Below are 144,179 nucleotides of genomic sequence, written 5' to 3'. Positions count from 1 at the left end.
ATTTGGAGATCTGGTAAAAGAGCTCTTGATAATGAAAAAATAACAAATGTTATTTTTATTGTTTATTGTTGCAAGAACAAGTTTAGAATGTTCAAAAGACATAGTAAGTAAAAGGTGGAATGAGACAGTAGTATGACACGAAGTCAGAGTAGTAGGCACTTCAAGCTGTTTTTAAGAACAGCGTAGTTGTAGTGTAATTGACATACAATAATTTGCAGGTATTATTTTCCTAGGGCTTCCATAATAAATGAGATTTTTTTTAAAATTTCTCTTTCTGATAGTTTAGGGTTGGTGTATAGATTTTTGTATATTAATTTTGTATTTTGCAACTTTACTGAATTCATTTATTCTAATAGTTTTCTGGTTGAGTCTTCAGGGTTTTCTATACAGGGCTAGGCAAAAGTAGGTTTGTAATTGTGAGTATGTGAAACACAGTTTATTCTTGTATTATAATTTATTAATTATTGTATTGTTTTCCATATGAACAACTGTAAACTCACTTTAGCCAACCCATGAATATACTATCATGTAATCTGCAAACCAATGATTTTACTTCTTCCTTTCTGATTGGAATGCTTTTTTATTCTTATTTCTGCTTGATGTCTCTGGCTAGGTCTTCTAATACTAGTTTGAATAAAAGTGACAAGAGTTTATTTTAAGCTAATAGCACATAACTTCATTTGCCTGAAAAAGTTCTACACATTTACTTGCCTTTCCCATTTTATGTTATTGGTGCCTCAATTTTCATATTTTTATATTATATTACATTAATAAAATATTATAGCTATCATTATTTTCAACAGTTCTGCCTTTTCCTTACATGCTAGAGTTCGGTATGGTTTACATATTTATTAGCTCCAGAATTTCTGTTTTATCCTTTTTTATGATTGCTATATCTTTATTAAACTTCTGGTTTTATTTGTGCATTGTTTCCTGAGTTCATTGAGTTGTCTATGTTCCTTTGAATCTTAATGAGTTTCCTGAAAATAATTAATGAGAATGTTTTTAGATTACTCACATTTTTACTTCTACTAGGAAATTATTGTGTTTCTTTTGTGGTGTCATGTTTTGATGTGCTTTGTCTTCTAATTCTATTATCTATACCATTTCTGGGTCAGTTCCAATGGATTAATTTTCTCTTCATTATTAATTATATTTTCCTGCTTCTTTGCATGCTTAGTAATTTTTTATTGAATGCCACATATTGTGGATTATACACTGTTGGGGGTAAGATATTATATTCCTATAAATATTCTTTAGCTCTGTTCTGAATCAGTTCTGTTTACTTGCAAATAGGTGATCCTTTTGAAATATTTGGTAGGCAATATTTTGCTTAAAATATTTAGTAGTCTTGCTTGTAATATTTGGTAGGCAGGGTCAGAGCAGCATTTAGTCTAGGACTAATTTTTCCCCACAATTGAGACAAAACCCTTCTAAGTATACTACCTGATTACCCACGAATTAGGAAAGTTGCCACCATTGCTGGTTGGAACAAGCACTGTACCTATCTCTAGGTGAGTCTCAGGACTGTTCTCTTCAATCCTTTCAGGTAGTTTCTTCACATGCATGAGTTTATCAGTTTTCAGCTGAATATTCAGAGATTATTGGCAGATCTCCAGAATTCTCACTCTGCACAGTTCTCTCCTCTTCAATATGTTTCCCTGTGAACTCCAAGTGCCTTGGACTCCATGGACTCCCACATCCATCTCAACATGGGAACACTTCTTGCTTCTGCCTTGATACCCCTCCCTGCACCATAGGCCAGAAACTTCCAGCAGGAAGCTGTAGTTCCTTTGCTTGTTTTCTGCCTCTTTGGGATCACTTTCTTTGTTGCCTAACGTTCCATTTGTGTAGAACTGCTGTTTCATATATTTTGTCCTGTTTATAGTTATTTGAGATGGGAGAGTAAATACAGTCTGGAAATGAAAGGTCAGTCTGCCCAGGTTCTTTTAACAATATGAGACCATATATATATTAGAGCTCCTTTGAAAAGAAAATCATTACCCAAATGTATATTTTTTATAGTTCTTCTAGTAGTAGGTCAAGAGTATATCAGTTACCTATTATGTGTATATATTTCCCAGGGATATGTATATAAATCTGCTAGAAACTGAGTACTTTACACAACAGAGGCACTACTTCCATTAGAAACCAACATCTAACATTCCACAGCTACTGTCCTCTTATCATCTTGTGTGAGTCAAATGAAGCAGGTTAAATTTGGCATTCTTGTTTTTACTTTACTTGATTTCAGATTTTTTCTCTCACTACAAGTAACTCACATTCCCAAGATTTAAGGGCCCCTGGAATGGCTATTCCTGGTATATATCCCAGATTCTGCCTTAACCTCTCCATTCCCCCTTCAGGGAAACTTACCTATACCAGGCCTCATTTTCTGCATTAACATTTGTTAACAATAAAGATGGGGACAAGCAAAGACTAATGGGGTTGTCAATAGTCTGTACCAATATTTATAATTTATTGGGCATCTATCATGTGCCAGATGTTCTATATATTTTCTCTAATTCTATTAAAACAACTAACCAGGAGGGAAGCCTTAAGGGATTCAGAGAAGGCTTTGCAGAGGGGTGCTTTCTCAGTGAGGTCATGAACGATGAGGAAGAGTTAAGTGAGATGAGGTATGGAGCAGGGGATCGGGCAGATGTTGCAGATGGAGGGAATAACATATGCAAAGACTTAGAGGGAAGAGAGTGTTTCACTGATTTGAGGAACTCAGTTCACTTAGTCTGAAGAACATACTAAGTGGAGAAAGGGTGGAGAAGATAGGGGGAAGAGTGGAAGATGGGGGAAGATGAAATTACAGATATACACTAGATTGTGAAAGACTTTGTAAATGATACTAGGAAGTTTAGACACTTTTACTGAGTGCAATGGGAAATTCTCATTGAATTTTTGGTATATTTTATTATGTGAGGCAAATGGATTGAAACGGGAAAACTCGAGTTATAACAATGGAGATGGAGAAAAGTGGTTTTAAAATTTTCATAATTATTTGTTCATGCATTCCCTTACTCATTTATACATTCAACAGATATATGGACTGCCTACTATGAACTAGGCACTGTAATTAAATATTTGTTAAATAAATAACTTGAATTATTACAAATTAGCTTTTGGTTATTGAACACTTATTATAGGCCAGACACAGTGTTAAATACTCTACAAAAACAATGATGTTACCTTCATTTTTTTTCTATTTTTTTAGTTAATTTTAATGGGGTGTCATTGATAAATCAGGGTACATATGTTCAGAGAAAACATCTCCAGGCTATCTTGACACCCGATTATGCTGCATTCCCATCACCCAAAGTCCGATTGTCTTCCGTTACCTTCTAACTGATTTTCTTTGTGCCCCTCCCCTCCCCTAACCTCCTCCCTCTCCTCCCCCCCCACCTTGTAACCCCCACACTCTTGTCCATGTCTCTGAGTCTCATTTTTAAATGATGTTACCTTTAAATGAAGAAACTGAAGTAAAGAGAGCTCAACGCAGAGCAAGGATTTGACCTCGAGCAGTTTGACATCCTGTCAGACTTGGCTATTTACTTAAATGACTATTCTTTCACACATAAATTTTATAAAAATTTCTCTGTTTGGGCTGTTTTTTTTTTTTTTTTTTTTTTTTTTTTGTATTTTTCTGAAACTGGAAATGGGGAGGCAGTCAGACAGACTCCCGCATGCACCCGACCGGGATCCACATGGCACGCCCACCAGGGAGTGATGCTCTGCCCATCCGAGGCATGGCTCTGTCATGACCAGAGCCACTCTAGCGCCTGGGGCAGAGGCCAAGGAGCCATCCCCAGCACCCCGGCCATCTTTTGTTCCAATGGAGCCTCGGCTGTGGGAGGGGAAGAGAGAGACAGAGAGGAAGGAAAGGGGGTGGAGTGGAGAAGCAGATGAGTGCCTCTCCTGTGTGCCCTGGCCGGGAATCGAACCTGGGACTTCCGCACGCCAGGCCGACGCTCTACCACTGAGCCAACCGGCCAGGGCTTTGGGCTGCTTTTGTTGAGTCCCATAAACTTGGGGTGGTTGTGTTCTCATTTCCATTTGTTTCAAGGTATCTTTTGATTTCTTCCTTGATCTCACTGAATGCATTGTTCAGTAACATTATTTAACTTCATGTTTGAGTGTTTTTCATTTGTCTTCTTGTGATTGATTTCTAGTTTCATACAATTATGATCACAGAAGGTGCTTGATATGATTTTAGTCTTCTTAAATTTATTGAGATTGTTTTGTGTCCTAACATGGGGTCTATCTTGGAAAATGTTCTATGTGCACTTGGAACGATGGTATATTCTGCTGTTTTGGGGTGAAATGCTCTGAAAACGTCAATTAAATGCATTTGGTCTAATGTGTCATTTAAGGCTGCTGTTTTCTTATTGACTTTCTGTCTGGAAGATCTATCCATCGATATCAGTGGGGTATCCAAGTCCCCTACTATCACTATATTACTGTTGATCTCTCCCTTTATGTCTATCAAGATAACCTGGACTTGTTATCTTTGAATATATGTATCCTGATTTATTGATGTCACCCATTAAAAAAATAAAATTATTATTAAAAAAAAAAAAGATTTGCTTTATATATTTAGGTGGTTCTATGTTAGGTGCATAAATATTTACAAGGGTTAGATCCTCTTGCTGGATAGCTCCCTTTATCATTATATAATGTCCTTCTTTGTCTCTTATGATAGCTTTTGTTTTAAAGTTCATTTTGTCTGATATAAGTATCACTACCCTTGCTTTTTTCATTAACATTTGCATGAAATACCTTTTTCCATCTCTTTTTTTTTCTAAATCTTTAATCCTTTTTTTTTATAAATAATTTTATTTTTTTAATGGGGCGACATCAATAAATCAGGATACATATATTCAAAGATAACAAGTCCAGGTTATCTTGTTGTTCAATTATGTTGCATACCCATCACCCAAAGTCAGATTGTCCTCTGTCACCTTCTATCTAGTTTTCTTTGTGCCCCTCCCCCTCCCCCTTTCCCTCTCCCTTTCCCCCCTACGCCCCATAACCACCACACTCTTATTAATGTCTCTTAGTTTCACTTTTATGTCCCACCTACGTATGGAATAATGCAGTTCCTGTTTTTTTCTGATTTACTTATTTCGCTTCGTATCATGTTATCAAGATCCCACCATTTTGCTGTAAATGATACGATGTCATCCTTTCTAATGGCTGAGTAGTATTCCATAGTGTATATATGCCACATCTACTTTATCCAGTCATCTATTGACGGGCTTTTTGGTTGTTTCCATGTCCTGGCCACTGTGAACAATGCTGCAATAAACATGGGGCTACATGTGTCTTTATGTATCAATGTTTCTGAGTTTTTGGGGTATATACCCAGTAGAGGGATTGCTGGGTCATAACGTAGTTCTATTTTCAGTTTTTTGAGGAATCACCATACTGGTTGTACTACTTTACATTCCCACCAACAGTGGATGAGGGTTCCTTTTTCTCCACAGCCTCTCCAACATTTGCTATTACCTGTCTTGCTAATAATAGCTAATCTAACAGGTGTGAGGTGGTATCTCATTGCAGTTTTGATTTGCATTTCTCTAATAGCTAAAGAAGACGAGCATCTTTTCCTATATCTGTTGGCCATTTGTATTTCTTCCTGGGAGAAGTGTCTGTTCATATCCTCTTCCCATTTTTTTATTGGATTGTTTGTTTGTTTGTTTGTTGTTGAGTTTTATGAGTTCTTTGTATATTTTGGATATTAGGCCCTTATCTGAGCTGTTGTTTGAAAATATCATTTCCCATTTAGTTGGCTTTCTGTTTATTTTGTTATCAGTTTCTCTTGCTGAGCAAAAACTTCTTAGTCTGATGTAGTCCCATTCATTCATTTTTGCCTTCACTTCTCTTGCCTGTGGAGTCAAATTCATAAAATGCTCTTTAAAACCCAGGTCCATGAGTTGAGTACCTATGTCTTCTTCTATGTACTTAATTGTTTCAGGTCTTATGTTTAGATCTTTGATCCATTTTGAGTTAATTTTAGTACAGGGGGACAAACTGTAGTCCAGTTTCATTCTTTTGCATGTGGCTTTCCAGTTTTCCCAGCACCATTTATTGAAGAGGCTTTCTTTTCTCCATTGTGTGTTGTTGGCCCCTTTATCGAAAATTATTTGACTATATATATGTGGTTTTATTTCTGGACTTTCTATTCTGTTCCATTGGTCTGAGTGTCTATTTCTCTGCCAATACCATGCTGTTTTGATTGTCGTGGCCCTATAAAAGAGTTTGAAGTCAGGTATTGTAATGCCCCCAGCTTCATTCTTTTTCTTTAGGATTGCTTTGGCAATTCGGGGTTTTTTATAGTTCCATATAAATCTGATGATTTTTTGCTCTATTTCTTTAAAAAATGTCATTGGAAGTTTGATGGGAATTGCATTAAATTTGTATATTGCTTTGGGTAGTATAGCCATCTTGATTATATTTATTTTTCCTAACCAAGAACAAAGTACATTCTTCCATCTCATTATATCTTTTTCGATTTCCCTTAACAATGGTTTATAGTTTTCATTATATAAATCCTTTACATTCTTTGTTATGTTTATTTCTGAGTATTTTATTTTTTTTGTTGCAATCGTGAAGGGGATTATTCTTTTGAGTTCGTTCTCAATTGTTTCATTGTTGGCATATAGAAAGGCTATGGACTTCTGTATGTTAATTTTGTATCCTGCGACCTTACTGTATTGGCTTATTGTTTCTAGTAGTCTTTTTGTGGATTCTTTGGGGTTTTCGATGTATAAAATCATATCATCTGCAAAAAGTGATACCTTTACTTCTTCTTTTCCTATATGGATGCCCTTTATTTCTTTTTCTTTTCTGATTGCTCTGGCTAGAACCTCTAGTACCACATTAAATAAGAGTGGAGAGAGTGGACAACCCTGTCTTGTTCCTGATTTAAGGGGGAAAGCCTTCAGTTTAATGCCATTTAATATGATGTTAGCTGATGGTTTATCATATATGGCCTTTATCATGTTGAGATATTTTCCTTCTATACCCATTTTGTTGAGAGTCTTAAACATAAAATTGTGTTGTATTTTATCAAAAGCCTTTTCTGTGTCTATTGATAAGATCATGTGGTTTTTGTTCTTTGTTTTGTTGATATGGTGTATTACGTTAACCGTTTTACGTATGTTGAACCATCCTTGAGATTCTGGGATGAATCCTACTTGATCATGATGTATTATTTTTTTAATATGTTGTTGTATTCGATTTGCTAGTATTTTGTTTAGTATTTTAGCATCTGTATTCATTAGAGATAATGGCCTGTAGTTTTCTATTTTTGTGCCATCTTTGCCTGGTTTTGGTATGAGGGTTATGTTAGCCTCATAAAATGTGTTTGGAAGTATTGCTTCTTCTTCAATTTTTTGGAAGACTTTCAGTAGAATAGGAACCAAGACTTCTTTGAATGTTTGATAAAATTCGCTGGTATAGCCGTCAGGGCCTGGACTTTTATTTTTGGGGAGGTTTTTAATGGTTTTTCTCTATTTTCTCTCTACTAATAGGTCTGTTTAGGCTTTCTGCTTCTTCATGACTCAGTCTAGGAAGGTTGTATTGTTCTAGGAATTTATCCATTTCTTCTAGGTTGTTGAATTTAGTGGCATAAAGTTATTCATAGTATTCTACAATAATTCTTTGTATATCTACGATGTCCGTGGTGATTTCTTTTCTTTCATTTTGAATTTTGTTTATATGAGTTCTTTCTCTTTTTTCCTTGGTAAGTCTTGCCAAGAGTTTGTCAATTTTGTTGATCTTTTCAAAGAACCAGCTCCTTGTTCTATTAATTTTTTCTATAGTTTTTCTGTTCTCTATTTCATTTATTTCTGCTCTGATTTTTATTATCTCCTTTCTTCGGCTGGTTTTGGGTTGTCTTTGTTCTTCTTTTTCTACTTCCTTAAGGTGTGAAGTTAAGTGGTTCACTTGAGCTCTCTCTTGTTTGTTCATATATGCGTGAAGTAATATGAACTTCCCTCTTATCACTGCTTTTGCTACATTCCATAGATTCTGATATGTCGTATTGTCATTTTCATTAGTCTGTATATATCTTTTGATCTCTGCACTTATTTCTTCTTTGACCCATTCATTTTTTAGAAGTATGTTGTTTAGTTTCCACATTTTTGTGGGATTTTTTTTCTCTTTTTTGCAGTTGAATTCTAGTTTCAAGGCTTTATGACCAGCACATATGCTTGGTACAACTTCGATTTTTCTGAATTTGTTGATGTTGTTTTTGTGGCCCAACATATGGTCAATTCTTGAGAATGATCCATGTACACTGGAGAAAAATGTATACTCAGTCACTTTGGGATGAAATGTCCTGTAGATGTCTATCATATCCAGGTGTTGTAGTATTTCGTTTAAGGCCACTATATCTTTATTGATTCTCTGTTTGGATGACCGATCTAGAGCCGTCAGCGGTGTATTGAGGTCTCCAAGTATGATTGTATTTTTGTCAGTTTTTGTTTTAAGGTCAATAAGTAGCTGTTTTATATATTTTGGTGCTCCTTGGTTTGGTGCATATATATTAAGAATTGTTATATCTTCTTAATTCAGTGTCCCCTTAGCCATTATGAAATGGCCATTTTTGTCTCTGAGTACTTTTACTGTCTTGTAGTCAGCATTATCAGATATGAGTATTGCTATGCCTGCTTTTTTTTGGATGTTATTTGCTTGGAGTATTATTTTCCAGCCTTTCACTTTGAATTTGTTTTTATCCTTGTTACTTAGATGAGTTTCCTATAGGCAGCATACAGTTGGATTTTCTTTTTTAATCCATTCTGCTACTCTGTGCCTTTTTATTGGTGAGTTTAATCCGTTTACATTTAGTGTAATTATTGACACTTGTGAGTTCCCTATTGCCATTTTATATCTTGCTTTCTGTTAGTTTTGTGTCTTGTTTGATCCTTCTCTTTCGTTTTTCTATCTTTTGTTTTTATTTGGTTGTATTCCATACATCTTTCCTCTGTTGCTATCTTTTTTATCTCATGTGCTTCTGTGGTGGTTTTTTCAATGGTGGTTACCTTTAAGTAATGAAAAGGGTTCCTACCCTGTTCATTGTAGCGCATTATTTTGTGAGTACTTTTGCACTCCATCGTCCTTTGCTACTGTTAATCTCCATCTTCTCCCCCCCCCCCTTTCTTTTTGTTGTTGTCACAGTTTAAATTTGGTTTTATTGTGTTCTTCTTGGAGCTTTTACTTGTGGCTCTGTTTTTTTTTTGTTCTTTGTATCTGATTGGAGAACCCCCTTTAGTAATTCCTGGAGTGGGGGTTTTCTGATGATAAATTCCCTCATCTTTTCTGTATCTGTGAATGTTTTTATTTCTCCTTCATATTTGAAGGATAGCTTTGATGGGTATAGTATTCGTGGCTGAAAGTTTCTCTCTTTCAGGACTTTAAATATTGGGGTCCCCTCTCTTCTAGCTTGTAGAGTTTCTGCTGAGAAATCTGATGATAATCTCATGGGTCTTCCTTTATATGTTGTATTCTTCTTTTCCCAGGCTGCCTTGAGAATTTTTTCTTTGCTATTGGTTTGTGCCAATTTCATTATGATATGCCTTGGAGTAGGTTTGTTGGGGTTAAGAAAACTTGGAGTTCTGTTTGCTTCTTGAACTTGAGGTTTTAGTTCTTTCCACAGGCTTGGGAAGTTCTCATCTATTATTTGTTTGAGTATGTTCTCCATTCCATTTTCTCTCTTTTCTCCCTCTGATATACCTATTATTCTTATGTTATTCTTTCTGATGGAGTCAGATAATTCTTGTAGGGCTATCTCATTTTTTTTAATTTTTGAGTCTCTTTCTTCTTCTCTCTGTTGTGCCTCAAGTTGCTTGTCTTCTATTTCACTAATCCTCTCTTCTATCTTACCTGTTCTATTAGCTAAGCTTGTTACTTTGTTTTTCAGCTTGTGAATTGAGTTTTTCATCTCTGTTTCATTTGTTTTTATAGTTTCAATTTCCTTGGACATATATTCTTTGTGTTCATTGAGTTGTTTTCTGAGCTCCCTAAATTGCCTTTCTGTGTTTTCTTGTATATCTCGGAGGATTTTTAGGATTTCTATCTTGAATTCTCTGTCATTTAGCTCCAAGGTTTTCAATATATTAAATTTTTTCTCCATAGATTTTTCCTCATCTAGCTGTGTTACCTCTCTTTCTTTTGTATCCATGATATTTGAGTTTCTCTTCCTTAATGGCATCTGAAGGTCGTTTTGTTGATAGTATTAATGAGATTTAATAAAGAATAAAAAGTTAAAAAAATTAAAAATCGAAAAGAGTTGTTTTTTTAAAAAAAATTAATAATAAAATAAAGAAAAATAAAATAAAATAAAAATTTTAAAAAAGGAAATTATTCCCCCCCTCCTTTTTTCCTCTCCTCTCCTCTCCCCTCTTTCTTGAGAAAATCTTGTGGTGAACTGTGAATTATAACAAACAATGCCTGTAATGGAGGACCTGAATTGAGAAACTGTAATAAAGGGGCAAAAAAAAAAAAAAAAAGAAAAGAAAGAAAGAAAAAAAAGAAGGGTGTATGGACCCACAAAAAGCAAATAAAAAAAATTTGGGTCAAGAATAAAATGATTTGCTTTTAGGTGTTGGTTGACTAAGAGTTATGATGAGAGGAATAAGAGGGAAACAGAAAAATGGGGGGACATATTAAAAAATTACTATTGTATTTAGTGGAACAAGAACTAGATAAAATAGAGAGCAAGGGATGGGAGCACTGCTAGTGAGTTAAAAAGGTGAAGTAAAAACCCCCCAAAATGCCACAAACATAAGTTTGAGTCCCAGATAAGATATTTTGTTTGTTATTGAGGTTTGAATGAGAGGAGACATAAAGGAGAAAGGAAGAAACTAATATAGAGGGAGAAAAGAAAAAGAGAGAGAGAAAAAAAGAGGGAACCACTAAAAGAAGAAAAAAGAAAAAAAAGGAGAGAGAGTGTTAAGGGTTTTGGAGTGCAACCCTCATAGAGAGAGAGGAAGAGGAAAGAAAAGATAATGGGGGATGTAACACTTATGGGTAGTGTAGTTCAAGGAGAGGAGAGAGTAAGACTGGCAGAGAGTTAATCGGCCAAATTGGAGGAGGAAAAAAGATATCAAGAATGAAGATAAGAGAAACAAACGAACAAATATAATAAAATGGGATATACGCAGGTTATAAAGTCTGCGTATTATTCTTGATTTTGAGAGGTTATCTTCTTGCTTTTTCTTTTCTCTCCCTCTTCCTGGTCGGTGACTCTGTACCCCGGGTTCTGCCCCTTTGGCATGCTCAGGTAGAGGTTTGCAGTTGATAAGTCTCTATGGCAATGTCATGTATTGTGCTTTAGTCTCGTTGGCAGTCGAGGCTCATTAGCATTTATAGGTTCTGACAGTGAGAGAGTCCGTGTTCCTGGAGCCTTTCTCCTAGTCTCTCCTTCCTCAATTAGTAGCCTGATAATCCAGCTATGGGGTTGCTGCTGCCTCTGCCTGGATAGTAAGAGGCTCAAAAAGCTGACAACTCCCCACTCTATTTCCACTCAGCACAGGGCTCTGGGTAAGGCTCAGTCAATCAGAGCTGCTAGCATAATCAGGCGGGGTTTCCGCCCTCTCAAAGACCTCTGGCTCTGCCACTCTGTCCGGTTACACAGGCGGGCGCCCACTCCCGGGGCACTTGGAGGAAACTCTCGCTCACTATCTGCGCGCGCAGACCAGGATATCGGCAGTCTCATGCTCTGAGTGAAACCCCCAACTGCATGGAAAAGTTCCAGTGTTGGAATTGGCTTTTGCTCCGTCCCCGTACATGGCTTTTGCAAGGCACTGGGGCAGCCTGAGATTCTGCTTTGGCCCACACAAAGGCCCCTGACTCTGCCCCTCTGTGCGATAACACAGGCGCGCACTGCTGAGGCACTCGGATGAATCTCTTGCTATCTGCGCACACAGACCAGGATATCAGGCTGGCCGCGTTTCCCTCTGAGTGAAACCCCCACCGGCATGGAAATTTCCACCGTTGGAATTAGTTCTCGCTCCCTCCCATGCGCGACTTTCCCAGGGCACTGGGACTGTTCAGAGATTCTGCTTTCGCCCACACAAAGGCCTCTGACTCTGCCTCTCTGTGGGGTAACATGGGCACCCACTCCCCGAGCTTTGGAAGAAATCTCTCGCCCACTATCTGCATGCACCAATCAGGAGATCGGGTAAAATGGCTGCCCCGCTTGTCTTTCTTTGTCTGAGTTTGGCGCGAGTGTTAGCTTGTATTGCCCGGGTTGCCACAGGAACAGTTTTTCCTCAGCTTGGATTTCCGTGCCACAGCCTGGTTCAGCTGTTTGTGCCACGGCCTGGATCTATTCACCCTCTTTGCCCGCCTCAGTTTCTATATTCACAGTTCCCAGAGAAAGCCGTCCTGTTTAGGTTAGTGAGGAAGGTGGAGCATTTCTTACTCCCTATTTCCTTCGGGGTTTGGTTATATATTTAGCCAATTTTTCGCTCCACCATACCTTCGGATGTATTGCGGAACATCTGGAGGCTCCAAGGATAAGTTTTTCTGTTTCTGGTTGAAGATCTTGTTGAGTTTTGGGGGAGATTTATCGGTATTGCTTCCTACCCCGCCATTACTCTGACGTCATCTCTTTCTCCATCTCTTTACTTTTCATCTGTGTCACAAGAAAATTTTATTATTATTTTAAATCCAAAAATCCCCAATAAAACTAATTTTTAAATTTTAATTAGAAACATATATGCCAATTTTTCTAGATTTCCATAAAGAAGTTGCCTTTGCTCTGTACATAGGCCAATAATTTTATTTATCTCTAAAAGAGCACTTGAGTAAAATTTGGGGCACTCAAGACCCAAATTTGTTTTCATTCCTATATCTTACATGATGTTAAGGTTTATTTCTCCTTCTGTGCATATCTTTTGTTATATTAATAAATATTAATAAAGGATATATTTAAAGGGGTAATTTTATTTTGAAATGGGAGAAAGAAAAATTTATGCTCCAATAATGTCAGAGTTTCCAGAGGAAGGTGTTGTGAAATTGTTTATCTAAACACATTTTATTTGGGGTTCAGTATGAATTTTCAATAGATACTTTTCAGATAAGGAAGCAGTAATTCGAATGCAATTATATAAACAAGAAGATCAGAGAGGAATTATCCCAAGGATATAAAACAAAACCAGAGGCTTCAGTTGAAATCATTACAGCATCAGCTCCTCAATGCAAAGTAAGGTAGGTATCTATACTGAGAAGACCTTGCTAAATGAAATGTTCTGTTTCTTTTTTTACTTTCACATTTTAGCATATATTCAAAAATGACAAATGCTGAGTGATAATTCGCTTAGATCGGCTCTAAGAATTTCAATATTTCTCCAAAATAGTTCAATATTTGGTGAAGTTGCATGAACTATGTACATAAGGGTAAGAAAAAATTATACTGATTTGAAGAACAACTGGTCAATTTCCTGACATGCCATTCTCATTCTATTTATGTTTCTATTTAAATATTTTTGTCAACTGAATAATCTGTTTATTAAATTCTGTCAATTATTAATGGTTATCTTTGATGATAATATACTTCTGGGAAAACTTGGAATATTTTCAAATTTGAGTGCCTGCAGTGGTAATTTACTCTGTCCTATTTTAGTTGTTAATAGTTAAACCACCTTGGGTAGTTTCCAATACATACATCTGCCGTATAGTACATTTAACTCTCTAGAAAAATGCATTACTTTAATAGTTTCTGAATTGTTTACAGAGTGAAAAGTTGATTCTTTTTATAGAGTAGTAAGGGAATTCGAGAGTAAAGGTTGTTGAAGGAAATTAGCAGAACAGAGAGAAATGTGTTTATTAAGAATGAAAGTAATGAGAGCAAAGAGAGGGAGAGAGAGAAGGCGGAGTAAAGGGCAAAAGAAAGAAAATATCTTAGAAAAGGAAAAACATTGGCAGTGTAGATATATATGGTTATGCCACTGGAAAAAAAATTTCTTGTTATTTAGGGCCTAAAGTCATGCCTTCTATGTTTAGCTGTTCAATAAGTAATTTATGATGATTTTAAAAGAAGCAGTTAGGTTGCAGAGATGAGAATTCAGGTGATAAAAGAGAAAGTGTAGCAGATTATATAGGAAGGTATTAACTAACACTGATATATATAGTGACATGTAAATATTTATCTGTATATTTATAGACTTTCTTCTGTAGCATTCCAAGTTCATCACATGTATTGTTATTTGTTTTATGCATTTGGGAAGAAGAATAGGGAAAAATGAGGGTACAAAGATATTAAATTGCTCAGTTACACACAATTCAGTGAAATTTAGAAGCAGAATTGTAGGTCACTAACTTAGACCAGGAGTCTGACACTAATTAATCACATGGAATCCTGAACTATTTATGCTGAAAGAACGTCCTAATCATCTGGTTCTAAGCTTTCCTTTTCTAAATAAAGAAACTGAGGCTTAGAAAGATTTTGTGGATCAAATTTTACTATTTGCAATACTATTTGCAATAAAAGAGAAAGAATAGTTTTTATTTTCTTTACATCTATAAAGTTATACAGCTATTTTGCTACTGCTACTAATTCAATACTTTTAAGTATTCCTTTTGGTAGTTTAGAGCTTCACATTTATAAGAAGAACTTTGAAAAAAGTATAGTGTCCATAATGAATATGGCAGTGGGTAAATTTTCCAAAATAGCTTTTTTAAAGTCCTGCAATTTAAAAAAGGGTCGTGTATACTTGTCTCTTTCTGTTTTGCATCTGGGGAAAAGAGGGCCCAGACAGATGAAATATTTTAGCCAATTTCTCATAGGTCCTTGGGAGATCTTAAAATACAATTGTGTTCCCAAACTCCGGGATCAATATTCTCACCACTAGGTCACCACACATCTCTTTTATATAGAATCATAGAACTAAAAGTTAGAATGTGAAGTTAATTATTAATTAGTAGCTGGCTGACTAGACAGATGAGAACCATATGATCATGGCAGTATTTTCTTTTCCTAAGTTGACATTTTTAAGATTCTGCAGAGGATCTCTTAAGTCTGTGGCCCTAAAATAAGAAAACCAACTCTGCCATAGACAGAGCTCACATTCGTGAAGCACTTGAAAAAACCAGATTCCATGAGCTAGGAGTTCTTCTATTTTCCATCTCTCATTGAAATGCCAAAAAAAAAAAAATCCCCCCAAAACTCCAAGGACTGCTTGAATAGTCAGCATTTTATTTAAGAGTTCACTTAAATAAACCCTTCTTAGTGGGTTAGTTTACTTCCTTGTCAATACAGAAGAAATTTTTGATAATTGTGTGTTTTAGAGTCATAACTTGGACTCTTTCCAAGCACTTTTTATTATTAATGTTCATATATCCTCCATTAGAGTGGCAGCCATTGAGGTCAAGGACCACAGTTCATGCGTTTTATATCTCAATGTCAGGTTCAAATGTTCAATATATGTTTCTCTAGTTTATCTGCAATTCTCATTTTAGGAAGAAGAGACTGGTTAGAATGAGCCCTAGTCTCTGGAAGTTGACATTTAAAATATATTTCTGGTACCTTGTTAAATGAGGTTTTTGGTTTTCCTTAAAAGTTGATTGAAGATTTGAGAAAATATTGACACATTTTTTATGATTGAATAAAAATGTTTTGTGCTTTATACCTCATTTAATAGAAAAAGCAAACAAGTTTGTGTTCAAAGACAACATTACTTCATTAAGGTGTATATTTTCTTTTCTGACAATGATATTTGAGAAGAAAAACTAGCCAAATATACAAAAATCTTAATCTTTGAAGTGATCAATTTATATTCAAAAGTCTTTATTACCTTCTCTCAGTAGAAGAACTAAAATAATTATGTCAACATTATCCAGTTCATTATGATGCCCTATTGATATTAAATAAACTCTTCCATCAGACCAACTCTCTTGAGATTCGTGTCCTCTTCCTGCCTGAGGCACAAGGACACTCTGGTGTCTTCCATGCAGTCAAACATATTTTACCTTCCTGGCTAACCCACAGTGGATCTGCCCCCCTTGATGTAATTCTCTCATTGTGTCAACCTATATTTTTTGTATCTATAACCTTTTTATAATAATAAATTTCCTACAACACCTGTGTAACATATTTTTTTTTGTCTAACTCTACTTCTTTCAACCTAAGAGGAATATCCTGAGGATGGAGATGGAGAGTATCCAGATTTTGGGGTCAGCTCTTTAACACCGGTGGTGATTTTAGTTCTTCTTCTCTGGACTTTCTGTAGCTTCATCTTGTATTCCTTGACAGGCCATGGGTAAAATTATATGCAGGATTATTTGCATTTAAGATGGTACTAATGGTTGATTATGCATTTTCTTAGTTCCTTTGCCCTTTCTGATTATGAACCATTTGTTGGCCTTTTAACCAAAGCTTTTCCAAAAACTACAGTTCTGGAAAAGCCCTAACTGAAACCTAACTGCTACTTCATTTCTGTAATCATAGAGGCAGGTATGTGGATTGTTCCTTTGGATGTTTTGCACTTAGTTGGCATACATGTTTTTTACTTCTGTGCTGTGGTGTTTCAGGCTTGCCATTTCACTGCCCAAGGAAGCTAAAGCACTTGCAAACAGGACTTTCACTGTATAACCTCATACATCATGGGCATGTGGACCATAGCCACACTAAGAGCATCAACGATGTAAAAACACCTAATGTAGGGCCTCGGACATAGCTCTTTCCCAATGTGCCTTCTGAATGTCCTAAAGGGTACATCTAATAGATTCTTTAATTTTATCTTCAATTTAGCATGACTGCTATCTTCCTGATGTCCGTGCTTTTTGGCCTTGCATGTGGGCAAGCAATGTCTTTTTGTATTCCAACTGAATATATGATGCACGTCGAAAAGGGAGAGTGTGATTATTGCCTAACCATCAATACCACCATCTGTGCTGGATATTGTATGACACGGGTATGTAGCTCATCTCACTTCTTTTAGCTGTAAATTAGATAAAATTAGGCCTAATCCATTTCTTAGAAAGGAAATGAGATAAGTCACAACCTCATTTCTCAAATATAACGGTTATTCGCCCCTTGGATATAGAGTGCACAGGTTACAATGTTATATGTATCTATTTAGCACAATGGGTTCAGGTAATTTTATAACAGTTTACTTCCAAACTGTATTTAAACCTTATCTTGGTCCCATGATCAAGGATAAAAGGGTGTGTGTGGCACTTTTGTCTCTATAGGATTCAGTGGGGATGTATTGGATTGGTATTGGGGAATGGGACTAAGGACTGCTTGCTCCCGCAGTCCCATTTGTGACAAAGGAATAAAAGTAAATTACTTTTCATTATCTACATCCTAAAGTCCTATTACACTATGCCCCTCTTTCTGTTTTCTCCTCAGGATATCAATGGCAAACTGTTTCTTCCCAAATATGCCCTGTCCCAGGATGTTTGTACATATGGAGACTTCACATACAAGACTGTAGAAATACCAGGGTGCCCACGCCACATTAGTCCTTATTTCTCCTATCCCATAGCTGTCAGCTGTAAGTGTGGCAAGTGTAATACTGACTACAGTGACTGTGTCCATGAGGCCATCAAGACAAACTACTGTACCAAACCTCAGCAGTCCTATCTGGTGGGGTTTTCTATCTAATTTCAACAGCAATGTAATTTGCAACTCAGTTAAGTGTGTTTGCCTTCAATAAAACTAAGACTATATCAATATATTTCACAATACATGGTGTATATTTTGATCACAATCTCATCCATACCCACATGCATGCATGCATGAGGGCCCTTGGGTACATTAGAGGAAAAGGAACTGAAAGGGCCTCTTAAGCTCATACAGAGGGTGGTTTCCGCATGAAGGGACAGTGTGCAGGTGAAGTGGGGCACGGGGACATGACTAATGAAAGCCAACTTTGGCAAACTCTTTTAACGGAGGGCTGCACATTTTGTCTTGACACAGAAAATGAATATGAAAATGCTACAGAGTTGTACGGAAAGGGTAATGTGATCAGATGCTGAAGGAACATGTGGCATTAGGGTATCGGTTTGAACATCAGACTCTTTACTCATTAAGCAAATATCTGTATTCGGTACAGTTATCAGAGGGGATGTTATAACCCTGCAGCTTTAGGTGTCCACGTTATCAAGTGACATGAGAACCCAAAGCCCCAGATTACTTTTGGAGACCATGCTAATATCGACCTCCAAAGGATGGGATTAGAGGTAGAGAGTAAGGGGTATGTGAAATCTGCAATATAGTACTTTATCCTACTTGTTCAAATGCACAGCATAGAACAGCAAAACTCATTAAACAGTGCATTTTATTCAAAGAACTATTCTCTTTAATTCCATTACTCTGGTGGGCTAACTGACTTATGAAAAAAAAAATTTAATTTTTATTAATTTTAATTTATTGTACTTACATGGATTCAAGTGCTGACTTATAAAATTTATACCTCCAAAGCCTAGAAAAGAGGCCACGATCATTTTACATGTGAACTTCTAAATCCTTTGTAGTCTTTCAAGTAATAAGAGACAGTCTCCGGCATTTATACCAAAAGCAACTTGTGCTGGTTTTACTTTTGATGTCATAAAAACCTAATATTTATGAAAGATTTTAGGTGTAGGAGAAAAGTGCTGAAGGATTTAGTGGAGTAGAACCATCTTAAATTCTAACCTAAACGTTGATCCATATTGAAACACTGTTCTCTGGTAAATAAGTTTGGTAAGCAGCTGTTTATTTTTCTTTTCCTTTCACGGGTGATCTTTTATGAGGGTTTGGTTTCAATTAGATGTATGAAGTGAGGGAGACCTAGTGCCCTGTATACTTGACCTCAAAAAGATTATTTATCTTGTATTTTTTGAATTTTCTCCATTCAAACTGCAACCATCAGGGTGAAAATCAATTGTTAGGAGGGCCAGTTGGCTTTGCTGTATCCCACAGTCACTGGTTGCATTCAGCATGCTGACAGTGCCCATGGGGATAGTGAGGTGTTGTAGATGGGTTAGTGTCAAGCCCATGCTCTTCCAATGCGGAAGGAGGAGTTGTACATTTATATATCTACAAAGTCAAGACTTTACATTATTTTCAACTAATATCTGAAGTTCATATTACCATGGTCTCCTAATATTAATCCAGAGCTTTGGGTTCTCATATTACTTGATTACATAGACACTTGAAGCTGCAGAATTCTATAACATCCCTTCTGAAAACTATTTATCAAATACAGACATTTGATTAATGAGTAAAAAGTCTAATCTTCAAACCTAACTGGTGCTAACCATAAATGATTTTCATGAAATCTGAAAAATATTTTCCAAGGACTTAAACTGTGGAAAGACCAGGAGATTTAGGGATGCCACTTATAAATAGTCCAGTTCAAACAATATTACTTAAATGGGCTTCCTCAGCCTGAAGGGTGGAGGCTAGACATCATAGTGGCTATGGTGAGTCTATGCTATTATGGGCCACAGAACCCTAGAGTGGGCATATTAGAGACACCTTTTTCCTTTCCATTGAAGGCACTCTGTTTGGGATAGATGCACATACAAATTATATTAAACTATACTTGCAAGTGGTGTTGTCCAAGACAAAGATTCTAGGAGAGGGCTTAGGGATTGACACGACCAACAATTTGTATCAACTAGATCCAGAAGCTTGGATATATGGAAACGGTGTTTGGAGGGTATTGGTATTTGGGTTTAAGAGACATAGAATGAATAGAGAGCTTAGAAATGGGAAAGTGAAGAATCATTTCTTGTGTGGTAAGAGAAGGATAGAAACTTTGAAATATCTTCTGAAGTGGTCTTTAGATTCAACATAGAATGGAAAGGAGTCACTTTTTGGCAGAAGAAGTTTGGGACTCAGTGCTTAAAAAAAGCACTCTTGTTCTTCATTTGACTCTGAAATATAGAGTTCTTTCATAACTAACTGGGTTTGGGATGAGTGCAGCAACCATTTCTGCTTTCCTAATGACTAAACTCTTGAGGATGGATATATTGACAGGTAATAGCATAATGCTTCCTGATAACAGAAAATTCAAGTAATAAAAGTTCTCTTTTATATAATAAATTGCCCCCCTTTTTGAGCAGAAGTCTAAGTGAAATAAAAATTCTTTTATTGGGGTAGCTTCTACTCTAACCCTGTTGTTCCATGTTGGTTCTTCCCTACTGTTTTATCTGGTTAATTAATATTTATCTTGGAAAACAACCTTATCACTTTCTCAACTTCTGCTACTTTCTTCCCTTCTGCCTTTTTGCTGTTTTAACATCCACGTTCTTTCTTCTGGTAACTACACTTTGGTTTTCTTTGGGAGTCTTCCCTACCCTTTCTTCAATTCAAATGGTTTGCATGGGGCTGATGAAGGGCATGCTACTTCGGCTCAGCTAAGCTTCACTGACTAAAGGATGGTTATGTGACCCAGACTCTTCCAGTAGGAGTCCTACGACTTCTACTGTAAATTTTGGACAAAGAGGAGCACTAAGTCTGTTGGGGCTCCTTGGCTGATAGAATGTGAGCCTGAACTGCTGTCCATCTTTGGCACTTCCCAGAGGAAACTTGCCTGAGAATTAAGCCAACCAGAGGACAGCAAGGGGGAGTGAGAAGGGGAGACCTATTGAGATTATTTCAGCCTATCCTGAAGCTGGCATTACCCTTAAAGAAAACATACTTTTTTTTTTCCTGTTTCAGCTACTTAGAGTTGGGTTTCTCACCCTTGCAACTTAAAAATACAGACTGATTCAACATCTTTACCATTAGTTCTGAAAGATGCTCCTTATCCCATGCCACATTTCCTAGGCCTTGCTATTGTCTCTTGTTTCTTTCTTTTTTAAAAAATTTTTATTTTTTTAGTTTTCTAAAGTGAGAAGTGGGGAGGCAGAGAGACAGACTCTCGCATGTGCCCTACTGGGATCCACCCAGCACGCCCACTAGGAGGAGATGCTCTGCCCATCCAGGGCGTTGTTCTGTTGCAACCAAAGCCATTCTAGTGCCTGAGGTGGAGGCCATGGAGCCATACTCTGCGCCTGGGCCAACTTTGCTCCAATAGAGCCTTGGCTGCGGGAGGGGAAGAGAGATAGAGAGAAAGGAGAGGGGGAAGGGTGGAGAAGCAGATGGGTGCTTCTGTGTGCCCTGACCAGGACCCGAACCCAGGACTTCCACAAGCCAGGCCAACATTCTACTGCTGAGCCCTCCTGCCAGGGCCTTGTTTCCTTTGTTTCCTTCTTATTGACTCCTCCTCCTCAGTGTGAAGCAGCCTTTAACCTCTTCTCATCAAAAAACAAAAACAAAAACAAAAAAACAAGCAAACAACCCTCTTTTGACCCTGTGCAAACCTTTTATTTATTTGCCCCTCACTCCTTGAATTCTTATTCCAGTTTCTTTGTGAAAAAGCCGGTAAATCTCATGTGGGCTGCTATAACAGAATGCCATGATTGAGTTGCTTAGAAACAGCTAAAATCCATTTTGTACAGCTCTTGAGGCTGGGAAGTTCAAGATCACGGTGCCAGCACAGTCATGTTCTGGTGAACTCCCTTCTCCTGATTCATAGCTGGCTCCTCCTTAGTGCTTCCATGTCCTCACTTGGAAGCAGCACAGGATCTCTGTGGGGTCTCTTTTATAAGAACATAAATACCATTATGAAGTCTCTATCATCATGACCTAGGCACCTCCCAAACACTCTGCCTTATTATAACATTACACTGGGCATTAGGATTTAAACATATAAATTTTCAGGGGACAGAGACATTCAGACCACAGCAAGCTCCCTACACTAAGCATTTACATTCTCACCTCTCATTTTCTTCTCAGTTCATTACCATCTGACCTCCACTCCTATCTTCCCTTGTAACTGTTTTCAAAAGTGACTTACTAATGGTCCAATATACAGGACATTTTTTAGTTCTACTCTTCCCTGCCCTCTCTGCTTCCCAGAGGGCCCAGTGGAGGTTATATACCTGGATTCACAATGTAATACATCCATGGCATTTCTAATCAGTCCTAATGAGACTGAAGTCAACATTTTCTCCTTTCCTGCCTTTCTTCCTATGCCTCTTCTCTATGATGACACAAAATTTATGCTATGGTCATTAGCAGGCAACAGTAATGTAGTTCTGGACTGTAGTCTCTTGGTGAATGGAATTTTGCTCATTGCTGGAGGGTTGAAGATTTTAAACTTTGTGGAAGAAGGGCTATTGGCGTGATAATCTTATCTGTCCTATGACTCTTTGGACACCATCAAATGTAGAACATATGAGAAATGGGTTTGTATTTATTCAACCTTGGATGTCCTAAGGAATTACACTCATTTCAGTAAGACAGTTTAGAAGGCAGCCGTTGAAAGAATGTAGGTAGCTAAGAGAGACCTTAGTCTAAAAAATAAATGGGGAGTAAAGAATTGTTTTGGGCTTTTAACTTAGTAGAGGATTTTATTCTATTTTTGATTAAAAAAAATTTTTATTAAATTTATTAGTGTGACAATAGCTTATAAAAGTATATAGGTTTTAAGTACACAGTTTTATAATATATCATCTGTATATTGTATTATGTGTTTACCTCCCAAAGTCAAATCTCCTTCCCTTACCATATATTTGACACCCTTTAGTCTTTAATCCCTCCCCTCCCCAACCTCCCTTTTCCTCTGGTAACCACCATGCTATTGTTTGTGTCTATGAGTTTTTGTTTGTCTTGTTTGTATTTTTTCAACTTTGATTTCTCACTGAGGTCTTAAACATGAGAGGTAGGTAGCTCAGATTTTTTCAGATCTGGGCATTAGATTTTGACATTGCAGATTCCTAAACTCTAGTCCTGGTCTAGACTTCTTTCCTGAGCTTCAGGGCTGTAAATCCAGTGTCTGTTTGTTTCCTCTTGGATGTTCTAGTTATCTACAGCATGATCACTACATCTGCTTTTCCTCCTATGTGCCACTCTCTTCCAGCTGCCAAGAAACCTGGAAGCGATCCAGGTTCCTCTTTTCCATAATTTCTCTTTCATCTTTCTATATCTTGGTAGGATTTCTAGTACATTAGTTAGAAATCCTCACGATTCTGGCCTTTGTCCTTTAATTGTTGTTCATCTGGAAGCTAAGTAATCTTTAAAAGGTTCAAATTTGATTTTTTAACTCACTGTTTAAAATTTTCATTACGGCCCTGACCAGATAGCTCAGTTGGATAGAGTCCTCCAGATACACCAATGTTGCAGGTTCAATTCCTGGTCAGGGCACATACAGGAATCAACCAATGAATGCACAAATAAGTGGAACAATAAATAAATGTTTTTCTCTCTTTCTTCCTTCCTCTCTCTATAAAATCAATCAATAAAAAGAATTTAAAAGTTTCTCAATGACCTCTGCACAAAGATAAGACTCCTTAGTGCACTTGGGACAGGACCCTTTATCTTCCGAGTTCTTGACAGGCCCTCTTTGAATGTTTACATGCTTTGTTTCAGTCTTCTTGCATGCTGTTCCCTGTAGTCTTTTCTTCCCTACAGTTATTATTTTTGACCTGTATAGTTTATATAGGTCCTTCAAGGACTCAGTTTTTTTTAATAAATTTTTATTAATGGTAATGGGATGACATTAATAAATCAGGGTACATATATTCAAAGAAAACATGTCTAGGTTATTTTGTCATTAAATTATGTTGCATACCCCTCGCCCAAAGTCAGATTGTCCTCCGCCACCCTCTATCTAGTTCTCTGTGCCCCTCCCCCTCCCCCTAATTCTCTCCCTCCCTCCCTCCCATGTCCTCCCTCCCCCCACCCCTGGTAACCACCACACTCTTGTCCATGTCTCTTAGTCTCGTTTTTATGTTCCACCAATGTATGGAATCATGTAATTCTTGTTTTTTTTCTGATTTACTTATTTCACTCCATATAATGTTATCAAGATCCCACCATTTTGCTGTAAATGATCTTATGTCATCATTTCTTATGGCTGAGTAGTATTCCATAGTGTATATGTGCCACATCTTCTTTATCCAGTCTTCTATTGAAGGGCTTTTTGGTTGTTTCCATGTCTTGGCCACTGTGAACAGTGCTGCAATGAACATGGGGCTACATGTGTCTTTACGTATCAATGTTTCTGAGGTTTTGGGGTATATACCCAGTAGAGGGATTGCTGGGTCATAAGTTAGTTCTATTTGCAGTTTTTTGAGGAACCACCATACTTTCCTCCATAATGGTTGTACTACTTTACAGAAGGACTCAGTTTAAAGACCTCAAACTTCAGAAAATCTCCTCCCATGATCCTTCTCCCCAGGGTTGAGTGGGTTTACTTGTGTTAAATGAAATCACAGCACTTCCTTATGGTAATTGAACTTGCCAGCTCTTTCCCATGCTAAGCTTCCTGAGGGCAGAGACTTGTTCATCTTAGCATATTGGTGTTGTTACAAAGAGTTTATTTCAAATGTACAAAATAGTAGCCCCAAACCAAAGTAAAGAAAAATAATTAACATTAGAGTGGGTTGCATCTTACAAGGCAGAGCAGGACCAGAGAAAATGTAGGGACATTGGCTAGGACTATTCATATCAATCAAGTCTTTGAATTAAAATAGAATTGGGAAATATATCAAAAGCATTTTATTAATTCAGCAAATGAATGTGTTTGTATTTGTGGAAGTATCTTCAGTTACGCATGATTATGTATGTTTGATTTATGATTAACAAAAACTCCGTCAATGTAATTATAACAATAGTTAATATTCATTAGTTTCCACATATACTAAGCATTTTTTTGGTTATGTCTTTCAACTTAAATTTCTTCTATTTAATAAGTAAAACCCGTCAGAAATGATATAGGAAAAATGCCAAAGCTTGGAAGAGTTTCTGGCACATCAGCTAGGAACTTTACGAAAGCTGCACAGATTTTGTTCTGCAACATTCTGGATACATTACTTCCTTTTTTCCTGGCTCCAGGGGATAGTCATCTGAGTTGTGGGTTCTTGGAATTTATTTAGCCCTCATTGTTATAATATCAACCAAGTGATGACATTTTGCATTGGTGTAGTCTTCTCAAAGGATATCAACATATAATATCTTCCAGGTATATTTTATAGGAAAAGATAATGAGTCACGTTGAAAGAAAATTATTTGTCTTTCTAAAAATATACTGTAACACAAATTTGGTTTTGATGAGTCCAAACTAAGATGATGTAGTTAATCAACTAGCATCAAGGAGGGCAGATGAGCTGCCTCCTAGGGCAGGGAAACTGGGGACTGGTGCTCAGAGCAGATGTCAAGGGAGCAATGAAGCAGGAAAGCTGAGCTGTACCTCCTGAACTCCCAATTGTCCTGGGAGCCATGGAAAGCACATCTTACCTGCAACACAGAGGGTGCCTCTTCCCTTTAATTTTTCTCGAACTTACTTCTCCTTCACTGCCATCTTCCCACAGCCACTTTCCCACCAAGCAAACCTATCAGCATTCCTCACAGGCAAAAGGAGAGCAGCTGTCGCTGTGGATGGGTAGTTGGACCTTTGCATAAGTTGTGTGAAGGTGCATATAAAGATATAACAGGATTTTAAGATAAACCAAATAAGTCATTTTAGTACATAGAAAATTTAATTTGAAATAACTTAAAATATTTCATCAAGAAGTATTAATTCAAAGTTTTGGCACCAGATGCTTAAGGAAATGTTTAGGTCTGACCTCAGATTAGTGCAGGTAAACAGATATGACCAATTTACATACAGACACACATATACACACATAGTCAAGTTATATATGTATATATTCAAGAGATAAATATTCAAGAGCTATATATAGATTCAAGATGCATAAGAATTTAATATATGTAAATATAAATATATATATATGTATGTATGTATAAATCTACCCTCACTTAGAGGTGGGATTCTCTAATCTCACTCACAGCATAGGTTTTGGAAAAATCACTCCCCAAATGGGTGCATTAATCATATACGGGACAGATTTCTACTCTTCTTCCAACCACTGTAGGCTTTCTTAAGGTTGTTAATTCACTTTTCTTAAATCAGAGATGAGTCTGAGCTGGAAGAAACCTGAGTACGTACATGGGCCTATCTCCTACCTTCAGGCAGACAGAGGAACTAAAGCCACTGGGACAGATGAGCTGTTTGCTCTTCACTTAAAAGGCTGTATTTCTCTACTACTGGGGTACAAATAGCTATTTCATGAAGTGGTTTTCTTAAACTAGTATTTTTGTTAGCTATAGATACAGTAAAGTGGCCATGCACAATTCAATTTTTTGCTTGCTTTCAATCTGACTTTGTTTCCAGAAAAGCCAAGTAACAGTAGCACATATGGCAGAAGGGGAAACGTGGTTCTCTGTGGGAGTGAGATGATTTCAAATGGTTACACCTTCTCAGTCAAGTGATTTGAACAAGTTTCTTGGAAGAGCACACTAAAAGACTTGTGTTCTCACATGTGTACAAACTGACTTGGGGGTTTCCAAAGTCCCCAATACTTTCACCTTTCGGTGGCCTTTTAAACCGTAATGGAAAATAAAAACCCTCTGTGATTTACTAAACATACCAGGTAGTTAAAAATGGACAAATATGTCCATTTAAATTCTAATTTTGGTTTAGGCACTTAAAACATCAAGACCAAAAAAGAAATATGAAAAATTTATTTTCATGGTGTACTTGCACTGAAAAACCAGATTTCTGTTTTGTGTGTGGAAATAGTTTTGTTTCCTTGGGTTCCCTCTGTTGTGTGCACTCAGCCAGGAGAAGATGCTTTTCTTCCTTTATTTTTCTTTTTAATTTATTGTGTTACCGTGGTTTCAAGTGTTCCACTGAAGATGCTTATTTTTTATGCCTTTTGGGTTGGCCAAGGATGCTCAGGATATATTTGGCTTATGAAGAATTTTGTTTTATTTATTTATTTAAACTGTAGTTCTTAATCTATAGAGAAGGATTCTTTAGGTGAATAAATAAGAAAAATACAAAAAATTAGAAAAATATGTAAACTCAAATTTATGAGGTATTTTAAAGATACAGTGCCAGTTAAAAGTTCTCTCTCCCACAACTTACCCTGCCAGCTTGTTTATTAGTCTTCCTGTCATTACATTTGAGGAAATACAGAAAAGTTTGAGAGAAAAGTTTGTGGACGTGAGGGTTGCAGGAGTTCAGAGCAAAGTCAGAAAAAGAAAGTAACAAAGCAATATTTAAACATCTTTAAGAACAAAAATATTTCCTTAAAAAGTCATTAAAAGGCTTCTTTTTTTAGTCCTTAAAACACTCTTATAGGACACATGATTGTCTGTGTGATCACTCTTTCCAGAGGGAGGTTTTTTGTTTTTTAAATCCTAGGAAAGTATGACATTCAAATTAGATTTCCCATGCTATATTTAGTTTTATAGATGTATTTAGTTCTAAACTGTGGTTTACTGTGTTCTAGAGAGAATATGTACATAAGAAAATCCCAGGAACCCTTACACTCTAGTCAGACATAGTCAATTTTAACTCTGCCCCGTGATCTCTTCATTTCTGTAGCTTATTGCTAGTTAATGAGAAATCCCTGCATTTTCTCTAGCTAACTTTCTGTGGCTAGACTGAGGAACAACTCCATTATTACATTTTTTGAATGGAAAATTGTTAAAGTTTGTCCAAGTTTTTTATCTTGTTTTCTGAGAATTAAATAGGTTGTTCCTCTCACTGTATAACAAGAATCAGAACTTCCCAGCAAACCAGTTTCATCCCCTATAATGCATATACCGGAAGCACACAGACTACACACAAATATACTCTCAGTCAACACACACAGGCATTTACTCAAGGGGTAAATCAGTAATGAGCCAAACATACATGTGCAAATGTACAATTGACAGCAAATTATTTTAGATCCTAATGTCCTTTGAATATTAAAAATGAGCTGGGAGACAGCTATGGTGACATTTATCTGAAAGCTCTAGATTGCTATTTTCACACAGAAGTGGCTTCATATCACGTCTCGTGAGTTTCGTATTGCACAGCAAAGGACCATGCTGAATATCATGCCGAAGATCTGAAATGGAAGGAAGCACTTATTAATGACTTTCAAGTGATAAAAATGGATAACAAGGTCAGCAAACTGCCTGTGTGTCTAACTCGAGTTAACACATAATATAAAGCAGTAATTACTGGCTGTAAATGGTATTTTTATATACCTATCTAATTATGACTACTGATTAAAGACTTCCATATCAACTCTGCTTAAAATGCATTCCTACTTTATTATTGTTAAAAAAAAAATAAGGCTCTGCTTTAAAGAAAAGTTCTCTATTTCTTCCTTCTAGAACAGTTCTTAATAATTGTGAAAGACTACTAATATACTACTGGTTAAATTTTTAATTCACATGCACAAACTTTATTCACACAAATTTTATTCACATTCTCAAACTTTTCTGTATTTCCCTAAAAGTAATGATAGGCAGACTAACAGATGAGCTGGCAGTTGTAAGTTGTGGGAGAGAGAATTTTTACTGGCATTGTATCTTTAAAATACCTCATAAACTTGAGGTTATATATTTTCCTAATTTTTTGTATTTTTCTTATTTATTCACCTAGAGAATCCTTCTTTATAGATTAAAAGTTGAAAAATGTTTATAACTGCTAGTTGCTTATATATGGTCTAAGTAGTTTTCTATTGTTGGAAATGCTTTGAATTTTTGCACCAGTGACTGCATATTAAAACGTGGACCATCTTGGCCATGGTCAGGTTGCCCAGTGGACAGAGCATCATCCTGGTAGATTGAGGTTGTGGGTTCGATCCCCGGTCAAGGCACAGACAAGAAGCAACAAATGAATGCACAATTAAATACAACAACTAAGTGAAACAAGTTGATGCTTCTCTCTCAAATCAATGGAAAAAAAAAGTGGACCATCTTTTCATTCCTGGTCCACTTTTAAGTATAAATGATGCTTCATTATTTAACTGAATAATTTTACCAAAGCATAAACCAATTACTGATGTCTTCTACATCTTGTATACTTCTCAGAGAAGCTAAACACTTGGCAAGCTCAGTAGTAGCCCCTTAGACGGTTTGAATATAAGGGTGTCACATGATCTGCCTGTCCTCAATCATTTCCCCTATGATTTTGCAGAGACAAGGAATGCGATCTGGGGCACAATGTTTATAAACTTCTGTCAGTGTTTGTTTAAAGAAATCGGTGCCAAAACTCTCTGGTTCTCTCCTCAACCCCATCCTACATCAGCCAGGATCTATAAACGCTAAGTTAAAGAAATGTGTTTCTTAGTTTTTCTCTTTCAGAAGTGAGGGAGGGAGACTTAAGCTAGGAAATGGCCCTAAGCTTGGGGAAGGCTCTAAGGTTCTGGCTGACAGAACTTGGCATCATGTGTGGCAGGGGCGACACCCAATGGGCACTTGCTTAACTGACTACTCTGTGCAACTCTTCCCTTATGAAGAAAAGCATTACAGGAGAAACTCTCAGGGTATTGACTCAAGATGGCTGACAGAGGGCGTTCCCCTTGCCCCTTGGTAGTACGGTTGGATGTAAGCCTACCTCATGCAATTATACTCTAAACCAACCCCCTCAGAAACAAATTGCACCAGCCTCATCCTGCCATTTTCTTGAGTTAAGGGTGACTGCTTCTAGGATGCTCATTCATTGAAGTTGTAGAATTGTGAGGAGGGTCTAGCTGATACTCCTATTACACAGAATGTTTTCAAATATTCCATCCCTGAGTGGTGATCAGGCTAGCCCCAGAGCAGAGGGGAGGGCTCGATAGGGGTCCCTGGATTGGAAGGTCCTCACCCACTGCCCCATAAACTGTGCTCTAAAGACAGAAAGGAGAAAAGATGCTCATTTGTGTCCCCCGAGAACTGCCAATTCATTAATTTCCTTGCAATTCTTATAGCCTCTGCCTTAGCTTAGGCCAGGAATTCATCTACATAGTTAAGAGGATAAGTACTACTTTAGCATTAGCTATCAGCGCCCAACCCCTGGACAGTAGAAATCTGCTCTTTACTACCCCACCTGACTCCAATCTTGCTTCCCTCTGATTTTATCCTCACCCTGTACCACAGGTCCTTCTAACCTTGGGAGACTCCCCTCTTTCTATCCAAAAGACTCCCCTCTTTCTACCTATCTACCTCTGAAAAGGACACACAAAGACCTCACTTGTGTGGATCCTCGCACCCTCTCCTTGTCACCTCTTGCTTGCTACTCCCGCCATATCCTCTGTCCCTATCAGTTCTTGCATGCTCTTCTTTTGTACTACAGAAGTACTGAGCCACCTGCAGGCATCTGGAGGCACTACACTTCCCACTTTTTCATATGCTGTTCCCTGTGCCTGGATTCTGGATTTGGGAACAACACAAATTATAGCAAGAACCAGCATATGGTGTCTGCTATGTTCCAGACACCATATGAATTGATTTGTATATGTTATTGCATTTAATCTCCACAACAATCTTATGAGATTGGTACATTAAAATTCTCATTTTATAGGTAAGGAAATCGAAGCATAGAGAAAAGAGGAAACTTTCACACGATCCCAGGGTTCCTAAGTTTGAAGCTAGGAATTGAAGCCAGATGGATGGTATGATGCCAAAGCTCACATTATTAATCACCACACTGTGCCGTCTCTGCAAATCATAGGTGAGAGGGGTTAACCTGATGCTGTTTTACACTTCTAACAGCAGGAAGAGACCTAGAATTGCAAATCACTTATCTAATTTAAGCTGGGTGGCTTTAAAATGGAAAATTATTACAATGATAAACTCAAGGTCATCATTGGGTTATGATATTTGTATCATATTTTAGAGAACTTAGTGTTAGTATATTTAATTAGCTTTGTTCTTAAAAGACGTCCTGTCAACAGATGTCTTTGTCATTCAGAAGACATCTCTTCTAGGATGCTGCTGTCATACTTGAAGAAAAATAAGTTGCAAAGGTACAAGGCTTCTTAGAGGGAAAAAGGTATATTCTGGAACTTTCTCACCGTGAGGCCTGCAATTCCGATACCGACAATTCCGATGAGCTGGAGCTTAACATTGATTATGGTCTCAATTTCATCAATGCAGTTCTGTTGTGGAAAAAAGTTAGGAATAACAACTAATGGTATAGTAGTCCCTCCCTCCTTATCCATGGGCGATACATCCCAAAACCCCTGTGGATGCCTGAAGCTGTGGAGAGTATCGAACCCCACATATACTATGTGTATACTATGTTTTCCCCTATATTACATACCTCTGCACTTAACAACTTCTCTTTGGCAAATTTGAATTGCCAGCATCACTACTCTTGCAATTTGGGGCCATTATTGAGTAAAAGAAGGGTGACTTGACTACAAGCACTGTGACACTGTGATGGTCAATCTGACGACCTAGAGGGCTACAGAGTGACTGAGGGCAGGCAGCGTGTACAGCCTGAACAATGTGAATACTGGACAAAGGGATGATTCACATCCTGGGTGGGAGAGAGGGGGACAGCACCCCAAATTCATCATGCTTCTCAGAACAGTGCACAATTTAAAATGTATGGATTGGTTTATTTCTGCAAGATTCCATTTAATATGTTTGGACCACGGTTGCCTGGGTAACTGAAGTCATGGAGAGTGGAAGTGCGGATAAAGGGGACTACTACTGTTTGTATGAATCATCACCCTGTCCCATCCTTTCTTTCTCTATGGGTCATGCTGTGAGAGTCAACCATGTCAGCCTCTGCTTATATTCAAACTATTCCTCTTAGATAGCATCATTTAAACAAACTTAAAACAAAAAAGGTTGTTTGAGGAAAAAAATACAATCTTCTCCTTTTGTGGGTTTTTCTATTTAGACCAAGAGCTAACTACCTCAGAGCCTGAAAGCTGGTGGAGGAAGCTGTTCTAGGACCTGAGAGACTAAAAAATTTGGGGCCTCTTCTTACTTTCAGCAAATAAAAGTAAGTAAAATATCCCCCAAATAGTAGCCCTTTGCTTTCGGAATATCATTTATTATTTAAAAACTTTTGGAGTGACGTCAGAGAAATGGTAACATGAGGGGTGCTCCTGATATCTCCCCCTGAAATTTCAACAAATTCAACAACTAGAGAAAGAAAAACAATCTCAGGAGTATCTGAAATATGCACACATCAAAGAAAGGTACAATAGGGTTAAAAGGTGGCTGAATATATGCTATAATCCACTCTGAAGGAAATAAGATGGGGAATGGAGTATTCCGCTGTCCTCACTGACCTGAGGAAGGACCACTTTTGTTTGGAACTGAGAGGAAAGGAGGGCTGGGGTTGAGGGCAGAAGCTGGGCTGGGGCAGACGATCAAGCTGAGGAGAGAGCGTGTGGTGGCTCAGCCCAAGATCACAGACGTGGAGCTAGCCTGAGCGGCAGACTCCAGCAGAGGTGGCTGAGTAGGTTCCCTGAAAAGGCCGGCACCAGAGCAGCTTTGTGCTTTGTTCACTCCTGGTCTGCAATTGCAGGTGGTGTGTTAGTGGCTCCACCTGGCACATCTGGTGTGGGCACATGCATTCACAGATGGAGGGGCTGGGCCGGAGATTGTCAGCAGTGGACTTTTGTGTGGGCTGTAGCCAGAGTTTCTGTGTGGTCCTGGCTCCCTGACCAACAGCATGGGAAGGGCTAGGATCCCTAGGCCTGGACCTGTCTGGGTGGGGCACCTCCATGAGCTGATACAGGTGACAAAGCACATTTCCATGGAGCAGACCTCTGAGAGCACTGCGAAAGTGGTGGGGCTGGGCACTGGGTGTGCAAGCAGCTTGCTACGGGCTACCAAACAGGGTACAAGGGAGAGGCCTGTGGAGATCAGACCCACGGAGCACTGAAGCAAACTAGACATACCCGGAAACCCTTAGAAAGGAGCCTGACCAGCAGTCAGCTCCCAGATGTGCTTGCTTACGCTGGCGGCTCTGGTTTACAAAAACCTTACCCAGGACTGTGTTTTGAGCGGACCTGGAGGAGGGACTTGGCAGCTCTTAGGGCCTCTTACTCTGCAGGCAGTGGCTGGGGCAATTTCCTGCCAGCTGATACAGGTTAGAAAGTGCATTCCTGTGGAGCAGACGTCAGAGAGCACTGTGGAAGTTGTGCAGGCTGGGCTGCAGACTTCCAAACAGGTCACAAGGGAAAAAAGCCTGTGGAGAGTAGATCTTCAGAGCACTGAGGCAAACTACACATGCCCAGAGGCTCCTAGAAAGGCACTTGAAAAGCAATCAGCTCCCTGCCCTTGCCTGCTAGTGCTGGCGGCCCTGGTTGGCAAAGCCTTACTGAGAACTGTGCTTTGAGGAGGGCTGGAGGGGGAACTTGGCAGTTCTTAGAGCCTCTTGCTCTGCAGGCAGTGGCTGGGGCAACCTCACAGCTGGGTCCCCAGGCTGCTTGCTCAGGAAGGAGAGACGTGGGGAGAGGTATCAGGAAAACTGACTCTCCCATTGTTGGAGCCTGCAAACCCTAACAAGCCCTGTCTACCAATGGGACTGAGGCCTAGCATATGTCATTGCCATAGCAACACATCAGTTGCAAATCTCAATTCAAGAATGCCACATGGGCAAAACCTATGGTACAGTGCCACTGGCCAAAAAGAAAAGGGGAAAAAAAAAGAAGATAACCTATTAAAACAAGGAAAAAAATCACATTTTTTATAACATTTTTCCATTTTTTTCTTGTATTTTTTGTCTTCTTTTTTCCACTTTGGTCATTTTATCCTCTTTGCATCTTATTCTTTCTTTTTCATTTTGAACTTCATTATCCATAGGTGTTACATTTTCCATTCTCATTTTTTTTTGAGGGTTACATTCCAAAAACCTTAACTCTTTTTTTTTCTTTTTTCTTCTTTTCTCTTTTACTTTTTCTCTCATTCGATTGTCATTTGCAAACAAATTATTTATTCTGGATTCAAATATTTTCTTTGTGGCATTTTGTGTGTTTTTTACTTTGTTTTTTTTATCTCTTTGTCAATTCCCCCCAACTCTGGGTCTCTGTTTTATGTTGTTTTTGTTCCACTTAACACAATAGAATTTTCATTTTTTCACTGTATTTTTTCAATTTTTTTCTTTCTTTTTTTTTTTAAAATCATCTCTTATTAGTGTTATTAACAATATCACTCTCAAATGCCATTAAGGAAAAAGTAAATCAAGTATCATGGATACAAAAGACAGAGATGTAGCTCAGATAAATGAAGAAAAATCTATAAAAAAATTTAATTGCTTGAAAACCTTGAAGTTAAATGACAGAATTAAAAATCAAAGTCCTAAAAATATTCAGGGAAATACAAGAAAGCACAGAAAGGCAATTTAGAGAGCTCAAAAACAATTCAATGAACAAAAAGAATACATCACCAAGGAAATTGAAACTATGAAAATGAATCAGAGATGAAAAACTCAATACATTTACTGAAAAATATGGTAACAAGCTTAGCTAATAGAACAGGCCAGATAGAGCAGAGAATTAGTGACATAAAAGACAAGCAACTAGAGACTCTACAGAGAGAAGAGAAAGACTCATGAATTTAAAATTTTTATTTTATTTATTCATTTAGAGAGGGAGAGAGAAAGACAGAGAGAGAGAGAGAGAGAGGAGAGAGAGACGGAAGGGAGGAGCTGGAAGCATCAACTCCCATATGTGCCTTGACCAGGCAAGCCCAGGTTTCGAACCGGCGACCTCAGCATTTCCAGGTCGACGCTTTATCCACTGCGCCACCACAGGTCAGGCCTAGACTCATGAATTTTAAAAACTGAGAAAGCCCTACATGAAAAGTCTGACTCCATCAGAAAGAGCAACATAAGAATAATAGATATATCAGAAGGAGATGAGAGAGAAAATGGAATGGAGAACATATTCAAAGAAATAATAGACAAGAACTTCCCAAGCCTGTGGAAAGAATTAGAGCCTCAAATTCAAGAAGCAAACAGAACACAGAGTTATCTTAACCCAAACAAACCTACTCCAAGGCACATCATAATGAAATTATCACAAACCAATGACAAAGAAAAAATCCTTCAGGCAGCCAGGAAAAAGAAGAATACAACATATAAAAGACAGCCCATTATATCATCATCAGATTTCTCAGCAGAAACTCTACAAGTCAGAAGAGAGTGGACTCCAATATTTACAGTTCTGAAAGAGAGGAACTTCCAGCCAAGAATACTATACCCATCAAAGCTATCCTTCAAATATGAAGAAGAAATAAAAACATTCACAAATATAGAAAAGATGAAGAAATTTACCACCAGAAAACCCCCATTTCAGGAAATATTAAAGAGGGTTATCCAACCAGATAAAAGAACAAAACAAAACAAAACTACAAGTAAAAGCTCCATCAAGATCACAATAAAAACAAGATTAATCTGAGACAACAAAAACAAAAAAATGGGGGGAGAACAAAGATTATCAGTAGCAAAAAAGGATGGAGTGCAGACGTACTCATGAGATATTGTACTACAATGAATATGATATGTATCCTTTCTATTACTCTATGGTAACCACCCCTGAAAAAATCACCATGAAAACACATGGTTTAAAATAAGAAACAGAAGAAAGAAGTATGGAATACAACCAAACAAAAACAAATAATAGAAAAACAAAAGAGAAGAACCAAACAAGATACAAAGCTATCAGAAAGCAATATATAAAATAGCAAAAAGAAACTCTCAAATGTCAAAATTACACTAAATGTAAATGGACTAAGCTCATCAATAAAAAGACAAAGAGTAGCAGAATGGATTAAAAAAGAAAGTCCAACTGTATGCTGCCTTCAAGAAACATATCTAAGCTATGAGGATAAAAACAAATTCAGAGTGAAAGGTTGGAAAACAATACTCCAAGCAAATAACATCCAAAGACAAGCAGGTGCAGCCATACTCATATCTAACAATATTGACTACAAGACAGCAAATATAATCAGAGACAAAAATGGTCATTTCATAATGAAAAAGAGGACATTGAATCAAGAAGACATAACAGTTCTTATATACAGTGTGTCCATAAAGTCATGGTGCACTTTTGACCGGTCACAGGAAAGCAACAAAAGACGATAGAAATGTGAAATCTGTACCAAATAAAAGGAAAACCCTCCCAGTTTCTGTAGGATGATGTGGCAGCATGTGTGCGTGCGCAGATGATGACATAACACCGTGTATACAGCACAGCAGCCCACAGCCATGCCAGTGAGATGTGGATGGTACAGAGGAAAGTTCAGTGTGTTCTGTGGCTCGCTAAATTTGAATCTGTGACCAAAGTGCAACGTGAATATCGGGGCGTTTATAATGAAGGCCACCACATAGGAATAACATTACTCAATGGGATAAGCAGTTGAAGGAAACCAGCATTTTGGTGGAGAAACCCCATTCTGGTAGGCCATCAATCAGTGATGAGTCTGTAGAGGCTATACGGGATAGCTACCTAAGGAGTCCTAAAAAATCTGTGCATAAGCCCACATCAAACTGCACTGTATAGGTATGAAACTGGGAGAGTTTTTTATTTGGTGCAGATTTCACATTTCTATCATCTTTTGTTGCTTTCCTGTGACTGTCAAAAGTGTACCATGACTTTACGGACACACTGTATATGCACCAAACCAAAGAGCACCAAAATATATGACATTTACTAACTGACCCAAAATAAAAACTGACAAAAATACAATCATACTTGGAGACCTCAATACACTGCTGACGGCTCTAGTCGTAAATCCAAAATGAAAATCAATAAAGAAATATGGGCCTTAAATGAAACAGTAGAACAATTAGATATGATAGACATCTACAAGACATTTAATCCCAAAGCACCAGAGTATACATTTTTCTCCAGTGTACATGAAATATTCTCAAGAATTGACCAAATGTTAGGCTACAAAAAAAAATCAACAAATTCAGAAAGATTGAAATTATACCAAGCATATTCTGTGACCATAAAGCTTTGAGACTAGAATTCAACTGCAAAAAAGAAGTAAACAAACCCACAAAAATGTGGAAATTAAACAACATACTTCTAAAAAATGAGTGGGTCAAAGAAGAAATAAAAGCAGAGATCAAAAGATACATACAGACCAACGAAAATGACAAGACGACATATCAGAATCTCTGGGATGCAGCAAGAGCAGTAATAAGAGGAAAGTTCGTATCACTACAGGCCTATATGAACAAACAAGACAGAGCCCAAGTAAACAACTTAATTTCACACCTTAAGGAACTAGAAAAAGAACAAAGGCAACCCAAAACCAGCAGAAGAAAGGAAATAATAAAAATCAGAGCAGAAATAAATGAAATAGAGAACAGAAAAACTATAGAAGAAAATCAATAAAACAAAGAGCTTGTTCTTTGTAAAGATCAACAAAATTGACAAACTGTTGGCAAGATTCACTAAGGAAAAAAAAGAAAGGACTCATATAAACAAAATCCAAAATGAAAGAGGAGAAATCACCACAGATATCATAGATATACAAAGAATTACTGTAGAATACTATGAAAAACTATATCCCAACAAATTTAACAATCTAGAAGAAATGGATAAATTTCTTGAACAATAGAATCTTCCTACACTGAGTCATGAAGAAGTAGAAAGCCTAAGCCTAAACAGACCCATAAGCAGGGAGGAAATAGAAACAACTCTCAAAAACTTCCCCAAAAATAAAAGTCCAGGGTCAGATGGCTATACTAGTGAATTCTATCAAACATTCAAAGAAGACTTGGTTTCTATTGTACTCAGAGTCTTCCAAAAAGTGGAGGAAGAAGCAATACTTCCAAACACATTTTATGAGGCCAACATAACCCTCATACCAAAACGTGGCAAGGACAACACAAAGAAAGAAAACTACAGATCAATATCTCTAATGAATACAGATGCTAAAATACTAAACAAAATACTAGAAAATCGAATACAACAATATATTAAAAAAATAACTCATCCTGATCAAGTGGGATTTATCCCAGAATCAGAAGGATGGCTCAACATACATAAAACACCATATCAACAGTTAACGTAATACACCGTATCAACAAAACAAAGAACAAAGACCATATGATCCTATCAATAAATGCAGAAAAGGCATTAAATAAAATACAACACCATTTTATGTTTAAAACACTCAACAAAATGGGTATAGAAGGAAAATATCTCAACATAATAAAGGCCATTTATGACAAACCATCAGCTAACATCATATTAAATGGCATAAAACTGAGGACTTGTCCTCTAAAATCCAGAACAAAACAAGGTTGTCCACTCTCTCCACTTTTATTCAACGTAGTGCTGGAAGTTCTAATCAGAGCAATCAGACAAGAGAAAGAAATAAAAGGCATTCATATTGGGAAAGAAGAAATAAAGGTTTCACTTTTTGCAGATGATATGATCCTATGCATCGAAAACCCCAAAGACTCCACAGAAAGACTATTAGAAACAATAAACAAAATTAATATACAGAAGTTTATTGCCTTCCTATATGCCAAGAATAAAACATCAGAAAATGAACTAAAAAAAATAATCCCCTTCATGGTTGCAACAGAAAATAAAATACCTAGGAATAATCATAACAAAGAATGTAAAGAAACTATATAATAAAAACTACAAAGCATTGTTAAGGGAAATCAGAAACGATATAATGAAATGAAAAAATATTCCTTGTTCTTGGATTGTAAGAATAAATATAGTCAAAATGACCATATTACCCAAAGTGATATACAGATTTAATGCAATTCCCATTAAAATTCCAATGTTGTTTTTTAAAGAAATGAAACAAAAAATTATCAGGTTTATATGGAACTATAAAAAACCCCAAATAGCCAAAGCAATCCTAAGGAAAAAGAATGAAGCTGGGAGCATTACAATACCTGACTTCAAACTATATTATAGAGCCACGACAATCAAAACAGCATGGTATTGGCAGAAAAATAGACACTCAGACCAATGGAACAGAATAGAAAGTCTAGAAATAAAACCACATATATATGGTCAAATAATTTTCGATAACGGGGCCAACAACACACAATGGAGAAAAGAAAGCCTCTTTAACAAATGGTGCTGGGAAAACTGGAAAGCCACATGCAAAAGAATGAAACTTGACTACAGTTTCTCCCCTTGTACTAAAATTAATTCAAAATGGATCAAAGACCTAAATATAAGACCTGAGACAATAAAATACATAGAAGAAAACATAGCTACTAAACTCATGGACCTTGGCCAGAAAGAGCACTTTATGAATTTGACTCCAAAGACAAGGGAAGTAAAGGCAAAGATAAATGAATGGGACTATATCAGACTAAAAAGCTTTTCCACAGCAAGAGAAACTGACAACAAAACAAACAGACAGCCAACTAAATGGGAGATGATATTTTCAAACAACAGCGCAGATAAGGGCCTAATATCCAAAATATACAAAGAACTCATAAAACTCAACAACAAGCAAACAATCCAATAAAAAATGGGAGGAGGGCCCTGGCTGGTTGGCTCAGCGGTAGAGCGTCAGCCTGGCGTGCGGGGGACCCGGGTTCGATTCCCGGCCAGGACACATAGGAGAAGTGCCCGTTTGCTTCTCCACACCCACCCCCTCCTTCCTCTCTGTCTCTCTCTTCCCCTCCCGCAGCCAAGGCTCCATTGGAGCAAAGATGGCCCGGGCGCTGGGGATGGCTCCTTGGCCTCTGCCCCAGGCGCTAGAGTGGCTCTGGTCATGGCAGAGCGATGCCCTGGAGGGGCAGAGCATCGCCCCCTGGGGGGCGGAGTGTCGCCCCTGGTGGGCGTGCCAGGTGGATCCCGGTCGGGTGCATGCAGGAGTCTGTCTGACTGTCTCTCCCTGTTTCCAGCTTCAGAAAAAAAAAATGGGAGGAGGACATGAACAGACACTTCTCCCAAGAAGAAATACAAATGGCCAACAGAAAAATGAAAAGATACTCATCTTCACTAGCTATTAGAGAAATGCAAATCAAAACTACAGTGAGGTACCACCTCACACCTGTTAGAATAGCTATTATCAACAAGACAGGTACCAACAAGTGTTGGAGAGGCTGTGGAGAAAAAGGAACCCTCATTCACTGTTGGTGGGAATGTAAAGTAGTACAACCATTATGGAAGAAAGTATGGTGGTTCCTCAAAAAATTAAGAATAGAACTACCATATTACCCAGCAATCCCTCTACTGGGTATATACCCCTAAAACTCAAAAACATTGGTATGTAAAGATACATGCAGCCTCATGTTCATCGCAGCATTGTTCACAGTGGCCAAGGCATGGAAACAACCAAAAAGCCCTTCAATAGATGATTGGATAAAGAAGACGTGGTACATATATACTATGGAATACTACTTAGCCATAAGAAAATATGACATAGAATCATTTACAACATGGATGGACCTTGATAACATTATACTGAGTGAAATAAGTAAAGCAGAAAAAACTAAGAACTGTATGATTCCATACATAGGTGGGACAAAAAATGAGACTTATGGACATGGACAAGAGTGTGGTGTGGTTACCAGGCGGAGGGGAAGGGAGGAAAGGAAGGGGGTGGGGGGGAGGGGAGGGGCACAAAGAAAACCAAATAGAAGGTGACGGAAGACAATTTGACTTTGGGTGAGGGGTATGCAACATAATCAAATGCAAAATGACCTGGAGATGTTTTCTCTGAATCTATGTACCTTAATTAATCAATATCACCCTGTTAAAATTAACTGTCTAAATTTAAAAAAAGAAAACTTTTCTACATACTTGATCCAATTTCCTATGCAAGGTAGGCATTACCTGGTAAGAAGCTAAAACGTCTGTATAGGTTTAAGTTAAACAAAGGAAACCCAAGTATTGGGAGTTAGAGGATTATTCTCTTCTATGGTAGCTGGGCTTGGAGGGTCCTTGGCCTGTCATCTGTGTTCCATTGACAGATGCAAGGCAGGACCTTCAAGGATGAGGAAAAACTAGACAGAAAGCAGACTAATCACTTGTCATTCGTTTCTCCAACTTCTATTTGAAATCCTCTTATATAGAGAGGTTGGCTCTTAATCTGATCTTGTTCCTAGGGACCTAGGCTGTCCAATTTATCACTTTGATACCCACCAAAGCTATATGAAAGCCTTACCACCATCCTCATGTCTCCTATCATACTTCATTCATTGAACAAACATTTCTTGAGCATCTGCCTTGAATCGGTCACTAGAATGGCATGGTGAACGTGGAAATAGGACATGGTTTCTTCTGTGCTCCGGGGGCTCACAGTTTAGAGAAGAACACAGACCCACAAAAAATGACTAACATACAGTCTCCTAAAAGTTTGGGAACCACTGCTCCAGAGAATGGCTTCTGCACTAACTGAAGTAAACGGGAGTTAAATTATAGAAAGTCTTCCAACCTTCCTCCTCTTCAAACTGACATGCTCCACCAGTACACCCAGCAACCTAAGTACTCTTTCTACAAAGCAAAATCGGCATGTTAATCCTCTGCGCTTCCTCTAGCTCCAGCTGTGAAATCATGCCTTCGAAGGCCCACCTATCCAAAACTGCTCCCACTATTCCCTCCGGACTCCCTGTGCTATTGCACCCTGGTGTGCTGCACTGCCGTGTCTCTCTGTTCCTGCCGCTTTCTGGGCCTTGAATGACCTTTCTTGTCAAAATTCAGCTCAAGGACCCCATCCTCTGTGATGCTTTCCTAGCCCCACTCTGCACAGAGTTCAGGGACCGAACCACTTCCCTTTACCAGTCTGTGAGGCCACTGAGGCAGGGACCATGAGCTTTCCATTGAAGTGAGCTTAATTAATGCCACAGTGTCTGCGTCATTCTCCAGGACCCCGGATAAAGATGAGGTCCTGAAGGAACTGGGAGAAGGCCTCCTGGAATGACAGTCTCCTCCCAGATGGTAAAAACCTTCTTACACTTACAGGCAGGAGAGGACCCGTTCTGGAGACAGAGGCTTACCTTGTGTTCTAGAAGCTCCTTTGGGCATGTGAGTTGGACCTGTTCAGAGCTCTCTTTTCCACAGCACTGAAACTAGAGAGTCAGAAAAGAGCTTTTAGGACACGGGAGGGAGGAGCAGCAGCAGCCAGTTTGGGCAGCACTGAGGATCGGGTGTCGCGGTGGCAAAGCCAAGTCACCACAACCCAAACCGCCATTTCTGGAAAGTGAGCAGAGAGTCACAAAATTGTGTAGGCAAAACAAGAAAATGACTTCCCTAAAGTTATCTGAGTTTTACGATGGGAAGTGACTCAAGGCAACCCAAACAAGGCAAGAAGTTAATTTCAGTGTCTGAGTAAACTGCTGGTTTTTAGACAGGAGTTCAGCCTTCGGATTTTTTCTTTCAATCTGTGAGTAATTTAACCAGCTGAACAGCTAAAGTTTTATGAGCTTCGGGAAGAGCTCATTAACAGGGGATAGTCAAGGATGAAGCAGAGAAGTGGCCAAAGTAAACGCCAGGAACAAAAAGACCAGGGATTGAAGACTGGCCAGCAAACAGGTGTCCTGCCTTAGGGCTAGCCCTTCAAAGACAAACAAACTCATGTGCAGCTTGATGTCCTCAGTGCAGCAGAGGCTGAACACGATGAATGGTTGGCACCTTCCAGGACATTCCCGAGAGAGATGGGAACTGGGCTACCTGAAACACTTGGCCGAGAGGCTCATAGTTACTTCTCTGTATTACAGAGGTTAAGAAATCACACGACTCTGGAAGCCTTCTTTGATTTACTGCATATAGCTCTAAGCTGTGCACAAATGGCCGCCTTTCCAGAAGGAAAGGAACTGGCTGTCTCAGGCACCCCTTTATTTTACAAACGAGGGTCACAAAGCTGTCCCAAGGCAGAGATGCAGAGAAGAATGGGCTTTTCTGACTTGAAGGTCATAGTTCTCTCTGTTACACCACAGTGCCACCCTTGGAGAGAAGTGGATACGTGTTTGGGCAGCTTTCTCTGGGTTCTTGATTGTGCTCTTTTGTCTCTTTGGGGCTTGTGTCCTGACTTCCTCCTGTGAACTCTGTGCTAGGCTCTTCCTCTTCTGGGTTCAATGCACAATGTGAACCATGGCTCCCATGAGGGTGGACATAGGTGCTGCTGCTTGGCCTCGCTGAACTTATCTCAGTTACTTATTTATTGATTTTTGAAATTTCTCTCCCAAAAAGTTTTATTTCTTTCTTAGTGTTTTAAAAATTAGCCTTATACAATTGTAGAACCCACTATTTTAAAGCCAAGTAAAATTTATAACAACTTTGGAAAACAGAAAAAATAAAATTTTATAATATTATATTTGTCAGTCTTTGTGAATTAAAGCTGCTTCCTTATTATATTATGGCAAATGGTTAATAAATATGTAAATAATATATACTATGATATGAATTCCTGAACTTCTCTTTTTTGTTGGAAAATAGCATGAAGAAACATTCAGTAAGAAACTCTAGATATAGTAAAATTCTTATATATACACATATATACATTATAACATATAATTTATAGAACATATGCAATCTCACGTGCATCTTATTTTTTATACAGGTGATCAGAGAGAACATGGCTGGCACATCATCATTACAGGATGTGATTTTAAGGAAAAAGGGAAGTTACTTACTGTTGTGTGGAAGGTAATGAGAGTCCCATTTCCCCTTTCCCTGTCTTTAAGATAATCATTATAAGCCTCTTCATACATTGTCTGAACATGTCGTATAGCCTGTAAAATACCAGCAAAACCAAGGGAACAATGAGCAAGAAGTTTCAAATGTTCTTCTTTCATCAAGGAAAACCCTGTCTTCCTAACTCTTTGAAAAATATGGGCCCCCATATGTTTATCTGAATTTTAAGATAATTCTGCATATATGGAACAGATTATAGGTACTGGACTTTCTCAGATACTTTTGAAAATGGAAGGCTTGACTAACCAAGAACAATTTTCATAATGCTGACCAGGCAGTGGTGCAGTGGATAGAATGTCAGCTTGGGACACTGAGGACCCAGGTTCAAAACCCCGAGGTTGTCAGCTTGAAAGTGAGCTCACCAACTCGAGTGTGGGGTCATCAGCTTGAGCATGGGATCATAGACATGACCCCATGGTTGAAAGGTCACTGGCTTGAGCAAGAGGTCACTGGTTCAGCTGGAGTCCCCCAGTTGAGGGGGGCAATCAATGAGAAAGCAATCAATGAACAACTAAGGTGCCCCAACTATGAGTTGATGCTTCTCTTTTCTCTCCCTTCTTGAGTGTCTGTCCCTGCCTGTTCCTCTATCTCTCCTTCTCGCTAAAAAAAAAAAAAAAGAATAATTTTCATAGACTAGAAAAATTTCTTAGAGTGGAGGTTTTTGAACCTAAATGGACATGAGCATCAACTGGACCCAGGTTACTGGGTGACCCAGGTGATTGAGAGGCATGGCCGGGGATGAGACTTATGTTTCTTGGCACCCCATGCTTAAAAGTACTCAAGTCTTTTTATGACGTGGTTTCAAAGGTATGACATGGTTTCAAAGGTGTTCATGACCAAGGAAAACTGTTTCAGCATTCAAATACCACATAGAATGTGGAGAATGATTTTTCTAGTATAAAGGTATGGGACCTCAAATCCATAGAAATCTTAAAAAAGAAAATCAATTCCTCTAACCTACACATATAACTAGCTACCTTAGAAAAATTCCAAACAAGGTGATATTTGCCTATTTACATGTTTACCATTTTTTAAAATCTAAAATAAGTTTATGAACACAATACTGACAGCATGTGAATTTATGTAAAACACAGTCAACTCAAAATTCCATTCTTCCTCCTCACTTCTTTCCCATGTTGTGTTTTAACATCTTGAAAGGCCACTTCCTTTGTGGGTTCTCCTGATGACCTATTCTGGATACCTACAGTTTGAGCACAATAAATAAATAAAGTGGCTTCACCAGACACAGAGGTTAGGCTTTAGTCTCTGAGAGTGACACAGCCCCTGTCCAGGCCAAGTCTAGGGACAAATGATGGTCACAAGGGATGAGAATGCACATTCTTCCCCAACCCTCTTTCTCATGTCTGCAGTCTGACCCCTATTGCATTTCAAATGGGATAATCTTATACTAGAGATTCTTTAAAAAAAAAAATAATAATGGAGCTTTTCATAAATCTAATGAAAGCTATGAACTATCTCCCCAGAAAAATGTGTGCATGTAATGTGCACACACACTGATAGGCTCAGTTCCATACAATGATTCTAGGTTAAAAAAATCTGCATAAACAATATTTGCAGAGCTGATTTGGTTTAGTAATATCACCATGGGTATCAATATCCTCATATCCTTTGCCATAACAATAATGAACACTTTAACCATCATAAAAAGAAATCACAACTAATTTTTACTTACCACTCCCTTGCCTATGAAAGCAAACACTCCAGTGGTTACTTCAGCCGCAAATATCACCAGTAGGCAGGTGAAAAACTGTGAAGAGAACATACTAACTTTATTAATTCAGTACCTTTTCAATTTATTTAGCCTCTTTGATTCTAGTCCCATTTGGAAACATTAGGCAAGGTTATTATTACTTTGAATTGATCTAGCAGGAAGCATTTGCCTCTTCGTTCCCTTGGAGTTTGTTCATTCACTTGTTAATTAACTGAGCAATAGTTTATTGAGTATTTACTCTGTGCCAGGTACTGTCCTTGGTGCTGCCTATGCATGGTGAATAAGGTAAGATCCTCATGCCTCTGCTCCCGTGGACTTCACATTAGACAGGAGAAGATATGAAAAATGATTAAAGCAGTAAGACAGTTGAGCAAGATAATTTCAAATAGTGACATAGAAATCCCACCACCTAGAACAGTGCCTGGCACCTGTGTTCGAATTACACCGATGAACAAAAGAGGCCCCATGAAAATATAAAATAAGAGCAGGAGGGGGAGAGTGACTAGTGGGGCCTGGCTTTGGGCATGGTGTGACCCGAGACTGTGCAGCCTGGCAGCTTCCCTGAGGAGGTGGCAGTAGAGGTGAAGGTGTCCTAGATGGGTTTCGGTTCTGGTTTCTTGGGTCTGTTCTGATCTAACTAAACTCCATGATAAACAAGACAGAGATGCTCAGCAGCAAGAGAAAGAGAGAGGGAATGGAGGGCAAGGAAACCAGACATTTTACAAAACAAACACTGAAGACTGCAGAGAGCAAGGATGGGCTGCCCAACAAACCACTGTTTCTGACTCCTCCTGGGGACATACAAAAACTTCCTCTCTTCCTGCCCTCTTCTCCCTTCTCCTGGTTTCTCTTAGGTCACACTGCCATTGGATGTATAGCAGTTAGCAGAAATTATTCCTTTTTTTTTTTTTAAATAGAGGCTGCTTGTTAAAATAAGCTGCAAGAGGGATGTTTAGAGAAGTATTGCTCCCAACCAGCGTTGCTTTTCTTCTAGATAATGACACTTCCCTGGCTTTAGGAACCTTTTAGATGCCTCACTCACTGTGAAATAGTATTTTTTTCCCCAAGAACAATCATAATTGCCCCTTTCAATTATTAGACACTTTTCTTCCCCAAACATCTTTACACAAATGACCTCATTCACCCCACTGCCCGACTTACCATGTGAGGCAGGGACAAAGATAATATTGTTCTTATGCAAGAGATGGAGCAGTCCAGACTCCGGGAGAGGGGCGCGTGCCAAGGTCTTGGTGGGTCAGGGAAAGAGCTGGCGCTGGAGGCCAGATGCCAGACTCCCTTCAGACAACTCCCTTCTCCGCTCCCCCCTTTGCGCCCCACTTACAGATCCAAGCACACACTGCGACTCCCGCATGGCTCCACAGCACCCAAAGAAACCCACGGCCATCATCAGGGCCCCTGCTCCGACCAGCACGTAGAGCCCTACGGGAAGAGGGCAGGGGGTGGGGGGGTTTGCTGAGCACCTGGCCTGCTCTTTTCTAGCGCATGCTCCCTGCACAGCCTTGACACCAGGACTCCAGCCGCCCGCAGGGCAGGACACCAGGCTATTAATTTTATAATTGGTGGTATTTGTGGAAGGCTTGCTGAACCTTTACTCCCCAAATTGAGTCAGAGCAAGGATCCTGAGAGGTAAGGCTTCTATTATCCCCAGTGCACAAAGAAAGCGGAAGATGAGGGGCTCCAGTCCCGGTCACATACCCAGCAAGCGCTGGAAACTGGGTTTGCACTATCCCTACGGTCCCCGCTCTTAATCATACCAAGACTCCGTGTGTGTCAGGAACTTCACCTTTCGGAGGCCCATCACCCGTGGGAAGTGGGCATGACTACCATTGGTGTGAAATCGATGACACTGAGTCAGAGTGTCAGGAGCCAGTGTGGGAGCCAGGACAAAACCTGCACCTCCCTAGGAGCCCCTTGGATTACGGTTCCCTCTCTGGCACCCTGGATGAATGGCTGTCTCCATCCTGAAAGGCCATGAGGGGAGCTGACAGCTAATATGTGACAAATAAGGCCGTTATTAACATAACACCAGCTGCATTTATTACAGGCTTATTTCCTGCAGGCACTGTTGGGAGCCCCGAGCACAGGTTTATTCATTTAATCTTTGAGAAGCAGGTACCTTTATGATCTCTCTTTCTTAGAGGAACTGGGCTCCAAAAGGTTAAGCAATGTGCCCAAGATCATAGAACTGGGATAAAAATATCTGCCTGCCTTTGTAACCAGCTCATCACCATTTTCCTATCCTGCCTCTCCAGCAGTAACTGCAGCCTTATTTCAGGTGGGAATTTCACTTACTGCCCAACTCAGGCCTCAGGAATGGTTCTCACAGAGGAAGAAAAGGGCAGAAATGTTCTTGCTCAGAGAGAAGTAAAGCCAAGTCTTCTACTTCCTTCTCTGATCCTGAGATAAGTCAGAACACAATACAAGGCCCGGCACTTGACTTGCTTGTAGAAAAACGCCTATCATTTCTATTTTATTTTTTGGCATTTTGTTCATATGAGTCATGTGGAAACCACTCCCATTCACAGAAAGGGTGGGGAGCTGGGTGTCACCTCTGTAGGAAACCCTGAGCCCGGCCTGCAGGGTGCCTCTGGGGAGCCCCTCTGGGTGCTGACACAGGTTTGTGGGCAGATGCGATCTGTTCTCTGACATCGAAGGGCTGCTCTTCTTCCTACTCGACCCAGACTGTTCTCAGGCCCTTTCCTGGGCTGGGGAAGCCCTGGGTTCTGCTGTCCTAAGGCAGGTGTGTATTTACTTCCTGCTCTGCTGGGCTGCACTTCCTCCCTTCTCCTTCCTTCTAAAAGCAATTTCATGGGGATTGGATCTGGTCATGAGAGCAATAATTCCACATTTAAATACTATTGCTATTGGCACCACTGCCTAAACACCTCATGTTTTTTAAGAATTTAGTTTTCAAAGCTCTTTTATTTCTATCATCTCATTGGCCCCACAAAACAACCCCATAGGTACAGAAAGTGTTACATTTCTCTTTTACTAATGGAGGTCAGGACACAGAGGCCTGAAGCCCAATTCCCACCCCACAAAAACCACACCACCACCTTCTCAGTCAGTTCCCTCTCAGAATGCCTCATGGGTGGACCACCTCACTGTACTGATTTCCTGCCCAGAACGTCCACTGCCTCCCCGCTGCTATAAGACACAGCCCGCAGGTTCTTCTTAGGGCCACAGACTAGGGGCCGGCCTCCCTGCATCCTTCTCCATTCTGCATTCCAGCCACATGGGACTTTACCGGGGTCTCACCTGATCTGCTCTTCTCCATTTGGTGCCTTTGCAGGTTCTCATATATGTCTTTCTCTGTAGATGGTGAATCCACAAACAACCTTATCCATCCTACCTAGAATATGCCTGGCACATGGAACATGGCAGGGTCCTCAGTGTTGCTGGGTGTGAGGATTAAGAGAGAGCTAATCAGAGCTGAAGTTCTGGACTGGCTGTCTGCTGTTACTCATCTTGGCTTATAGATCATGCTGGAAAAACATCCCAGCAGATGTCTAAGAAGCTACCAAAGGGCTGGGTTCTCCCATGGTCAAGTAGATGAAGACATGGCTGCCCACCCTGAGAAAGGGCTCCAGAGAGTCTGGAATATAGAAAAGAGGGGTGTATCTGGGGAGGCCAGGGTGTAGTGGACACAGGTGCCGGGGCTTGGGGAGGACAGAGCTGCTCCTCACTGGGAACAGCTCACTCAATCCCTTGGGCAGCAGTCATTGCCTTCTGAAATAACGAGCTCCCCAAGAAAATGTGCTAATTTGTACTATATTCCATTCTTAGGCTATCGGAATCCCAGCGCTCACAGCAATACACCTGGAAATTGCCCTAGCAACTCCAATCCCCAAGGCCTTTCCTTAGCAAACCTCTGTATTTTTGGGCTACATGACTCAGCCAACACCAAATGAGTCTTGCTTATTGGCACTGAAGGGAAAATCAGAAAAACCTCAACAAGTGGCAAAATCCCTTGGGCCTCCTGAATCCAGTTCCAGATCTAGTTATAATACTCGGCATACCACCGTGGCTTCCAAGGATATTAATTCTTTTATCTGAGCCTCCAAAATAGCTGTTGAATGAACACATTAATTGAGTGTCACATTTTAATTCCAAGAGGGTTTCTATAGAGCTCTCCCCCTCCCACAGCAGCCTGTGTGACAAGTGTCTTACCTAGTTTCCAATTCCCCATGCTTTCTGAGTCCTATTTCCCTTGATTTGAAAAAAGAGCAACCATTGGAAATTGCATTTTTATCACCGCTGGGCTTTGAGATGCCAGTGGTCCCCAGGTGATGCGGCACAAAAAATTCACTGACAATTCCATCACTTGTTTCTTAGGTTTCAGATTCTCCCATTTTAAGTTAAAAGAATCTTTTCAGTTAACACAGAAAAGAGACACAGCAACCTCCTCAGAGCCTTGTCTACATCCACTCATTTTAAAATGGCTCCCCTTTTAAGTGACTGGATACTGGAGTGGCATGGCCATCAATTTCAGTGGCTTTGTGGCAGCAGATGGTTTTACATACCTGGCTAATGACTATTTTTCATTTAAAAATATTTTTCTATGCCTGTACAACTCTCTCTTCTTCCCACCCAGCATGCCTGGGATGCACATAATTATATGTGTGTTTAAAATATTGGATGGAACTTGGTTTATGGGAAAGGTAAGGTCTTGGGTTCTCTCTGACTAATAACCACAGTGATCAGTCACTTGAGTACTGTTCTGAGAGCTTCACGTTTCATTCCTGGCATCATTCAACTGCCACTTCCTAGTGCCCTGGCCAGCTCTGTGCAGCCCCTGGACAGTGTAGTTGACAGGAACCTGCCTCCTGATAAGACAAGTGGTGGTATCAGCCATACTTTTGTTCTGACTACCTGGCATATAACCCCTCCTTTATCCGTGAAGTCCTGTTCTCTAATGGCCCCCAGGCTCTCCTTGGCCTGCCCTCATTACTCTAACAACCACAGCAAATATTTATTCAGGGTTCTTTGCTCAGCAAGTACTGTGCTTACGCACATTTATGCATTAAATCATCTACTTATATCACCCTGTGAGTACATAGAAGTGTTCATATTTCATAGCTGAGGAATCTGAGACGGAGAAGTGAACTCATTTCCCTCAGATGGCACAGTTAGTGAAGGGCAAAACTGGAACTGAGCTGGAGGTCCACCTCTAACTCCTACGCTGCATTTTCAATTGGAACTCAGAAGAATGGTGACTCTCTTAGCTGGAAATCTGTTAGTTTTGCCATTTGTAAATGGCAGGAGAGTTCTTTTCTTCTTTCTTGAGAAAAGTGCTTGATGCGGGGATCTGCCCTTGATAATTTTTGGGTTTTCCTGCAAAAGGACAGAGCTGGGAGCAAGAAGTTCAAGTCTGCCAACTGTGGCTTTAGGCAGACCCTCTCATTTTTCAGTTTTGTTATCTGCAATATGGCCATAATGATCCAATCTAACTTGTAAAAACACTTTGCAGAAATTGTCTCAACCATATAAGTTATAGCCTCTCTGTTCTGCAGCTTTCACGACTCTCAGGTACAACTGAAAACCCAGAGGTAAGAAAAATATTACCAGAGTGAGTCAGTGTTTAAAAAGGCAAGCCAGCCACTCAGCGTTCAGCGCTGAAATGCCTTCCTTATGCATAACGTCCAGCCACAACCCAGCCAGCCTCCGCACTCTAAACTTGACAGGGAGAGGTGGCTAAGTCAGCGGTGATCACGGACAGCCAAGTGGCTGCTGTTTGTGTGGGCAACCCCCACCCCGTGGAGAAACCTGCTAATGTCCTCTGCTCAGACATGACTTCATGCGTTCCAGCACAGTCTCTCCAGCCTTCCAAGGGCTGAGGGGGTTGCTCTCCAGAGCAGTCCTGGAATGAAGACCCCTGGGAAGCCTGTCCCTCCAAGAAGCAGCCCCAGATCTGGGTTGTAGCAGAAAGCCAGGCGGGAAGGTGGGTGGAATTTGGGAGAAACTGGGGGTTCCTCTTGAATCCACTGAAATACAAAAGTGGAGAGGGTCTAGGAAACATCGGGTCACCCTAGCTTTTCCTGTTGCCAACTCCACTTCTGCCAGGTTCTCCTTTCTCCACGTTATCCTGGACACAGGCACCCTGGGTGGGTGTCCCCAGGGGACGCCCAGGTCCCTAAGAGGCAGCAGGTGGCAGTCAGTCTAACTACCTTGCTCCCTGTCTTCATTCCCAACTCCCTTCCTGGCTAGATCCTCTCACCCTGTCCCCTGGTGGTGAAGTCGTGTCCAGATTTATCCCAAGAAAGGGCCTTCTCTTTATCCCCAAGGTGGGAGAACCAAGGATCCCAGAGAAGAAAGCATCCCCCCACAAGACAGAAAGATTTTTCCTACAGTGTGTGGCAGGAACCAGACCATGTGCCTTCCCTAGGACAGGACTCTGGGCTTTAAGGCCCTATTTCTTTAAGTCAGTTGACTGTGCAGCACCTGTCCACAAACACTCTTTAACAAAGGGGTGATAAGAGTTTAATGGGTTGATTGTTCTGGAAACTATTTTGAAAAGAAAATACACAGATCAGTGAATGGTACCCTGTGAGGTTTTCCAAAAGCCCAGCTGCTTCATTTTAAAAGTCCTACAACCTCACACTGTTTGTTCTGCAAGTGCATGAATGGTATCCTAACGTATTTTTCTTCTCATTGTATTGCTAGAGAGCGGGTATCTTTCCTATTTGGAAAATTATTTATCAAGTAAAGAAATAATAATTGCTATGAACATGTATATTGCTCAATTTATTTATAAAAAGTATTTGAAGTGGAGAAGAGGTCCCGGATTTCATGGGAACAGCACGGGCCTGGTTATCAGAAGACCTGGGCTATGGGCTGAGTGCACCATGAAGAGCTGGATCCCACGCTGACTGCCAGCCCCCTGTTGCTTCCCTGCCTGGTCCTTAATTTCCTTACTGTGCTTAGTGCTAAGATTCTATGATGCCCTGGCTGCATGGCTGAGTTGGTTAAAGCATTGTCCTGCTGCACTAAGGTTGCAGGTTCAATTCCCAGTCAGGACACATACAAGAAAGAATCAATTGATAAATGAACAAATCAATATTTCTGTCTCTCCCTTTCTTTGTCTCTCTCTAAAATCAATCAATAAAAATGTTTTAAGTTTTATATATATTAGGTTCTATGATAACCCGCTTTCCTGAACTTTGAGCACTGATCACAGATATTTCCACCACCAGCCAATCAGGAGCTGACTGGCAGAGGGAAGTGTGGCTGACAAGAAGGGAACTGAGGGTGGGCAAACCCAACATCCTGCCCCTGGCCACCACGAACAACAATGGGCCTCAGGCCCTGCCTGTGGACTGCTGTTTCCCTACCCAGAATCCATCTCCTCGTCTTCTCTATTGGAGAAATGAACCTCCTTCACGCTCAGTCCTGAGGTCTGAGAGGGCCCAGTGGCCTCAAAGCCTGGGCTTCAGCCAACCAACCCATCCTGACCAGGGGGTCACAACGACTGGCTCAGGACCCAAGATTGCCAACGAGAGGAAGGCTCAGGACTCTGGTTGAACTTCTGTGGCCATAGTCGCCCAGGAGATGGCTCCTGGAGCTGAGGGCAGACATTTTACTGCAAGTAGAGGAAACCTGCCTGGAGTGGAGCCCAGGAAAGCGGAGCTTCAGGCTGGATTCAATTACATTACTTGCGTCCCTGAGACCAGTGTTAATCCTGGGCTTTTCAGTTATGTAAATCAAGAAATTTCTGTTTTGCTCAACATGGTTTGAGTCAAGTTTCTGTGATTTGCAATAAAAAATGTCCTAAAGATATGTGCATAAATATAGGATGTTTGGTCCTGGCCGGTTGGCTCAGTGGTATAGCATTAGCCTGGTGTATGGATGTTCTGGGTTTGATTCCCAATACAGGGCACACAGAAATGACAGTCTGCTTTTTCACCTCTCCTCCTCCTCCTTTTCTCTCTCTTTCTCTCTTTCCCTCTTACAACCATGGCTGGATTGGGTCAAGTGCATTGGCCCCGGGCACTGAAGATGGCTCTGTGGAGCCTCAGCCTCAGGTGCTAAAAATAGCTCAGTTGCTAGCATGGCCCCAGATGGGCAAAGCATCAGTCCCAGAGAAGGGAGGCCAGGTGGATCCCGGTCAGAGCGCATGCGGGAGTCTGTCTCTTTACCTCCCCTCCTCTCACTTGGAAAAAAAAAGAAGAAAAAGATATGACATTTCTTGCATCTCAAGCAATTCATATTGCTTGCGGATGGAAAATAGGATCAGAATGTTTGTATAGAGCTAGTTGACCCTCCTACTCAACACAGGCCTCTCCTGAATGGACACACACCCCATTCCGATGTTGCAACATTAGTGGTATATTAAATACTGTTGTAGAGGTGAGTTCATGTTCATCTGTGGAAATCAGCTCAGCTTCTTGGATTTATCAATTCCCCAGAAAGGTTTTCTTATATCGGACCCAAAGCTGTACCTGTGGTGTTGCTAGCAGCACTTTGTTTCTGGAGCAGACAGGTTGTCCCCAGGCTGACTTAGGGACTTCACCCCACTTCATATACCTACCCTCCCTCTGACTAGGTAGGGTCTCTTATTTCTGTCCTCTGGGTTCCTGTCTAAAAATCATTACATTAATTCTGGCTTAGTTTCTATTACTGACATCATTTGTTCTTTGAATTTCTTCTGTCCCTGAATTTAATGATGTTTGATAATATTTTTAATAATGTTTAATAATGTTTCTTCTGTTCCTACTGAAATCATCATGTCCTTATGTGTAACTGTATCAATAATCTAAATTGTTCATTTTTTCTCCTTTTTTATTGAACTTATTGGGGTGACATTGATTAATGAAATAATCTAGGTCTCAGGTATACAATTCTATAATATATCATGTGTCTATGGTATTGAGTGTTTAACACCCCAAATCAAGTCTCCTTCCATCACCACTGATCCCATGCATACCCTCTTATACCCAGTCTAGCTTGTTCTTTTCTGTCCTGTGACTCCCCTCTCATCCCATTGCTGCCAGAATAATCTTTTAAAAATTGCAGTGATATCAAAATATAAATTAGTCTTCTACACCTTACCAAATTAACTAACCCAAAGATTTAATGCTTGTCTTACTTCCTTCCCCAACATCTGTAATATTACCTCCCACCATAGCCCAACTGTTTATACTCCTCTAATAGTCCTCTGCCTGGCCTGGGCTTGCTCATCAGTGCGCCACAGGCATGCCTCATGTCATCTTGCCCTATGACCTCTGCAGTCTTCATTCTTCATCCTGTCCAGTGATTACAGTCTGTCTGGTCTTTCAAACCTAACTTAACTCCTTGCTTACCAGTTTAGAATGCCCCTGAGGCATGGGCTGCAAATATCACTTAGTTAGAATATAGTCGAACAGAAGTTTCTATCATAATTTTTTTTAATGTATTTTTCTGAAGCGAGAAGTGGTGAGGCAGAGAGACAGGCTCCCGCATGTGCCTGACTGGGATCCACTCGGCATGCACACTAGGGGGCGCTTCTCTGTCCATCTGGGTCATTGCTCCATTGCAACCAAAGCCATTCTAGCACCTGAGGCAGAGGCCATGAAGCCATCCTCAGCGTCTGGGCCAACTTTGTTCCAGTGAAGCCTTGGCTGCAGAGGGGAAGAGAGAGACAGAGAGAAATGAGAGGGGGAAGGGTGGAGAAGCAGATGGACACTTCTCCTGTGTGCCCTGACTGGGAATCAAACCTGGGATTTCCACACACCGGGCCGACATTCTACTGCTGAGCCAGCCGCCCAGGGCCTCTATCATAATTTAAATGGTCACATCTATGAGCCTTTTGAAATAGATGGCAAGTTTCATGGGGCAAGTCCAGTGTTCTCAAATGTTTTTGTGTGGCTGCAGAGCACAGGATTCTGAATGCTGGCTGATGTACCCATGGGTAGGTTCTATTTTTATTCCCAAATAGAAGAGCCTACAAACAAAGAATAGAGGCACTCCTGCTTGAATGCATAACCATATTTTCCAAATATTTTATAAAATCCCCAAATTAAAAAAAAACAAAACTATGGAAAGCTTTTTTAGATAGCCAGAGACTCACTATCATTGAAAGGGAGACAGTCCCTTTTATGTTTTTCACATAATCCAGGTCTTCCTAGCCTTTTAAAATGGATTTTCTCTACTATGGCTGAAAATTTCCAGTTCAAGCTCAGAAATCACATTACAGAGATTTAAGTCTTTCAGCCTCAAAAGGGGTGGTGTGGCTAGTGTTAGGCAGTTAGTTATGCAAACAACCTGAAGGACAATCTCTGACTGTAACTGAACTGGTCAATGTTTCCCATGTTTTGGTTCTAACTGAGGGGGGCTCCTCCCTGCTACCTGAGGGCACAAATGCAGCTTTTGATGGAAAGTCTGAGGGCCACACCTGAGGACTGTGAGGTAAATAGGGTTTCGGTGTGAACCCAGTAGCATGTGCAGAGCAGACAGGCTGAATGCCAACATACCTGAATTTTAGGAGCAAAGGATTTCCACTGTTTTGTTGGGACTGACCTCGTGTTAGGCCATCAAGTAACTCAACTTATAGTGGGGAGAGAAAATGAAGTTCATCCTAATCAGCCACTGTAAATGGTTGGGAGGAACTAGGTTAGGAATACTCCCCTATAAGTGTATCCTGAACAATCAGCCAGACAGGCCAGGAAAGGGTGGTAGCTGCCTACCATTTATCTGCTAATTCAGAGTCAGGAATCAGGCTCCCCCTAGCTCGGGCTACCTGGAACTCATCTGTCCTCCAAGGGCCCATTCAAGCACCCGTCTGCCCTGAGGCTTATCCAGCCAGTGTGTTGACAAGCCTTGAGGTTCTTGTCTGCTACTGATTATTGTATATGTTGTATATGTTCAGAGAGGCAAGAATTTCATGAAAACTGGGTGGAAGTTTGCTGTGGTTGATCCAGTAGGCACTGAGTTATGACTGTGCTAAAACGAGTTAGAAATTATAGGAAAAGTTATGAAATAAGTAGCAAAATGAGAGAAGATGCATTCCTTGTACCCTGCCTTGACTGCCCCTGTGGGTCCCTGGGGAGGGCTCAAAGATTTTCAGAGATGGTGTAGGCCGAGGATAGGCTGTACTTTGTTCTGGGACTCCTGGGGTCTGCTCTGGGACTCTGGGAGAGGAGAATGCTTCCAAGAAGGTACTCAGAGCCAGGAGTTCCTCAAGGAAGAAAGACATGCTAAATATGCATGCCAGATTTTGGATGAAAGGGTGGGTACCCTTTGGAAACCATGCGGGTGGAAAAGAAGAGCAGTTCAGAGTTAAGTAGAATGGCAGATTCCTCTGCACCTTACTTGTAACAAAACTCTAATTTTGTCTGTGTCCAAGGCCCTATGGGGAGACTGGGCCCCTTTCCAGGTCCATGGTGACTCCCGATTAGTCAGGGAGGCAGCCACAGTAATTCTCTTCTTGGCCAGGACGGTTTGGGCATGAGCACACAGTGCAATTCCAGCCAATAAGCTGCAAGGGGAAGTCTGCTGGGGGCCTCCTGACAAAGGTTTTATTCATTCCTAAAAAGGGTCGAATGAGGTAACACTTCCTTTTTTTCCCTTTGGATGCTGCCGTATGAGGATGATGCCTGGAGCCACAGCAGCTATTTTGTAATCCTGAGGGGACGTGTTTGAGTTTGTCCTGAGGGTGGTGAGTAGAAAGGTGAAGACTACTTGGGTCTTCGATGACTTTTTTGACCGCTGACCTAACTCTGGAGGTTGCCCACCAGCACACTTATTTTCCTACATTTCATTAATTTTGCATTTTAAAGTTTCTGAAATTAGAATGCGTATTTTATGCTATGTTAGTTAAAATGGCAGTTTTTCTTATTTTCTTAGTGGAACTCAAACTAATTGGGTGTTTATAGAAACATGGGATTCCTTATGGATTCCATCTTTTAGTAGGCTTTCCTCTTAAAAGTACCCTCATGAATATGGTTGCTTTCCTCACAGGAGGGCATTGGGTAGGTAGGGGTGGGGTGATCGGAAAAGGAGATCACACAGTTGGGAGGGGCCTTTGTGAGGGCACACCTGGCTCTGAGTGGGGCCTGGATGCTGGACCCTTCTGGGAAACAGCTCTGCACTTCTTGGGGTTTGAAGCAAATGATCTCTACAGAATCCCGCTGCACCCCAAGCACAGAGGTCACCATAAACAGCTGAAGTGTAGATTGCGGCTGGAGTGGATCCTAAAACAACCAGTCACATAGGGCCATAGCCTGTACTGACAATGGTCTTGGATGTTTTAAAATCCAGAGGCCAGGTGCACTTGGCTGCAGAATGAGAAAAGCCACAAAGAGGACTGGAAGCAGACTGAGAGCTGGCTCTCGACCCAGGGGGAGACCCTCAGCCCCTGCTTATCACATTGTCTCAGAATGGGAGGGTTCTGCCTACCTCACACTCCTCATCCTTCCTACAGCTGGAGGGAGGTGGACTATCATATCACCCCTGCTCCACTGAGGCCTCTTTCCCAGGCAGCCCTGTCCCCACCTCCCCTCTGCAGTCCCTCATCATGTCACATCACAGAGGGACTGAGATGAGCACCTCCAAACCCTACAATGTCTCTTCACTTTGAATTATGCTCCTCTCATAGACAATGTAAGATACAGGACCACAAAATAAAGCCCGGACTCTGCGGGACCTCAGTCACCCTCCACTTCAGGTGGGTGAGTGAATAATAATCGACTAGGGCATACCCACTTCATTCAGCGGGCAGAAGGGAGCTCCTAATTCTTTGGAAACAAATTATAGTTACATTCTGGGCTTCTTTTCTTGAAGTGGCTAAAAGGAGTAGCAGCACGGGCTAGTCTTCCTGCACTAGCCTTTCTTGGGTTTGGAGGGCAGAGGGACGAGCCATGTGTGGGCGAGTAGAGGGGGTGGCAGGGTCTTCTCCCACCTGGAACACATCCTCCCCCAAGGCCAGGAGGAGTCTTAAGGTGCTTGGGCTTCTCCTCCTTCCTTTCCCTCTGTTCTTCTCTCCCCTCCCCAGGAGTCCAGGGACAGCTCTTGCTAAAGCTTAGGGAAGCTGATGTCACTCACCCACATAGAAGTACTCTAGGGACTTGTCCTCTGATGAGAAATCCTTCATGGTGCCTCCAAACCGGAACCATAGTCCAAAGGCAATGACAGCCGACCCTGCCAGCTGAAAAGTAAACATGCTTTACAAAGAATGGAGGGAAGCATGTGCACCCAGGAATGTGTGCACCAGGAGTATGTGCACCAGGAGCGTGTGTACCCAGTGCTGTATGCATCAGGAACATGTGTACTCAGGACTGTGTGCATCAGGAGCATGTGTACCCAGGACTGTGTGCATCAGGAACATGTGTACTCAGGACTGTGTGCATCAGGAGCATGTGTACCCAGGACTGTATGCATCAGGAACATGTGTACTCAGGACTGTGTGCACCAGGAGCATGTGTACCCAGGACTGTGTGCATCAGGAACATGTGTACTCAGGACTGTGTGCATCAGGAGCATGTGTACCCAGGACTGTGTGCATCAGGAACATGTGTACTCAGGACTGTGTGCATCAGGAGCATGTGTACCCAGGACTGTGTGCATCAGGAACATGTGTACTCAGGACTGTGTGCATCAGGAGCATGTGTACCCAGGACTGTGTGCATCAGGAACATGTGTACTCAGGACTGTGTGCATCAGGAGCATGTGTACCCAGGACTGTGTGCATCAGGAGCATGTGTACTCAGGACTGTGTGCATCAGGAGCATGTGTACCCAGGACTGTATGCATCAGGAACATGTGTACTCAGGACTGTGTGCATCAGGAGCATGTGTACCCAGGACTGTGTGCATCAGGAACATGTGTACTTAGGACTGTGTGCATCAGGAGCATGTGTACCCAGGACTGTGTGCATCAGGAACATGTGTACTTAGGACTGTGTGCATCAGGAGCATGTGTACCCAGGACTGTGTGCATCAGGAACATGTGTACTTAGGACTGTGTGCATCAGGAGCATGTGTACCCAGGACTGTGTGCATCAGGAACATGTGTACTTAGGACTGTATGCACCAGGAGCATGTGTACCCAGGACTGTGCATCAGGAACATGTGTACTCACGAACTGTGTGCATCAGGAACATGTGTACTCAGGACTGAGTGCATCAGGAGCATGTGTACCCAGGACTGTGTGCACCCAGAGCAAGCCGGTGGTCCATGATCAAGCTGGAGGCCCAGGACTCTGGAGCTGGAAGGCTATATCCTTTATGTTTCAGGGAAGGTGACATGAAGTGCTCAGAGCCCCCAGTTCCCTGGTGTGATGTTACAACTGGAGTTTCCTGATTCCAAGCACAGTTTCCCCATTCTTCAGGCTGGTTCATGGCATACACGGTCTGTGCAGCCTGGGAGGCATCTCAAAAAGCTTTTCTGTAAGTCTCCCTGGTAGGCATCTATACCCTGTCTTACTGTCCCTTGCTGAGCACTTTGGACTTCCTAACCTATACCACTGTGTTTCAGATGCTGGGTCACCAAGAGCAATATGAACTCCAAGACCTGGGGAAACCCACCTCTGTAGATTACAAGCAAGCACACCAGCCTCAGGCCTGCCCACACCTCTGGTGCAGCGCCCAGTGAGAGGGCTGTCTCAGCTGCATCTGCATCCCACCCCCTCCTCCTACCCTTTTGCCCCCCACCCGGGCCTCCATGGTCACTGCACTGCCTGGGGATGGTTTTGAAGGGAGGGAGGGAGCTTGTCCATTTTTTTTTTTTTGGTTGCTATTTTGAGTTTCCATGGAAAGTGAGAAAGGAAAAAATAATTTTCTAAAAAAGCATGGTCTGTGTGCTGCGTAGCTCCAGGAGAGGCAAAGAAGCTGGTGTGGCAGCGCAGGCAGGCTGGCAGCTGGCATCGTTACTGCCTGCTTTCCCTCAGCCACTCCTCTGCCCCTCCAGGACTGTCACAACTGCCTGCCAGCTGGCTCCAGCCCCAGCACACTGTCCACAAACACCATCTCAAATTTTATCTTATCAATCAGTCCACAGATGTTCACTGGGCACCTTCTGAGCTCAAGGCACAAGGGGAAAGCAAGCAGAAATGTAAAAATATCCCTGGTTCTGCCAACCCCTCCAGTGCTGGGCTGCCCTGGCCTCTCACCGGAGAACAGGGTAGAGGCTGCCCCTGCCCCAACAGGGTAACAGGAGGACACAGTGAGCAAGACAGGTTCCAGAAGGAAAAGTAATACCAAAGTCAAGGGCAGGCTGGGCCCTGGGTACACAGGATCCTTTTAGTTGCCGGGCTACTTGTAAGGCCTGCCACTACCTTTGGGGCTACTGGCTGGATTTATATAAGGACTTGATCCTTCACCCTCTGCCCCCTCAAGGCCGACCCCCTCTGTGGCCAGGTCCTTCAGAAGCAAGGCATGACTTCAACAAGGAAGAGTTAGGGGGGCCAAGTTCTACCAGCTGAGTCTCTACTGTGGAGTAAAGTCAAAGTTTCCAGTACTTAGAGGAAGGCACTCACTGGATAATGTGAGGGGACAGCTCAAGGAACTGGGCTCAATCTGCTTGAAAAATTTTTGCATTTTTAAAAAGGGGAAGATGGCATGGAAAAATATTGAAAGAGAAGTTGCTCAAACAGTATTATTTATCTTTGAAGGGTGGGATTACAGGTGACTTTTTCTTTTCACTGTATTTTCTAAGTTTCCTGCATGAAGCATCTATCACTCTTATACGTTTAAATATGTTGTTTCTTTAAAAGCTGATAGGATAGTTTGTTCAATCAAGACGAAGTGGGGAGTTTTCCTGGGTTGTGCTTTAGTTTGGGAGGAAAGCAGCTTCATGGTCCTGTTTCAGGTGCAGGAGAAAGAGTGATGCCCTTGGGAAAGCACCATCCTGGGAGTGCCAACGGCCACCCAGGACGGCTGTGCTCAGCAGAGCCTCCCCAGCAACCTTGCCCACCTGCCTCTGTGGCGACTTGATGGAAAGACAGTTTCCAAATACAAAGTGCATTCTATTCACAGAGGCATGAGGCCTGCAGCCACCGAGCAGACAGTGGAGGAGGTAACTGGTTCCAGGGACACCCTACCATGTGGCCACATTTTTGGCATCTCTGTACAAAAACTCTAATTTATAGCTGTCTGGATCACCCTCCCAGATGGAATACATTTGTCCCCTGCTGGCACAGACGTGTTTGATGCATAATGGAAAATTAAAAGAGACGTTGCAATTTAAAGCCATGGGGCAATGAGAAAAAACCTGCATTTTGCTCCTCCATGCCCCCTCAACTCCAAACCACATGGATTTCCTCCTGAGTCAAGGAAACTGTGGCTTAGCTGAATGTCATCACCATGTGAGGGAATCCTCCCCGCCTGCAGCCACTCGCTGTGGCAGGGACACTGTGGACACTGTGGAGGAGGACCTGGCCAGCCCCGAGGACAAGGATTGCTTTGAAAAGTGGCACTGACAGGGACCATGTAGCCAAAGGGTCTTGTTTAACTTGCTGTTCCTGTAAGGCTCTTGAATTTCTGCATTCACTGGACTTGGGTTGGTTGTTCTACTAGAAATTTCTTGAAAAAAGTTCACACCAAGTCTAGCCTGGTCAGAAACAAAGTGAGCAAGTCCACTGTCACTGAGTCCCATAGCTCTGTGTGTCACATACCCTGGAAGACAAGGTTTACTGAATGACCCAAAGGAAGCCTGCAGCCCCCTTGAATCCTCAATTTTAATCCTCTAGAGCAGGGGTCGTCAACCTTTTTATACCCACCGCCCACTTTTGTATCTCTGTTGGTAGTAAAATTTTCTAACCACCCACCGGTGCACAGTAATGGTGATTGATAAAGTAGGGAAGTAACTTTACTTTATAAAATTTATAAAGCAGAGTTACAGCAAGTTACAGCATATAATAATTACTTACCAAGTACTTTATGTCAGATTTTCGCTAAGTTTGGCAGAATAAATCTTTATAAAACAACTCACTATAGTTAAATCTATCTTTTTATTTATACTTTGGTTGCTCCACTACCGCCCACCATGAAAGCTGGAGCGCCCCCTAGTGGGCGGTAGGGACCAGGTTGACCACCACTGGTCAGATCAAGTCCCCTAGGCCCCTCCCATACCTTCTTTTCCTTCTACTCTCAGCCACAACACCACACCTCAGCCAATGTCAGAACCAGTAAGGAATGAGAGGCTACCTCTTTTGTCCTTTTCCTTCTCTTATCCCCACCCGCATCTGCTCTCCCTCCCTCCCTGTCTTTCAGGGAATCAACTGTGGTTCTGGTCAGAGACTGCTAGGCATTGGGGAAACAATGATACCAAGGACACAACTCTTACCCTCACATTCAAGGTGATCCCACAAACTAATAAACGCAATACCATGCAGGACAGTGCTCACACTGTCGGGGACAACCAGCGTTCAGCATGAGACATTCCATTTTGATTTATATCTTGAAGAATATGTTTGAAGTCACTGAACAGGGAAGGACTGGAGGGACGAGTGAACAGTGTGAGTAAGGACTTCGCTTTCTTACTTGGAACATGGGGTTGGGGAGAAAGGAGTCTGGGGAAGGTCAGAGTCTGGGGCTTGAGGGGTCTGTTGGGACAACTGTGGCTCATGACTTCTACTTAGCTTGCTACTACCTCAGAGAGCCTATGGCTGAGCCAGGAAGGGAGGGGAGAGGGGAACTACTCATCCTGGGAGCAATGAGGAGTGTTCCTTGCCTGCTGCCAGACACAGTGGGGAGCCAAAGGGAAAGCCGGAGTGGTTGCAGGCAACAGTGGGGGACGCTAGGGAGTGGGTGTGATGAGTAGTGAGGACCATGAAGAACCCACTCTACCAATTAAAGAACTTGGCTGAGGGCTGCCCTGCTTCCTGTACCAATCCCCAAGCCTCGAGGTAATTAGTACCAGAAATACTTTTGTTTTCTAGGAATGGGCTTTTTCATACAGCAGCATGAGTTGGGCTTTGCTGTTAATCACTTAATAAACATTTATGGAGCATCGAATGTGAGCCAGGAGCCAAGGGTGATGAGGAAGACCTAGTCCCTTCTCCAGAGGATCTCAGGGGCTCATGGAGAAGCTGACCCCTGAGATGGTCCAGGAGGGACACTAACCCTGCAGGTAAGCAACCAGTCACAGAACTGGCCCACGAGAAGATGTCTGCTATCATTCCTTGAGTCATCATTTCTTTTCTGAGTGCCCATTTGTGTGTTAGGCTCTCAGAGAATGTGATGAAACAGGATTTTGAAGGCAAAATTATGCCTACTATTAAAAAAAGAGTAAAGAAATAAAAAAAAACAAGATGAGAAGATAGCAGTGAGGGGACAATGACATAGACATCTATGACATTAAATAGGAGTTCACTGGATACAATTATATTATGCACTTTCACAAGTAAATTATTTCTGTAGCTAACTTTATATTCCATACAGTTCACAGGACACGACATTGCAAATTGTCAGCATATGTTTTTAGAAAAGACAGTTTGTCCTCTAAAATTAAAGTAGCAGGAGGGAGGGCCGACCTGATTAGAAAGCATTTAAAGCAAAGTTTGGTGGGCAAAAAGTTTCCCTTAAGAAGTGGCTACTGGCCAGAAACAAGTCATTCAGCAAGAAGTAGAGCTTGTTAATGAATTTCAATTTTATTTTACCGGGATCGCTGATGAAATGTTCTATCTTAAGGACATATTTTTTTCACTTAAAAATGTTTCATAAATCACAAACATGGTTCTGAGAATGGCACTAAGTTGAAAGGCAGTGTGAAGATGCAAAAATACGAAGATCACTCCCCAAACCTCCAGTCTGTCTAGTCCCCCCAACCCCCACTGGCCCCAGGGAGGCTGAGCAGCCCTGATCACAAAAAGCCAACACATGCTGTTTTTCTCTGTAATGACTAAGCCCAGCAGAAAGCTCCCCTTTGGGTAAAAAGCCTCACTTGCAGACGTTCTCAGACAGCATGTGCTTTTACCTAGATGGGAGACAAAAATTGTCCTAGATGTTCTAGCCACAGTTTCAGTTCTTTCTTCCACTTGGGGTCTCTGCTCTAGTTTAGAAAACTCTCCAATTCACCTAGCTCACACCACTCACAGCTCTCAGCTCTGGTGTTGCTTCCCCTAGGAAGCCCATCTGGTTTAAATATGTACCTTCCTTCATGTCTCTTATAACCATTTCTATTTAAATACTTTCTTTCTTTCCTTCTTTCCTCCCTTTCTTCCTTCCTTCCTTCCTTCCTTCCTTCCTTCCTTCCTTCCTTCCTTCCTTCCTTCCTCCCTCCCTCCCTCTTTCCTTTCCTTTCCTTTCCCTTCCCTTCCCTTCCCTTCCCTTCCCTTCCCTTCCCTTCCCTTCCCTTCCCTTCCCTTCCCTTCCCTTCCCTTCCCTTCCCTTCCCTTCCCTTCCCTTCCCTTCCCTTCCCTCCCTCCCTCCCTCCCTCCTTCCTCCCTCCCTCCCTCCCTTCCTTCCTTCCTTCCTTCCTTCCTTCCTTCCTTTTTAGAGAGAAAGAGAGAGAGAGAGAGAGAGAAACAATTTATGTATTGTTTCACTTAGTTGTGCATTCATTAGTTGCTTTCTGTGTGTGCTCTGACTGGTAATCAAACCCACAAGCTTGGTGTTTTGGGACAATGCTCTATCTAACCAGCTGAGCTAACTGGCCAGGGCCTATTTAAATATTTCTGTAATTTTTTATATTAAGCCCAGAGCTGCATGAGGGCAGGAACAGGGTCTATATTGCTGCGTCCTGAGCACCTACCCCTCTGCCTTGGAGAGAAGCTCCCAACAGACATCTGTTAAGTGAATGACTGGAGGCCCTTCACAAAGGTATCATTTAGGCTGTGCTATGGACTGAATTGTGCCCCTCCCTTCAAATTCACATGTTGAAGTCCTAATCCCCAGTGTGATGATATTTAGAGATGGGGCCTTTGGGAGGTCATTAGGTTTAGATGAGATCATGAGTGTAGGGTCCTCATGATGGTATTGTTGCTTTTATTTTCCTCTCTCTCTCTCTCTTTCTCTCTCTCTCTCTCTCTCTCTCTCTCTCTCTCCCTCTCTCTTTTTCTCTCCCTAACTTCCTCTCTCCCTTCCCTTCCCACTCTGCAAGCCAAGAAGAGAGCTATCAACAAGAATCAAATCAGCCACCCTCTTGATCTTGGACTTAAAGCCTCCAGGACTGTGAGAAGTAAATTTCTGTTGTTCAAGCCACCCAATGAACCTGACCTAAGACAGGTTGACAGAAGCTCCCTCACAGCCATTCAAGGGAATACCTTGCAAAGCAGTGTTTTCAAATTCATTTGTACCTGGGAAACACCCCAGAAGGTACTATGTGAACATACTGTTGAACACATTCGGCAAAACATTTTCCCACAGAAACTCAAAACAAAAATAGAGCATATAGTGTCAGTTCTGTGTTTCCTAAGCATGGGGGATGTGTGCTTCACATCCTACATGAACACAAAGAACAAACTGATACATGCCTTTTACAGGCAGAAGTATGTGGACATTTCATACAATCACAGCTACACATACACTACACTCAGATGAAAGAATGAACATGTCAGTTGCGTATTCTTGCTTTTCCAGAGTGAACATTATGTGTATACATGACACAACTCATTTGCAATGCTCTTCTTTGGGATGAAGTCACAGAGTTGGAAATGACTTTTTAACTCTACAGTTTCGGTGAAAAGCTTTTAAGCTAATACATGCTCCTGGTGGCAATTCTTATCCTGGATAGAATCATACAATGAGCACTCACAATCCTTGATGTGATCGCAAAGCACTTTATGATGCCACGAGGGTAACAAAGTCTCATCCTTTTAGCAGTCATAAAGCAGAAGTGCATTTGCTCTGACAGATGATACTAATTTTCTCAAAGAGAAAAGCCAGCTCCCAACATTTCCATCCTTGTCTGCAGTGAAAGCAAGTCAAGGATTCGGATAGCATGTTCTCAAAACCAAGGGTTCTGTCAAGAAATACAAGAGGCAAATGCCACAGGACATCCATACAAAACCACCTCCGAGGAACCTGGCTGCCCTTGTCCCAACCACAGGATCAGGTGAGGTGAAACTGGGGTTGGGGGTCTTGGGGCATGGGATGAGACGGCTGTTAGTTTGGAAATGCTCTGGTTAGATACCTGTGTTTCTGATTTCCCCTACACTTTACCTTTTAATAATTTCCTAAGAACAAGCTATTGCTGAGAAATTCCTGAAAGACTTCTTTCAGGTAAGGATCTATTCTTAAATCAATCAATGCTTAATTCCCTGCCCTGATGGAAGGGTTCTGTACTCCAAACTGCCACAGAATCGGGAGTGGTCCATGCATCTTGGAAAGAACGTTGGGCTGTATACTGTGCTAAACACGCCTTCTTCTGTTTAGGTTGTTACAAAGTTAACTTGCATGGATCAAGTGATATTGCCAGGAGTCAGGAGAGAGGTGCTAGGGGGATACCAAGCTCAAGGGAAGGAAACTAACCTGATGAAAAGGAAAAGCTTGCTATGAATGATGACGCAGGTATCTTAAATATAAATAGTGGAAAATTATTCCATGGTTATACATAATGCCTTTTCTCTGAAGAATATAGAGAAAGGAGGAGGGGAGGAGAGATTAGCAAGAAGTTGGAGAATGATGATGGCTGTATAGCTTTCTTTCTACAGCAAAATAAATGTCACAGACTACTGGCTAATGAGTCCAGTGAGCGGATGACTTCATTGAGTGAAGATCAAATACATAGAGAGCTAAAATCTAATTTACTAAGTCATCCAAGAGACCCAAGTGACATAAACCCAATGTTTGCCTTCCCTCACCTAGGAGATGGGTTCTGGGAGGACAACAATGGTCTTTCCTGTGTTTTCCGGGCTTCTCCTTGCAGCGTCCGCCTGGCTCTTCCCCAGGCTCAGTCACTGCACACACACTCACCTGAGGCTGCACTAACTACTGTGACATCTCATCTATATTGAGCTTTATATCAACAAAGCCAGGACATTAAACTATATTTATTTATTAGCCTACTGTCTTTGAGATAGTTTAAGAGAACTACTCTCAAGCAGATAAACAGGACTCTTAAATATCAATCAATAAGAATGATTATCGCCCAGTTTTTGCTGTTACAGACAATGGAGAAAAAACAGTTTCAGTAGAATTCAGGTTAGATTGGAACAAGCCAAACACTTTATTTAAAAGTTAACTTTGGCCTGACCAAGTGCTGGCACAGTGGATAGAGCGTCAGACTGGGATGCAGAGGACCCAGGTTCCAAACTCCAAGGTCACTGGCTTGAGCGCGGTCTTAACTGGCTTGAGCGGGGGCTCACCAGCTTGAGTGTGGGGTCCCTGGCTTGAGCGTGGGATCATAGACATGACCCCCATGGTCACTGGCTTGAGCCCAAGGTCACTGGCTCAAGTAAGGAGTCACTCACTCTGCTGGAGCCCTGCAATCAAGGCACATATGAAAAAGCAATCACTGAACTAAGGAACTGCAACAAAGAATTGATGCTTCTCATCTCTCTCCCTTCCTGTCTGTCAGTCCCTATTTGTCCTTCTCTCTGTCTCTGTTACACACACACACACACACACACACACACACACACACACACAAGTTATCCAGTAGAAATTATGAAAGTCTAGCTTGATGTTTCAGAGATTTATTGTAACAGCAATTTTACCAGAAACAATTGTGGTTATCAAGGCAGGGGGTGCTGGGCCATTTACAGGGGACTAGACAGATTCAAGCGTGCACAGGGAAAGTGAGGATTTCCTGAAGGAGTGGCAGTAGTTTCCAAGGCCCCTGTCCCTTCCCCACTTGGGGGGCTTTGCCAGCTCTTCCTGATTCTCTAGTTTATCAATTGACACCCAATCACCATTATGATGGGGAGGACAGGGCTTGGCACATATTTTGGAACATTTGCCAACTGCTCTTCTAGAAAATTGAACAATGATGTCCTTAGACAGGGTAATAAAAACATCCACATGTCTGTGCTTTGGTGTTGAGCAGTTGTAGCAAACCAACCCTGGGGCTCTGGGCATCCTGGCTTTGGGTCAGGCTCTGCCATTTACTAGTGGGTGATCTTGGGCAAGTCACAACCTCTCTCTCACCCTCAGCTTCTCAGCTGCAAAGTGGAGGTAATGACGGTGCCTCCATAAGAGATTAAATGGGTTCACATTGCACACTTAGAACAGTGGGTGCCAGGTGCTTAGTGTTTTGCTGATAGACTCGCTGATGTTACATTCATACTGAAACTTGGTCTTACTCAGGAGAGGAAACACCACTCCCACGGTACCAATAACTTAGTCTGCGCTGCCTCCATTTACTAATTTTGATGTTATCTCTACATTCTTTCCATGACAGCTGGAATTCCCTCAGTTTTCTAAACCTTCTAGTGATGCCAGCGCCCTTTTCCAGAAACTACGTTCCTCACCCTCTTTCTTTTTAGTTTTTAGAAGACCCAATAGGAGAAAAAGAGAAAAAAATAATTTATGAGAGAAAAGGTAAATATATTTAGGCAAGAGCTAGCCAGTAGAACTTTCTCCAGTGACACAAATGTAAATGTTCTCCCATCCTGTAGCAGCTGGCCACTTATGGTTTCTGAGCGCTCAGAATGTGGCTAGTATGCCTCGGGAGCTAAACATTAAATTTCTTGTAGAACTAATTAATTTTAATAGTGTCATGTGATTAACAGCATAGCCACTATATTGGAGAACGCAGGCCTAGCATTCACATGCTTCTCAAAGCTTCAACCTTCTCTCCCCATTAGTCTGCCAACTTGGAATGGTTAAAACCACAGAGTCTGGGGCCACACACAGAAGCCCAGCTCTGTCACTGACTGGCTCTGAGTTCTGGGGCAAGTCCCCCTGTTTTTTTCACATGTAACTGGAGTTGACAACAACCGAGGGTTACTGTAAAGATAAAGATCCAAAATGTGCTTAGGAAAGCAGCCTGTATATAGCTTATATTAATATAATGGTAACTATTCTTCTAGTGTTTGCTACAGCAATTAAGCTTCTTGGTACACACCCCTCTCAATTCTCATCTCCCTGTTCCTTGACCTTGAACTGATCCGGGCTGTTTTATGCATCTCTCTGCACCTGCATTTCTGGAATGTATAAAGACTAAATCCAACACTGGATATAAGCTCCCTGGTCACAGACTTCACATTTTCCAAGCTGGTAGCACTTCTCATATCTCACATTCCCCTTGCCCTCATAAGTTAACAGTGAAAAAGAACACAGGGTTTAAAATCAGACCTGTATGTGAATCCTGCCTTTGCTTCTCTCTCTCTCTCTCTCTCTCTCTTTTTTTTTTTTTTTTTTTTTTTAGCAGAAGAGGGAGAGAGATACAGATACACAGGAAGGGAGAGAGATAAGAAGCATCAACTCGTAAGTGCATTATTTTAGTTGTTCATTGATTGCTTATTATAGGTGCCTTGACCAGGGGGCTCCAGGTGAGCCAGTCACCCCTTGCTCAAGCCAGCAAGCTTGGACTCAAGCCAGTGATCTTGGTCTCAAGCCAGCAACCCTTAGCTTCAATCCAGTGACCTTTGGGCTCAAGCCAGCAACCATGGGATCCCGTTTCAATGATTCCATGCTCAAGCCAGTGAGAATGTGCTCAAGCCAGATGAGCCCACACTCAAGCCAATGACCTCAAGGTTTCAAACCTGGGACCTCTGTGTCCCAGGTTGATGCTCTATCAACTGTGCCACTGCCTAGTCAGGCTCTCTAACTTTCAGCTTCCACATTTGTAAAATGGGGATGATTATATTATTTCATGAGATTATTGTGATTCATGATCAAATGGGATAATGCATATGAAAGCACTTTATGAGCTAAAACAGCATATGGATTTTATTTGTATTATTTTTGTTCCTAATTAAATCCAAAGAGGAGGAAGTAGGCAGGCCAAGGCACCCTACTCAGCTGTAAGGTGTGCTCTCAGCCCGTCTGTTATTCTCATCTCACTGGTCTTTCTCAGTTTCTTCTCTTTAATTCCTTAGCAACTGTGATGTCATGAGTTGTTGTCTCAGTTGTCAGCATAGCATCACTTGCTTTAGAGAACAACCCTGTTGTGATATTAACTGTCAATTTTAATGCGGCAGATGGAGGTTATGTTCTCTTTTGTCACACATAGTTGGAGACCCAAAGATACTGCGTGGGTGACATTCTAGAATAACACAGTGAAATGCAACACATTATGGATAGGTGGCCACCTGGTAATTGTAGAAACTATTGGGTCTTAATGTAAAAACTAAAGTCTTAAGACAATAATGGCAAAATGGTACTGGAGTTAAGAAAAACCAGGTGATTACGCCAAAAAGAAGGGTACTCTCTGTACCATTCAGAAATGAGAGCCACCAGCAAGCCTTTGACCTCTTCAGTCCACAACTCAGTCGGGGGTCTGAAAGTGAGTTCCCTAGACCAGCAGCATCAGTGTCATTGGGAGGCTTATTAGAAAGGCAGAGCTACGAAATCAGAATATATATATATATATATATATATTCCCCCCACCCCGAAGCTGGAAACGGGGAGAGACAGTCAGACAGACTCCCGCATGCGCCCGACTGGGATCCACCCGGCACGCCCACCAGGGGCGATGCTCTGCCCACCAGGGGGCGATGCTCTGCCCCTCCGGGACATCTCTCTGCCGCGACCAGAGCCACTCTAGCGCCTGGGGCAGAGGCCAAGGAGCCATCCCCAGCGCCCGGGCCATCTTTGCTCCAATGGAGCCTCCGCTGCGGGAGGGGAAGAGAGAGACAGAGAGGAAGGAGGGGGGGTGGAGAAGCAAATGGGCGCTTCTCCTATGTGCCCTGGCCGGGAATCGAACCTGGGTCCCCCGCACGCCAGGCCAACGCTCTACCGCTGAGCCAACTGGCCAGGGTCCAGAATATATTTTTGAACATGATCCCTAGGTGACCTGTATGCACATGGAAAGTCGAGAGGTACTGATCACCAAACCCATTGCCACCCACTGGCTTCCCCTTGGCAGCACAGAGGCAGGGTAGGGGACAAACAATTCCTGTGCTGGGGTCAGTGCACACAACCCTGTTGGCAGGAGCCATGCCAGTTACCATCAAACCTCTTCCAGGTGCTGAGAGATAGGGGGAGGAGGCACAGCACACTCCCTGCCCTCAAGGAACAAAGACTTTACAGAAAGAAATGCAAAAGTGTTTCAAGATCAAGGACTGTATCTTAATCATTTTTGAATGTCCAGCACTTGGCTGGGTGGGGTGCACACAGTAGGTAGTCAGCATGTGTCTGCTAAATCAGTGGCCCCCAACCCCCAGGCCATGGAACAGTACCGGTCTGTGGGCCATTTGGTACCAGTCCGCAGAGAAAGAATAAATAACTTAATTATTTCCATTTTATTTATATTTAAATCTGAACGATGTTTTATTTTTTTTAAAATTCTCTCTGTTACATCCGTCTAAGACTCACTCTTGATGCTTGTCTTGGTCACATGATACATTTATCCGTCCCACCCTAAAAGCTGGTCCATGAAAATATTTTCTGACATTAAACCAGTCTGTGGCCCAAAAAAGGTTGGGGACCACTGTGCTAAATGACTAACTGCTGAGGAAGGAATCTTTCCTTTTGACTCCATACCCTTGATAAACTACAAGCCTCCTGCCTCTTAGTTTGGTTGGTTAGACCTGGGATATCTGTTTCCCATGTCTCTTTACCTTTACAAACCTCTTGGATTCTGGATTCTACTTTCCACTTGCACTTCTAATGCTTAAATATGATGACCACTAACATGTTATCGAGTCTTTATTATGCACATTTACCATACTTGCTACTTTACATGTATTTACTTATTTTATCTGTACAAAGACCATAGGCTGATATTGGAACTTGATCATGTCCATTTTATGGATCAGTAAACTGAGGCTCAAAGAAGCTAAACAACTTACTAACCAAGCTCCCCTAGTGATAATAGTATAGCCAGGGACAGCCCCCAGGCAGTATGCTGCCACTGTCCACCTTCCAGGCTCTGGTTCCCTGGATATAAATTGACACACTGCCTAGACCTGTCCCAGCTCTACCAGGTGACTGGAATTAGGGCTTTAGCTGCTGCAGACTGGCCCCTATCAGTGAGTCCTTGCCCCTCCCAACGCTAGGCCCTCTGGTCCATGTTAGGGGAGGCTTAGCCACTGCCACTCTCTTCCTACCTTGACAGAAATCAGAAATAGAGACTATCCTGCAACAAGGCTGAGGAAATTCCTATCTGCCTTCTGGAGTGGTCTAGCTTTATGGTGGACCTCAAACACTTTCTTCAGGTATTTTTTTTAAACGTGTCGAAGCTCTGAAGTTACTGTTTGAAAGAAGTTCAGAGAAGAGGAGGAGGCAACTTCTGTAGGCCTCAGTAGTCTCAAACATCTTTCCCTCCCACGGCCACGTGACACGGTCTTTCCTAAAGGCACCTGTCAGTCATCACCGAGTGAAACCCCAAGGCTGCATTAACCACCGTAAGGAGTAAAGAAGACAACTTCAAACAAGCCATATATGGCATCTGACTTTCAACAATGAACAGTCCTACTTCCTGTCAGTGGGTAACCCCGAGCAGCTCACACAGCACAATGATAGGAAAATGCTAAGCATACAATAATAAACCAAGGAGTAAACAGTGCCCAGGTTTCTCTTTAAACCAACATATGTGGCTTGGTGGACTGTGGTGTGTTATTCCCATTGCTATGCAACAAAGGAAATTTTTAAAAAAGATGATTTCAGTGAAAGGCATGGGAATGTGCTATGCAATCAATTGAAGAGTAGTGTCCAAATTTAGACCTGACAGATGTTGGCGAGGGTTTCTTTCATGTTAGGGACCAACCATGATAACAGAAATTAATTCAGTGGGGTTCAAGGCTAGGCTTTACTTTTTGTTTTTTAAAATTCAGTGGTGAATGCAGCCAGTGGCCCTGATCCAGGGAGTGCTGTGTCGCCCTGGCAGGATCCAGTGAGTGTTTATAAAACCAGGAGCACAGCCTAAGGAAACTAAAACCAACCTGCCAGAATGAGGTTGCAAATCGATTTGTCAAAGTGCAGATCACAAAACAGACCGCCTCCCCTGCCCGCCTCTGTGCCTGCCTTCTAGTGAGTTCCCCTGCAGGAAAGGAGCGCTGTCACAGGGGGGACTCAGACCTCAGGAGGGCAGGCACACAGCATGTAAGGGTGTGAGCAGTACACTGAAGTCACAGCTGAAGCTTATCCTTCAAGGAAAACTGTCCCTGACCACCTGCCCCTTCCTCATACTTCCCACAGACCGCTCCAACCAGAAAAAACAACTTCGAAAACTAGGGTGGGGTTTTTCTAGAACCAAGCTCCCTCGGTTACAGTGGAGGTATTACTTAGGTAATTTATCCCCAACAGTCATTGCCCTTAAATCATTAGGTGCCTGTTTCAGTTTGCACTTTCCCTTTGGTTGTGCAAGTACAGGTGTGGGAAGGCTGCCTGTGACAGTGGCTATTTGGAGACCCTCAGTCCCCACCCCCCAACACCATGGAACTAGGAGACGGGAATGCCCCATATTTCTATCCAGGGCTCAGTCTGTGCAAACAGAGAAAAATCAATAGGTAATGAGCAGGAAGAGAGGGTCTCAGTCCTCCAGATAAAGCTGAGAATTGATTATCTGTGCAAATTGGGAAGGCCATTTGTACCAAGCCCTCCAACCTGCACCTCCATTTATTCATTTTGCAGGCATTTATTGAGCACCTCCTGTGTGCTGGGTACTTTTCTAGACACTGGCAATACAGCTGTGCACAAGACAGAAAAAATCCCTGCTCTCAGAGTGCTCTAACGCTCTCATGGGGAAAGTCCACAAGTACAGATTGAGAAGATAATGTGTGGTTATCCTAAAACGAGGACAAGCTGAAAGTCACTTGGCAAACATACACAGTATCCCCTAACATTAAGGGATAAGGGGAAGAGAGCTAACTTTTACTGAATGCTTCCTGTGTGCCAGGAACTCAGTAATAACATTTTTTGAGCACTTACTGTCTACTAGGTTCCTAGGAAGGGGGGCTCAGATACCTGCCCTATTTCCTTTTGATCCTCTCAACAACTCTTAGCCTAATTGTTCAGATGAAAAAAGAGAGGACTAGAAGTCTGAATAAACTGCTGAAGCACACCCTGCTTGGGATCTCTGTACTCAAGCCTGATCCCTTTGTCAGATGGTAGTCACACGCACCTTTGCTCTGTTCCTCTGCTGGTCATCCCCTCAATCTTTGTCCACTTCTATTCCTCCAGTCCTTCAGTTCAGCTTAGATACGCTTTCTCCAGGAGAACTGTTCTGACTCCTCACTACTGCCATGGACTTTTCACTAATCTCCTTCATTAGATCATGTATATGAAAGATCCTATCTAACCCAGCGAGGCACTCAGACATCGCTTTCTTCCTGCTTCTCTTCCCTATTGAATTTCTGGTCAGAAGTATGAAATTTGTCACTTGTTTTTGTACTGTCTGTTTTGTTAATTGTTGTTCTAAATGCATTGGTCTCACTTCCTCAACTAGATTGGCAGCTTAGAGAAGGGTTTTATATTTATAAATTATATATACTTATAAATTACATATATATTTATTTATATTTATACATGTAGAAATTATCTTTATAATGCCTGTTTAATAATTGTTTAACAGAGTGGCTCAAACTTGAGCATGAATTAGAAATTATCTGGAGGGCTTGTTAAAATAGCTCACTGGGCCTTCCCACTGAGCTTCTGACTTAGCAAGCCTAGAATGGATTGAGAATGTGTATTTATGATAAGTTCCCAGAAGATTCTGATACTGCTGGTCTAGCAACCACACTTGGAGAACCACAGGTTAGGAGTGTAACATGCCACAGGGCTTAGCAGCAAGTAGTCTGAGTTTGAATCTCCACTCACTAGCTGTGTGACCTTGGGCAAGCTAACCTGAGCCTCTGTTTCCTTACCTGTAAAGATGGGGATAATAATAATACGCAATTTGGGATTGTTGTGAGGGTTAGGTGTAATAATGAATGCAGTGTGCATAGTACTATCCCTGACTTGCTGAAAACATTCTATAATGTTTCCTGTTATCCCTGGAAAGGCTGGCACAATGTCAGGCACTAACCAGGCATGGAACCCAGCCTCAGAATCCCTTCTCAGGTTAATCTACAACTCCTTTTTAATTTGTAAGCAGTGAGAGCAAAGGGTGTCATCAAATCATGACATTTATAATAAACAGCTTTTAAAATTGAGCCAGGCTATTCAAAAGCACAGCATAAAGGCCTTTAGAAATACCCTTCCCTGTAGTATATTGGGTGGAAGTGCCCAGGTGTACAAAAGCCATGTGTATTTTCAAAATTCAGGGGCTGTCTTCGGACTACCTCATTTACACTTTTCCCTGATGAAGGATGCTGAGGATGGCAACTTGGCCTCTGAGAGCTTGAGTTGTTGGAGTCACCCAGGCATCTAGGCTAATAGGTTTGCAGACACAACCAGAGCCCATCAATCAATAATTAACTAGCTGCAGTCACAGGAAGACAACCTCCCCAAAGCAGCTAGGACAACCACCACCTCCTCCATCCCAGATGTTTCAAAACACCCGATGCCCCTGCCGCTCCTTCCTGTCTCTAAGAACTTCTTCACCCAAAGCAAGATCTGTATTTTCCTTCTGGGTCTATCTGAGCAGTTATACTGGCTGGCATTCTCTTGAGGAAGCCCAAGAAGAAATGTGCAGAGAAGACAATTTTCAAACTTTGACTCATAGTCCTTTAGGGTCTGAGATAGGATAGCCAAGGATCTAAGGATGATCCAGCCCTAGATAATATAGGAAACAGGGTTCATGGCCCCGACTCTCTGGACCACTAATCCCAGGAATGCTCATTCAATGCAAGGTTGAATGAGATCATCCCTGGGATAATTAGTAAGTAGCAGAGGCTGCGGGTTGGGGGTTGGGGTAGACGCTCTTGCCCCTCCCTTTCACCGTTCCCTTCACAGAAGAGCATCACCACCTCCTCTCATCTAGTCATCTAGCCGGACCCTTCCCTAATGGTCAGAAAAAGGTTGACCCTCCCCTCCCATACTATATTCTCTCTTACTCCCAATTTCCTGCACAAATCCACCACAGGCAGGTGATGAGTCCACACGCTCAGATGGAGTACCACCCCCTGACAGCCCCGGTGCAGGGGCTCCTCTCCCACCGCCCTGGCCAGGCCCACGCTCCAGCGGGAAGGAGAGCGAGAAGGGGGTGTGTGCACCGCTGGAGAGGAGCTGACCCATGAGGAGGTGAGAAGAGGCTAGCATCCTCCCAACTGGAGTCCCCAGCTGTGAGAAGAAAACCTAAGAGGCGAGGTTCCTCCAGGGAAAGAGCCACAGTATCTCCCCCCTTCTCACCATTTCTCGTTGCTCAGTCTCTCTCTTTCCGTTCTCTTCTCCATCCCCCCCCCCCCCTCTTTGTCTGACTTCTCACCTCGGCCATTTGGAACACCCTGCCTTCTCCCGGAGCCCGGCTCGGACGCCGCAGCGATCTGTTCCCCGGGGACTCCGGCCCCGCGCCCCTGCCCGGCCCCCTCCTCTGCCCAGCCCTCTCGGCTCTGGGTCTCACCCAGAAGAGCAGGTTGAAGCCGAGCAGCAGGTACTTGATGCACCGCAGGCCCCCGCGAAAGCGCCCCATGCTGCGGCCCCAGTGGCGGAATCCGGAGTCCCCAGGCCGGCGATTGAACGCCAGGAGCGGCGGGAGCCGGCGGGGAGGGGGCGGGGCGCTAGGACCGGGGGCGGGGCCTGCAGCGGGCGGGGCGGGAGTCCAGCTACAGGCAGGGGAGGGCCCAGGAGGACCCCGAGCCAAGAGACTGGCGAGGGGCGGGGGCACTATCGCGGCCAGTAGGAGCATGTCTCCTGCTGTCCCCGGGAACGAGGGACCGCCTCCCCCTCCCAATGTTGGGCGAGGTGCCCCGCAGGCGTCCCGCTCCCTGTGGTTATCTGCCAGGAAAGAGACTTCACTGGGGACCCGAGACCCACTTAATCAGCGACCTGTGCAGGGACTTGAGGCCTGAGGTGAAGGTTGAGGATAAGATCACGCCCAGGGGCTGTGGAAACCTTAGGAAGGTGGCCTAGGGTAGAGAGATAATTGGGACCTGAAGCCGTCCTGAAGCTGACAGGACCCGTCGCGGGGCACCCCGGCTGCGGCCTTTCGTTCTCTGGCGCCAACAAGCGCACTTGGCGGTGAAGGCCGCTTCCAAGGGACCCTCCCACGGCCCCTCCTGCGCTCCTCCGAGGACTCTAACCTTAATAGGCCAGGGTTGGGAGAAGGCATGGGACGCGGCTGTCCTGCCCGGATGGCTGCTCCCCACCCTGTCGGCCTGTAGGCGGAAGGGGTGTCAGACACCCTAGGTCCTGCTGGATTCAAGCGATGGGAAAGCATGGAAAGGGATCCAAAACCTCAGGGATTAACTGTGATGTGGAGATGGGAGTTAAAAGGGGGAGTGTTTTGTTTTGCTTTGTTTTATTAAGTTAGGCTGCTGGCTGGAAAATCAGGCTCCCACCCTGGTTGCCTAAGTGTCTACAATATGTGGTGCCAGACAGTGAGGGGGCGACAAGAAAGTGTAAAATTTAGGGAGCCTGTGCATTAATTCAGCAAAACTTTAGGTGCCTATTACAAGGCCGGGCCCCGTAGCAGCAGGCCCCAGGGACTCAACAATGTGGAAACGTTCTCTGATGGTAGAGACAGATCTGTAAGCAAATAATTACTGCAAGGTGAGGCGGTCTGGGCCAGCGCCACTGCACTGAGCCCAGAAGGCTTTGCAGAGAATGGGCCTGAACTGGTCTTGAAAAATGAGTCTGAGTAGAGAGGAAGAGCAGTCCTTGAGGATAGGATAGCATGTGGAACAGGGAGAGAAAAGGCCCCCTGGGGAACTAAGAGCTGTTGTTAGCCCAAGGGGAACAGAGAAAGAGGTGAGTTTGAAAGATGTTAGGTTACAACTTTGAGTCAACTGACAAAAGTACAAAACTATCTTCAGGACTCAGTTTTATCCTCTGTAACACGGAAGTAATAGTATATATCTCAGAGCTGTGGAGGTTAGTGAGTTAATATTGGTCATTGCCTGGCACAGAATAAGTACTATTTAAAGGTTGACTGTTCTTGTATTGTGTTAGTTGACCATGTTGCCATCTTTGCCTACATCTGTTTTGAACATTTATTTGAGTAGTCAAAGTGAATTTCACTTATAAAAAATGAGTAGAAGACAGAAAAAGGAAAGTGTTGATTCTGGTAATAAGTATAAATTTCTTTCTTTCTTCCTCTCTCCCTCCCTCCTTCTTCCTTCCTTCCTTCCTTCCTTCCTTCCTTCCTTCCTTCCTTCCTTCCTTCCTTCCTTCCTTCCTTCCTTTTTCCTTCCTTCTTAAGTGAGAGGCAGGAAGGCATACAGACAGACTCCTGCATGCCCTGATGGGGATCCACTGAGCAAGCCCCTACCAGGCAATGCTCTGCCCATCTGGGGCCACTGCTCCCTTGCTAGAGCAATAGAACTATTTTAGCACCTGAGGCGAGGCCATGGAGCCAGCCCCAGCTCCTGGAGCCAACTTGCTTGAACCATTTGAGCCATGGCTGTGAGAGGCAAAGAAAGAGGTGTGGGGGGGAAGGGTGGAGAAGCTGATGGTCGCTTCTTTTGTGTACCCTGACCTAGAATGAAAACTGGGACTTCCACATGCCAGGCAATGCTCTACTGCTGAGCCAACCAGCCAGGGCCTAAGCATAAGTTTCAAATAGTGAAACAGAGACAGAGATGGAAGTCATTAGGTATGCAGAAAGAGGCAATATTTTATAAAACATTTATTCTATATCTGTCTTTTCTGTTTTATTACAAAAGAAAAGAACTAAATGAAAAAGTAGTGTCTACTAGTACATTGTAGGCATTTAATAAATCTCTGAGCTGAATTAACAACAATGATATTATACTTCAAGTAGATTGTTGAATGTTAGATCTCTAAGACAAAATACATTAGAGATCCTACACTCTCTGGGAATAGAACCCATATTATAACACATAAATTGATTGTTCTTTCATAATACAATTTTAGCATACATGTATTAGAGACAGATGGTTGCCTGCCTAGCATAACAGATTTAAATTTTGAGTATAGACTTCCCCAGCTTTCCCCTATGCACAAAGTTGTGTTTTGGGGGATCTGACTCTTGATAGGACTAGGGCATCCTAACTGATAACACATTTTCAAAAGCACATAATTATGAAAATGGGGGAATACATTAAATGACATAATACGGAAGTTAGCCTTTAAACTAGGTGTTTTGCAAAGCCACAGTAAAGATCTAAGCAGAGGATAAAATGCTTAGATTTCTGTTTTTAGAATGGTCAAGCTGGGACCTTAGGGAGGATGGTTCAAAGTTGAAACTTTGAGACTAAATATAGCAGTTTAGGTAGAAATGAGAACCCGAGCCAAGACCATGGCAGTGGGTGTAGGAAGTAGACTGAGATTTGAGAGAGATTCAAAGACTGATAAAAAATCAAGACAGAATGGATATGAGGAATAGAAGGGGAAAAAGAGGAAAGGATAATGCCTGGGTTTCTTACTTGTGCAACTAGGCAGATAATGGAACCATTAACAGAGATACAGAGTAGAGAAGGTGGAATAGGTTTTGGGGAAAATGATCCATATACTGTAGATGGGCTCACCTGTCACCCAATCCTATGTCCAGTTTAGATAATAGGAAAGCTAAGTACTTGCTTTCTGATTTCCTTTGCAGCTAGGTGTGGCCATATATTACAAAACTGATTGATGGAATTTGTGTGAAAGACTGCTGGGAGGCTTCTGGAAAATCTGAAATTGTCTTAATAAAAGGTTCAGTTGTCACTGGCATTGAATCTTTTTCTTTTTTCCCGTCTTGAACTCTTACATGATGACTGGAGCTATAGAACATTTTGTGATATGAGCAAAGGCCAAGAGAATTGCATAGTTGCCAACCAGGAGATTGTTGAAATGTTGAATCAATACCATCAGTCACCTACCTCCAGATTTCTTGTTATGTAAGAAAAATAACCCTTATTTTGTTTGATTCTTATATTCTTTTGCTTGTATCAGATATTTCTTTTCTTTTTCTTTTCTTCTTTCTTTTTTTTTTTCCAAGTGAGAGGAGAGGAGACAGACAGAAGGACTCCTACATGCACCAGGAATGGGATCCACCCAGCAACCCCTGTCTTGGGCCAATGCTCCCAAAGGAGCTATTTTTAGCACCTGAGGCTGAGGCTCCACGCAGCCATCCTCAGGGCCCGGGCTGATGCATTTGAGCTGATCAAACCATGGCTGTGGGAGGGATATAAAGAGAGCGAGAGAGAAGAGAGAGGGGTAGAGAAACAGATAGTAGCTTCTCCCATGTGCCCTGACTGGGAATCGAACCCAGAACAGCCACATGCCAGGCTGATGCTCTACCACTGAGCCAAATGGCCAGGGCCCAGATATTTCTGACACAGGAAGACAGTAAATTTATATTTGGTTCTGTTGAGTTTTAGATATAATGGGAAATCCAGATGGAATGGCCAGGAGACAGATGAAAATATGATTGGGATTTTGAAGAGAGATTTGGGCTGTAAGTTTAGGTTAAAGATTCATCAGCAAATGGTGATAACAGAAACCAATTTTTCTAACTTTTAACCACATGTTCCCTAAGAGAATTATGAAAAAAAAATTCTTCTTATGAAAAAGTATATCCCCCTTACCCATTTCCCCCAATATTTTATTTTGAATATTTTCAAATAGACAGAAAAGTTGAAATAATTAAGCAGTGAACACCGTATACTTACCACCTAGATTCTACTATAACCATTTTGCTGTAGTTATATTACTTATTTCTGCATTTTTTCATTTGTTAGTCTATTGTTTTTATGCATTTCTAAATAAATTTTAGGCATCAATATGTTTTATCCCTAAACTCTTCAGCATTTATATATAACATTACCTAGAGTTTAAATATTTATTTACAGATTTTCTATTTTTTTGAGATAAAATTTACTTCAATGAAATGTACACATTTTAAGTGTACTGTTTGATGATTTTTGAAAAATGCATTTGCTTTTCAAACTCTGAACCCTTAAGGTATAAAACATTACTATCACCCTGGATAGGTCCCTGTACCCTTTTCCAGTTAAACTATGCTCCTACTCCTCTTAAAGGCACCCACTGTTCTGATTTTTTTCACTATAGATTAATTTTGCCTGTTCTATAACATCATATAATTGGAATGTTCAGTATTTACTTCACACATTTTTAACTTTGATATATCAACTTCTTTATTGTAGGTTTGAGTATTTGCAAGAGGTATAGTTTCTGATGCATTTTATATATTGACATTTTAAAAGAAGATTGTCACATCGCTCATTTTAATGTGTGATCTGCTACCTACCATTATTGATTTTTAAAAAATATGTGGACAACATCCTCTTTAGCAGGGTGAAAGTGTTATATCTTTCCTTTTTCTTCTTTTTTAATTTTTTTAAAAATTTATTTATTTTAACCAGAGAGGAAGGGGGAAAGAGAGAGAAAGGGAGAAAGAGACAGGAACATCAATCCATTCCTGTATGTGCCCTGGCTGGGGACTGAGCTGGCAACCTCTGCGCTTCCGGCTGATGCTTTAACCAACAGAGTCATCTGGCCAAGGCTCCTTTTTCTTTTTGAACTTGTACTTCCACTCAACTCTTTCCACAAAATGTAATCTTGAAGTAGTGCATTTTTATGCATAAAATATTTTTCTTGAATGTCGTTTTATATTTGTCTGGGCAAATATTACTTTATGTTTATTAAAAGAAACTAAAATTTTCCTCCTGAGACCATAAGGCTCTAAATGTTCATTAATTTCTTTTAAATTGTTAGCATTAAAATTATTCTTAGTACACAATTGATTACAATAACAAATATAATTTAGATAAACATTTATTAAACATAAAAGTAAAATATTATTGGAAAAGCATCTCTCTCTCTGGTTTTTTTTGTTTTGTTTATTTGTTTGTTTTTTGTATTTTTCCGGAGTTAGAAGCTGGGAGGCAGTCAGACAGACTCCTGCATGCCCCCAACAGGGATCTACCTGACATGCCCACCAGAGGGCGATGCTCTGCCTATCCAGGGCATTACTCTGCTGTGGCCTGAGCCATTCTAGCACCTGAGGCAGAGGTCATGGAGCCATCCTCAGCGCCCGGGCCAACTTTGCTTCAATGGAGCCTTGGCTGCGGGAAGGGAAAAGAGATATAGAGGAAGGAGAGGGGGAAGGGTGGAGAAGCAGATAGGTGCTTCTCCTATGTACTCTGCCTGGGAATCAAACCCAGGACTTCCACACACTGGGCTGACGCTCTACTGCTGAGTCAACCGGCCAGGGCCTTGGAAATGTATCTCTTAATGAGATTGGTGGGGTTGGAATTTTTACCTACTAGTTTGTGTATTCATGAATGAATATTATTCATTGCTAGAACAACACAGGGCTCAGCATAAATTCCCTTGACATTAATGCTGAGAAACTTTTTTAGACAAATAAATAGTTATGGATGGGAGAAGTTGTTATAGCAGTACCCTTTCTCATTCTATGCCCAATTCATATACTGCTCTTTCAAAAACTATTTCTAATGAGAATCACACAAATTTATTTCATTTTTCTTCAATTTTGTTCAATGTAGGCTTGGAAACCTTCTAATTTACAATATATATATATATATATATATATATGCATATTCTCAGGCAGATTAATCCTAGGAAGCAATACACATGGAAATTGAGGGTCTGGACACTGATTCTCTCTTAAAATTACTTATCTTGGAGTGCCCTCTGGAAAGATACTCACATCCAGGATACACATGCCTCAGAGATAACAGCTGTTTTTAAGCTATGAGAACAGATGATAGGGCCAGTGTGAACAGCAAGAAGGTATATAACTGCCAAGGACTCCTCCTGGTTAACTGGGCACAAATTCTAAGAGCCCAGCAGCCATTGCTCACAAAGGGGACACACACACACACACACACACACACACACACACACTAGCAAGAGATCCTGATGTTGTATTTCCTTCCACCAATAGACTGAAACTTGCCCACCCAATAGGAACTGTGCAGCTCTATCCTCATTTGCATATGTCCTGACCAATCACAGCAACTCTACAGTGACTAGATCACAGAAGTCAACCAATCAGAACACTGCTATTTGGACCAATCAGATTGTGCAAATTTGGATTTCTCATTTGCTTAAAAAACAGACCAATTAGGAACCAGGTGGAAACTTTATAAAAAGCCTCCTGAGCACTCCAGGGTACTGTTTCTCTGGTTTGCAAATTGTTCCCCTGAATAAAGTTTCTCCTTTCTCTGCACCTGAGACTGGGGATGTCTATTGATATTAGATTGGTATCAGCAAACTGTTGTTGACATCAGAAAAGTGTTGAGAACAGAAACTTTAGAACAACGACATTTTAAGAAGTGGCTTGAGGCGACACAACACCCAAAAGAGACTGGAAAGAAATGACCTGGGAGATCAGAGGAAAATTCGAAGAAACTCACTTCACAGAAGCGGAAGAAGGAAAAAGTTTCTTAAAGGAGGGAGTGGCCAGTAGCTCAGCAATAACAGGTGAGAGTATAGTTAAGTGCATTTAGAAATGTGATTTAGGACCTTGACAACTGGGTAAGGGCCTTTTTGGAAGATTGGTGGGGGAACTAGAGGTCATCTGAGGGGTCGATGGGCAATGCCTAAGGGTGGACATATGAAAGCTTTAGAAAAACTTAGCTGTAGGACTGGTAAAGCTAGATGAGGGGAAGTGAGTTTTCTCTTTTCCTTCTTTCCTTCCTTAAAGGGAAAGATTTGGATATGTTCATAGTCCTTGGGGAAAGAGGTTGAAGAAGAAGAAAAGCAAGAGCAGTATCTCTCTCTGAGGAAACAAAGGGACCGAGAGTCAGGACACCGAAGGGGGTGCTTACATTTGGGGACAGGAGAAGATAGGCAAGGACTAAGTTGCAGAAAAATGTTGTTTTCCATAGCTCACACTGCCAATATTTGGACTTGCTGTGAACTGTTTTGCCTGGGGAATGTTCTGCCTGTTCATTTCAGTATCTTGTTTCCTTGTGTATTAGGTGATCATCCTCTCTTTTTTAATTTTATTTTTTTGGATTTTTTTTTTCTTCTGAAGCTGGAACAGGGGAGGCAGTCAGACAGACTCCCGCATGCGCCTGACCGGGATCTATCCGGCACGCCCACCAGGGGGTGATGCTCTGCCCATCCGGGGCATCGCTCTGTCGCAACCAGAGCCACTCTAGTGCCTGGGGCAGAGGCCAAGGAGCCATCCCCAGCGCCCGGGCCATCTTTTGCTCCAATGGAGCCTCGGCTTCGGGAGGGGAAGAGAGAGACAGAGAGGAAGGAGAGGGGGAGGGGTGGGGAAGCAGATGGGCGCCTCTCCTGTGTGCGCTGGCCAGGAATCGAACCCGGGACTTCCGCATGCCAGGCCAACGTTCTACCACTGAGCAAACCGGCCAGGGCCATTCTCTCTTTTTTAAAAAGAGACTAAGCTGCTCATTTTCCTTGGAAAATTGCGGCACTTCTTCATGTCGTCAGTTGAGATTTTATTCCTCTAGAGAGGATTTACTTGAATTTCTGCGAATCATCCCAAGGCACTACCACAAAGTATTCATTCCAACAACAAACTCATTCAAAGACTGGCTTGTGGGTACACTTTCCTGGGAAGATTTCCTGCTGCCCCAACACCAAGATCAAAGCATGTACATTTCTTTGTGGTTGTCTTTTGCATAAAGGGTTGTTCCCTGTCTACTCTTACCTGGAGGGTGTGGATCTTTCAAGGGTTTGGCTGGAGTCTTCTGACAGACTTTCTACCTTAGTGGGGTTTCAGGTTTTACTTAATGAGCCCAAGTCTTTGCAGCCGTGGAAAGACAAAAATGGCTTTGTTTTGAGGTTTCTGCTTTCACTTCATTTTGGCCTCTGTAGAGTCTCTTCCTTTTTGTGTTTAGCTGAGCAGTGTGTTTTTGAAAGAAAATGCTTACATTTTATCCAGTGTTTTTGTTTCAATGGAAAAGGTAGTTCAGGCTATCAAGTATGCCCTGCAACTGGAAAAAGAAGCCTCGTGTCCTGCTGTCATAACTCTGGTTCTGATAAGCAAGACATGAGCTGATTTTTGACTGCTAAATTTACAGTATGTTAATCCTGTTGCTATGCAGTTGCTAGAAAACAGTCTGTGGGTTCAGGGTTTCTAAACCAACCATGTCTTGAATGCCCAGAGAAGGAAGGAAGGCGAGGTCCTTGGCTTGCTGATTACAAACCATCTCCATGGTCACAGGTTGCTGGGCCTACTCTTTTTCGTTCAATGTTCTCCCAGCAGCATTTAGGCAGCAATAGCTTCCTTTCACTATTTTTCAGCTTCTGGTGTTGCTGGTGAGAGGAAGGAGTGTATAGCTGCTTGTGCAGATGTTTGTGAAGCAAGAGAAAGGACTATGAAACAGGAGAGGGGAGCAAACTCAAAGGATAATTGGTTTGTTTCCATAGAACCCTATGGGAATAACCTACTCATTTTTGTTTTCACTTTTACAGGAGGCTGGGGGAAGAGGGGAACATAACCCATTCAGGTGAAAGTTCTGCATCTGAAGATGTATTGTGTCTCATAGATAATCCTTATTTGAATCATCAGAATTACAAAAAAACTTAAAAAATTACAGAATAATAATCAGGCATAATTTTAATGTGACTTTATTATTGTTTCTAAGTTTCAACAGAGCCCTAAAAGAATTGAGAGAAAAGTCATAAGCACTTAAGGACTTTTGCAATCTAAAGCAAGGCACAAGATTGTCTGCATTGGTCAGGACTATCTAGAAAAACAGAACCAATAAGATTCACTTGTGCCCTGGCCAGTTGGCTCAGCGGTAGAGCATTGGCTTGGTGTGCGGGGGACCCGGGTTTGATTCCCAGCCAGGGCACATAGGAGAAGCGCCCATTTGCTTCTCCACCCCTCCCCCTCTCCTTCCTCTCTGTCTCTCTCTTCCCCTCCCGCAGCCAAGGATCCATTGGAGCAAAGATGGCCTGGGCGCTGGGGATGGCTCCTTGGCCTTTGCCCCAGGCGCTAGAGTGGCTCTGGTCACGGCAAAAGCGACGCCCTGGATGGGCAGAGCATCGCCCCCTGGTGGGCAGAGCATCGCCCCTGGTGGGCGTGCTGGGTGGATCCCAGTCGGGCGCAGGTGGGAGTCTGTCTGACTGTCTCTCCCCATTTCCAGCTTCAGAAAAAAAAAAAAAAAAAAAAGATTCACTTGTAAAAATAGTAAGGAATTGACTTATGTAATTACAGAGGCTGAGAAGTCCCAAGATTTATAGTCAGCATGCTTGAAACCCAGGAGTACCAGTCTGAAAACTGGCAAGCTCAAGGTCCAAGAAGAGCCATTTTTTCAGATAGAGTCTGAAGGCAGGAAGAGACTAATTCATGTCAAAACTCAAGGCAGTAAGATAGGAGAAGTTCCTTATCAGCCTTTTTGTTCTAGTCAGGCCTTCAATTATCTTCTTTACTCAGTCTGTCAATTCGAATACTAATCTCACCTAGAAATACCTTTGTAAACACACACAAAATAATGTTGGGACAAATGTCTAGGCACCCCATGGCTCAGTCACATTGACACATAAAATTAACCATCACACTGTCTATGTGGAATTGTAAAGGGATTAAATGAAACCTGGTTCTGACAGCCAGGGACATCCTGTATCATCTTGGCTTTGTAAGAGAAGGTTAAGGGTACACTGACAGATGAAGACAGAGCATCAATCTCACCATACTGGGAATAGGGAAGGAGGGGGTGTTTCCTTGCTCCAACTTCAAGTAAGCTGAGAGGGGCTTGGAGGACTTGATGTATGTTACCTGGAGTTTTTGGAACAGAGGAACTAATATTAGACTCAAGCTGGGCACTGTGCCTGCCTGCAGCAGATACAGATAGGGCTCCAATGGGAATGGTAAGACAATGATTCAAGTGTTTCTTGTGGACCAGATGTGGGCCCTTCAGAGGGTCCTGGGATTAGAGGTAGACAGCCTGTTCAAGAGGTGTTTCCAGCAGAGGGGTGGACTATTGGAAGCCAGGAGCTTGAAGGATAGTGATGAGAGCCTGGATGGAAAGGCCTAACTCAAGAGAACAAAAGATGGGGAGAGGGCTCCAATACCTCACAAAGTGACTCTTCAGAAGAAACAATTAGGATGGACATGTGCTACATCCAGAAGTCAAGTAAGACCTCATTTCTTTTGCTTGCTTTGGGTGCTTGGCCCTAAAGAGTTCCAAAAAGCAGCTAGTGAGTGGGGGAAGAGCATGGAGTAAGGAAACAGAAGGAGCTTACTATGATCCCTTTCCTTCCAGGCTTTTATGCCTCAGACAGGCGCATTAAGTAGTGGGAAAAGTCTTAACATGAAATGAGAATCTGGAGCTTTGAATGAGACTGGTCTGGGATTCTTATTAACTGAAAAGGACCAGAAAAACTGTAGGAACTGTCTGATTTTTCATCCTGGAATGGTGAAGATGAGGGCTGCAGAGCAAATTTCCTGGGCAAGTAGTAAGAAAGAACAAAGTTGTTTGTTTGTATCCTCCTAGTAATGGAACGATATCTTCAGTATTCTGGAAAAACAAACAATCTGTTATTCTAGAAATTTGTACCCAGCAAAAACATCCTTCAAGAACACAAGAAAAAGAAACATTTTCAGACCTGTGTTTTCCACCAAAAGACCTGCATTAAAGAAAATACTGTCTGACCAGGCTGTGGTACAGTGGATAGAGCATCAGACTGGGACGCGGAGGACCAGGTTCAAAACCCCGAGGTTGTCGGCTTGAGCATGGGCTCATCTGGTTTGAGTGTGAGCTCACCAGCTTGAGCACGAGGTTGCTGGCTTGAGCATGGGATCATAGACATGACCCTATGGTTGCTGGCTTGAGCCCAAAGGTTGCTGGCTTGAACCCAAGGCCAGCTTGAGCAAGGGGTCACTCACTGTGTTGGAGCCCCCTGGTCAAGGCACATATGAGAAAGCAATAGATGAACAACTAACGAGCCGCAATGAAGAATTGATGCTTCTCATCTCTCTCCTTTCCTGCCTGTTTGTTCCTCTCTCTCTGTGTCTATCACAAAAATAAATAAATAAATAAAAATAAAATAAAATAAAAAAATAAAAAACTGTATTCACGTAGAAGGAAAATGACTGTCAAGCAGAAGGACAGTCAGAGAGTTTGGAATAAATGAAGAGCAAATAAACAGAAAATATATGGGTGTATTTGAATAAATAGGCAACCACAGGTTTTCCCACCAAATATAGAATGCAAGCTTAATCAGTTTGAAAATAACATTAAGAGGAAGGTTGACCAAGGAACTCTGAGATGAATGATATTTGGCTTACATGTATGCTATCTAGTAGTTTAGTGAAGTTTAGGGGTGCTGTCCTGAGGAAACTAACTAGTTCCCTCAAAAAGCATCTTCAAAGACTCTTTTAAGGAGAACATAAAAGGTGGAAGTTACCACAAATATTAATATTCTAACCTCATTGCATAGCTGGGACACCAAGGCCCAGGGAGGTCATGTGGCTTGTTGGTAGTTAAAGCCGGGCCAGATCCCAGGTGCCCAGACTTCTCTCTCAGGTACCTTCCACTTAGGCATGTATACTGAAATACTTCCATCGTCATGCACTCACACTGAACCCACTCAGCCATATAGTTTTTTCCTCATCTAACTTCTGAAAACCTATTAGGAGTTTAGCAGCAACAATTGATCATTATTACAAATGTGGGAATTACTGGGGCACTCCATGTCCCCGTCAATTATATAAGCATTAAATGAGACCCATCTGGTCATAGAGTCTTTGACAGGAATAATGTAAATAATAACCTTTATTGAGCATTTAATATGCAGAGCTCTGTCCTAAGTTCATTATAGTTTGTAACTCATTTAATTCTCACTTAAACTCTATGCGTTTATACCATTTTAAAAATGAGGAAATTGAGATTCAGAGAATTTAAGTAACCTGCCCAAGACAATGCGTGGTTTCAAATCTGGGAGGTCTGGCTAGAGAGCCTACATTCTTAACCTCACGCTAGTCACTCAAATACTGAGAACCTATTTTGTGCCAGGTGCTACCACCCTAGGCATTGGGGATATTGTATTCAATACAATACCTGCTCATGGGAAATGTATGGGCTAGTGAAAGTGATGTCGTTTAGATAAGAAGTTCTAATGTCATTGATAAGTGCTTCAATAAAAAATGTGTAGAATGATGTGGATTACAAGAAGGGACCTAGAGGAGCTGGGAGAGGCTTCAAGGAAGAACTGCCATTTTTACTAATACTTAAGGACTGAGTTAGGATTTAACAGACACAGCGGGAGTTTGTTTAATGAGCGGTTGGAATGGGGACCAGCCCAGGAGATAGCCTGTCCTAGTCAGGGAATGCCAAGGAGTGGGTGTCACTAGAGCACAGAGTGTGTGTTTATGGTGGGGTGGGGAGGTGGGGTGGAGAATAAAATGACATTTGGGGCCAAATTGTGAAGGACCTGTCTCTTTATGTCTGTTAAAATACTGGAACTCTATTTTGTGGGGATCAGAAGAGTACACAATCATATTTGTGTCCAAAAAGAGCCCTGAACAGTGAACAGGACACATTCATTCAACAAGCATCAACTGAGCAAGACCCTGTGCAAAATGAACAAATGTAAACTCTGGTCTCGAGAAGATGTTCTGAAGGAGGAGAACGTGTCCACCAAAACCTCGTATTTCAAGGGGGCCAGTGTTGAATTCTTGTAAGTCCTCTCAAGAGCTCCAAGGGCTTCAGGCTGGGGGGAGTCGGAGAAGGCCGAGAGAGAGAGTGGCATCAGAGCACTGGGTCTGGAATGATCAGTGTGATCTGAAAGGCAGAGTTTGAGTGGTGAGACAGACATCAGCATGAAGGGTGTGTGGGGCAATGGTGGACTGTCCACTTTGGCCAGAGTGCAGGGTGTATCAAGGGTGCTTAATGGAAGCCAAGAGCAGGCCCTAAGTATGCTTCCCAAAGTGCGGGGCCACTAGGGATGCACGAAATGGTTTTGGTGGCATATAATGGATGTTTTAAAGTTTGTAAGTTAGGTGTGTATATTAATGCACATTGAAAATATTTAAATAATGATAATAGTATTGCTTACAAAGAGGCAAAGTTAAGAAAAGGAGGCAATTTAATCAATATACAGGAAGTTATAATATGAATGATGCACAGATAAAATCATCAAAGAAATATGCAAAGACCTAAAATTTCCAGGAAATTGGCTAAGGAGTTTGGAATGATTTAGGAGAGTGAGCACCGTAGTGCTCAGAGTGGTGCATTGGTGGAAAGATCAGTCTGAGAGCTGGTGTAAAATGGATGAAGTTGGACAGAAAGACCTGAGCCAGAGATACCAGTAAGGCAACTTATAATGCAAGAGTGTCCTCTTTAAGAAACCCGTGCTGCTTCCTCTCACACATTCCAGTGTTTGCGTGTTCTTATAGTAAATTCATCAGCTTGCTCCACAAAGAAGTGATGCGTGCTGTTGGAAGTGGCCACAATCTCTCCTACTGCTTTTCTGCAAAAACACATCCCTTGGTTTTGGTAGTGCTGTTTTGAAGATTTGACACATTACACATCAATTTCATCTCTCAGCTCCTTTCTTTAGACTCAGTGCCACCCTTTTGCACTCACAATTTTCATCTAAATGCAGTGGAAGGAGATGCCCATGGAAAGGGAGGGAAAATAAGACTTTTGGAACTGTCATCCCAATCCCTTCAAAAGGCACAAAGAACCTTGAGCTTTCTTCCAGTGAAAGAAAACAGCACAGAGGGAAGCAGGGGCTTCAGTCTCACCCTGATGTCCAGCTCTTGTGAAACTCTTATCTTCAGTCCTTTTGCAATATCTATGTACTTTGATGTATTGTGGGTTTCTTAAGATATTGCAATGCACATTTGAAATGTTCTTCCTGTGAGAAATGAGGCATTGAATTAGCATATTTTGAGCAAAGCTTGCCTGTCCAGGAAGGAAACCACGATACCATTACAATGGGTAGATTTTCAGCAGCAGAGGCAAAACCCTGGCCCATCTCAGGTGCTTTCTGCCTGCAGGTCTGTTGACAGACTTCATAATGTATTTCCCTGGCTTTTGGCTCTGCACATCCCAAAGTTCACCCAGAGGTAACACTTATTTCCTTCTTCATCTTCCCAAAGCCAGAATCCTTGGTTGATGTTTATGCATAATTAATTATTGGTGGAATGAAAAAATTTCTTTCAGTTTCCTCTGCCACCTCTCACTGGTAGCTTGCTTATTTATTTATTTATTTATTTATTTATTTATTTATTTTTGTGGCAGAGACAGAGAGAGTCAGAGAGAGGGACAGATAGAGACAGACAGACAGGAAGGGAAGGAGATGAGAAACATCAATTCTTCATTGCGGTTCCTTAGTTGTTTATTGATTGATTTCTCATACGTGCCTTGACTGGGGGACTACAGCAGACCTAGTCACCCCTTGCTCGAGCCAGCAACCTTGGGCTCAAGCTGGTGAGCTTTTGCTCAAACCAGATGAGCCCACACTCAAGCTGGCAACTTTAGGGTTTCGAACCTGGGTCCTCCACATCCCAGTCCGATGCTCTATCCACTGCACCACCACCTGGTCAGGCCCTTGGTGGCTTATTTATGTGGTGGTTACCTTATCTGTAGGAATGCTACAGATGAGTGAGAGAATGAGGCCTGAGGAAGGGTTATATGATGTGTGACCTGATAGGAGGTGCCATCTGGTATCTCTTTTCTCTACTTCTTGTCTCCCAAACCTCCTGTATGGCCTCCCCCCTTGACATGATGCCACCTAAGATGTTTTCTTAGGCAAAACCACTGGTAAATCCTGTTTGTCCTTAGGATACTTCAGCCTTTCTTTCAGAATCTATAGTAGACATCTGATTTTTGGGGGAGGTAGGCAGTGGGTTTCCAGAATCCTTACCCACTACTTTAGGAGCACCATGCCAGTGTCTCTGTGACTTTCTTTGGGGAACACCCTCCCCTTTTGGAAGCTGTCTTGTTGTGAGACCATCAGTCTAGGTATGTTGCCTTATGGTCAAGAAATGAGCACGTGACTCAAGCTGAGCACATCAGAGTCTATGTCTGGGGAACACGAGTCTTCAGAAGAGTAACTCAAAAACTGCAAAGTGGCTGGGCCAGATTCGATCTGACAATGGTGACTGTTTCTTCATTTCTACACCCTGGATCTGTGGCACTTCCTTTGTTCCTACTCAGTTATTCAGCCGTACTGATATTGCAACATTTGCTTCCAATAACAGTTTTTTTCTGAAGTAAGCCAGACTCTGTTACTGTTGTGTATGATCACAGACCCCTGGAAAGGCCATTCTCTGCTCCTCCTTCTCAGTGCTCTCCTCGCTCTTCCCCTGCTTAACATGCTAGCTGCTGCCCATTTCTATGAGAGTAAGACCTACAGCTTGCAGGTCCCCTTGCCCAGCTCTCTGCAGGCCCTTTTCCCAGCCCTTGGCGTTCTCTTTACTCCACCTTCTCACGTCCAACTCTCTTGCCTCCTTTCCTTCCTTGTGTGTTCCATGCGCTTTCACGTGGGGAGTTCACACACAGTCTGCCTCTGCCTGCTGGGCTCTCAGAGTTGGCCTTCCATGACCTTCCCAACCCTCATCCTTGGTTAGGGGCTCTCTTGACACACCTGGTACTTTCCCATTATAATACTTACCTCAATTTGTAATGACAATTCTATGTGTGCCTTATTTGATCATTGTTTGTCTCCTTCACTAGATGATAAGTCCATGAGGATAAGAACTGTATTTTTGTCCCCAATTGTATTCCAGTATCTAACACAGCCCCTGCTATGTCATAAGAGTCCAAAACATATTTGTGGAGTGAAAATTAAAAAAAAAGTACAATCAGACCTTGTCAAGCTACCTGAGATATGAACTGTGCTCACATTCTTCTGTTCTCTTAGGGCTCTGGTCTGTACTGGACAGCAGTGACCAGAGAGGTTTAACCAAATACATAGACCTAGTCTTTGCTACCATGCTTGCCCTCAGCTCCCCTTTCCCTGCCTAATATCCACCTTATACCACTGATTATATTCTCTATGGATGCCAGTTCATGTAGGATTATTACAGCCTTGAAAGCAGAAATCTGGGGTGTGAAGATGAATTCATATTCTGGTTCTGTGGCAGAGTAGCTAGGTGGACATTAGCTAACTCACTTAATCTCATTAAATCTTTCCAATCTTTAAAATGGGGATAATATCTGTTTCACTATATAATACCTGGTGGTAATGAGAACAAATGTCCAAATACTTGGGAAAGTTGCTAAATTGATATAAATTGTAAGAAATATTTATCATTATCTTATACCTTTCTGATATTTGTTATAATATTTAGTCCTTTATAAGCATTCTCTAAATACTATAGTGCCTGAACCTACCTACTTTTGTGTCATCTAGTAAATGAAATAAGATTTACTACTAGTCACCACTGGGTTCCACCCAAGAGCCTGGCATAGAGCTGAGGGCCTCATGCATGGCATTTCATTTAATACCTCTGAGATGGACATTAATTTTCCTCATTTCACTGAAAACTGAGGTTAGCTGAGGTTAAACAACTTATCCAGGATCACACAGTGTACAAATCTAGGAGCTGGGGTTCCAGTCTGAGCCTACTGACTCTGGGACCAGAGCTTTTCTCCAGGACCCACAGGGCCCCCAACTGCAGATCACTTAGGTGGCTGACCAAATGTCCTGCTGTGCTCAGTGCCTGCCAGTCTCTGGACATCCTGGCTGATTCACACATTCCCTTTCTTTTACTGTTTACAATCACATCAGCATTTTGCAAATGAGGGAGCAGGAGATTAGGAAGGGAACCTGGGTAAGCTACACTGGGGAACAATTTTTTTCCCCCTTTTTTGTTGCATGAGGTTTTAGAACTGTTTCTATATATTTCTGCATCGCTGATTCCAAATCTGAAATCTGGTTTTTTGGTGCATGTTCTAGTTTTTATGCAATTTTAATTTCTTTTTGTTACAGTAAATGGCATGCATTGGTTTTTAAATTGGAGTTAAAGGGCAATGACTCTTGAATTGAACATAACCACAAGGCAATTAATGTTTTACAAACATCACTTTTATGTAATTTTAGTTGTTTTTAAATGTAAAAAATTGTTATCTGATAAAAAACACCCTCTTATTTTGTTTTAAGACTGAATTATGGCTTCTTTGAGTAGGCGTAAATGTAAGAATAGTCCTGACACCTTCTGTTATATATGTGGCTGTTACACACTTCAACATCAGAGGCGCAATATTTCATCATTTGTGACTCGTGCATGTATTGCCTATTTTCAAGTTCCCTTGGCGATCAAGACAAGAATTGGGCTCCCGCTATTGTGTGTCATGATTGTGAGGAAATGCTTCATGACTGTACAAAAGGAAAACACAAAGGAATGCCTTTTGGTATTCCCATGGTTTGGCGTGAACCTAAGGACCACAGCAGTGACTGTTATTTCTTTCTGATCCATACAAAGGGCATTGGCAAGAAAAAACAGCATATGATCACATATCCTAATATTTCTTCAGCAATACAACATATCCCACACTCTGAGACACTCCCAATTCCAGTTTTCAATGGTTTTATTTCTTCTAAGGACAAAGAAAGTGAACATGGTGATCAAATGTATTTTGATAAGATGCATGAAATGGTTGTAGAATCTGAGGGGTCTTCTTCTGATGCCAAGCAGTGATTAACCCCTCAGCAGTTTAGCCAATCCGAATTGAATGACTTAGTAAGAATGACATAAAAATTGTCCTCGACTTTCTGAAGTATGAGGAGCATAACTGGATCATTTGTGTGGATCTTAAAATGGTAAATTTCCTGCTAGGACAACAGAGAGGTTTCACAAAGTATCCTTGCTTTCTGTGTTTGTGGGACAGCCAAGCTCGGGAGAAACACTGGACAGAGAAAGAGTAGCCGAAACTTGAAGCTCCAGAAGTAGGGATGCAAAATATTGTGAATGAAACTGTAGTTAATTGAGACAGGATCATTTTCCCCCCACTTCACATCAAACTTGGACTAATGAAGCAGTTTGTTCAGGCTTTGAATAGAGAAAGTGAATGCTTTCAACATATTATTTCTGCTTTCTGCCTTGTCTTTTGAGAAGATAAAAGCAGGTGTATTTGATGGACCTCAAATTTGAACCCTCATACGTGATGAAGAATTTGCCAGGAAGATGAATAAGGAGGAGAAAGCAGCATGGCAGTCTTTTGTAGCAGTTACAAAGAACTTCCTTGGCAACAAAAAAGCAGAAAACTATGAACTTCTGGTTCAAAGGATGCTGTTGGCTTTCTGCAACATTGGATGTAACATGAGTGTTACGATTCACTTCCTGAAGAGTCACCTTGATAAGTTTCCCCAAAATCTTGGAGCTGTTAGTAATGAGCAGACTACTGCTGGAGCATCAAACGAGATTGTCCTCATCAAGTACACAAATGCAAGAGCTACAAACGCAAATTTTTACCTGAATAGAATTTAAATAAGTTTTGCGCAAATTTTATGATTAAAATACGTGTTTTAATATGTTCTATTTTGAAATTGTAGACAAATTCTGATGCAATCATATCTTTTAGTGTATTTACTGCATTATATAAATTATTATTTTTCACAAAGATGATGCCCAAGAAGATATTCTACTTCATGATGTTAAATTAAATGTTGAAAATTTTACAATAAGATGAAAACCTAAAATCTTGAATTGCAAAAAAACCTGTAGCTTACAGAGAAAAACTAATGTCAGATTTGAGATCAGCACACTCGAATTAGGTAAGAACAAGTGTTTTTGTGGATGCATCAAAAATTTTGTTCCCCAGTGCTACAGAAAGTCACAACAGGCCACCTCTACTGTTGTAATAACACAATAACTAGAATAAAACTGGATACGTTGTGAGAATCAGATCTTGAAAGACAATAGGGAACAGTGGAAACAAGGAGTAGGAGGACAACTAAAGGGGAGAAAGAAGATCCTTTCCTAGACCAGCCTTCCCTATTCATTTTCTTCCCTGGGGGCATTTGTCCTGGGGGCATTTGGATGTAAACTTGACCTTGGGAAAAAGAAACCACATAGGTTGTGGCCAACTAGAGGGGCTGGCAGGACAGATGAAAAATCAGAGTAGCCCCAAAGGAAAGGTTGGTTTTCCCCACGAGGCATTTGCTGAACTCTGGGGAAGCTGATAAGAAGGCTCACTCAGGATCTAACATTCACTGAATCTGGGCCTGCACTGCTTACACCACGGGCCAATTTTGTTTTGCATTTCTTTTCTGGGGCCTGTGAGGGCCCTAGGGATCATTTCCACTCCTTCCCTTTGGCATCTGTAGCTCCTCTTCACGAATGGTGCCAAGATTTTTCTCCAAGTAGCTTCTTGCAGACATTGGCGCCCCCTGCTGTTGAAGAGCAGCTTTGCAAGCTTTGAAGCCTGCTTGTAGTTTCCTCTGCCTTGATACTGTTCTCCTTCAAGAATCAGGGATTTAACCCTGATAATCAATTCTAAAGTCGGAGATTTTGTCTAACCCTGAGTGTAAACTGGATAGTTTGGTAGATGCCTGTGCCGGTCAGGTTCTCATCTGTGACACGGGGTCAGCGGTGTTGTTTGTGCATTAGCGAGGCAGTGTATAAAGTTCTAAATACTGCCTAGACTACGGTTAGTGCTCAGTAAATAGTAGTGGGGACCGCTCGTTGTTAAGGGTCCCCAGAGCCTCTTCAAAGCTCCATAAAACAGGCAGCGCTGGGGGTCTCCCTCAGCGATGGTGAGCGCTGCTCTGACTCCAGATGTTCTGGGACATTAGCAAGTTCTCAACCCTGCACACTGTGGGACACCAGCAGTCTGGTGCCCAAACCTGAGGGGGAAGAGAGGAAGAGGACGCCTGGGCTGAGCAAGGCAGATGCCAGGAAGCTAGCTCATCAGTGTTGGCAGTTCTCAAGCCTCAGGCCTGGGGGAGCTGAGGTTGCCCAAACCCTGAAAAACTGCCCTTCTGAAGGACCTATGGTGAGGAGTCCTGAGGAGCCACTGTGCCACCTCACCCGCAGGTGTTATAAAGTACCAAAAGCTACAGAATCAATATTAACATTTTAAAAGGCTTGAAGAACATTTTATTAATTTGGGTTAAGGAGGTGTGCAGAGAAATTTTGTGAATAATCTCTGTGCTGTGTGATTGGCATAAAACCAGGATGACCCTTGGCATTGTATTGTAAATGCAAAGGGAAGGAAAACATGAATTCCCTGACATTCCACCACACCTGTGGGGAACGGGGTGAATGGCTAGCCAGGTGCAGGAAGAGAAAAGCCAAAATAAACCTTTTCTTATAGCAATGAGCCATTTGCGGGCATTTGTCCCCACAGAAACTACCTCTCCCATATGAATGCATATAATTAATTTGTGTGACTCTGGACAAAGAGATGGTGGATAAACACTAGAAAATATAGGAATGCCTTTTAATATGTAAAGAGACATCTTTCTACCATTGTGTTGACTTGTAAATTTTGTTTTCTCCAAAATGATGTATGGCTTGCAAATTGAACATGGTCCTATCATGTTAAAGGGCATATGACTATAACCAATAGTGGTAAGGGGCTCCTAATTACAATTTTTGCTTCTGTATTTCCCACTTACAAAACTATAAAAACTCGGTAAAACAAAGGGCCGGTGTGCTCTCTTTCAGATTTCTGTTGGAGTTGCCAACGCTTGGCCAAGCTAGACAATAAAGCTTTGGTGTGGAATTGACAGATTTTGTTCATGTCTTCAATGTTTCGAGTCCCTCCGGATTAGATTTAACATTGGTAACAAAGGTGACCAATCGTCCTCCTTTAGGGAGGACAGTCCTTCTTTTGTAAGTTCCATGCTCCCTGGAAAAGTGTCCTACTGTCTTCCTTTTTGATATTGGAAGACTAATCTGTAAACATCCATATTTGATCGATGCATAGTCGATCCATTGCATGTGATGGGATGTATTTGTATTTGACATTATGATTTGTCAAGGATCAGTACAGTGTGGCGAGACATGATTATGAGATGCATGCGCTCTGCATGGGAGGGGAGACCTTGAGAGAGAGTGTGATATACCCAGCACACAAATGTCTTTGTGTACTTCTTACTGAAACACCACCCAGCACATACGACATGGAGACTCATGATTATTTATTTTTCAGTGAATGTTCAATCATAGGTAAGCACAATTCACATTTTATTAATTTATTATCTATTTAATAATTTCAAAATACTTATAATTTTATTTACAAGTATTTTCCCAAAATTCGAGTTTTAAAGTAGAAATCTAACCTCAAACCATATCTATTAATAACACATTTTGGTTAAATAGTTGCATAAAACAGATGTTTTTTTAATTAGAAAATGATATCACTCCAAATTAGTGGCTTTGCTTGATATTTAGTTTTACTAAATGAGTACTTTTTTCTTACAATTATTATTAAAAATTCATAAGCATGTAAGCATAATTACAATATAAAATGTTACAAATGCTTTTAGTATGCATTTATCATATTATAGTGTATTATTGTTGCAATGAATAAAATGTTTCTTTTATTTACGATATTGTTTCCTTCAATTTATTTTTGTCCTTTTTTTTTTTTTTTTTTTTTTGCATTTTTCTGAAGCTGGAAACAGGGAGAGACAGTCAGACAGACTCCCGCATGCGCCCGACCAGGATCCACCCGGCATGCCCACCATGGGGCGATGCTCTGCCCACCAGGGGGCGATGCTCTGCCCATCCTGGGCGTCGCCATGTTGCGACCAGAGCCACTCTAGCGCCTGGGGCAGAGGCCACAGAGCCATCCCCAGCGCCCGGGCCATCTTTGCTCCAATGGAGCCTTGGCTGCGGGAGGGAAGAGAGAGACAGAGAGGAAGGCGCGGCGGAGGGGTAGAGAAGCAAATGGGCACTTCTCCTGTGTGCCCTGGCTGGGAATCGAACCTGGGTCCTCCGCACGCTAGGCCGACGCTCTACCGCTGAGCCAACCGGCCAGGGCTATTTTTGTCCTTTTCATTGTAAAAAAGTTGGTCACTTTATTGTTGGAATCCATGGGAGTCAGAAATACCAGAATAACAGGCTTTATTGAAAGGAAGAAAGGAACCCTGCTGGGACTTCTCCGAGAGAGAAGAGCACCAGTACAAGCTAGGGGGACACATTATATGGGGTCAAGAAGAATTTCGAGCATGTGGGTATTAAATCAAAAGTCCTGGTATGTCCGGAACCCCTCCTTGGAGCGGCTTGTCAGCTTCTTGGAATTCCTCTGTCTTGGGGGCAATAGTTCCAGTCTGACAGATAAGCGGAACATCAAGAGGACAGTTTGGAATACACATAATTATCACTTATGGAGGTGGCATCTCGGTTCCAGAGGCTGAAACCTCAGGCTGTGCTGAGACAGAGGCGCTGGGAGTCAACTCATCTGTGGATGTAATGGAGGATGGTGGTTAGATTGAGAAAGGAAACCCCTCTTGAGATAGAGGCTTCAAGGATATTTTATAATTTAGGCCAAGCGTTCAGAGAGAGTTTGTAAATATGATTTTTATACTTGTGTGTAATTTACAACAGCTCAAGATGGCCGATAGTATTCCTGCTTAGGAAGGGCTGTTATAATGTAAATAAAGAAGTTTTCATACTTAGAAGATTTTGAATAGAAGGAGTCCATTCCCCACACCTGGACTCCCTCCCTTTCCCATACCTGGGTGAAAGATGGTAAACAGCCAGGAATACAGGAGGGGGAGGAAGATTTGCGTAGCCCTTTTCTCTCCCCTTTCTTTTTCCTTAATGGGTGATTTACAAATGATTATCCTCTGGCATCCTGTAAGACCCCTCCCATCCTGAAATCATGTGACTGACAAATATACCTCAAGACAAAGGAATCACGAGACCCATGAATGTGAATTTATATGTTTTACTGATTCAACAGCAGTATATAAGGGAATAACAGAACGGTCAGAAAAATGGAAACAAAATAATTGGCAAATTAATGGAAAGGACCTCTGGTCCAGAGAACACTGGGAGAAACTAGATGCATTAACATCACACATAAAGCTCTATGTAATCCATATATCAGCTCATGCCACAGATAATTCTCCAACCACACTAGGGAATCAAATAGCAGATAAGCTAGCAAGAGGAATTAAGGTAAATGAAGAAATTAATTGTAGGGATACAACAAAAACATGGGATAAAGTTAAGGTTACAAAAAGATGAAGATACAGGAGAATATAAAATATCCCCAATACCTACAATAAAGTTAAAAAGGGAAAGGGATAAATATAAAATACAAGAAGAATACTTGGATTTCTCACCAGAGTTTATAAAGGAAATTCATATCCAATTAGGACATCCAGGACAAACAGCAATGATAGAATGGTTTAGAACCAGAAATTTAAAGGCAAAAATAGAAGACATAAAGAGAGGCATTAATAGATGTATAGCCTGTAAAAATGTATATACATTCTGGACAACAAAGCCACCAGGGTTAGATAGACCCCAAATACCAAATTTTCAAGCCCAAATTGATTTTATTGGACCCTTGTCATGACCTTTCCAACAAAAGTATGCATGTACGATGGTTGATGTACATACAGGAATAACGTCTGCCTTGGCAGCAAAACACCCATCAACAGCCACTACAATTAAGACATTAAATATGTGGAAAACATTCATTGGAACTCCTAAAATCATAGATTCAGATCAAGAAACCCATTTTACAGCCAGCCGAGTACAAGTTTTTGCTGCTATAAATAATAGAGATTGGAATTTTTATATGTCATATAACCCAACAGCATCAGGAATAATAGACATAATGGATTATTAAAAGCCAAATGTTATACATTATTAATAGATAGAAAATTTAACAATTTACAAGCACTTCTTAACGAAGCTTGCTTTGCCCTAAATAGTAGACCAAGAGTAAACAGAAGTTCTCCCCCTAGAACTGATTAAACCCCATTTAGAACAAGCAGAAATTAAAATGGGAAATATACCTAAAATTAAGAAAAATCCATATAAAATAATAGTAAAATCCCCTAAGGATGCATCTCTTTCCCAACAGGAAATAATCTGCAACGCAGGATACAACACCATATGGACAATTAGTAAACAGGGACAAATACAACAGATCAAAGTAGATAACCTCACACCAAATGACTGAGAATGTGTAATTTAGTAAAATTCTTAATCTGGATCCTGGTACTCCTTATGATCGTACCTTATACAATTATAATTCTACATATAACCTAGTGTGCCAATAGAAATTGCCTGAGCAATGGAACACAGATATCCCACTGTTCTCAAATTAATAATACTCTCTGCATTTTAGTCCATGGAACATTCTGGAGAAAACAGTAGGAAAGCAAAATAGTAGAACATCTATATAGAATGCCTAGGAGATAACCTAGAAACTGGCCAAACCAGAATAAAATCATCCAATATGATCATGAGTTTGTTCATCCTGGTTGTCAATGTAATATTAGGGTGTAATGCTAATAATACTAACAATAATAACAATGCTGTTACTGCTACTGCTATTGTGACTACTTTTAAATTTCCTAATGTACTAACCACACAGCAGCTAGACATAAACTTTTTTGACCTACCCATGGTGGAAACCACCCCAAGGGAAGCATTTTAGAATTTAGAAAACTTCGCCTTCGTACACTGCAACACCAACCTGACCTACTGGGACTACACTGCGAACTCAGGGAATTGGACAATGGATAATATCGCAGACAACTCAATGGATACCTGCAAACTAATCACTGACAACATGAATGTGAAAATCAGCGAAAAAACCATATACTCATCATATGCAATTCACAGCACATTGAAACATTTACCAACAACCACATTCAGCAAACTGCAGGAAGAACATATGAACAGAAAAAAAGATTATGGAAAATCCTTCGAAAAATTTGAAGTACTCCATAATGAGAATAAAAAATCTTATCTCAAAAGCTGGACAAGAACAGAATGTTATAAAGGAAATGAGACTGATACCTAATAGTATGAGCATCATCCTTAGACCATAATGCGAAAGGACTGGGTAAACCATGAAATTTTATAGAGACTAAAGGATCTATATTTTCAACACTGAGTTATAAACCAACATGGAATTTATTAAATCCAGTATATTATATTGAACAAGGTATTCATACCTTTACATCTATATGGACTGGAATTAAGGAAATAATAATACTTATATGCCTGTTTGTTGTGATTGTATTTGGATTGAAAGTGTGTAATCCCATTTGCAATATATGTTTAAAAAGGAATAAAAAATAGTTTTGTAATGATCCCCACAAGCTTATAGTTTGCTGGGATCAGCAAGTGGAATGTTGTAGTAATATAAGGTTATAGTAATTAAATATATAGAAATATAAAAATATGAATGATATATAAAAGTAATTAAAAGGATATTAAAAATAATTATTAAAGTTAAGTAAAGTTATGCCAACTGGATAGGAATTAATATAGTAGCTTAGTGCCATAACTCTGTAATGTGATAAACAGACTCTGACTTACAAGCAGAGCCCAGTTAGTATGTGTGTGAAGTTATACATAGATAAGAAGTAACTTGGTGCCATAACTCTGTAATGTGATAAACAGACTCTGACTTTCAAGCAGAGCCCGTTAGTATGTGTGTGAAGTTATACATAGATAAGAAGTAGCTTGGTGTTATTTACATTAACTTTGTAAATTAATGAAAATAACATCTTTAAAAAAATGATTTAATACAAACATTTCAGTAGATTGACATAAAGGGGGTTCCCTGAGAGGAACTCCTAAAAAGGTGGTTTAAGGTGATAATCCTATAGATTGACACTTGTTAGAAGGTGTTGGCCAAGCTGTGGGGCCCCGTGCTGCAGTAGTCGCCCAGACTCCAATGTTGATGTGGACTGTCTCCACGCAGCTCTGAGCTCTGACCAAAGCCAGCCGAGAGGAGCACGCTGACGGGGCCCCCTTAAGCTGTACCCAGGCATGCCAAAAGGATTTGTGAGTAATAAATTGCCTGTGTGATTATTGCAACTAATTTGTGTGTCGGTCGTGTCTTTCCTCCAGTGGCATTTAACAGTAGCATCCTCATAGCTGCCTCAAGAGTAGTCTCGAAGAGGCTGCCAGCCCTGCTGATAAGCAGGAGTGTCCCACTGCACAGGGAAGTCAAATCAGGGACACCTGATCGATGTAGAGCTTGGGCTCTACTGGGACAGTATCTATTCCTTTTACTCTTATCCAACCCCAGAGATTTCCCGCTTTGCTTTCTCCTGCCTCCCTAATCTATCACCAGTGGATGTCATGTAACCCTTTACTTCTTTCCCTTTGAGTCCTGATGTACCATGTTCCCCATGAATAAGACACTCCCATGTATAAGACACACCTAAATTTTGAGGCCTGAAATTTGAAAAAAAAAATTACATAAAGTTATTGAACTCAAGTTTTTATTCATCATAAAATTCATACAAGTCCTCATCACGGTCAAAACTCCCATCCATTAGCTTGTCCTCATCTGTGTCTGATGACAAATCACTGTCTTCATATATTGCCTCGTCCTCAGCTCCATCTATGGCATTTGAAATGCCACAATCACTGTATTTAGACCTCACATTTTTCAAAAAAGGGTGCGTCTTATACATGGGGAAATATAGTATAAAATAAGTGGTGAAACTGCCATTTTCCGGAGCACTTTCTCAAGCCGTTGAGATCGACAGTTTGGCTCAAATTCTTACAGGTGTGGATGTTTCTTATATTGCCAGACTGCACCCTGTTAGATTAGGAGAACTGGCACCAGTGACTTCTCCTTGAAGGTAGGACTTGCACCCCTTCTCCTGCTGCCTCACATTAGATGGTCTGGGTAAGCCCTGCTCCACCCAGGGCTCTGCACATGGCGAAGAGTTTGGGGTGGGATCCCTTGCCTCAGGAGACAGCCAACAGGGCTAAGGCCACAGGGGTCCTGGTGCATCTGCCTGCTCAAAGGACCACATTTCCTGAAGTGGTGATAGGCTGGAGAGTGGCAGGGAAACCTGGAGGGAAATTCGGACAGGCACAGGCCCGGAGGGCTGTGGGCTGGGGCTTTGCCCCAAGCTATGGGCTTCCTCTGGGGGCCTCAAACTGTTTTGCAGGACAGGGAGGTTCATTTAGCACTTTTCTTTGGCATGTGATACAGGATAAAGGTCAGGCCAGGACTCGGTGTCAGGGTTTCTGCTCCCTCTCAGAACAAAGGGGCTGACTGTTGTGTAGCTGATGGGAGTTGCCTGACCAGGATCCCCTCTGGCTCTCAGTCCAGTGCTTCCGAAGCTGTCTCTCTGGGTGCTGGATAGGGGTGCAGAGGACAGCCGGAGGGGGCAGGAGGTTTCCCAGGCCCCAGCTCTGACAGCAGTTCTGGTTATTGCTTCTCTTCTTAGCAGAGCTGACAGAAAGTGTCAGAGCCAAATATTTCCTGGAGGCAAAGTCTGAACACTTCAAATAAGATTTAGTGACTCATCTGGTAAGCGGGGGGACTCAAGACCCGAGAGTAATTTTAGGAAGATGGACAGGGGTGTCTTCTGGTACTTATGTTTTGAAATTTCCCCTTTCCTCCTCCTTACAAGAAAAATAAGTTTTATCCTTGGGCTGTGAAGGCAAGAAGGCCTCTGGAAGCCGGTGATTGGTGAGTGACAACATCAAGTTCTGAACACTAGTGACAGAAAGCCTCTGGGCTCAAAGAAACCCATTCCCTTATCCCTCTCCTGCCCTTTGATGTCCACCTTTCTCCAGGAACCTGTGCCACTGTGCACATCATACCAGCCTGGTCACCTGTCCCCTGCCTCCATGGAGCCCCTCTGAATGGGGGCCTTTAGCTTTGTAAGAGCAGCTGCTTCTGCTTTAGCCTGAGCTCTCTTTGGAACAGCACCCCACCCCAATATCATCATCCTTTGCTGTATTTCAAAATCCCTAAGTGCCTCTTAGAATCTTCTGCTGGGACTTGCCCAGTTCTTTTGGGAGGGGAGGGCTACCCCTGCTGGTTGGTATTTCTAACTGGATCCCCTTCCCTTGGGCTCTTTTCCACTTTGTCCCACCCCTTGCCCACCTGGCAGCTCTTAGAGAGTGATTGATGGCATCTCTCATTACATGGTGGGGAGGGAGAAGGCTGAAGGAAAGAGAAGGGCTTCGGCCTGGGGTGGGTGGGCTTGTCTCTGGAGGGCCCTGGGGTCCTTTGTAATACCTTGAATTTTATGCACAGGTCCATCTGTGGTCAAGAAACTAAGTCTTTAGTTAAAAGAAATGTTTTAGAAAGAACTGGCCCCAGCATTGATGCTCTGGCGTGAGAAGAATGGTTTATTCTTCAAAAAGGCATACAAAGAATTTGCTGTAAAGGTGATAATATTAAAACAAAGAATTTCTGTTTATTAGACATCTTAAAGGTACGTTGCACTATGGGAGAAGATATTTGGGGTGCATATAACTTGCAGAAGGTCAGTATCAAGATTATACATACAGAATTCCTATAATTCAATAAAAAGAGCAACTCAATAGAAATATGGGTAAATGATATGAACAGGTGCTTCACAGAAAATAAAATGTGTGTGTGTGTGTGTGTGTGTATGGCTAATAAAAATATGAAAAAGTAATAAGAAAAAATAATTGCAGACACCAAGTTAACATTTATCTGTTTAATTGGCAAAAACTACAAAGTCTGTTATAGGGAATTGGAAAAGATATAGCCATTCATTCAAGTATTTAATAAAAATTCATCTGGCCCTACATTGCAGGAGGTCCTCTTTTAGGTGCTCAGGATATAGCAGTGGATAAAAGGACAAAAATGCCAGTTCTTTTGGTGGCTTACATTCTTCTGGAAGTAGAGGGACAATAAGTAATAAATCTAATAATTAATTAGCTAGTTATATAGTATGCTGGGAAGGGAGAAATGGAGGAGGATAAGGACAATTGAGCTTGGTGCTAGGGATGGTGGGGTAATTTTCAGTTTTAATGAAGCAAGTCAGGATCTAACTCATTGAGAAAGTGATATTGAGAAAGATTTGAAGGACATGAATTATGCAAATGTCTGTGAGAAGAATATGCCAGGCAGAAGGAACAGCCAGTATAAGTTTAAGAGCCCTGAGGTTAAAAGAATTTCTTATACCTTGCTGATAGAATGTAACTTAGTACAACTTCTTTGAAATACAATTTGGCATTATCTTGCACAGCAATCCCACTCCTAAGTATTATATATACTGAAAGACACTTTTTTATATATAAAATAGTGGAAATGTATAAGAATGTTTATAGCAGTAATTTTCACAATAGTAAAAAATAAATAACTCAAATGTCCAGAAATAGGATTCTAAACAATGTTGCCCAGACATATGTTCCAGTTATCTATTGCTGTATAACAATCATCGCCAAATGCAGTGTCTTAAAATGGTAAGAATCATTTTATCTTGCCTGGTTTCTGTTGGTCAGAAATTTGGATAGGTAATACAAGGGCTGGCTTGTCCCTCCTCTGCAACATCTAGGGATTTAGCTGGGAAGACTTAAACCAGTGGTTCTCAACCTTTCTAATGCCGTGACCCCGCAATACAGTTCCTCATGTTGCGGTGACCCCAAACCAAAAAATAATTTTGGTGGCTACTTCATAACTGTAATTTTGCTACAGTTATGATTCAGAATGTAAATACCTGATATGCATTATGTATTTTCCGATGGCTTTAGGCGACCCCGCCGGGGTCGCGACCCACAGGTTGAGAACCACTGACTTAAAGAGTGTGAGGTGACTCAACAGCTGGTCTGGAATTATGTGGAGATGTCAGAAGTCACATGGTTTGCGGTTGTTGCCAGCTGTTGGCTAGGATCTCAACTGAGCTGTTGGCCAGAAAACCTACATCTCACCTCTCCAATGTGGGATGATTTGGACTTTCTCACAACATGGTGGCTGGGTTCTAGCATGTGTCATTGAAGAGCAAGGCAACAATGCATGGAATTTTTGTGATTTAACCTTGAAAATTACAGTGTCACTTCTGTGTTACCGTACTGGTGGAAGCAGACACAAAGGCCCACCTAAGGTCAATAGGAAGACTATATGGGATGTGAGATATTGTTGTGACTATTTTTGAAAAATATAACCTACTACAGTCCACCCTCTGGCCATAACAATTTACATCCCTCTTGTATGCAAACTGTACTCATTCCCTCCCCCATTACGTCTTAATCCATTATGATACCAGTTTATAGTTCAGGATCTCATAGTTTAAATCAGGTTCAAATGCGAATGAGTCTACTCAGGTGTGGTCCCCAAGGACTACTTTGAGTATATTCCTCTTGACCTGAAGAACTGTGAACTAAAGGGATAAGTTTTATGCTCCCCACATAGCCAACACACAGTAGTGGGTTCATAAAGAGGGAAAAGGGAAGAATATAACTGTTGCTGGTCTATTATAATCCTACAGTCTATTTGGACTCATATTGCAAGTTTGTTTCAGAACTGGGGCTCAACTCTGCTCTCTGGGTGTTGTTCTCTGTGCCTCTTGACTCTCCCCTCTGGGCTCTTGGAATTTTGTTTTTACCTTCTGGAGGAGAAGGGTAGGTGTTATGAGCCTGAGAGAGTAACAGGATGGGCAGAGGTGAGAGCAGGTGATCAGGAAGGTCTCTCTGAGGAAGGAACAGGTAATCCAAGACCAAGGTGGGGAAGGAGGTGACCGAGTGAAGAATAGAATGAAATGCATTCTGGGTGGAGGAACAGCCTGTGCAGAGATGTGATGGAGAAAATGATCACATGGGACACATTACTCGCCTGCCCATACCTGAGAAAAGCACAGTGCTCTGCAGTAGCTCTGTGCCAAGGTCTTTTAGAAAGAAAAGGATGTTGGTGGGGAGAAACAAACCAGAGACGTGGGTGGGGGTAGGAGGAAGCCTGCCGTGTTCCATGGGAGTTAGCCCACAGCGTGGTTCGTGTCTGGGGCACAGGCTTAGGTTGTCACTTTGGAAGGCTGTCTTTAAGCCACATATGGGCTTGCTGGAGATCCCAGTTTCCCCAAGTTCTTCAAGGAACCAGTGTTTCTTCTTTCCCTGCAGACCTTTGCCACCAAACCAGCTCACCTGTGCACTTCTGAGTGGGGAGTATGTCCTGTGCTGCTCCATGGGCCTCCTGTCCTCCTCTGCCCTCTACCTTCACTAGCTGTAGTCCCAGCATGACAGATGGGACAGGTCATGGCCCTCAGCCCCCATCCCCTGTCCATGATCACACCAGTGTTATTGTGGTGAGTACTCTTTCTGTGAGTCACTTTAATTCATCCTACCTACAGTTCTTTGAGATAAGTCATATTACACTTTTAATTTGCTAGGAAACTGAAGATCAGAAAAGAACCAACAGCTAGGAAGCAGCAGAGCCGGCTAAATTTAAATGTCAGACCCCAAATTCCATGTGTTAACCATTTCCTAGCACAGCCTGTGTCCTCTTGAAACCCTCTGTTGTCATTCTGGTTTGTTGGTGGCAGTTCACATACTCTCCATCTGACCATACAGTTGGGCTGGACTGGACATGAGCACCTGGCAGTGGTGAGGCCCACCAGCCCTAAAACGGGGGGTGGGAGGGTTTAAACTGTGTAAATAAGGGGTGAGTGCTTGGAAGGAGAGAAAGTTGGTTCCAGAGAAGCGAGGCCACCTCCTATTTAAGATCAGGGCTGACAGTCTGAATCCTCACACCCAGTGGGGCCTGCCACAGCTAGACCAGGTTGGGGTGACTTCCCTAGAGCCAGCTGGTGACTTCCCCAGGCTACCTGGCCACCAGATGTGGCCCCTCCCTCCCATTCATGGAAAAGTACAGGCAGCCCCGGGGCCCTGAAAGCCTTCAGGCAGATGCCTGGCTGCCCTCTGGTCTCACAACGGCAAGTGCTGACTCCTTGTCCTTGGTCCAGGGATGGAGGAAAATCATTTCCAAAAAAAGCAGTTAAAAAAAATATGGAAAATATCTACAACCCAAGTGTCTGCACAGAGTGGGGGCGAGAAGGCTTCTAGTCAGACTGGCAGCTGGAATCCCAGTCCCTCCTGTGAAGAGGCAGGGAGGAATGTGGAACCCTATCACCCCAGGGGGAGAAGTACCTTTCACTCTTGCCCACTCTGGGAAGGGGCCGGGGACCGGGACATCTCCCTTCCTGACAGGCAGTGAACCAGCACGTGGCGAGTCCTGGTCCTCCTCCGGGAGCATGAGTCTGTTTCCTCATGAATGCTGGGGTTGTCCAAGCCTCCCAGGGCTCACCTACTCCCTGTTACCTGTCCCTCATATCCTACCTTCTGTCACGATTCATGATTGTATTTACACTCTCATCTGACACTTGTGGCAATTGAGGACATGAGGTGTAGGAGGTAGATACTACTGGGCCCGTTGAACAGAAGAGGAGACTCAGGTTGAGGGAGGGCAGCTGTCTGCCTGGGGCCACATAGACCCTCATCTTCTGTGAATCCAGTGTCCTCACAGCCCTCTGCCTGAGATGCTTGTGGTCCCCTGCTGCAGTTGTCTTAGAAGCAGGAGGTGCTGGGGAGCGAGTGTTCTGGAATCAGGGGCCTTACTTTCTGTGAAACTGTGCCTGGGCCATCACTGGCTTGTTGATTGTGTAAAAGAATGAAGACATGATCTTGGGCAAGTCAATTTCCCTTCTCTGTGCCTCAGTTTCCCCATCTGCACAGTGCAAGTGTGGAGTTGGAAGCCTAAGCCCTAACTCATCCCAGAGTTTTGAGGAGCTAGACTTTCTGATCAAACCCAACATTTCTCGCCCCTGACAGTGATGCCGTCCCCTCCCTTCCTCCCCCTCTAGTCCGTTCTGCCCCATCCCCTTCATGGGCTCTCTGCGTGACTTCTTCTGGACCACCATGCCCTGGGGAGCGGGCTGAGCACAAACTCCAGAAGGCTCAGGCTTGCTTTTGCCTGTGGCTCTACACAGACCCTGGCCGCCTACTCACACCAGGTGCTTAGCAGGCCGCTGAGCCCTGCGTGGCACAGCCCTAGGAGGGCAGAGAGGCTGGGGCTCAGGTGAGATCGTGGAAGGTGTGGGTGAGAGTTGTGTGTGAGAAAATCATGGTCTCAGTGTTGCAAGGGTGGGGGGGGCTGTGTGAGTCTCTTGGCTGGGGGTCCAGGGGCGAGGTTCCCCCCCAACCTGTATTGTTCTGAAGTGAGAAGCGGGGGCGGGAGAGTGGGAGGAGGAAAGACAGACAGACTCCCGCATGCACCCGACCGGGATCCACCCGGCATGCCCACCAGGGGCGTTGCTCTGCCCATCTGGAGCATTGTTCTGTTGTGGCTGGACCCATTCTAATGACTGAGGTGGAGGCCATGGATCCATCCTCAGTGCCGGGGCCGACTTTGCTCTAATGGAGCCTTGGCTGCGGGAGAGGAAGAGAGAGACAGAGAGAAAGGGCGGGGGGGGGGTGGAGAAGCAGATGGGCGCTTCTCCTGTGTGCCCTGACCGAGAATCGAACCTGGGACTTCCACACGCTGGGCTGACACTCTACCACTAAGCCAATTGGCCAGGGCGAGGGGCAAGGTTTTTGACCAAGACAAGAGAAATGCTATGACCCTGTCACCCTGAGCCAGCTGTTTTCTGGGTCTCAATGGAATGTTTGAGGAAGAGTGTCATAGTATACTTCCTTGTTATGGTCATCAGTGGTTGGGCGTCCCTCCATTGGATTAATGGTGTGGAGCTCAAAGAGGCAAGAGGGGGCTCTGACAAGTGTCAAGTAGCTGAGTCCCTGAAGCACCTGGTGGCCCAATGGGGTCAGAGAGCTTGTTCTCCCATTCTGAGTGACTGGGCGTCTTCTAGGGGCTCCGCGGACATGGCTTCTCTGTGTGCCTGGCCTGGTGGGGCTGGCGATGCCGGCGCTGTGGTGGCACGTGTGGAGCTGACTCAGGAGTGGGAGGGCTGGCACTGGGGAGAAGGGCGGGGCTGCGTGTCTGCTGACGGGCCTGTTTCTGGGTGTGCGGAGGTGCCGGAGAGCTGGGGGTGCTTTGTCTCCCAGCTCCCCAGCCTGGCCACCATGTTTGAAATTCAGTTTATTGAGTTTACAGTAAAGGTTTTACGGGACTTCCCTGGAAGCTTCTCATTGTGGAAAGTCTTGTGCGGGCAGTGTGCTGGCTGGCGCTGGCTCTCTGGGGAGAGGTTGAGTCAGGCCCTGTCTTGACAGAAAGTCCTCTGCCTAGGTCACTTGAGGGGAGCAGGCCGGGTCCAGTGACCTTCCAGGTTCTTGGAGGGGTGGGTTGTCCTGAACTTTGGTCCTGAATGGACCTCCCATTTGTTTCCTATCTGCCTGCCCTCTGGGGTTCCAAATATCTTCTCAGGGAAGCTGTGATAAAAAGTCACCCTAGTTATTTAAGCCATTTCATTCTTTCCCACATATTTGAAAAGCATGAGGTGCTGGTCTACTGAGCCAAGCAAGCCAACTCCACAAAAGTGGATTTGCTGATTAGAAACAGCAGGAACTCACAATATCAATACATGGCCACGTCTGGCTCAAGAGTCCTGCTCCCTGGCGCGGAGTGCCACCAGCTGCCCTTTTGAAATTCCTCTGTTTTTTTTGTCCTCCTCTTGGACTCCCACTGTGCAGCTCTCCCCCCCACCCAGACTCACATTCTGGCCCCAGGACACCTGGTCCCGTGGGGAGGAGAGCAGGGCTGTGGCTCTGGGATCTTTGAGAAGGCCCAAAAGCCCAGTTTATAAATGAGCGTGGCTCTGTCCCAGCAAGGCCCTGAAACAGAGACTGAGTCCCAAGTCACCAGCCTCTCTTTGGCAGTTCTTGAGTCTGTTAGATCCTGTAGTGCTGGGCCACTTCTCTCCCATGTGCCTTTGGTTAAACATTTATGTCACTGGTTTTTACATTATTTAAGATGCCGGGATATTCATAAAACAGAACATACTACTTAGTATTCAAATGAGAACTAACAATCAGTTTGACTGTTAAGGTTTCTCGGCATTGATGTGTGTCCCTGTCTATGAGAATGCCCAGGAAGACTTCCCAGTGTCACCTCCCCAAGAGCCAATGTGGCCCTTCCATAGTGCTAGTGGACAGCCACCTTTTTAATGGCCCCAGGTGTCCCAGTGTGGTCTGTGCTGCCCATCACCAGAGAGACCAGCTGTGCTTTCATGGACTGCTCCCCAGGGAGGTCGGCCTGGATGGCCACTCAGCTTCCTTGCCTGGGTGCTAGGGCAAGTCAGTGGGAGTGGATAGGTATTAACTTTCCAGTCCGACAGACCTGGTTAAGTCCTACTTCTCCCACACACTTAGTTTTCTTCTCTGCTACAAGGAAGATAATAATATCAAAGCTGCTCTAGGAATAAATGAAGCAAGGCTTCACCTGGAATTTGGGGATTGGCTTTTTATGATTCCTTTCTCTTCATTTCGAGTCGGTTGTATGCTTGGGGTATGGGCTCCACACTGTAAACAACCTTGTATTTTAAAATAAACAACCACTTAGCTTCATCTGATACATAATATATACACACATGAGTGTTTGTGTCTAGTTTTGATTTTTCCCCACTGTCTGTGTTTCCAACAAGTCTGTCTAGATGAGTGTGTCTGTCTGGGGTGGCAGAGACCCAGGGGGCACCAAGCCGCACCAAGCACAGGGGTCTGCCTTGCAATGAGGACGAGGATACTGAGGATACCCCCCCCTTATGGTTATGACTACATTTGACATTCGCAGTCACCCTGGCAGGTGGGCAGACTGATGAGGTGAATGGCCACCGTGGAGACTGCCCACGGGACACCACTGGAGTAGCAACAGCACCAGGCCTAGAACCCAAGCCCAGCTTAGGGGCTGAGCTCGTGACTTCCTAAGATGGCCCTCTCTTTGCCTCCCTCCACCTTGTCCCAGATATTCTTCTCTTAATATGCTCCTGAGCTTCTTTTTTTTGGACTTGTCTTGAGTTTCAGTAACCAAATTAGATGGCTGATTTTCCATGTGGGTTCTGAGGAGCAGAATCTAAAAGACAAAGAAACCTTTCCCTCAAACCATCCAGACAGGGTAGCTGAGTGCTCAGTCACTTGTAGCCTTAGTGCCCTGGGGAAGCCAGAGCAGGGGGCCTTTGAGGCCAGGCTGGGCAGAGGAACACATTCACTTGTCCAGGGTTCTGCAGGCCAATTGGCTTTAGATGGTAATGGTCAGCCAGTCAGTCTTTTCTTTTCCTAGAATATTTTTTTAATTTTTATTAAGTGAGAGGTGGGGAGGCAGAGAGACAGACTCCCACATGTTCCCTGACTGGGATCCACCCAGGAAGCCCACTAGGGGGCGATGCTCTGCCCATCTGGGGCGTTGCTCTTTTGCTCAGCAACCAAGCTATTTTAGCGCCTGAGGCGAGGCTATTGAGCCATCCTCAGCACCCAGGTTCAACTTGCTTGAGTGGGCCGTGGCTTTGGGAGGGGGAGAGAGAGGAAGAGAATGAAGGGGGAAGGGTGGAGAAGCAGATGGTCATTTCTATGTGCTCTGACTGGCAACGAACTCGAGACTTCCACATGCTGGGCTGATGCTTTACCACTGAGCCAACTGGCCAAGCCCTTCTTATTCCAGAATTAATGAATAACTTCATTCATGCCTCTGACCTGCATGGCATGCATGCTCAGTGCTTTGTCACACACGTACAAGAAAGGTGAGTTCCTTCCTGGCCTGGATAATTTTGCAGTTTGCTTGATGAGGCAACTAGATAGTGGAAATAGGCAAATGGCAGCACCAGGGAATAATGTAAAGGCTGAGAGAAAGAGAAACATACATGGCAAAACCAGGGTTACATTCTGACTCAGTGAAGGAAGCAGGGATTCAGCGGAGAGGCCACTGCCGAGCCTGAAGTGGAAAGAGCCTGGCCTCAGGTCATGGGGAGGGGATGTGTGAGGTGATTCTGAGTGGACTCAAGGCTTTTCTTTGTGCACAGGGCTGGCCCCTGGTCTCCCAGTATGGGTGGGAGAGAGGAAAGAAGGGACTGGGTGGGAATGATGAAGAAAATAAGAGATTAATACACTTTAGGTGACCTCATGGAGAGATTTCTTCTTCTTCTTCTTTTTTTTTTTTTGACAGAGACAGAATCAGAGAGAGGGACAGATAGAGACTGAGAGAGGCACAGATAGGGACAGACAGACAGACAGGAAAGAAGGGAGATGAGAAACATCAATTCTTTATTGCGGCACCTTAGTTGTTCACTGATCACTCTCCCATATGTGCCTTGATGGGGGTGGGGGGTGGGGGGGCTACAGCAGAGCGAGTGACCCCTTGCTAAAGCCAGTGTCCTCGGGCTCAGGCCAGCAACCTTGGACTTTAAGCCAGTGTCTTTTGAGTTCAAGCCAGCAACCATAGTGTCACATCCACGATTCCATGCTCAAGCCGGTGACCCTGAGCTCAAGCTAGTAAGCCCATGCTCAAGTTGGATGAGCCCGTGCTCAAGCTGGTGACCCAGGGGCTTCTAACCAGGGTCCTCTGCATCCCAGTTTGCTGCTCCATCCACTGTGCTCCCTCCTGGCCAGGCTGGAGAGATTTCTTTACTTTGTAGTCAATAAAGATGTTTTCAGCTTCTTTGTTTGGACTCAGAACTTGGACTTGGAGCCAGATTAAAATCAGAAGGTTAGGGATCAGGGCAGAATCAAGATCCCAGGTCCAAATCCCATAGGAAATTTATAGACCTCATTGGAATATAATTGAAACTTGGCCAGTTGGATCCACCACCTTTCTTTTGGAAGATTATTCATTGAAATTGAGCTCTATTTTCTTGCTGCTCATTGTGGAAAACTGTCACTGAAACCCCCCAATTCCCATTTCTTTTTTTTTTTTTTTTGTATTTTTCTGAAGCTGGAAACGGGGAGAGACAGTCAGACAGACTCCCGCATGCGCCCGACCGGGATCCACCCGGCATGCCCACCAGGGGCGACGCTCTGCCCACCAGGGGGTGATGCTCTGCCCCTCCGGGGCGTCGCTCTGCTGTACCAGAGCCACTCTAGTGCCTGGGGCAGAGGCCAAGGAGCCATCCCCAGCGCCCCGGCCATCTTTGCTCCAATGGAGCCTTGGCTGCAGGAGGGGAAGAGAGAGACAGAGAGGAAGGAGTGGGTGTGGAGAAGCAAATGGGCGCTTCTCCTATGTGCCCTGGCCGGGAATCGAACCTGGGTCCCCCGCACCCCAGGCCGATGCTCTACCGCTGAGCCAACCAGCCAGGGCCTCCCATTTCTTCTAGGCCTCAGAAGTGAGTAACACGATTGGATAGGTGCCATGTTCGTCAGGACTACTGAATGTGCACATCCCTGCAAGTGAGGAAGAGGAGCAGGCCTTCACCTGTCCAGGCACACAACCCAGACCTGATATTGTCAGGGCCACTCCTTAGAGGGCGGTGGCAGGCACAGGACTATTAGGCATCTGGAACCAAGGCCTGCATTTCTAGGTGGAGAAACTGAGAGTGAGTTTTAAGGACAAGTTAATGGGCTAACAGCAGAGTTGAAAACAAATTGGGCTTTGCCTCAGAGTGGCTGCTATCCAGTACAGTTAATGTGTGTGTGTGTATGTGTGTGTGTGTGTGTGTGTGTTCCTCTCTGGTCCGCCTAAATCTTCAAAAAGGACATTGGAGATGACAGGTTTTTTGTTTTTGTTTTTTAAAGCGTGACAGAGACAGAGAGAGACAGAGAGAGGGACAGACAGGGACAGACAGACAGGAAGGGAGAGAGATGAGAAGCATCAATTCTTTGTTACGACACCTTAGTTGTTCATTGATTGCTTTCTCATATGTGCCTTGACCGGGGGGGGGCTACAGCAGACCGAGTGACCCTTGCTCAAGCCAGTGACCTTGGGCTCAAGTTGGTGAGCCTTGCTCAAACCGGATGAGCCTGCGCTCAAGCTGGCGACCTCAGGGTTTTGAACCTGGGTTCTTCGCGTCCCGGTTCGACGCTCTATCTACTGCGCCACTGCCTGGTCAGGCTGTAGATGACAATTTTTAAAAGCACACACCATTTCCTGAGAAAGAATGTGTGCCTTAAGAGAATGACATAATCTTTGTAGGGCCAATGTCCTCATCTGTAAATAGGGAATAATACCTGCCTCATATCACTGTTGTGATGGTCATTCAGGTCCAGTAATTACATCTCAGGATCCAATTTCTGACCCCTAGTTGAACACATGAGCCACCTGGCCACAATGGCCACTTGGTAGAGATTACGTCCACCTGATCTGAGCCACTCTTAGTTTCCCAGCTCAGGGATGGGAGCCATGACCCAGTCAGCCTAGACACCAGCTAATCTAATGTGGGTCTGTACCCTGTTAGATTAACTTTCCTAATTATGTTATCATGGGAGAAGAGGTAGCTTGGAGTGCCTACTGTGTGTAGGGCAATTTCCTAGGCACTCTACATAAATCATTTTCTTACCACAGTCCCATGAGGGGTGTTATCAAATTGAGGGACTGCATCCCCTACAAAATCTTGTCCCTGGCTATTCCTGGATGCTGAGCGGTGAAATGAAACAAGATGGATATTTTCAGAATTGAAGAGACCATGAAGCTGAGTGCCTGCAAGGCCACATGCTTTCTCTCAGCTTCACATAGTCAGCTCAGCGCAAGACTTGTAGCCTCAGTTGCCCTTGGATGGGAGTGATTGCCCTAATGAAGCTCTCTGTCTTCCAGGGCTTCCTTTCCTTTTGGGTTCTCACCTCAGTTCTTCCTGTTAGTTTCTCTGGAGGGCAGCTCCTCTGCTTTCCTCTTAAAGTGAGCTTTCCCTAAGGGCCCGCCCTCAGCTCTCTGCTCTCTTCATGCTGACTCTTCACCTTAAGAGACATTTCCCCTTCCAATGCCATAGATTACTTCCAAACCTCAAATCAGTTCCGAGAGCTGCAGACTAAATAGTCAATTACCAATTACCGCCCAGAATTTCCCCTTGATTGTCCCTCAGGCACATCCAATTCTACATGTTCAGAGCTGAACTCACCCTTTCTCCCCAGTCTGCCCTTTCACTTTATTTTTGGTTTGATAATGACATCATTATCAAGCTAGCCTCCCAAGCCTGGAGCTGGCATTAGTCTAGACTCCTCACTTCTTTACCCTCCTCACCATCTGAAGCCAAGGCCTTCAGAGCCTGGTCACTCCTCTTCCTCTGCTGTCCCTAAATCCTGCTCCTCAGTTCAGGCCCTTGTTTTTGCTTATGTTTCAGCTTCTGCTCCTTTTAAATCTGCAAAAATGATTTATGCTTCTCTGGCTTCTATCACCTCTAGGATGAGGGCTAAACCCTCCATGATCAGACCCAGTTTACCTCTCTTTAGCTTCCTCTTGGGCAATGACCTCACCTTCTCTATCTCAGATGGGACTAGAGCAGGGGTCTGGAAACTTCTTGGCTGAGAGAGCCAAGAACGCCACTTATTTTAAAATGTAATTCCATGAGAGCCATACAACAACCCATGTACATTACACATTATCCAATAAAAATTTGGTGTTGTCCTGGAGGACAGCTGTGATTGGCTCCAGCCACCCACAACCATGAACATGAGCGGTAGGAAATGAATGGATTGTAATACATGAGAATGTTTTATATTTTTTAGCATTATTATTTTTTTATTAAAGATTTGTCTGTGAGCCAGATGCAGCCATCAAAAGAGCCACATCTGGCTTGCGAGCCATAGGTTCCTGACCCCTGGACTAGAGCACCACCAGTTTGTGCTGCTCTGCCAGGAAGACCTGGATCCCACTCTCTGTGTGACTAGCACCTCAGCCCACCATTTCATGCCCACCATCTTTCTACCATCCTTTGCACACACACATCTACCACGATTTGTCTGACTTCCTCAAGCAGCCTGAAACCCTCTTGAGAGAGTGATCATGTCTTATTTACATGTCTGTCCAGTGCCTATCATTGTGTTCAGCATGTAGTGGGAATTGGACCAGTATTTGTTGAATGAATGATGAAAGAGGGTAACGGAGCATTGAAATCCAAGTAGATGTACAGACCTGAGGGGTGGTGAGCATTTGTTCCTTCCACTAGAGGACACTCTCACCAAGTGCTTCCCTAGAGGCTGAGTGAAGCATGGCTCCACACCAGAGGTCTCATTGTCAGTGACGTACACTCCTGTTGTCTGGCAGAGTCTGAGCCTGAGCATGCCTCATGGGCTGTGCTGCCTGGAGGACCTTAGGCTTGGCCAGTCTCTCATTACTCCTCCCTCTCTCACTTCATTCTCCCCTTGCTTGTACATAGCCTTCAACTGTGCTTCAACTGTGCTCACAGTCCATCTTTCCTTACTTCTTTTAGTGGTAGCCAATACATTCTTTAAAAACAAAGCAGTATTGGGGTGACATTGGTTAATAAAATTGTATAGGTTTCAGGTGTACAATTCATAAATAACTTAAGCTAAGACACTAATTAATAACACGTTCTGAGGGTATCATTCTCTTATTGATATAGTTGTATGTTAACAGTTGTTTTTAAAGCCTTTTTATTAACATGCTATATGTCCTGGGGGTGGGCACATTTTGGTGGGGTCCCCAGATTGCATCACATGGTGGCCTCTGAGTGCTCAGCTCAGACTGACATGCTGGGGCACACACCCACTAGCACACCTCTCACAAACACGATGTGCCCACGGACCATAGTTCCACCTCTGATGGTTAGTGTCTAGTTTTGAACTGGGCTGTATATTTTTTGTAAGGAAAATGTTGTAAAAGAAATGAGTCCTTTAGCTTTATTAATAAAGGCCTTTCTTCCCGGGAAGTTCTGCAGTGATGTGTGCTGTGAAACCCCTTTGAATGATTGCATTCAGTGATGAGCCCTTCTTTTCAAATACAATGAGCATTTTTCCTGGATAACATCAAAAGAGGGTGACCGGAATGGGGAGGCTCTGGGGACTGTGCCGTTTGAGGATCAGATGAAGACATGGGGGCCATGTAGACTGGAATAGATAGAGGCGGGGAGAGGGCGTTGATGTCTTGTCATGAGATGCTTCTGTTTCTACCAACATAGAACAGAAGAATAAAGAATGTAAGTATTTTCAACACCCAGGAAACTTCTGGGACTTCTTTTGTAGTGCAGACTCTGGGGAGTGGGTAAGAGAGAAAACATCAAATGACCAATCTAGAGAGGCTGAGCTACCCACAACAGCTGCTGTGAAGTCAGAGGTGCTCTGCCCTGGAGACAGGAGTAAAGGGGATGGGGGGGATGGGGGTAAAAGAGGTGGCGGGGGGGGGGGGGAGAGGTTGCAATGGCATCCGGGTTTCCTTCCAATTCTGGAAGCCTGTAACTTCATGATAATGTCAAATTGTCAGATAGGTTTGAGGGGCGCACCTCTGCCAGTCCTCCCATAGTCTGATATGGAGTTTATAAAAAGTTGGGGCTATACAAGGAGATGGTGAGTGTCCAGTCTAAGCAAGACAGTTCTTTTCGGATAGCTCATTTAGCTCTAGGAGAAGGATTCTCCTGTATTATCATGCAAAAACCATCACAGTTAAATAAAAATGCAAGTGGTAAGCTCCACAGTCATCTGCTGTAGACATTCTATGTCCTGGTGCAGTCCTAGAACTGAGGTATGAGTGTCACTGAGATACACAGCCCTTGTTCTCAAGGAGTTCATCTCCTAGGGGGCAGTGCCATGTTGCCAATGGCTCCATCCAGTGCCCCAGGCATGGACTGAAGTACGCACAAAGAGTAGGAAGGAAGTGAGGAAAAGTTTTCTTGAGGAGGTCATTTTTGAGCAAATTTTTCTTTCTTTCTTTTTTTTTAAGTGAGAGGAGGAACGATGGACAGAATCACTCATTTGCCCCGACCAGGATCCACCTGGAAACCCGTCTGGGGCCAAGAGCAAGTTTTAAAGAATAAACAGGGGTTTAGCAAGTGAGCAAGGTAGAGGAAGGGCATTCCAGGCAGATGAAGCCACGTGATATATTAGGGGAGTTGGGGAGAGGGGCAGAGGCACGGCAGGCCAGAGCATGAACATCTAGTTGTAAAGTTAGTGATATGGGACTGTGGAGTTATGAAGGTTTTCCTCTCCAGGCATAATTATTCAGCTCGATCCTAGAAGGATTTGGATCCCAGAAACGTTTTAATCGTAGCACTTTGGTGAGCAGATGGAGGATGGTCTGTAGGGGCATGATTGAGTGTGTATACATGTGAATGCACACATATGGATGTACATGTTCCAGGGATGTAGGGGGTGGTCTCTAGGGACAGCCTCATAGTCTGCTTCTACACCCTGCTCTTCTCCTTGAATTGTGTCACTTGCCTCATGAGGAATAGAAAAATCATTTAGCTCAATTCTTTCATTTGACGAGGGAGGCAACTGAGGTCCCGAGTGGGACAGTCCCTAGCCCAAGGTCTCCCAGCTAGGAAACGGCAGCTCCTTTGTTTTCTTGGCTTTTTTTTTTTTTTTTTTTTTGTATTTTTCTGAAGCTGGAAACGGGGAGAGACAGTCAGACAGACTCCCGCATGCGCCCGACCGGGATCCACCCAGCAAGCCCACCAGGGGCAACGCTCTGCCCATCAGGGGGCGATGCTCTGCCCCTCCGGGGCGTCGCTCTACCACAACCAGAGCCACTCTAGCGCCTGGGTCAGAGGCCAAGCGCCCGGGCCATCTTTGCTCCAATGGAGCCTTGGCTGCGGGAGGGGAAGAGAAAGACAGAGAGGAAGGAGGGGGGGGGGGTGGAGAAGCAAATGGGCGCTTCTCCTATGTGCCCTGGCCGGGAATCGAACCCGGGTCCTCCGCACGCCAGGCCGACGCTCTACCGCTGAGCCAACCAGCCAGGGCCTGTTTTCTTGGCTTTTAACCTGATGTTCTCTCCATAATGTTACTCTGCCTTCTGAGAAGCTCCAGGACCCATAGGGCAAAGCTGGCGTTTGGAGAACAGTTAATGAAGCATGGGCAATTCGGACCCAGCATGCTTCCCTGCCAGCTGGGTCCCAGCACGTGGCTTGTCTGGGATAACTCTGTGCCTTACTGAGAAAGCTCCTGGCTCTCTTCTTCCTCAAGAACCCCTGCTTCTTTAAGGTCCAGGGAAAACGGTCACCTCCTATCTGAAGCAGTCCGCTACCTCAATGCCCCCTCTGGATAGAACCAATCGTGTTTTCTCTCTGTTTCATGGCATCTAAGTAATGAGCATGTTTACAACCCTCCTGCCCTGTGAGTCTTCGTGCTCTTTGATGGAAGGTATCATTTCTGTCTGGTTTCTGGCTGTGGCTCCAATGCCTAGCATGGTACCTGGCACAGGGTAGATGTCCATAACATGTTTGTTGAGTGGCTAATTAGTGAATCAGGAGTCTGATTCTGCACCCTCTGTATGGACACGTTGTGAGGTCCTCAGGCCTCTAACAGAGCACAGGGTTTTCTCATCTTATGGCGGCTGATGCTGGTGTCCCAACAGAAATGCATCAGGGCAGGAAGGCTTTCTATGTGTTCCTTTTTTCTAAGGCAAAGTGACTCTGGGTTCATTGCTTCTTGGTCATTCCTCTGTATTATGCTGCCCCCCAGAAAATTAATTTCCTTTGGACACTTTCAGCCCTGGAGATTTTATTTTTGAGTTACAAAGAACTAGCGCTGTTCTTTGAATTTAAATTTGTTTTGGGTCTTTGGGAAGAAAAATTTCCTTGCTTTAAAAAGAAAGGTCTTTCTTCTCCCTCTCAAATTCCATGCTTGTTTAATCTTGTTTAAACAATTAAATTCAACTTAAGGAAGCCAAATATGGAGTCACTTTGGGGAGGGGGCTGGGGGGCCAGCATTCCCGCCCAGCCAACTTTTCTTCTTTCTTCAAGAAAAGTCTTTCCCATCCCTGCTCTTCTGCCAACTCGCTAACACCTTGCGAAGAAGCACTCAGGCTGAGCCTCTGTAAGGGTCAGCTCTTTCTGAACAGATAGCACTTGTTCTTTGTTTGAAGGAGAACTATTTACTCTTTTTTTTTTTGCATTTGATTAAAACTCCTGGGTCTAGTCCAGGTGAAGCTGTGAGAGGGTGACCCTCGGGTCTGGGTCTGGGTGGACCACATGTCAGAAAGCTCTGTTGAGGAAACAGCAGGATTTGGTCTGGGCAGGAAAGACCCTCTTTGGTTGTAGGTGTGTGGACTCCTTTTTCCTCTGGCTTAACTTTTGCCTGAGCCTCAGCTCCCTGGGGCTTTCTGGGGCTGTTTGTGGAGTTGTCAGCTAACAGCTCTAGTTAGGAGCTTGCACACCACTCTGAAGCCCAGCAGTGTTTAGCAGGGACAAAAGCATCTTTCTAGAGCCCAGGGAGGTCTGAGGGCAGAGAAGCTGCAGTAACAGCCCTTAAGGGGCTGGAACTCAGCAAATGAAGCGGAAGGAAAGAAGGGTTCATGGATCATCTTGCAAGTATAGGAACCCAGTAGGCATGTTTAAAATGGATGTTCAGTGTTGACCTGGCATGTGGGTGTCCTGGGTTCAATTTTTGGTCAGGGCACACAGGAGAAGCAACCATCTGCTTCTCCACCCCTCCCCCTCTCCCTTCTTCTTTGTCTCTCTCTTCTTCAGCAGTCATGGCTCAGTTGGAGCCAAGTCAGACCCCAGGTGCTGAGGATGGCTCATGGCCTTGCCTCAGGTGCTAAAATAGCTCAGTTGCTGAGCAATGGAGCAATGGCCCCAGGAAAGGCAGAGCATTGCCTGGTAGGGGGTTTGCCAGGTGGATCCTGGTCAACATACATGCAGGAGTCTATCTGCTTCTCTGATTCTCACTTAATGAAAAAAAAAGGATGTTCATTTAGTCCTGGTAATAACCATCACTGACATGTACTGAGTGCTTACCTCATGCTAGGCACATTACATACATGGTCATGTGTCATCCCCAGAATGTTCCCCATGGATGCTTACTATTACTCCTATTTTACTGATGTAGAAACTGAAGTTCAGAGAGGTCAGGTCAATTAACAAGGTAAGAATCAGGCTTGGCTCAAAATCCCTTGTCCTGGAGCCGACCCAGTTCAGGGGCTGGGACCTTGAGACTTGTGAGGGGTTTTTTAGTATGCTGTAAAATACAATTTGTTGAATTCCTTCAAATGAGCAAGAAACTATTTTTCCAGCAAATAAATGCTCAGATTAAACCAAAAACACCAGCAGCCTGGGCCACAAAAAAGCACGCTATTGAAGGATATGTGAGTATTTGTTTCTGACTTTTACTATTAATAGTTTCTACTCATTCATTTATTTTGTCTTATGCTAGCTCTGGCTGACAAGCAAGTGGTAACAGACACTGGGGACAGAACATAGAATTATGGGGGAAATGCCTGCAATTTAGAGAAGTCTATGTATTCACATTTTTTAGTGCATTGGAAAAGCTGCTATTTTTTATTTAAGCAGTACCCCCCACCCCACCCCAGGCATGCTTCCAGAACAGCAGCCTTCACAGAAGCATCTCTACTGAGCATTTGATGGTGGATGCAGATGTGTGTGGGTAAGGCTCATCCTGAAGTATGGATCTGCTCTTTTGAGCTCTGAAAGATGGATCCTACCATTTTACAGGCAGATAGTTCTCCTTCTGTGTCCTTTTTGCCCAAGTTGCTATAACATGATTTGGAATGCTCAAGCACACTGATGGGCTTATGAATTTGGGCTGGGCATGTTATAGTCGGTAAGGGTAAGGTAGAGAAGGTACTCTGTGCTTGGTACTTTAGAAGGAGCTGGGACAATGCTGTCCCCATTCTGTGAGTGGCCCACGGCTCTCCAGAAATCACCTCATTGATTATCCTCTTTTTGGAAAGTCCTCCAGTAGGCACAGACTCCCAGACCATCATTTTCCCCAATGTGCACATTCCCTTGAAAGAGCCCTCCAACGAGTCTGCCTCAGCATTCCTCACTAAGGCCTGATGGTGCAAACATCACGATTCCTAGAGTCCAGAGGGTTGGCTCTCCCTGCTTTGGCTGTGCTAAGGAACTGTTATGTTATGCGCGAGGGCAGCTGTGTTAACACAATCTCACAGGGACCCCTGGCCAATACCTCCCTTTGGATGAGAAGGGTGGGTGAGTGGGTTGGGTGGAGGAATGATACCAAGGCCACAACAATGTCAATATATTTCTCCAACTCACCTTTATTTCTAGTAGTCTCTGCAGTGAACAGGGATAAAATGCTAATGTGAACTGTGCTGCACTTCACACTTGAAAAAAGAACCAGTGTAAACAACAACAGAAGTAGTATGATTTTGATTTGGGGCTGAGGCCTCAAGGTCTCAGGGAATGAGAGTATAGGGAACACATCTGTAGCTCTGTGTAATGCCCTCTAAATGGACTGGGTTCAGATGAGAAACATTTGTCCGTGAAGTCCCCATTCCTGGGCATGGTAGGGTCTGCTGTGAGCTTTCACAAGAGGGGCTGCCTTAGGAGGAAGACACAATTGCTATCTGCAGTGGTGGGCAATATTCTACAGGGAAATCTCCTTATCTTCATGTAACTCTAAGCCATGGAGTGGCTGAAATGGCTTAAATTGTTCATTTTAGCCTGTTAAACAGAAGGTGTGATGGGCCAAACAGTAAATGCTGCGTAGCACTCAGGAGGAGACCTGCTCAAGTCACGGGCCATAAGAATTTTAGACTTCACGTTCATACCCATAAGGCCCTCACTATTCTGGTATCAGTAATGGGATCCTATTGGTGGACTCGCTGAAGGTTCGGGTGGTAGAGGACTGTGTGTGATGAGTTCCAGGTTGTTTGTGCGGAACTGTGGCAGGCGGCGTACGAAACCCCTGCCCTTCCAGCTTCTGGGCTGGGTGCTCCTTTCATGATAACATAAACCACCATATTGCTGCATTCTTGTTCTGGAAGAGGAAGCCAGAGGTTTTACAGAAGACCCTGTTCTAGATTTTGCTGCTCCTCTGTGGTCTGGTTTCCCCACTTGGGTGGCCTTAGTGGTCTGCTGTTTTTACCCAGTTTCCTTGCTTCTATTTTTATCATCATTGCCACCACTCAATGTTGCATGTTCTAGTGGAAATTTTACAAATATTTAAAATGAGATCGAGTTAGAGGTTTATCATATGGAAATCCTTGCTGCATTTAGGGAGTAGTTCTAACATACGTAGAATATTTACAAAGCCAAAGTCTATTTTAAGCAGGTTTCTTCTTTGTAACATGAATCTTTTTTTTTAAGTTTTGTTTTATAAAACTCAGTTTTTGCTGTAACTTATCAAGGCTTTGGGTAGATAACAGAGCATCAGGGAGATTGGAGGGAAAGGAGGTTAGTATTGGGAGCTGAGGGAGGTGGCAACAAAGGGGACATGGACCACTTATGGAGGGAAGGTGTTCAGATGGATGATGTAGCAACTATCAGTATCTTCGTAAAATAATATCATCAGATGAGCACATATGCCACTAATAGAATCATGGGGATGACGAACCTGCCCAGTGTTCCTCATCTCATAAAAAAAACAGGGCACTTGGAATGAAGTGTAGGAAGAAGGCCTACCGAGCGAAAGGGCAAAGACCGGGGAAACCTGTGCATGCTGCTGGTTTTGTTCTATTCACTTTTCTACTTATGCTACCTTTGCTAGTCCTTGGTCTAGTTCCAGTAATTCAAAGCAGTAGGAGAATTTTAGCACAGATGTGCTGACTTTTAAAACGGTAAGCTCTCCCCCCACAGCTGAAACCATCCCTCTCTGCAGACTCTGACCTTGACTCCTGCTGAGTCCTGCCTATGCTTTTCACCCTTTTTGTTAAACTTTTCCCACCACGTATGCAATTGCTACCTCACATTTGAAATGCACAAAATATAATTTCCTATCAGTCCTTTCTTTTCTCCTCTCCTGACATCCACTTGTACTATATAACACATTCCACAGTTTTCCCTAAGGCTTTCATTCCTATCACCATGACCACAAACCCTCTAAGGACCAAATTATGTCATGACTAGTGTCATAGCACAGCTGTTTCCCCAATGCCCTGTCCCACATCCTCTCGTCTCTTGAATCCTGATGCTAGAATGGCCTCCATGTACAGCCAAGCTTAATAATGCCAACTGAGTGCTTACTCTGTGTGCCAGGCCTGTCAGCAATAGGCCCCCAGTAAATGTGTCTTGAATTACGCCAAACAGAAATACTTTTAAGACGCATGCTGTCTCTTTCAGGAAGACAAATACAAAGTCTAAAACAGAACAAGAAGGCAGAGAAGAACTTTCCAGGTGGTTTGACTAGTGGACTACTTACCGATGGAAGATCCAGGAGCCATTGCTTGTCTGTGAAAGACAAGTCAAGGGCGATCCTGTACTTACTAGTTGTTGGACCTTGGGCAAGTCATTCACTGTCTCTGGGTTGGCGTTTTCTCATTTTCAAGATGATAATTAACACTATATTATCACCAAGTTTCCTTCTCAGGGATAATTCTTTGATTATTTTGTTGACTTTTCATCCTTTTCCAGGTCTGCCCAATGGCTTAGGGTTATGACGATTGATGATTTAGTTCTGAAATAAGTGATTCAGTAACCTATTTGTAAATATGGGTCCTTGAGACAATAAACAGCACACAGGCCTGCTGGCTCATGTTGAGCCGGCAAACAGCAGCACATGAGCGGTGTGCTCCTGGAGGATTTCCTGGGCGTTGCCCTCGGCCCTGGTCTGCAGTCGCTGTGGCTGTGGAAGACTTCCTGGGCGTTGCCCTCGGCCCTGGTCTGCAGTCATGATAGATGTGTTTGCAGGTTCCCCGACCTGGCAGGAGATGAGATTTAGCCATTACCCTTTTTCTCCAGTAAGAATTCATCATACTCTTTACTCACAAACCCTAAAGTCCCCCTACAGTCCTTTTTTATACTGATCTGAGCAGTGCTTCCAAGGGTGCAGGCTCTACACCATTCTGGCCCATTGGATGAGGACTGGGACCTTGGAGAGTCAAGGGCACCGATCTATGTGGGACACAGGGAGGCTGACCTCACCCTGAATGCAGGCTTCTAAAAATCTGGTTCCAGAGTGTAATTAACACAATTAACTCAAATGTCAGGAGAGAAATGATGAAATCAAAACAAACTCCAACTTTAAATATCACTTAGTGCTTTTGTTTTGTTTTAAATTGGCTAATGTCAAGTACATGGCCTAATTTCCCTGGGTTATTAAATGCCAAATATTAGTTTTGAGGAACAGCATGATGGGTCTGGGAATGATCTCAGGAAAAATAAATCTTCCCAAACGTGGAAAGACTTATTGTCTTGGTCAGCCTAACAAATGTAGAAAAAGATTAATCTGGGTCCAAGGATAAGATTAATAAAAAGAAATAATTCATTTAAGCATTTTTTGCTCTTCCAGCCAAGCTAAGTTGCTGTCAGCATCGTCTCTTCATGCAACTTTTTACTCCTCTGCTTCTATCAGGGTTTGACCTCACCCTCTCGCCATAGAATCGTGTCATTGGAATCTTTCCAAAGGCATTCCTTCTGGGAGTTTTCCATGATCCAGACATCTAATTAAAGGGTCACACTGTTGTGTGATGGTGGGCCAGACTCTTCGCCCCTGTGCCTCATTACGTTTTTAGTCTTTGAAATGAGAGGATAGAACATTAAGGATATATCTAGCCTGAGAGTTATGGCCCAGAATATGGAAACCCATGTGCCTTTACTTTCTGTGTAAGGACTGGACTGCAGTTTCAGATACAAGGAGAACAGAAAGGGATCTAGGGCTCTGTTTGAAAAGAACTAAAACATAGAACATATATTTCATCACCCTTGGCAAAGCTGTTTCCTCCTCTTCAGGATAATGTTATCGCCACTCTTCCTGACATCCGCCCTGTACAGACAAGGTCATTTTTAATGCCTTCTGCTTCTGTGGACCATGTTCCCTATTTAAGGTCATCATAGTCTGAATTCTATTAAGCCAAACCGTATGAAATTGCCTTTTTGTTTGGCCTGGCAAAGATGGCCTAATACTGCAATTATGTATGGTCAGCCTGGTACGAAAGCTTTGCTGAAGCTCCTCCTTCAGTAGGCCCACCATTGTCATGTCCCTTGACCAGCTGGCCGACTGCTGCTCTTCTTTCATGGCTTTGCTGACATTTAAGTGTCATCTCTGCAGCTTCCCTGACCACTGGGGCTTTCCATATGCATGCTCTGCACACTTCCTTTGTGCCCCGGGAGGTCAGGGTACCAGCACAATCGATGGTACAGTCAAGTCAGGAAGTCAATCAGAGTTTAATGAGCATACTGTTTATAAAGATGTGGGTAGAATGATGGGAAACCAGACGGATGTTGAAACGCCTGTGGCTCGTGACAGCAGGGAGCCATTGCCTACCCCTTGGCCCAAAGAACCAATGCAAGGAGGGATTGCTAGAGCCATGGAAGCCCAGGGGAGGTCTGCGTGTAGGAAATGTGGCCTTCGGGAGAACATACAGCCCCTTCAACCTGTCAGCCAGCAGGGAAGAAAACAGGGAATAAATACCTGAGCCTTTCTTTCTATCTGTCCAGCCATCTCTGCTTCTGCCTCCCATTTGCCAACCCAATTAGAAGCCAGAAGGCAAGGAGCTTGTTGTCCATAGGGGTCAGCTTGCTGGGCTCAGAGCAGGGTGTGGGGGCCTCTGTCCCGTCACAGACGCTTCGGGATCAAGCAGGGTTTGGAGAAGCATGGGCATACCTTGCTGCCAACTTTTGTGTATCATAAATCCATTTGCATCTTGAAGAAGGAGGGAAATCTGGTAAAATTAGACAGTGGATTCTCTCTGCGGGAGGTCAGAGCTGAGAGAATCTTTCAAGAGAGATAACTCACATTTTCTAACATAAAAAGCACAAAAATAATGTAATAGATCCCCTGTACCCACCACCAGGTTTAAATGATTGTTACTATTTTACCATATTTGCTTCAAATACTTATTTAAAGAAATAAAATATTAGAGATTCAGATGTAACCATCTCCTCCAAATTCCATCCTCCCCTTCTTGTGAGTAACCACTTCCCTGCAGGGTCCTTTCTCGTAATTTTGTTCCACATTCATAAGCTTAGCATGCGTAGACCTATCTAAATGACATCCTACTGTACACATTATTTATTAACATTTCTCCATGTTAATTAATTAGATCTAGTTCATTCATTCTAACCACAGCTCATTGTATGGCTACTCCATCATTTACTTATCTGTGCCCATGTTGATGGATATTTAGTTGTTCCAGGTTTTGGGTTTTTTCTTTCCTTTTTGGCTATTACAAATGATGCTGCATTAAACACCTTTGTACCTGTATACTGTACAGGAGCACCTCTGAGATAGGAAACCAGAAGTGGAGCTGGTGGGTCACAGGGCATTTGCATCTTCAACTTTACTTGCAAAGCTAAGTTTGCCTCCAAATTGGTTATATCTGTTTACAAGGTTGTGGGACAGAAGGCATGGCCACATGAGGATGCTCACTAGAGTCCTCCCTTAGTCTGGTCCTGGGGCAGCGGTGAAAGGCTTCTTCAGGGCCCTTCCTATTATCTATAACAGTGGTTCTCAACCTGTGGGTCGCGCCCCTGCGGGGGTCAAACAACCAAAACACAGGGGGCGCCTAAAGCCATCGGAAAATACATATTTATTATACAATACATTTTTAAATAAAATATGTATTCTGATGGCCTTTCTCCCAAGGGGAGAGGGAAAGGAAGGTCATTATTTGCCTATGACAGCTTGTGATTTTCTTTGGAGAGTCCTTTGGGAGAAGAAAGTCTGTTTTATGTGCTCAGGGGTGAGAGAGGTACTGAGAGAATAATAGTGGGAACTATTTTCTGAGTCTTTATTACATGACAGGCAATTTTATTTAATTTATTTTTAACTTTTTCATTGAGAAATATAATGCATATGCAGAAATTATATGTATACTCAGTAAATTATAGTAAAGTAAATAACCTGTGTAAGCCACTCACCCAAGAAAGAGAAGCTGTTACTATCTTTTTCATGCCCGTTTTTCAAAGTTAACCATTGTTTGACTTCTAATACTATAGCTTAGTTTTGCCTGTTTTTGAAGGTTATCTAATTAGAACTCTTTAATAATTATTCTTTTCTGTTTGATTTCTGTCGTTAAATGTACCTAAAGTTTATAAAGTTTATTGCTGTATAGTGTTAAATTGTATATATACACCATAATTTATTTATACATGGTGGACATTTGGGTTGTTTTTGGTTTTGGCTACAACAAAGAAGGTTACTGTGAACATTCTTGACCATGTCTCTTGGTGCTCATATGCATGCATTTTTGTTGGGTATATGCTTGGATTACAGGATACAGTTTCATTTATACATGCAATCTGGAAAACAAAATAAGTGAACAAACATAACAAAAGCTAACTCATAGATACAGAGTACAAATTGATGTTCGCCAGAAGGGAGGGGCTGTGTGAGATAGGTGAAAAAGGTGAAAGATTAAGATGTGCAACTTGCCAGTTACAAAAATAGTTGTGGGGATTGTAAAGTACTCCTAGGGATTGTAAAGTGCTATTTAGGGAAGACAGTCAATAATATTGTAGTAACTGCGTGTAGTGTAAGATGGGTACTAGGATAATTTGGGGATCACTTTGTAAGTTATATAAATGTCTATTCACTATGTTGTACACCAGAAACTAATATACTAATTGCATGTCAACTCTAATTGAAAAGTAAATTTTAGCCTGACCAGGCGGTGGTGCATCAGACTGGGATGCGGAGGACCCAGATTCGAGACTCTGAGGTCGCCAGCTTGAGCACGGGCTCATCTGGTTTGAGCAAAGCTCACCAGCTTGGACCCAAGGTTGCTGGCTTGAGCAAGGGGTTATTCTTTCTGCTGAAGGCCCCCCAGTCAAGGCACATATGAGAAAGCAATCAATGAACAACTAAGGCAGTGGCAGTCAATCTGGTCCCTACTGCCCACTAGTGGGCGTTCCAGCTTTCATGGTGGGCGGTAGTGGAGCAACCAAAGTATAAATAAAAAGATAGATTTAACTATAGTGAGTTGTTTTATAAAGATTTTTTTCTGCCAAACTTAGTGAAAGTCTGACATAAAGTACTTGGTAAGTAATTATTATTATATACTTTAACTTGCTGTAACTCTATTTATAAATTTTATAAAGTAAAGTTACTTCCCTACTTTATAAATCACCATTACTGAGGAACTGGTGGGCAGTTAGAAAATTTTACTACTAACAGAGATACAAAAGTGGGTGGTAGGTATAAAAAGGTTGGCTTCACCTCTGATCTAACATGTCGCAATGAAAAACTGATGATTGATGCTTCTCATATCTCTCTGTTTCAGTCTGTCTGTCCCTATCTATCCGTCTCTCTGATTCTCTCTCTGTCTCTGTAAAAAATAAATAAATAAAAAAGTAAATTTTAAAGAATAGTTAATGTCAAACTATTTTCCAGACTGGTTGTACCAATTTCTGCAACCAACAGTGGTATATGAGAAATTTTATTGTTCCAAATCCTTCTCAACACTCATTATTTTTAGTCTTTTACATTTTAGCCAAGCTGGTGAAAATGTACAGCTAGCTAGCACTGTGGTTTTATTTATTTATTTTTTTGGCCTATTTTTTTGATAACTAATGGGATTGAACAACTTGTCCTAGTTACTGACCATTTGGGTATTATCCTTTGTAAGGTGCCTGTTCAAATCTCTTTCACATATTTTATTGGAATGCTTATTTTTTTCTTATTCATTAGACATTCTTTAGTTTCTATGAGTGACAGCTCTTCATCAGTTACATAAATTGCCAGTACCACCTTTTATTTTGTGACTTGCCTTTGTACTCCCTTAATTATGTTTTGGTGACAGAGGTTCTAATTTTTAATGCATCTGTAAAACCAGGAGCCAGGTCCAGGGCCACCATCAGAGCAGCCCGGCTCATGCAGGTTCGCATTGGATTCGGACAGTCGGTAAAGAAACAATGGAGCCAAAAACTGATAGGCCATTTTCTTTAATTCTAGCTTGCACCCGGCGGGCAAGTAAAAACACACACTGGGCTCCAAAACCCACTCACATTCAGTGCTCACAAAGCTACTGACTTATCTGAGTTTCCTAGAATCAAAGGTTTCTAGCTCACCAGCCTTATTCTCCTCAGGTCTCCATCTCCTTCCTTATCCCAGATACAAACTCTACACAAACTGGCATCTCACTCAGCACTCCGCCATCTTGGCTGCTTTTCCTGGCCTCCTCCACGTGGCCTCCTTCCACTGCTGGATCTACTCTCTCTGCTCTCTCATGCTAATCATCCCAGGAACCAAGAGGGCAAGTTCTCATTCTGCCCCCATTTTATAGTGTAGATTCCAAACCTTTAATCCAATATACAAAATAGGGAAGTCTCTAATACAAAGACACTTCTCTGAGGCATGATTGGATTGTACTACCCCACATCAATACGGGTGGGAAAGGCTTAATCCCAAAACCAAGCACCAGGCTACAAGGATTCTACCTGCCCACAGAGACACACATTAATATCACCTGGGCGACGGCCTCCTCGTGGGCAGCACCGTCTTTAACAAAGTGAGCATAATACATTTTATCTGCCCAACAGCATCTTATCAATTTTTTTTTACAATTAATGCATTTTACCTTCTATTTAAGAACTAAATCCTTCCTCACAGTCATAAAAATATTCTCAATATCAATGTTCAGAATCTTTATACTGTCTTTGACATTTAAAGCTACATTTTTCTTTGAGTTGCTTTTGTGTGTGGTTTAGGAGTTCACTTTATTTTTTTTCATATGGATATACAGTCAACTCAGTACCATTTATTAAAAATATTATACTTTTCCCACTTCTTTACCATACCACCTTGGTCACAAATCAAGTGTCCCTAGATGTGTGGATTTCTAAAATTGCTCTTTTATTCCATCGGTCTGTTTATCTCTGCACAAAACCTGCTCTCTTCCTTTTTGTGGTTTTAGAATAAATTTGCTACCCGGAAGACTTCTCCCTTGTTGTCAAGATTGTCTTGGCTGTCCTTGGTCTTTGTGTTTCCAGACATATATTAGAATTGGCATACTAATTTCTATACAAAAAAAAAGCCTGTTGGAATTTTTATTGGAATGTGTGGAATTTATAGATTACAGAGAACTGAAATCTTTACAATATTGGTTCTTTCAAGTTATGGCCATGGAATATCCTTCAATGTGGTCCCACATTTTTGTCCCTGCTCCCAACCCTGTTCCTTTTCTTTGAATGCCTTCAGACCCCATCCATCACCTGGATAGCTCTTACTTATCTTCAAACTCTTAGCCATTGTTTAAGACTCACCTTCGTTAACTTCCTTACCCCTAGGCAGTTAATTACATCCTCCTTTGAATACATCACCCTTATGGAATTTACTTCATCACATTATAGACAATTCATAGCTTAGATATTGATTTCCCTCCCAGCACCTAGCACAGTGCTATATATATATTTTTTGAACAACTGAAAATAAAGTATAGCATATTTAAAATATACAGTGTAGCATAGTAAAGTTAAAGGGTGTTTTTATTCTTAGTGATAATATATTGTGAAAAAGTAAATAGAGTCCTGGCCAGGGTAATCAAATTTCCTGCATTTGGAAATAAAAGAAGTTTCCATATCTGTTTTTCATCCCATTTCTTTTACTTAAAGTTTGGGGATATGCATTAGGACATCTATTAGATTATCTTGATTTTCCAAAGTGTAAGATGGGGCTAAGTGACCTCAGGGGTTCCCATCAGAGAAGCAAGTGGCAGTGAGAGAGTATTCCTCAAGGACACAGGAGGTCAAGAGAAAGTCCTGCTTTCACTTGATGTGATTGAAGTTCTTTCACAATCTGTGGGTGTGTGTGTGGCAATACTTGGAGATACTTGAGAACCTCAGCTATGAAATGACTGAGACATGATTCACTGGTCGCTGTCAGCGCATCTTCCCCTGCCACGTTATGAGTAAGCTATCTGGGCCTAAGTGCTTCTTGCTGTCTTGAGAATGCAAACAGGATGCTTCAAAAAAGAATCTACCCCACATCCAACTGGATAAAGATTTCTCATACATTTGGGAAAAATCACCAAAAAAAGTTTCAGCCCTATTGCAGATTAATCCCCAGAATTTCATTTCATGGAATGTTCATTATTTCAAAACATTTCCCATAGGAAATCTTATCAATGGGTAGGAAGTCTCCAGAAGTTAGCTGATAAGAGCTGGAGTTTTTTTCCTTTTTTTAAAGCTGGATTCCAGGAACTAAATGACATGATCGCTAGACCTGGTTTAGGGTTGCATGTTTTCAGGCCCTTAGATATTGAGCTGGAAAGTGATTTGAGGGAACATCTGGTGCAGTCTTCTCCTGTATAGATGGTGTCAGGGAGGTCAATGGCTTTTTAAGGTCACATTGCTTGTTGGGGTGGAGTTGAGATGAGGACCCAGGTCTCCGAACTCTTGCTAAGTTAGCCATGGGCAAATTTCTATATGAGACGAATGGAGAACTTTCAAAGGATAAATATGGAACTTTAAACATTTTGATTGTGGACATGTCCCGCTGCTTTCCTGAGACCCGCTCCTGAGTCCAGGCCGCTGTCAGAGGCAGTCCTGGCCTTGGACCTGCTTGCAGAAGAGCTGTAGATGTTGATGACGGATTAATATTCATTTAGAGTTTGGGGGTTAGTTAACTCAGTGAACTTGACAGGTATCTGCTCTGTCTTTCCATTATTGTCAGGAATGTCTAACCCATCTCCAACCTTCAGCCTCCCCGGACACTGACTCCTACCTTCCTATGACCCAGTCCTGCCTTCCTCTCTCTCTGTCCAGTCAGCCGCACCCCCCACCTGGGGACTCTCCCACTGGGCCTGTGGGGCCCTGCTCTGGTGAGAACAGACTCCTCTTCATCTTGCCCTAACGACTTCTTCCTGCCTCCTTATCACAACAGACACTTGTCATTTCCCTGGATGCTGGTCCTGGAACTTTCCTCAAGACCTTCCTTCTCCCACTCCCAGTAGCTCAGAATGAGGAGCATGCGGGGAGCAGGCACCTCCACTTCCCTCCACATGGTGATCATTAGTCACCTTCTGGCCCTCTCCACTGTTACAATTATTTAAGAAATTCCTACTGACTCACCAAAGTTTGCTCAAGGAATCTATTTCTTTTTGAAAGCCTTTCTTTGCTCTTTAAACTTTGACCAATATTTACATTTCCTCAGGCTTTGTAGATGGTTCCATATCGAGGCTTTTCCTTCTTTCTGTCTCAAAATTTCTATGTAGCCTTCCCCTTACCTTTGTTCTTCCCTGATATTTCAGAGAACAAAGTCAGATCTTCCAGGCCAGCGTCCCCATGGTCCTTGGACTCTTGTCTGTCTGCCTGTTCAGCATATCAAGACCCACATGTCTGAGCTGCATGCCTTGGTTTTCCTTTCCACTGGAGCCTTTTCTGCCCTACCTGCACCAGAACCATCCACGGGATTTCACAAATTCAATTTCCTTGGCCCTTTCCCAAAGAGTGCTCTCCAGTCAGTTCTGTACTTTCAATGCCTAAATAAAAACCCTAGGGTGTTATGTCCACAATCTGCATTTTGATAGACTCCAAGGTAATTTTTTTTTCCTCTTCTTTCTGAAGCTGGAAATGGGGAGAGACAGTCAGACAGACCCCACATGTGCCCAACCGGGACCCACCCGGCATGCCCACCAGGGGCGACGCTCCGCCAACCAGGGGGCGATGCTCTGCCCGTCGCTCTGCTGCGACCAGAGCCACTCCAGCACCGGGGGCAGAGGCCAAGGAGCCATCCCCAGCGCCGGGGCAATCTTTGCTCCAATGGAGCCTTGGCTGCGGGAGGGGAAGAGAGAGACAGAGAGGAAGGAGGGGGTGGGGGGTGGAGAAGCAAATGGGCGCTTCTCCTATGTGCCCTGGCCGGGAATCCAACCTGGGTCCCCCGCACGGCAGGTTGACGCTCTACCGCTGAGCCAACCAGCCAGGGCCCAAGGTAATTTTTAAGAACTGTAAATTTTGAAACTAGAATCACGTGCCAGCCTCCCTTATCAAAACTGACCACCCTGTGTTAGCTACCCATAGCTGTGTAACAAATTATCCCGCAGTTTAGTGGCTAAAACAGCATTTTTTTCTCACAGGTGTCCGTAGGTCAGGAACCAGGATGTGGCTTAGTAGAGCCCTCTGCATCAAGGTCTCTCACAGGCTGCAGGGTGTTGGTGGGAGCAGCTCTCCTCATCAAGGCTCAGTCAGGGAGGGACTTGCCTCCAAGTGCATTCACATGATGGATAGCAGCACTCAGCTTCTTGGGGGCTGAGTGCCTTGTTACCTGCTAGCTGTTGACTGAGGGCACCCCCAGTTCCTTGCCACATGGGCCTGTCTGTGAGGCAGCTCATAACATGGCAGCTTGCTTCATCAGTGTGAGCAAATGGAGGAAAGCCAGAGAAGACAGAGTGTAAGAAAAAAAATGGTCTTTTATAGCATGATGTCCCATCACCTTTGCTGCATTCTGTTGGACAGAAGTGAACCACTAGTCCAGCCCATATGCAAGGGCTAGGGGTTAAGCCAGGCTGTGGAGATCAGAATGGGGCTTATTTGGGAACCTTTTAGCCGCTGACTACCATCTCCCTCAACCCTAAAGCTTATACCTGCTGCTACTCAGTCAAGGTGTCAACCTATTTTTCTCCTTACATTTACCACTCAGCTTCTCTGGACAGGAGTCCACATTGGTGGTCCTCATTTACTTCACTGGCCACATATTTACCTCTTAACCTATTCCTTTGTGGCTTCCTTTCTTGACACATATACAATTGTTTTCTTGAAGACTGTTTGTCCTCCTCTACCAGAGCTTTTCCTCAACATCTGCCACCCCTTCTTTCTTTTTTAATTTTTATTAATTTTAATTTGTTGTGTTAACATGGATTCAAGTGTCCCACTCAATATAACACCCTCACCCTCACCCCTGTGTGCCCAATATTACCCCCATTGCCTACCTCCCCCTAACACTCTACCCCCTTCCCTCTGGGATTTGCTGTCCTCTTATCTGTATCTATGTGTTATGTATATATAATTTTACTAATCCCTTCACCTTCTCTGATCCCATCCCCTCATTCCCCTTCCCTGTGACAGTTGTCCCTCTGATCCCCGTGACCCCACCTCTGCCTCTATTCCATTCCTCAGTTCACTTTGTTCATTAGATTCCACATATATGTGAGATCATATGATATTTGTCTTTCTCTGCCTGGCTTATTTCACTTAGCATAAGAATCTCCAGGTTCATCCATGCTGTCACAAAAGTAAGATTTCTTTCTTTTACATAGCCACATACTATTCCATTGTATATATGTACCACAGCTTTTTAATCCACTCGTCCACTGACGGACACTGGGGCTGTTTCCAGATCTTCGCTATTGTGAACAATGCTGCCATAAACATGGGGGGTGCATTTCTCCTTTTGAATTAGTGCTATGATGTTCTTGGGGTGTATTCCTAAAAGTGGGATATCTGGGTCAAATGGTAGTTCCATTTTTAATTTTTTGAGGAATCTCCATACTGTTTTCCACAGTGGTTGCACCAGTCTGCATTCCCACTAGCAGTGCAGGAGGTTCCCTTTTCTCCACATCCTCACCAGCACTAATTGTGTATTGATTTGTTAATGAGCGCCACTCTGACTGGTGTGAGGTGATGTCTCATTGTGGTTTTAATTTGCATTTCTTTGATGATTAGTGATGTTGAACATTTTTTTAAATGCCTATTGGCCATCTGTATGTCCTCTTTGGAGAAGTGTCTATTCTGTTCTTTTGTGCATTTTTTAATTGGTTTGTTTGGTGCCTTTTCTTTCTTTAGACTCTCTACCTCCTGGCCTCCATCACGCTCTGCTTGCCTGGGTCCTCAGCTTCTGTGCTCATTTCTCCATTTATTCCTCTGCTGATACCTGCCCTCAAATTTTGAGCAATTATTACACTTTACTAGACATAACTATTTTGTATTTAGGATACATTATCTGAGAGAAACTGAAAATGTTTTGGGACCAGCTCAAGATTTCACCTAGGGATAGAGAAATGACCAGTCCCCAAGCCTGTCTGGAGAGACAGTATAAGAAAAAAATTGATTAAAAAATGTATGCTATCACCTGTCGCAGTTAAGAGGAGCTTGTGAAGACTATGATTAAATGCAATGTGATATCCTAGATGGGACCGACCCTGGGAAGGAGAAAAGACATTAGGTAAAAACAAGGAAATCTGAATGAAGTATGGACTTCAGGTAATAGTAACTAATCAATATTGATTCTTTAATTGTGATCAATTAACATGCTAATGTAAGATGTTAAAAACGAGGAACTTGGGTGTGAAGTGTATGGGAACTTTGTGCTTTTTCACAATTTTGTTGTAAATGAAAAATATTATAAAAGAAAAAGTTTATTTATTTATTTATTCATGACAGAGACAGAGAGAGGAACAGATAAGGACAGAGAGACAAGAAGGGAGAGAGATGAGAAGCATCAATTCTTCGCTGCAGCTCCTTAGTTGTTCATTGATTGCTTTCCCATATGTGCCTTGACTGGGGCAGGGGGGGCGGTACAGCAGAGCAAGTGACCTCATGCTCAAATCAGTGACCTTGGACTCAAGGCAGTGACCTTGAGCTTCAAGCCAATGACCTTTGGGCTCAAGTCAGCAATCATGGGGTGATTTCTATGATCCCATTCTCAAGCCAGTGACCCCTCGCTCAAGCTGGATGAGCCCGCACTCAAATTGAAGACCTCGGGGTTTCAAACCTGGATCCTCTGTGTCCTAGTCCAATGCTCTGTACTACTGCCTCATCAGGCAAAAAATTTTATTTTTGACAGTATTCTCTGCCAGCTCTGCTCTTCCCATGGAAAGGTCACACTAGTAGTACAGACATTTATTTTATGTGTCAGGTCTCCACAAGGTTCTACCCTCAGATTTTTGTTTTTTAAGTGAGAGTTGGGGAGATAGTGATACAGACTTCTGCATGCACCCCAACCAGGCTCACCTGGCAACCTCTGTCTGGGGCTGATGCTCGAGTACAGAGCTATTTTTATGGCCTGAGGCTGACATGCTCTAACAGGGCTATCCTTAGCACCCTGGGCCACGCTCAAACCAATCAAGGTACTGGCTGTGGGAAGGGAGAGAGAGAGAAGGGGAACAGGAAGGCAGGAGAAGCAGATGGTGGCTTCTCTTGTGTGCCGTGACCAGGAATCAAACCCAGGACATCCATATATTAGGCTGATGATGCTCTATCCACTGAGCCACCAACCAGGGCCCCACTCTCAGGTTTGTGCTCATCTTTCTGCCTCCTTAGAACTCAGCCCAGGGCCCCACACATTCTGCAAGTAATTGTTGAATGAATGAGTGAATGAATTATTGTGAATACCAAAGTAAACTCTTGGGCTGGCTGTTCTGTGAGGACATAATGAACCCAGTAGAAGGGTAATGAGAATGCATTGCTGACCTATGTCTCCAGTTCATTCAGTTCAACCAACCTCTAAAGTGGCCGGTTCCCACTTTCTTCTTCTTCAAATTACGTGTTCCCATGCTGTTTTTATCTCTGTCACTTCCTCTCTTTCTTCTTTCTGTTTCACTCTACTATTGCTTCTTCAACCGTGGTGCACTTTCCACTCATTTTGACCTAAACAATGGTTGTTCTTCCTAATGTGTTGTGGTCAAGTGGAAAGTTTCTCAAGTGACGATGGTGAGCTGGGACTAAGGGAATAGGAAAACAAAGATGTTTAATACTGGAAGTGTGCCACCCAGGTAACCACAGATCTTGGACAGGTTAGCTTTGTGCCATTTCCCATGGAATTAGTCAAAACTGATTTGTTTTTACTGGCATTAAACAAATGACGTACTCCCCAAATTTCATCATTTTGGAACAATTGTTTTGGTTTTGATTAGTTTTAGTGTTTGTGCATGGAAATGGTTATCATATAAAGAACAGAGTCTTCTTTCATGGCTGCTCAGAGCTTCTGTCTCCACATCATAATAAACATTTGCATATTTAGAAATATACTGCTCACAAAAATTAGAGGATATTTCAAAATGAATATAAAGTGATAAAAAAAGAAACATTTGATTTTTTTATTAAGCAAAAACATCAGAAAAGCAAAAACAAGTGAAAGAAAATTGTTCAGTTATGCAAATGAGATGCAAAACCAACTTTTATTGCATTGGTGACATTGCACTGTACAAAAGGCTGAAAGTACTGGAGTGTCTGCACATCCCTGATCCCCTAGTTTTTGTGAGCAGTGTAGTTGCCATTATCTCCTCCTCCCCCTCCTTCCTCTTCCCTTCTTCTGCTTTCCTCTTCCTCCTTCTTCTTTTGCTCTACCTTCTCCTCTTCCTTCTTCTCCTTCACTCCTAGATAGATGACTTGCTTATTTATGAACTAGGTAGGACTTGTGAACTGTCCCCTTTCTGTTCTTTCTTCATGTTTGAAAAACAACATACCATCCTCTGTAAAAGAAGCTAGTGCTATTGGCTGAGCCCCAAAAAGGCTGAGTGGGAGTCAGCTGATTTCTATTCGTCTTAATTAGCTGTTTGGTGTTTAAGTTCAGAATGTGACATGAGAATAAATGCAGTTAATGAGACTACAAAGTTTGACCTCAGCAGCACAATTTTCTGATCCTCTGACCTCACTGGTTACAGACTACAATTAAAAATGCCTTGTATTTTCTCCCAGTGTTTTATGCTCTTTAAGGTTTATTTTATCTGATCTTATATTCTGACGACATGGTGTTTTCATGAATTGAGTCCTCAGGTTTTCAGACCCGCATGGCACTTGGTGGGAAGTGTGACTATAGGGTCCTGGGTGCTGGGAGGAACTAAGTTTGGAGTGGACTTCGTTGAACTGTGTTTCAGAATGGTAAAGGCTTAGTGGAGCCTAGGAGGGAACTTGTGGTCCTTCTTGGAGGCAGGGACTGTGTCTGTCCTGTTGCTGCTCTATCCCCAGTGCCTAGGACAGTGCATGGCATCAGGTAGGCACCTAGGGAAAGCTGACTCAGTGTCTCTCCCGCTTGGTGGAAATGAGAGAAGGACACTGACATGGGCAGAAGGTGTGATTCACTCTCATCATTCATGCCCCCAAATAGAGACTTCGATCTATAGTCTTGGGGAGATTGTGGTTCCCAAGTTTTTATTTATAGGACAGGGATAAGCTTTGCCCTTTTCCCACTTCCTTTCTTGTGTCCAGCGAGGAGGGTGAGTTGTTAATTAGATTAGTCACAATCCGGGACAGAGAGCCACATTTCCTAGTGGGTAGAATTTGAAGGACAATGGGCAGTGTGTGGGAACTCTTCTCCTTGGTCTTCTACAACTGGCCAGAAGGTGGTGAGACCCTCCAGCCCTTAGACTGGGACACATGTGTCAGCCCAGCTTGCTAAGATACTCTACAGGAGAGTCTCAGGCCCCAAGCCAGTCAGACGGTTAAATAAGAGGAACATTGGTTTTACTTTTGATGTTTTCCCTTGTGCTCTCACCTCCCTTACACATTCACGTGGTGGAGGGCTGGCTGGGCCAATGCAGATCTGGAGGACCTACTGGCAGGACCTTGAACCTCACCTGGACTCCTGATGTCACTGGTAAAGGTATTATTCTCCTTCTGCTCTGCAGTGGGTTTTTAATCTGAATGGACCCCAGACAGATGCAAACATCAGTCAGCAGTGAACCTTCTCACATGTAGATCTTTTTTTTTTTATTACTTATTTATTTATTCATTATAGAGAGGGGAGAGAGAGAGAGAGAAGGGGGGAGGAGCAGAAAGCATCAACTCCCATATGTGCCTTGACCAGGCAAGCCCAGGGTTTTGAACCGGCAACCTCAGCATTTCCAGGTTGACACTTTATCCACTGCGCCACCACAAGTCAGGCTTCACATGTAGATCTTATAGTCTATTAGTTCTGCTTGTTCCTCATTAACCTCCACCTCTGGGCTTTTCTTCAGTGGCTCTTAGAAAGAAGCACTGAATTAATATCCTGAGATTGCTGTAACAGCTCACCACAAACTTGGATGAAAACAACAGAAATTTATTCTCTTATAGTTCCGGAAGCCATAGTTCAAGGTCATGATGCCAGCAGGGCCACAGTCCCTCCAGAGACTCCCTCCTTGCTTCTTCCAGCTTCTGGTGGCTTCCAGCATTCCCTAATTTGTGTCTGCATGATTCCAATCTCTGCCTCCATCTTCCCTTGGCCTTTTCCTCTTTCATTTGTGTCAATGCTCCCTTTGTTTTTTTTGTTGTTGTTGTTTTTGTTTTTTTTTGTAAGGATGCCTGTGATGGTGCTCAGGGCTCAGATGGATGACCCGGGATTGTTTTTTCATCTCTCAAGATCCTTCACTTCATCGTATCTGTAGATACTTTTCCCAAATAAGGTAACATGATAGGTTCCAAAGCTTGGGACCTGGTGTCGCCAGGGCCACCAGTCAGCCCACTATAAGCAGGCATGAGAGATCTTGCTCTCACCCCTTTTTCTGCAGAAGTGCCTTTTTGGAAAAGAGAGTGGCATGTCCACAGCTCTGTTTCTTTGAGCAGGTTAAGGTCTTATTCTCAGGCAGGGTGCCAGAAAGTGCCTTGCTGGCAAAGAACAAGCAGCATCTCACTTTTGTTTAGTTGTTGTGTTTCTATTATTCCAAATCATAATAGAAAATACAACATTCCAGATGGGGTCTGCACGACACCAACATCTGGATGAAAAGAAAGAAACAAACCAAAAGCCATCAGCCAATTAACTAAATGATTGTTTCAAGCATCTAGATGTCTGGTCCTTGTATCTGAGGTGTGGCGAACACTGTGGAGGTGTCTTAAAAAGAAGAGGAGCAAGTTTCCTTCATCCCCATATGACCAAAGAAGGTCATAGATGGCGAGGCTGCATATTAAGGCATGCTCTCAAAGTAGGGTGAGGGGACAGGGAAAGAGGAGGGAAAGCAGAGTTACAGAATTGTGCCCAAGAACTTGGAGAGGCTGTATTGGTAGAGAATGAGGTCTGGCACTCCGGTCCCTCCGAGCAGCCATAGGAAAGATCAAAGGGACAAAGTCCATGTATTCCAGATGGAATCAGGCAGCAAAGCGCAGCTATGGTAGTGTTCTTGGCTGCCGGACCCCGAGTGCAGGGAGCAGGCTCCCCACAAGGCACTCCACATTCTGCCTGCAGAGCTTAGAGAGCACAGTGTCTGGGCTGTGATGGGATACTTCTGGTGCAATGAAAACCAGATGCTTCAGTGGCTCCTTTTTGCTTTCCTGGGGATGTTTGGGGGCCTCTGAGACTTGGAGAATGAGGGGACCCTGTCTCTTTGGTTTCTGATCTTTCGAGAGTAATTTAAAACCCATTTACATCTAGGGCCAGGCCTTTGAACCATCACCTGGTCGATAACTCCTTCTCCCTTTGGACCTTCCAGAGATTTCAAGATTCCATGAGGAGGCTGCCAGGCTCGGCACCTGTCTGGAGTGTACCTGACACAAGTGGGGCAGGGAAGCTGTTGGATCTGAGCTGGAGGCCTTTAATCTGGGATGCTGCTGTTCTTTCTCTTAGTCTCAAACCACAGAGACTTCCCCAGCACCTGGCCTAGATTTTAGATTGGCTAATGAATGTGGGCTATGTCATTTGGTCATAGCTCAGCTGAGGGCCAACATCCAGAGCGGCCACAGGAGTCAGTGTACCTGGGGATTAAAGGCCTAGGCTTTGAGCTTAGTGACTCTGCCACTTTCTAGCTGAGTGACCTCGGACCTCAGCTTCTTGCTCAGAGGAAGTGTGAGGATAATGCCCACCATTCAGACTTTTTGTGAGGATTTCCTGAGATAACTTTTGTAAACCGCTAGCTCAGTGATTGGCCTATAGTAAATGCTCAATTAATACTAGCTATTTTTATTGCTATTAAAACTCTTCTCAGGTACATCCGTTCTTCCTTCTTTTCCTTCTATTGGCTCCCCTACTTCCTTTTCCTTCTTGAGTTCCACACCTAGGAATCAAAAACACGAGGTATGGAAAGAGAGACAGACACACAAAGAGAGAGAAAGAGACAGTTTATGGATTCTTCCAGAGACCCTATCACCTTGACTGGGAGCTCATTTGCCTGTAGTCAATATAGTATAGTAAATACAGAGTAAATATAGTATAGTATGTCCAATAGTTGCCTTGGGGTTGGGTTGTGAAACCCTCCTTTGCCCTGAATTTTCCGGCAGGTGCTAATCTCACCGAAACCGCACACGCCCAAGTCCTCGGAATCATCCCTGAGGTTGTTCCCGGAACTGCACGCTTCACCAAAC

The 144,179-nt window shown here is 42.8% G+C and overlaps 2 protein-coding genes and 1 non-coding gene across 4 annotated transcripts; 1 reads left to right on the top strand and 2 right to left on the bottom strand.

Annotated features, from left to right (window-relative positions):
* The first annotated feature begins 16,370 nt into the window (after positions 1 to 16,370).
* TSHB (thyroid stimulating hormone subunit beta) lies at positions 16,371 to 17,626 on the top strand. Its single transcript, XM_066264906.1, has 3 exons — positions 16,371 to 16,471; positions 16,769 to 16,931; positions 17,372 to 17,626. Exons 2-3 carry the CDS (start codon positions 16,770 to 16,772, stop codon positions 17,624 to 17,626), a joined length of 417 nt encoding a protein of 138 aa, XP_066121003.1. The 5' UTR covers positions 16,371 to 16,471; position 16,769.
* Positions 17,627 to 27,701: 10,075 nt separating this feature from the next.
* On the bottom strand, positions 27,702 to 76,832 carry TSPAN2 (tetraspanin 2). 2 transcript variants are annotated; one of them, XM_066268218.1, is made up of 8 exons: positions 76,699 to 76,832; positions 58,256 to 58,358; positions 46,560 to 46,657; positions 45,179 to 45,253; positions 43,425 to 43,523; positions 41,790 to 41,861; positions 30,901 to 30,984; positions 27,702 to 27,960 (listed from the first exon to the last, which is right to left on the bottom strand). In XM_066268218.1, exons 1-8 carry the CDS (start codon positions 76,765 to 76,767, stop codon positions 27,895 to 27,897), a joined length of 666 nt encoding a protein of 221 aa, XP_066124315.1. In that variant the 5' UTR covers positions 76,768 to 76,832; the 3' UTR covers positions 27,702 to 27,894. The 2 variants fall into 2 exon arrangements, with proteins under 2 accessions (XP_066124315.1, XP_066124316.1); XM_066268219.1 differs by lacking the exon at positions 30,901 to 30,984.
* Positions 76,833 to 115,233: 38,401 nt separating this feature from the next.
* TRNAP-GGG (transfer RNA proline (anticodon GGG)) lies at positions 115,234 to 115,309 on the bottom strand. The gene has a single exon. It is a non-coding gene; the product is annotated as a tRNA-Pro (tRNA).
* Between the last annotated feature and the right edge of the window lie 28,870 nt (positions 115,310 to 144,179).

The sequence above is a fragment of the Saccopteryx bilineata genome, chromosome 3, assembly GCF_036850765.1.
Source record: "Saccopteryx bilineata isolate mSacBil1 chromosome 3, mSacBil1_pri_phased_curated, whole genome shotgun sequence".
NCBI lineage: Eukaryota > Metazoa > Chordata > Mammalia > Chiroptera > Emballonuridae > Saccopteryx > Saccopteryx bilineata.
The sequence above is the reverse complement of the archived record's forward strand: the minus strand, read 5'-3'. Positions and strand labels throughout refer to the sequence as shown.

Excerpts from the sequence above, each read along its gene's own strand:
- TSHB (XM_066264906.1), top strand. The coding sequence starts at position 16,770 with ATGACTGCTATCTTCCTGATGTCCGTGCTTTTTGGCCTTGCATGTGGG. Across the intron at positions 16,932-17,371 it reads CTGGATATTGTATGACACGG|GATATCAATGGCAAACTGTT; the intron begins GTATGTAGCTCA and ends TTTTCTCCTCAG.
- TSPAN2 (XM_066268218.1), bottom strand. The coding sequence starts at position 76,767 with ATGGGGCGCTTTCGCGGGGGCCTGCGGTGCATCAAGTACCTGCTGCTC. Across the intron at positions 43,524-45,178 it reads CTTTCATAGGCAAGGGAGTG|GCTATACGACATGTTCAGAC; the intron begins GTAAGTAAAAAT and ends GGTATTTTACAG. Across the intron at positions 41,862-43,424 it reads TCATTACCTTCCACACAACA|TTTCAGTGCTGTGGAAAAGA; the intron begins GTAAGTAACTTC and ends CTGACTCTCTAG.